Raw genomic sequence first — 138,034 nt, forward strand, 5'->3', positions numbered from 1 at the left:
AAATCGTAAATATTTATTTAGTTCTCTTTATTTACCCCTTAATATATTGTCATAAATGCTATTTTTTTACTACTGTCTTCTTTGGTCAAATTATGTGATGCAACCTGGCAACCACCCCCACCATAATGCATCAGCATCATACATTAATAAACATATTTTTGTTACTGGAAAATATCCTTGGTTTTGCAAAGTCTACTTACATTCTATTTTTAAGATTTTTCTCTCAGCAGGAAAGCTGATAGTGGCAGATACCAGCAACCCAATAGTCAGCAGAAAACAGGATGTCTCTATAACTTCAAAGCTATTAACAAATCTTCACATTCAGCAGCTTTAAGACAACAGAGTGGTCACATTACTTCTGTTGGTCACATTACTGAATCGTCCATGAGGCCTGGAATCTATATTTGAGCGTGTTGCACAGATTTGTTTTTGCCTGGGTACAGTAAAGGTCTTCTAGGAATGGAGGAGGCTAATTATCTTTAGCTGAGTATAAAAGTATTATTGTGCTGTTAACATGACTGATGATGCTTGAACAATGTCAGTCAACCTGTTTGTGCATGTGTGCATGTGCGTGTGTGTGCGTGCATGGATTAGGTTTATATTACATTGTGGGGACCAAATGTCCCCCACAATGTGATAAAAACCTGTTATTTTGACATTTTTGGGATCATTTTTCATGCCCTCCAAAGATCTGTGAATGCAATCAAAAAAGTAAAAATGCCAAAAGTTTCGTATTTTGTTTGGTTAAGGTTAGGGCTGGATCGGGATTAAGGCCGTCATATTGTGATTAGATTTTTCCAAAAAGAAATTAATGGATAGTCCCCACAAAGATATAATTACAAACCTGTGTATGTGTAGTACAATTTCTTACTCCAATTTTTAACCCACTAATGAGTTTGCCAAACTGTATTATCTTAGATACTTAGTCCGGGTATGTTATCTGAATTGCAACATACTTTGAGAATTTGACACAGCCCAAAAAAAGCTCTGCTGAATTATCCAGAATAGCTTACACAGTCTGAGGGCTTGCGGCAAATGGCAGGGAACGCCCTGGACGGGATTCCAGTCTGAATTTATCAATGACTAAGATAAATCACCTTATTTGCTTTTTGTTCAGCACTTTCAGATCAACCCCTGTTGTTTAAAAAGTGCTTTATAAATAAATTTGATTTGATTTGATCTAGTCATTTCCAAATAGCCTATCTTCATTATCATTATCGTTAGTCCACCAGATGTTGCTGTTGATGCAAGCTGAAGAAACCTAACCTAATTTTGTTTTGTTTACATTTCAACTGTTAGAAAAGATATAACACCATGGCTAGGTATTCCACAGCTGAAGCTCTTTGACACATTCTGCAAGAGGATACAGTCGGAATGTGCATTATATGACCAGTCCCCTCTGCTGCCCCCCCCCCCCCCCCCACTGCCGCAACCCCTTTAACTGCACTATCTCACTGCGTAAGCTGTGCAAGCATCATTCAGTTAACTAATAAATGTATCTTAACTTTAGTTAATTGAATTTGAGCTTGGTACCATTGAATTATATATGCCAATGGATAGGGGTGCAACTTGAACCCCAAGGACCTGGAACGTAACTTTCTGACAAGGACCCATTGAGGGATAAGCTGTGTCATACATTATGTGTAAATCAATAATTAAGAAGACTTTTGTTTTAAAGTTGTAAGATTGTTTTAGTCCTTAGTACTTAATATTTATAACTCCTTAAACCAACAGAATGATCTGATTAGATTATATGAATTTTATCGAGGAACATTTATGCAATGATTACCATTTTTTTCGAAGAATCTAATTTGGTTTTGCAGGTAGTTCAGCTTTGTCGATTACTATTAAATCAAATTAAATTTCAATTTAATTAAATTGGATGAACTTAAATTAAAGCGACTAAACAGCCGGCATTCAGGTATTTCTATGTTGATATTAATACTTAAACAACCCCCCCGACAATGATCACAAGGTAAAGATGAATAAACAATACCGTTTACACAGTTACATTACGCAGTCTTACATAGAAGTTCGTAAAAAAACGCGTCAGAAGGAGGAGGTCGGACACTCTTCGCAGCTGCACACTTCCGGTCTTTTAGGTAAATTTGCCTTCCGATAGTGAGTTAATGTTCAAGTCGTTTCTCTTTTCATGAAAACAGGATTTCATTTGTGTAAGCAGACTACCTTATACATTTGTAAAAAAAAATCTACATGGAGTTTATTTTGTGGATTTAGCGGATGTGGATTAATTGCGATATATTAAGCTTCTTTTTAAGAAAATAGCATAAACTCGCGAATGCTCTAACAAATTTGATCGTATGAAAGTAGTTCACTCTCCTTTTGACTGAAATGACAGTCACCTAGGTGACATTACTATGGTGGATTGTGAATAATTGTAAACTGTATAGGCTGATTCAGTCTATTTGAACATCTGACTTTGCTGCATACCGAAAGGTTATAACAAGCGCGCACAACTTTCACTTAAAGAATCGCAGAATGGCAGTCCCGACCTCTCCGCACAATCGCCGACGGCCCGAGGACGAAGACGATCCAGTGGACCGTATGGTTGATCGGACGGGCTGTGGCGAACACCACTACGCCGTGCAAGACTGCATGGCGAAGCACCAGGACTGGCGGGAGTGCCAGCCGCAAGTTCTCAGCTTCAAGGAGTGTATGGCGGCGTACCAGAAGGCAAGGAAGGAGCAGCTACTGAGGAAAAGACTAACAGAAACATCATAGCGACGAGGCCTGGAAAAAAGAAAATCATAAAACCCCAGTACACTCTGCAAGAGGACTTTTCATCTTTTGATTCATGCAATATTGTAAATTTGAATGTATCCCCCTCAAACTTTTTTGTCACTGAGGGTCTATTATCCCCAGCTTTTAGGAATACAATGTGGGGATGAAGCTACTGATATATTTAAACTAATGACCCAAACAGTGTATAATATTTAATTTATTGCCCATGATTGTTACTTATTATTTTTGTAATAAATGTTAGGCAATACAACAGCATAATTGAATGCTTTTTAAGAGCGATGCATGATTGGGTTTTGTTTAATAACATTTAATGTAGTCAACTAGAATATAAGAATGAGATGGGCTGTTGCCATAGCAACAAGTATGCTAATGATGTGGGATGTCAGAGGTTATGCATCACTGCACCACCTCTTACACCGCGTGCTACGTTTTCATGTGGTACATTATGCATTTGCTAGAGGATTGGGATTGTGCCCAAAGCAGCAATTCTTATCTGGTTTAGCCTCAGGCTCTACATTATTCATCATTCATTTAGTTACAACCCTGAGTTTTTTGTTTGTCTATTTATTTCACCAAAACTAATGAGGAGGGGGGGGGGGGTGTGCTGGCAGTAATACAAAAAGATAATTTCCAGGACAACGTGCATCCTTCGTGACCACAAAACGTCGGACAAAAAAATATATCTTTTTTTTTTTAATCCATGACCCAATGACAATTGGTTCGTGACCCACTTTTGGGTCAGGACTCACAGACCTAAAGTACTGCCATTTAATGTCCTGTAGGGGTTATGTTGTTTATCATTAGCTATATGTTGATCATAAAGTGGATTACTTATAGTCACTTACTAAGTTTAATATTTTGAGGTGACGCGATACAGTTCTGGTCAGAAGTTTACATACACTCATCCAAGGCATGAATGTCGTATTAATTTTGGGCTTTTAATGATTTATTTGAACCGTTCCAAGGTGGAATGATTAAACAACATACAACTTCAATATTGTACATACAGGCTCAAATATATATATATATATATATATAAATATATATATATATATATATATACACATACACACCCCCTCTAATATTTGGTTAAATGTCTCTTAGCAAGTTGCACCTTGACCAGATGCTTTTTGTAGCCATCAACAAGCTTCTTGCATAATTCTGGGTGAATATTTAATCACTCTTCTTGGCAGAATTTGTAGGTTTAATTTAAATTGCCTGGCTTCCTGGCTCCTGACTTTTAAGCATAGTACACAAATGTTAAATAGGGTTGAGGTGGGGGCTTTGGGAGGCCATTCCAGAAGCTTAATGTTAGCCTACTTTATCCATTCCAAAAACAGTTTTGATGTGTGTTTGGGATCACTGTCCTGTTTCCAAGTTTCAGCCATCTAGCTGTTGACTTGATGTGAAATTTGAAGAATTTGGAGGTACGTTAATGTTGTTTGTACCTTGGGGTACAATGTACCTCGATATTTGGCCTGTTGGTGACACTACAGACACGGATGGATTGACCCCAAATCTGACACTTGGATACTTTCAGCTGCCCTCTATCAACATGCCAAATCTAATCAAAATCATGTGCTGACATAGACTTCCATGGCAGAAAGTATGACAGTGAAAAATTTGAACAATTAAAATAGGTGCCTTGCATATTAGGTGCTTGGTCCCTAAATATATTTGGTTAAGACATTGAATTATATCTAAATAGTTTAACTCAACTGATAATTGGGATGTGATTAAATAAAACAGGTATATTGCTATTAATTCAAGACGCATTCAGTTTGAGCAGGTGACATTGCTTCATTAAATTTATAGATGTGCATGTGTTATTGATTGATTGATTGATTGACATTTTACCAAAGGAAGTCTACCCTCGTGCTGGAAAATATCACTTTTACTTAGGCGAAGCACATACACAGAAGTAGTAACATCACGGCCAGGCATGGGTGCAAGTAGACCAGGATGCATATGCAGAGCCCAAGGGGGGTTTATTGATGACAGACAAGGCACATTCATCCAGCTGAGGGAAGAGAGACCTTCAACACCCATAACCACACAAAACACACAACAAATGCTCAACCTACCAGGTCTGACCTAAGACCTTACATACAAAGGGTAAGACACAGGTGCAACACCTGTGGACATTCAGGGTGGGATAACCGGCAATCACAAGACACACTAAGGTAAGATTACCAGGTGAGCCTGGTAGAAGTATAGAAGCGCATGACATCACATGTTTATCATTTAGATAACACTGGGTGTTACATGTAAAATTTTAAAAAATGATTTAAATCAAATCAGTGGAAGTAAAATTTCAGATATACCCCTTATTTCTGAGTGTAATTCCTTCTTGGAAATAGGCTGGTAAGGCAGGAGATAAAATTATATAGACCCCCGGTTACGAACCAGATCTGATTCTTAAGTCTGTTTTTAAGTTTAATTTGTAGGCGACAGGTACATACGGTTGCACACACACATACATATGTTTCTATGTAAAATCATTCTATGCATTTAAAACACATGCATTATGAAACACATCCAAATACATCCGAATATTACTATTATTATTATACAGTAATAATAAAAGTACATACTGTACTGTTCTGTACCTCGAGTCGACGAAACGCTTAAGATTAACTTGATCGAATTTTTTATATAATAGGCATCATGGCAGTTCGTTCATAACTACGAGTTGTATGTAATTTTGATGTTCTTAGCCTGGGGACTGCTTGTACCATTAGTTTCAATTGTGAAAAATTAAGCACTGTTGAGATGAGATCTCGCGAAAGATAATCTGTGAGGAAAAACTAAGGTGGGGAGACGGCATGTCAGGTGCCACTAGCGAGGGTTTAAAATTTCCCACCCTCGGTTCTTGTTACTAGTAAGTGTGAAAAATCACCCTCACATTAGCTCGTAACTCGATAAACTTTATTAAATTACTTCCCTCGTATACGCGACAATGCCTGAGTCAATGATTTGAGGGACAGGCCTACCTGTATTGCAAAGGAAAACAACATCTTACTTTATATAATATAAAAAGCCATATATGAGAAATAACAAAGCAATTTCACGTGCAAAGTATACAGTATAGTGTTGTTTGTTTAGAAATTGGTAATAAATAGATTTTTTCTGAAACTGTTCAGGCTAACAGACTGTTATGGTTTGAGGTTAGGAGTTACCACGTATTATTCGCGAATTTTCACATTCGCGGGGATCTTGGGCTCCTACCCCTTGCGAATGTAAAGAGGTTACTGTATGTTCCTCGTGTACGCCAAAACTCGAGGTATACCTGTATTGCAAAGCAAAATAACATCTTGCTTTATTCATAAGGTAATTACAGAGAAAAATTAAAAGAAAATTTGCCGCAGAAATTTAGTGAAGCAACTGACGTCATGCAGTTTGATTAAAGTGGACCTCTTTTAACAGATATACTAAACATCTGTAGGCTATAGTTTACCGATGTTGTCATAACCTGCTGATTAATATCTTTCCTAATTTTATCAATTTCCTAGATACTAAATTAGTGATGGTTAGGTGAGCAATTATTTATTTACAAGTTAAGTATTGGTGATAGATTTATCTCTGTTGTTATATATTAATCGCAAATATTGGAGATATGATTTTTTTGAAAATTCGAGATCATAGATGAGGATGTACAAAATTACTATTTTGGTTTTATCACATGCTTTCGTAGAAGCCTCTTAATTTGCTCCATCACCTCCTCTGTCTTCAGCGAGTAAATGATAGGGTTCAGGAGGGCAGGTAAGACCATTGACAGTGATGTGTTAAGAATTCGGGTGTTAACTTCAATTGTGATGTTAATCCATGCAATGGTGTAAATCACCAGGATGGGCATGAAAAACATTGCTACCAGAATCAGGTGTGCGGTGCAGGTTCTCACTGCCTTCCATCGCCCTTCGGCAGAATTGATTCGGGAGATGGCGATGACAATGCACACATACGAGGCTAAGATGAATGCCAGGGGCACAAAAATGGTAATTACCATGACAAGTGTAGCAACCTTCCAGTTCACAGTGTTGTCACTGCAGGCCATTTTAAACACTGGGCCATGATCGCAAAAGTAGCTTACCACAACGGGAATTGGCTTACAGAAGTACAGGCGAGTGATCAGAGCTACCATTGTAGCCAGAATAGTAAAGGCCAGGACCCAGCAGAAAGCGATGATGCCCACCATTCGGGTGCTGGTGATGATGGTGCTGCTCCGCAGGGGAAAACAGATGGAGACCAGCCTCTCAAAAGCCAGGATAACCAAAGAATATGATTCTATGGTGTAGAAGTAGTGGATGAAGAACATCTGGGTCAAGCACAGGTTGTACGGCACAAACTGTGAGTTGAAGAGGAACTGATCGATGCATTTTGGCACAAGGGCAGTACTGTGACTCACATCAACGACGGATAGGCTGAACACGACCATGTACTTTGGCGTGTGAAGAGCCTCAGAATGCCATATCACCATCATCAGGAAAAAGTTCCCTAGAAGCGTTCCGAAGTAAAGGATACCCAAGAACATGAAATAATAGTTAGTGTCCTTCAGGCCCTGAAAGCCCATAATGAAAAACCCAAATGGCTGGTAAACTGTTGTGTTCCCCTCCATGGATTTTAGTTGGTTAGAACCTTCTGGATTTTCTTACTTAAAATGCTCCTGATTTATTTGGTTACGTAAGCAGCTGGAAAGAATAACAGAGACGCTTGGTAAATGTTTTATCAGAAATATCTTTTTCCTGTCCTGGCACCCATCTCTGTAATAAGACAGGGATGCAGTGGCACATAAATGGTCCTTGGTTGTAGAGGGAATGATAACATTTCATTCTGGGTCTTTATATACATCTGCTGGTTAAGATAAATAAAACATGTACTTTCTCTGTAATGCAAGAGTGCCCCCTTGTGGATGCTGTGAAGGATCAGCGTTCCCTTGACAATTTTTGCAATGACAGCAGTTACAAAAAAAACAGAAAGTATATTGCATCATTTTTTACTTTGAATGTATTAGTGGAATGTGACCAGTAGATGGCACTAAGCCCAGAAAAGGATGATAATGGAGGTTTACTGCTATGTTTTTTATCCATTTTCCCAGAGATTCACAAGTCATTGCTTACATTGACTCGTTCCAAAAATATGTCTTAGCGAGTTGGGTCACATACGGACTCAGTGAGTTTCGGTTCTCAACACTAACATATAATGAGGAAGCCTGACTTTAGGTCACTGGTGGTCTCATCTCAAAATATAAAAAAATACTGATTAAGTTTTGGAAATTGGCTCTTCACATGTGCTTTAAAAAGCCATTTACAGTGTTAGGCACATACATGCCACTAATATGCCAAAGAATGTGCTTAAGACTACAATTTAAAAACAAGCATAAATATTAAATAAATGTTTTTCTCCCAAAGGACACTTTAATTCTGCAGTAAGTAATGCCAGTGAAGTCTTCAAGCAAAGTAAGGTACATAAATCTGAGGAGCAGAATTATGTGCACTAATCATGCTTAAACATAATCAAATCAATAATGTTTTTTTAATTAGCATTAAATGAGGTTAAGACACATGGGCACAAGTTTTGTATTTATATTGATGTTAATTTCAAGATAAAATACTTTATTGATCCCAAGTGGAAATTTTTCTTTTGTATATAACAGTAAGGTTTATAACATGCACAAGTACAAAAACACAGTGCAACAACAGAGAGGAATATAAGCGCACACACACATTCACATTCAGGCATGCATGTAAAAAGCATGCGGCCCCTTGTTTCTCAATGCGGAGATTGGCAAGATTATGAAACACTGTGTCTGTTTGTCAAAACAAAGTGCTCCCCCTGGAATCTTCCTTCACTTACCTGCTAATGAGGTTTTCTTTAGATCGCTCTTAATGGGAGCCTGGGCAGGGGGGGGTTTGTTGGGGAGGTTGATGGACTGACAGGTGAAGAAGTGAGGTGTACAGTTTGATGCAGAATACAGGACAGAAAAGAAAGATGTTTATGATTATGAGCAAAAGATACAGATAAAGAGACAGTTTATGATCCAAAGTTTTCAACATTATACTTTCCTTGTATTTCCCTATCTGGGTCTGGCTGCAGAACACTGGGCGTCTCCACTAGGAGGACCTCTACTGTGAGACAAGAAATCAACACCTGGCCCAGACATGGAATTACAGCAAACTACCCTGTTCAGGGCCTATGGCAGGTAGCATAGGGTACAGGGCAGGAGTACATGCTTGATGGGATGCCTGTCAATCACAGGACACAGACACCCACAAATTCATACACTATGGGCACAGAGATGCCGAATAGCCTTTAGACTCCAGAAGAAAGCAGAGGGCCCAGTGGCAATACAGGTGACACAGAGAGAACATACAAACTCTGTATTCACACGGAACAGAGGCGGGATTCACACCTGCATTGTGTTACAGCTTCTGATCTTCGGCATCTACTCACAAACAAAAAAGCTTCCACTTATCACTTTTGCCCAGTGGGATTAAACAGGGGGAGTTATGTCAGGAAACAAGAACTACAGAGGTTCTGATGCAAGTAATATTCTGTAAATTAATAAAAAACCTTCAGCAAATCAAGGTTCTAGTCAAAGGTGGGTTTCGTGTTGAGTACCTCTAGGGCAGGTAAGAGTTTAGGCAAAAACCAACCTGTTTAACAGTGAAAGATAAATTATGGACTTGGATGTACATAATAGGCAGCCAGCAAGTATTTGTCAGGAAATGCTTTATATGCTAATGCAGGATTTCATGAAACAAACCGGATGCAGGCCAAAGGCATTGATGACATGAACGAGGCCCAAAAAGAGACAGTTGTTCTCTGTACTTTAAGCAGGAACAGAGACGTGTCTGTGCAAAAACTCTTTAGTGATATTACAGGGTCAGCTTCCTTTCCCCACCGCAGCAGAGAGCAGCCATGCAGGGACTTAGCTTCAGGTTACGCTGTAGGAGGCTGAGCAGAGCTCTTCCACTCTTAAGTGTGTCCAAGAGTATTTAACAGGCCCTGAAGGTTAGTGCCACTGACCTAAATGCTTTGTGACATCAATGAATCAGCCATTGGCTTCGAGCTATGGGAGCCGAAAAGGAGTGCAGGTGTTGCATCACCTCGAGTGCCTTGGCGGTGGGTCACCAGCGAATGGGTGACGATTGTTTTCTCCAGCTCAGTTACACAAATCTGGGGCTGATTATCATGGTGATGGGGAAAGACCCTACAAAACAGGACGCAAGCAGTGTTCATTTTGCTGATGAAAAGTATCATAATTTTTTTTTGCCATGATATATAATTTAAAGATATTAGATTAATGAAAACGAGATGTTATATTGAATTTAATTTAATTTATGATCGCAAAACTATTATATAATGTTTGTATACCTTTGTCAACTAATAAAAATTTGATGAAAATTACAGAAAAAGACAAATTTGAAACTGATCCAGTCATAAGTTGTATCTTTAGTTGGTCTTGATTGTAGTTCCTGATGACTGGATATTGTTGATCTAGCCAGCTTTAAGCTTATAATCCATAGTTCTGTCTCTGTATACTGGCTAAGGGTTGCACAGCTTCAGATTTTTTAAAGTCAACAGTTATGTTCTGAAAATTGAGTTAATCATGCAAAATCTCTTCCAATATACAAATTCCTCCCTCCTGTGCAATGTTGACCTGCTGTTTGGTCGATGAGGCAATCATGATGTGCCGTATTGGTTGGGTGCACTTTTGCATCATTAAATAAACTCCAGTTAATGCAGAATGCAGAGTCCTAACAAGGACTAGGAAACCTGGGCATGTCAGTCCTGTACTGACCTCACTCCACTGGCTTCCAGTTAGTTCCAGTACTGCTTACCTATAATGCACTGGATGGTCTTGGACCAGAGTATATTAGCAATTTACTGGTTCCATGTAACCCCCCCTTTGCTCTCTAGGGGAGGACTACCTGGTGGTGTCTGGGGTGGAACGATCGTAATTTGGTTGCAGAACATTCTGTTACAGACTCCAATGTTATGGAATAGTCTACCAGCAAACATCTGAGATTCAGACTCACTCCAGAGTTATTTAAGTCAAGGCTAAAATCTCTCTTGTTTAGTCTAGCATATGGCGACAAAGCTGATAGCTAGATCCAACTCCCAGCCAGGGTTATAGTGTGCGGTGCAGAATTGGTTGGGGAACAGTGTCATTGATTTTGGATGAACTGGGTGTTGAGTGCTGTCACTCTGGCGTCACATGTCTCATGCGCTGTTTCGCTGCTGGAGCACAGGGATTCCTCATGCCTGTGTTTCCTCACACCTCTCCCGCCTAGTTAAGTGATATGTCAGGAAATAATACAACCGGTTAAAACACTGAATCATACCTAAATGGTGTAACAAATAAAAATAAAAAATGAAAACTGCTATTTTAAATGAAGACACATTCAGTTTGACCAGGTGACATTTCCGTTTATTGAATTTACAGATCTGTGTTTTTTTTTTTTTTGTCATTTTACCAAAGAAAATCCAACCTCGTCTTGGAAAATATCACTTAGTAATGTTACTTATGCAAAGCACATACACAACTGTCTCATGGCAGCCAAGCACATCTACAGGGAAACCAGGATGCATATGCTGAGTCCAGGATCCCACAACCACACACAACAAATGCTCAACCTACAGCTCAGGCTTAAGACCTTACATACAAAGGGTAAGACACAGGTGCAAGACATGTGGGCATTCAGGGTGGGATAACCGGCAATCACAAGACACACTAAGACAACAGATAAGCTTGACAGAAGTATACAAATGCATGACATTACATGTTTATCATTTAAATAACACTGGCTGTTACATGTAAAATCAAAAGAGAGATTGATGGAAATAAAATCACTGGAAGGAAAATTCAGATATAGCTCCTATTTACAGGTGTAATGCCTTCTTGGGAATGGGCTGGTAAGGCAGGAGACAGAGTTACAGACTGGTTACAAATCAGATCTAAGTCGAATTTGTAGGAAATTTGGAACAGGCATATGGAGTTCCTATTTTATTTAGTTAAATGTTTGTCTCAATATATAGTATATACTTTACCTTTCTACCGTTCTATTCAAGGTCATATTTGAGGATGTACTAAAAGTACTGTTTTGGTCTTATCACATGCTTTCGTAGAAGCTTCTTAATTTGCTCCATCACCTCCTCTGTCTTCAGCGAGTAAATGATAGGGTTCAGGAGGGCAGGTAAGACCAGTGACAGTGATGTGTTAAGAATTCGGGTGTTAACGTCAACTGTGATGTTAATCCATGCAATGGTGTAAATCACCAGGATGGGCATGAAAAACATTGCTACCAGAATCAGGTGTGCGGTGCAGGTTCTCACTGCCTTCCATCGCCCTTCGGCAGAATTGATTCGGGAGATGGCGATGACAATGCACACATACGAGGCTAAGATGAATGCCAGAGGCAAAAAAATGACAACAATCAGTGATAGACTAGTTATCCTCCAGTTCACAGTGTTGTCACTACAGGCCATTTTAAACACTGGACCATGATCGCAAAAGTAGCTTACCACGACGGGAATTGGCTTACAGAAGTACAGGCGAGTGATCAGAGCTACCATTGTAGCCAGAAGAGTAAAGGCCAGGACCCAGCAGAAAGCGATGATGCCCACCATTCGGGTGTTGGTGATGATGGTGCTGCTCCGCAGGGGAAAACAGATGGAGACCAGCCTCTCAAAAGCCAGGATAACCAAAGAATACGATTCTATGGTGTGGAAGGAGTGGATGAAGAACATCTGGGTCAAGCACAGGTTGTACGGCACAAACTGTGAGTTGAAGAGGAACTGATCGATGCATTTTGGCACAAGGGCAGTACTGTGGCTCACATCTATGACAGACAAGCTGAACACGACCATGTACTTTGGCGTGTGAAGAGCCTCAGACTGCCATATCACCATCATCAGGAAAAAGTTCCCTAGAAGTGTTCCGATGTAAAGGATAACCAAGAACATGAAATAATAGTTAGTGTCCTTCAGGCTCTGAAAGCCCATAATGAAAAACCCAAATGGCTGGTAAAATGTTGTGTTCCCCTCCATGGATTTTAGTTGGTTAGAACCTTCTGGATTTTCTTCCTTAAAATGCTCCTGATTTATTTGGTTAAGTAAGCAGCTGGAAAGAATAACAGAGACGCTTGGTAAATGATTTATCAGAAATATCTTTTTCCTGTCCTGGCACCCATCTCTGTAATAAGACAGGGATGCAGTGGCACAGAAATGCTGGTCCTTGGTTGTAGAGGGAATGATAACATTTCATTCTGGGTCTTTATATACATCTGCTGGTTAAGATAAATAAAACATGTACTTTCTCTGTAATGCAAGAGTGCCCCCTTGTGGATGCTGTGAAGGATCAGCGTTCCCTTGACAATTTTTGCATTGACAGCAGTTACAAAAAAAACAGAAAGTATATTGCATCATTTTTTACTTTGAATGTATTAGTGGAATATGACCAGTAGATGGCACTAAGCCCAGAAAAGGATGATAATGGAGGTTTACTGCTATGTTTTTTATCCATTTTCCCAGAGATTCACAAGTCATTGCTTACATTGACTCGTTCCAAAAATATGTCTTAGCGAGTTGGGTCACATACGGACTCAGTGAGTTTCGGTTCTCAACACTAACATATAATGAGGAAGCCTGACTTTAGGTTTCCTGATATGACTGGTGGTCTCATCTCAAAAAATGACAAAATACTGATTAAGTTTTGGAAATTGGCTCTTCACATGTGCTTTAAAAAGCCATTTACAGTGTTAGGCACGCACATGCCACTAATATGCCAAAGAATGTGCTTAAGACTACAATTTAAAAACAAGCATAAATATTAAATAAATGTTTTTCTCCCAAAGGACACTTTAATTCTGCAGTAAGTAATGCCAGTGAAGTCTTCAAGCAATGTAAGGTACATAAGTCTGAGGAGCAGAATTATGTGCACTAATCATGCTTAAACATAATCAAATCAATAATGTTTTTTTAATTAGCATTAAATGAGGTTAAGACACATGGGCACAAGTTTTGTATTTATAATGATGTTAATTTCAAGATAAAATACTTTATTGATCCCAAGTGGAAATTTTTCTTTTGCATATAACAGTAAGGTTTATAACATGCACAAGTACAAAAACACAGTGCAACAACAGAGAGGAATATAAGCGCACACACACATTCACACTCAGGCATGCATGTAAACAACACGCGGCCCCTTGTTTCTCAATGCGGAGATTGGCAAGATTATGAAACACTGTGTCTGTTTGTCAAAACAAAGTGCTCCCCCCGGGATCTTCCTTCACTTACCTGCTAATGAGGTTTTCTTTAGATCGCTCTTAATGGGAGCCTGGGTGGTGGGGGGGGGGGGGGGGGGGTTGATGGACTGACAGGTGAAGAAGTGAGGTGTACAGTTTGATGCAGAATACAGGACAGAAAAGAAAGATGTTTATGATTATGAGCGAAAGATACAGATAAAGAGACAGTTTATGATCCAAAGTTTTCAACATTATACTTTCCTTGTATTTCCCTATCTGGGTCTGGCTGCAGAACACTGGGCGTCTCCACTAGGAGGACCTCTACTGTGAGACAGGAAATCCACACCTGGCCCAGACATGGTATTACAGCAAACTACCCTGTTCAGGGCCTATGGCAGGTAGCATAGGGTACAGGGCAGGAGTACATGCTTGATGGGATGCCTGTCAATCACAGGACACAGACACCCACAAATTCATACACTATGGGCATAGAGATGCCGAATAGCCTTTAGACTCCAGAAGAAAGCAGAGGGCCCAGTGGCAATACAGGTGACACAGAGAGAACATACAAACTCTGTATTCACACGGAACAGAGGCGGGATTCACACCTGCATTGTGTTGCAGCTTCTGATCTTCGGCATCTACTCACAAACAAAAAAGCTTCCACTTATCACTTTTGCCCAGTGGGATAAAACAGGGAGAGTTATGTCAGGAAACAAGAACTACAGAGGTTCTGATGCAAGTAATATTTTGTAAATTAATAAAAAACCTTCAGCAAATCAAGGTTCTAGTCAAAGGTGGGGTTCGTGTTGAGTACCTCTAGGGCAGGTAAGGGTTTAGGCAAAAACCAACCTGTTTAACAGTGAATGATAAATTATGGACTTGGATGTAATAGGCAACCAGCAAGTATTTGTCAGGAAATGCTTTATATGCTAATGCAGGATTTCATGAAACAAACCGGATGCAGCCCATAGGCATTGATGACATGAACGAGGCCCAAAAAGAGACAGACAGTTTTTCTCTGTACTTTAAGCAGGAACAGAGACGTGTCTGTGCAAAAACTCTTTGGTGATATTACAGGGTCAGCTTCCTTTCCCCACCGCAGCAGAGAGCAGCCATGCAGGGACTTAGCTTCAGGTTACGCTGTAGGAGGCTGAGCAGAGCTCTTCCACTCTTAAGTGTGTCCAAGAGCATTAAACAGGCCCTGAAGGTTAGTGCCACTTACCTAAATGCTTTGCGACATCAATGAATCAGCCATTGGCTTCGAGCTATGGGAGCCGAAAAGGAGTGCAGGTGTTACATCACCTCGAGTGCCTTGGCGGTGGGTCACCAGTGAATGGGTGATGATTGTTTTCTCCAGCTCAGGTGCACAAATCTTTAATTGAGCTGATAATGATGTGCTGTTGGCTTTGGTTGGGTTTTGTTTAGCATATTTCTATATATAATAAGGTAGAGAATTAGAATGAGATTGGCTGTTTCCATAGCAATGACTATAATGATGCGTGAGTTCATATATCACTGCACCAAGTCTTACAATATGTGCTGCATTTTTTGTGGCAGATTGCACATCTGTTACAGCATTGAGACCTACATCTAAAGTATTGCCATTTAATGTCCTTTAAGGAGTTTCACTGTAATATCATGAAGGCAGGAGATCCAGAGTCCAGACAAACTGCTGTGGGGCTGATTATCATGGTGATGGGAAGAGGTCCTACAAAACAGGACGCAAGCAGTGTTCATTTTGCTGATGAAAAGAATGATGAATTTTTTTGCTAACAAAGATATTAAATGAATGAAAAATAGATGATAAAATTTTATTTATAATGGCAAAAACTATTATAAAATGTACTTATAATTTTGTCAACTAATAAAAATGAGATGAAAATTACAGAAAAAGACAAAATTGAAACTGATCCAGTCATAAGTTGTATCTTTAGTTGGTCTTGATTGTAGTTCCTGATGCCTGGATATTGTTGATCTAGCCAGCTTTAGGCTTATAATCCATAGTTCTGTCTCTGTATACTTGCTAAGGGTTGCACAGCTTCAGATTTTTTAAAGTCAACAGTCATGTTCCGAAAGTTGAGTCAATCATGCAAAATCTCTTCCAATATACAAATTCCTCCCTCCTGTGCAGTGTTGACCTGGTGTTTGTTCGATGAGGCAATCATGATGTGCCGTATTGGTTGGGTGCTTAAATTAACTCCAGTTAATGCAGAATGCAGAGTCCTAAAAAGGACTAGGAAACCAGGGCATGTCAGTCCTGTACTGGCCTCACTCCTCTGGCTTCCAGTTAGTTCCAGTACTGCTTACCTATAATGCACTGGATGGTCTTGGACCAGAGTATATTAGCAATTTACTGGTTCCATATAACCCCCCCTTTGCTCTCTAGGGGAGGACTACCTGGTGGTGTCTGGGGTGGAACGATCGTAATTTGGTTGCAGAACATTCTGTTACAGACTCCAATGTTATGGAATGGTCTACCAGCAAACATCTGAGATTCAGACTCACTCCAGAGTTATTTAAGTCAAGGCTAAAATCTCTCTTGTTTAGTCTAGCATATGGCGACAAAGCTGATAGCTAAATTCAACTCCCAGCCAGGGTTATAGTGTGCTGTGCAGAATTGGTTGGGGAACAGTGTCATTGATTTTGGATGAACTGGGTGTTGAGTGCTGTCACTCTGGCGTCACATGTCTCATGCGCTGTTTCGCTGCTGAAGCACAGGGATTCCTCATGCCTGTGTTTCCTCACACCTCTCTCGCCTAGTTAAGTGATACGTCAGGAAATAATACAACCGGTTAAAACACTGAATCATACCTAAATGGTGTAACAGATAAAAAAAAAAAATGAAACTGCTATATTAATTGAAGACACATTCAGTTTGACCAGGTGACATTTCCGTTTATTGAATTCACAAAATCTGTTTTTTTTTTTTTGTCATTTTACCAAAGAAAATCCAACCTCGTCTTGGAAAATATCACTTAGTAATGTTACTTATGCAAAGCACATACACAACTGTCTCATGGCAGCCAGGAACATCTACAGGGAAACCAGGATGCATATGCTGAGTCCAGGATCCCACAACCACACACAACAAATGCTCAACCTACAGCTCAGGCTTAAGACCTTACATACAAAGGGTAAGACACAGGTGCAAGACATGTGGGCATTCAGGGTGGGATAACCGGCAATCACAAGACACATTAAGACAACAGGTAAGCTTGACAGAAGTATACAAATGCATGACATTACATGTTTATCATTTAAAAAACACTGGCTGTTACATGTAAAATCAAAAGAGAAATTGATGGAAATAATATCACTGGAAAGAAAATTCAGATATAGCTCCTATTTACAGGTGTAATGCCTTCTTGGGAATGGGCTGGTAAGGCAGGAGACGGAGTTACAGACTGGTTACAAATCAGATCTAAGTCGAATTTGTAGGAAATTCGGAACAGGCATATGGAGTTCCTATTTTATTTAGTTAAATGTTTGTCTCAATATATAGTATATACTTTACCTTTCTACCGTTCTATTCGAGGTCATAATTGAGGATGTACTAAAAGTACTGTTTTGGTCTTATCACATGCTTTCGTAGAAGCCTCTTAATTTGCTCCATCACCTCCTCTGTCTTCAGTGAGTAAATGATAGGGTTCAGGAGGGCAGGTAAGACCATTGACAGTGATGTGTTAAGAATTCGGGTGTTAACTTCAATTGTGATGTTAATCCATGCAATGGTGTAAATCACCAGGATGGGCATGAAAAACATTGCTACCAGAATCAGGTGTGCGGTGCAGGTTCTCACTGCCTTCCATCGCCCTTCGGCAGAATTGATTCGGGAGATGGCGATGACAATGCACATATACGAGGCTAAGATGAATGCCAGGGGCACAAAAATGACAACAATCAGGGACAGACTAGTAATCCTCCAGTTCACAGTGTTGTCACTGCAGGCCATTTTAAACACTGGACCATGATCGCAAAAGTAGCTTACCACGACGGGAATTGGCTTACAGAAGTACAGGCGAGTGATCAGAGCTACCATTGTAGCCAGAAGACTAAAGGCGAGGACCCAGCAGAAAGCGATGATGCCCACCATTCGGGTGTTGGTGATGATGGTGCTGCTCCGCAGGGGAAAACAGATGGAGACCAGCCTCTCAAAAGCCAGGATAACCAAAGAATACGATTCTATGGTGTAGAAGGAGTGGATGAAGAACATCTGGGTCAAGCACAGGTTGTACGGCACAAACTGTGAGTTGAAGAGGAACTGATCGATGCATTTTGGCACAAGGGCAGTACTGTGGCTCACATCTATGACAGACAAGCTGAACACGACCATGTACTTTGGCGTGTGAAGAGCCTCAGACTGCCATATCACCATCATCAGGAAAAAGTTCCCTAGAAGCGTTCCGAAGTAAAGGATACCCAACAACATGAAATAATAGTTAGTGTCCTTCAGGCCCTGAAAGCCCATAATGAAAAACCCAAATGGCTGGTAAATTGTCGTGTTCTCCTCCATGGATTTTAGTTCATTAGAACTTTCTGGATTTTCTTCCTTAAAATGCTCCTGATTTATTTGGTTAAGCAAGCAGCTGGAAAGAATAACAGAGACGCTTGGTAAATGTTTTATCAGAAATATCTTTTTCCTGTCCTGGCACCCATCTCTGTAATAAGACAGGGATGCAGTGGCACAGAAATGCTGGTCCTTGGTTGTAGAGGGAATGATAACATTTCATTCTGGGTCTTTATATACATCTGCTGGTTAAGATAAATAAAACATATACTTTCTCTGTAATGCATGAGTGCCCCCTTGTGGATGCTGTGAGGGATCAGCGTTCCCTTGACAATTTTTGCAATGACAGCAGTTACAAAAAAAACCAGAAAGTATATTGCATCATTTTTTACTTTGAATTTATTAGTGGAATGTGACCAGTTGGTGGCACTAAGCCCAGAAAAGGGTGATAATGGAGGTTTACTGCTATGTTTTTTATCCATTTTCCCAGAGATTCACAAGTCATTGCTTACATTGACTCTTTCCAAAAATATGTCTTAGCGAGTTAGTTGGGTCACATAAGGACTCAGTGAGTTTCGGTTCTCAACACTAACATATAATGAGGAAGCCTGACTTTAGGTCACTGGTGGTCTCATCTCAAAATATAAAAAAATACTGAGTAAGTTTTGGAAATTGGCTCTTCACATGTGCTTTAAAAAGCCATTTACAGTGTTAGGCACATACATGCCACTAATATACCAAAGAATGTGCTTAAGACTACACTTTAAAAACAAGCATAAATATTAAATAAATGTTTTTCTCCCAAAGGACACTTTAATTCTGCAGTAAGTAATGCCAGTGAAGTCTTCAAGCAATGTAAGGTACATAAGTCTGAGGAGCAGAATTATGTGCACTAATCATGCTTAAACATAATCAAATCAATAATGTTTTTTTAATTAGCATTTAATGAGGTTAAGACATATGGGCACAAGTTTTGTATTTATATTGATGTTAATTTCAAGATAAAATACTTTATTGATCCCAAGTGGAAATTTTTCTTTTGTATATAACAGTAAGGTTTATAACATGCACAAGTACAAAAACACAGTGCAACAACAGAGAGGAATATAAGCGCACACACACATTCACACTCAGGCATGCATGTAAACAGCACGCGGCCCCTTGTTTCTCAATGCGGAGATTGGCAAGACTATGAAACACTGTGTCCGTTTGTCAAAACAAAGTGCTCCCCCCGGGATCTTCCTTCACTTACCTGCTAATGAGGTTTTCTTTAGATCGCTCTTAATGGGAGCCTGGGCGGGGGGGTTGGGGGGGTGGATGGACTGACAGGTGAAGAAGTGAGGTGTACAGTTTGATGCAGAATACAGGACAGAAAAGAAAGATGTTTATGATTTTGAGCAAAAGATACAGATAAAGAGACAGTTTATGATCCAAAGTTTTCAACATTATACTTTCCTTGTATTTCCCTATCTGGGTCTGGCTGCAGAACACTGGGCGTTTCCACTAGGAGGACCTCTACTGTGAGACAGGAAATCCACACCTGGCCCAGACATGGCATTACAGCAAACTACCCTGTTCAGGGCCTATGGCAGGTAGCATAGGGTACAGGGCAGGAGTACATGCTTGATGGGATGCCTGTCAATCACAGGACACAGACACCCACAAATTCATACACTATGGGCATAGAGATGCCGAATAGCCTTTAGACTCCAGAAGAAAGCAGAGGGCCCAGTGGCAATACAGGTGACACAGAGAGAACATACAAACTCTGTATTCACACGGAACAGAGGCGGATATTCACACCTGCATTGTGTTACAGCTTCTGATCTTCGGCATCTACTCGCAAACAAAAAAGCTTCCACTTATCACTTTTGCCCAGTGGGATTAAACAGGGGGAGTTATGTCAGGAAACAAGAACTACAGAGGTTCTGATGCAAGTAATATTTTGTAAATTAATAAAAAACCTTCAGCAAATCAAGGTTCTAGTCAAAGGTGGGGTTCGTGTTGAGTACCTCTAGGGCAGGTAAGAGTTTATGCAAAAACCAACCTGTTTAACAGTGAAAGATATATTATGGACTTGGATGTACTGTAATAGGCAGCCAGCAAGTATTTGTCAGGAAATGCTTTATATGCTAATGCAGGATTTCATGAAACAAACCGGATGCAGGCCAAAGGCATTGATGACATGAACGAGGCCCAAAAAGAGACAGTTGTTCTCTGTACTTTAAGCAGGAACAGAGACGTGTCTGTGCAAAAACTCTTTGGTGATATTACAGGGTCAGCTTCCTTTCCCCACCGCAGCAGAGAGCAGCCATGCAGGGACTTAGCTTCAGGTTACGCTGTAGGAGGCTGAGCAGAGCTCTTCCACTCTTAAGTGTGTCCAAGAGCATTAAACAGGCCCTGAAGGTTAGTGCCACTGACCTAAATGCTTTGTGACATCAATGAATCAGCCATTGGCTTCGAGCTATGGGAGCCGAAAAGGAGTGCAGGTGTTACATCACCTCGAGTGCCTTGGCGGTGGGTCACCAGTGAATGGGTGATGATTGTTTTCTCCAGCTCAGGTGCACAAATCTTTAATTGAGCTGATAGTGATGTGCTGTTGGCTTTGATTGGGTTTTGTTTAACATATTTCTATATATAATGAGGTAGAGAATTAGAATGAGATGGGCTGTTTCCATAGCAATGACTATAATGATGCGTGATGTCAAAGTTCATATATCACTGCACAAAGTCTTACACTATGTGCTGCATTTTTTGTGGCAGATTGCACATCTGTTACAGTATTGGGACCTACATCTAAAGTATTGCCATTTAATGTTCTTTAAGGAGTTTTACTGTAATATCATGAAGGCAGGAGATCCAGAGTCCAGGGGTGGTCACAGAGGAAATCATCAATGAGAGTGGGATTCAAGATGTGCCAAGCCAGCACCCAACAACACCTCTCTGGATCAGGCCCCTCCTAGTTTATCAAAAACTGGAGCCCCTGTCTACCAGCCTAGGGGGTGGGGGGGGGGCTGCACCAGAGAGCAGAAGCGGCAATTGGATGCGCAAGTTTGGGTGAACATACCACAGGACTTACTGGCAACTTCAGACAAACTGCTGTGGGCTGATTATCATGGTGATGGGGAAACACTACAAAAGAGGACGCAAGCAGTGTTCATCTTGCTGATGAAAATTATGATGAATTTTTTTTTGCTAACAAAGATATTAATTGAATGAAACGAGATGATAAAATGTAATTTATAATGGCAAAAACTATTATAAAATGTACTCACACTTTCGTCAACTAATAAAAATGCGATTAGAATTACAGAAAAAGACAAATTTGACACTGATCCAGTCATAAGTTGCATCTTTAGTTGGTCTTGATTGTAGTTCCTGATGATTGGATATTGTTGATTTAGCCAGATTTAGGCTTATAATTCATAGTTCTGTCTCTGTATACTGGCTAGGGGTTGCACAGCTTCAGACTTTTTGAAGTCAACCGTTGTGTTCTGAAAGTTGAGTCAATCACTGATGACATCATCAATAAAACCAAAGTTGAAGGGGATGCCTTGCAAAAAACGACTATCCGTATTTGCAAAACTTATTACATATGCCGAGAACAGGGAGCTCATACACATATCTTTTGGTGAGGAATAAAACAAGTACAATATTAACAACAGGTTGGCACAATTCAGAAACAACAATTTATTTGGCAATAACACTTGTATGCTACAACTTCCATTTAGAATCAGAATCAGAATCAGCTTTATTCGCCAAGTGTGCTGGGGCACGCAAGGAATTTGGTTCCGGCTGCTAGAGACTCCCTAGTACACAGACAATAAATGACATTGTACAAACAATAAATTACACTATACAAGACATAAAATTTGAAATATATATACATGGGTAACCCAAGGTACAAAGTATAAGGTGCGAGGTTTAGTGCAAACAGAGTTTAAGGGGGGAAGATTGAGAGAAGGCAGGTGACACAGCTTCGCTGTTTATGAGGATGATGGCCTGAGGGAAGATGCTGCTCCTGTGTCTTGTGGATTTTGTGTACAGAGTTCTGTAGTACCTGGGGAGGAGCTGGAAAAGATTGTGTCCAGGGTGTGACGGATCTGCAATGATTTTCTCTGCCCGTTTCCTAGTTTTTGAGTAGTACAAGTCCTGGACGGAGGGCAGGGGGGCACCGATGATTAAGTTCGAAGGTAGGAGGATTTAAATATCAATAAAGGCCTAACACCTGACGGAAAACAAGATTCAACCTGTAAGCCTGTTCTTCCCACCAAATTTGAGGAACCTAGTTCCTGGCCATCTCCACCAGTGACTTTTGCAACCCCTGAACACTAGCACTAACTGATAATTAATATTTTCATCATCAGTGTGAGATGAACATGCGCAATAAACATATTGCGAAAGACTGCCTAAATCACGATGAATAAGAAAAAATATTTTATTTACACACACCATGCAATCGCACTCAACATGCGAACATTTAGCCATTTAGCATGGCTTGTCATGCAAAATGTCTTCCAATATACAAATTCCTCCCTCCTGTGCAATGTTGACCAGCTGTTTGGTCGATGAGGCAATCATTATGTGCCGTATTGGTTGGGTGCACTTCTGCATCGTTAAATAAACTCGAATTAATGCAGAATGCAGAGTCCTAACGAGGACTAGGAAACCTGGGCATTTCAGTTCTGTACTGGCCTCACTCCACTGGCTTCCAGTTAGTTCCAGTACTGCTTGCCTATAATGCACTGGATGGTCTTGGACCAGAGTATATTAGCAATTTACTGGTTCCATGTAACCCCCCCCTTTGCTCTCTAGGGGAGGACTACCTGGTGGTGTCTGGGGTGGAACGATCGTAATTTGGTTGCAGGACATTCTGTTACAGACTCCAATGTTATGGAATGGTCTACCAGCAAACATCTGAGATTCAGACTCACTCCAGAGTTATTTAAGTCAAGGCTAAAATCTCTCTTGTTTAGTCTAGCATATGGCGACAAAGCTGATAGCTAGATCCAACTCCCAGCCAGGGTTATAGTGTGCTGTGCAGAATTGGTTGGGGAACAGTGTCATTGATTTTGGATGAACTGGGTGTTGAGTGCTGTCACTCTGGCGTCACATGTCTCATGCGCTGTTTCGCTGCTGGAGCACAGGGATTCCTCATGCCTGTGTTTCCTCACACCTCTCCCGCCTAGTTAAGTGATACGTCAGGAAATAATACAACCGGTTAAAACACTGAATCATACCTAAATGGTGTAACAGATAAAAATAAAAAATGTAAACTGCTATATTAATTGAAGACACATTCAGTTTGACCAGGTGACATTTCCGTTTATTGAATTTACAGATCTGCGTTTTTTTTTGTTTTTGTCATTTTACCTAAGAAAATCCAACCTCGTCTTGGAAAATATCACTTAGTAATGTTACTTATGCAAAGCACATACACAACTGTCTCATGGCAGCCAGGCACATCTACAGGGAAACCAGGATGCATATGCTGAGTCCAGGATCCCACAACCACACACAACAAATGCTCAACCTACAGCTCAGGCTTAAGACCTTACATACAAAGGGTAAGACACAGGTGCAAGACATGTGGACATTCAGGGTGGGATAACCGGCAATCACAAGACACACTAAGACAACAGGTAAGCTTGACAGAAGTATACAAATGCATGACATTACATGTTTATCATTTAAATAACACTGGCTGTTACATGTAAAATCAAAAGAGAAATTGATGGAAATAAAATCACTGGAAGGAAAATTCAGATATAGCTCCTATTTACAGGTGTAATGCCTTCTTGGGAATGGGCTGGTAAGGCAGGAGACGGAGTTACAGACTGGTTACAAATCAGATCTAAGTCGAATTTGTAGGAAATTCGGAACAGGCATATGGAGTTCCTATTTTATTTAGTTAAATGTTTGTCTCAATATATAGTATATACTTTACCTTTCTACCGTTCTATTCGAGGTCATAATTGAGGATGTACTAAAAGTACTGTTTTGGTCTTATCACATGCTTTCGTAGAAACTTCTTAATTTGCTCCATCACCTCCTCTGTCTTCAGCGAGTAAATGATAGGGTTCAGGAGGGCAGGTAAGACCATTGACAGTGATGTGTTAAGAATTCGGGTGTTAACTTCAACTGTGATGTTAATCCATGCAATGGTGTAAATCACCAGGATTGGCATGAAAAATATTGCTACCAGAATCAGGTGTGCGGTGCAGGTTCTCACTGCCTTCCATCGCCCTTCGGCAGAATTGATTCGGGAGATGGCGATGACAATGCACACATACGAGGATAGGATGAATGCCAGGGGCACAAAAATGACAACAATCAGGGACAGACTAGTAATCCTCCAGTTCACAGTGTTGTCACTGCAGGCCATTTTAAACACTGGACCATGATCGCAAAAGTAGCTTACCACGACGGGAATTGGCTTACAGAAGTACAGGCGAGTGATCAGAGCTACCATTGTAGCCAGAAGAGTAAAGGCCAGGACCCAGCAGAAAGCGATGATGCCCACCATTCGGGTGTTGGTGATGATGGTGCTGCTCCGCAGGGGAAAACAGATGGAGACCAGCCTCTCAAAAGCCAGGATAACCAAAGAATACGATTCTATGGCGTAGAAGGAGTGGACGAAGAACATCTGGGTCAAGCACAGGTTGTACGGCACAAACTGTGAGTTGAAGAGGAACTGATCGATGCATTTTGGCACAAGGGCAGTACTGTGGCTCACATCTATGACGGATAGGCTGAACACGACCATGTACTTTGGCGTGTGAAGAGCCTCAGACTGCCATATCACCATCATCAGGAAAAAGTTCCCTAGAAGCGTTCCGATGTAAAGGATACCCAAGAACATGAAATAATAGTTAGTGTCCTTCAGGCCCTGAAAGCCCATAATGAAAAACCCAAATGGCTGGTAAATCGTCGTGTTCTCCTCCATGGATTTTAGTTCATTAGAACTTTCTGGATTTTCTTCCTTAAAATGCTCCTGATTTATTTGGTTAAGCAAGTAGCTGGAAAGAATAACAGAGACGCTTGGTAAATGATTTATCAGAAATATCTTTTTCCTGTCCTGGCACCCATCTCTGTAATAAGACAGGGATGCAGTGGCACAGAAATGCTGGTCCTTGGTTGTAGAGAAAACGATAACATTTCATTCTGGGTCTTTATATACATCTGCTGGTTAAGATAAATAAAACATGTACTTTCTCTGTAATGCATGAGTGCCCCCTTGTGGATGCTGTGAGGGATCAGCGTTCCCTTGACAATTTTTGCAATGACAGCAGTTACAAAAAAAAAACAGAAAGTATATTGCATCATTTTTTACTTTGAATTTATTAGTGTAATGTGACCAGTTGGTGGCACTAAGCCCAGAAAAGGGTGATAATGGAGGTTTACTGCTATGTTTTTTATCCATTTTCCCAGAGATTCACAAGTCATTGCTTACATTGACTCGTTCCAAAAATATGTCTTAGCGAGTTAGTTGGGTCACATAAGGACTCAGTGAGTTTCGGTTCTCAACACTAACATATAATGAGGAAGCCTGACTTTAGGTCACTGGTGGTCTCATCTCAAAAAATGACAAAAAACTTAAGTTTTGGAAATTGGCTCTTCACATGTGCTTTAAAAAGCCATTTACAGTGTTAGGCACGTACATGCCACTAATATACCGAAGAATGTGCTTAAGACTACACTTTAAAAACAAGCATAAATATTAAATAAATGTTTTTCTCCCAAAGGACACTTTAATTCTGCAGTAAGTAATGCCAGTGAAGTCTTCAAGCAATGTAAGGTACATAAGTCTGAGGAGCAGAATTATGTGCACTAATCATGCTTAAACATAATCAAATCAATAATGTTTTTTTAATTTGCATTTAATGAGGTTAAGACATATGGGCACAAGTTTTGTATTTATATTGATGTTAATTTCAAGATAAAATACTTTATTGATCCCAAGTGGAAATTTTTCTTTTGTATATAACAGTAAGGTTTATAACATGCACAAGTACAAAAACACAGTGCAACAACAGAGAGGAATATAAGCGCACACACACATTCACACTCAGGCATGCATGTAAACAGCACGTGGCCCCTTGTTTCTCAATGCGGAGATTGGCAAGACTATGAAACACTGTGTCTGTTTGTCAAAACAAAGTGCTCCCCCCGGGATCTTCCTTCACTTACCTGCTAATGAGGTTTTCTTTAGATCGCTCTTAATGGGAGCCTGGGTGGGGGGGGGGGGGGGGGTGCGGGGGATGGACTGCCAGGTGAAGAAGTGAGGTGTACAGTTTGATGCAGAATACAGGACAGAAAAGAAAGATGTTTATGATTATGAGCAAAAGATACAGATAAAGAGACAGATGGTTTTTCTCTGTACTTTAAGCAGGAACAGAGACGTGTCTGTGCAAAAACTCTTTGGTGATGTTACAGGGTCAGCTTCCTTTCCCCACCGCAGCAGAGAGCAGCCATGCAGGGACTTAGCTTCAGGTTACGCTGTAGGAGGCTGAGCAGAGCTCTTCCACTCTTAAGTGTGTCCAAGAGCATTAAACAGGCCCTGAAGGTTAGTGCCACTGACCTAAATGCTTTGTGACATCAATGAATCAGCCATTGGCTTCGAGCTATGGGAGCCGAAAAGGAGTGCAGCTGTTACATCACCTCGAGTGCCTTGGCGGTGGGTCACCAGCGAATGGGTGATGATTGTTTTCTCCAGCTCAGTTACACAAATCTGGGGCTGATTATCATGGTGATGGGGAAAGACCCTACAAAACAGGACGCAAGCAGTGTTCATTTTGCTGATGAAAAGTATCATAATTTTTTTTTGCCATGATAAATAAATTAAAGATATTAGATTAATGAAAACGAGATGTTATATTGAATTTAATTTAATTTGTAATCGCAAAACTATTATATAATGTATGTATACCTTTGTCAACTAATAAAAATTAGATGAAAATTACAGAAAAAGACAAATTTGAAACTGATCCAGTCATAAGTTGTATCTTTAGTTGGTCTTGATTGTAGTTCCTGATGACTGGATATTGTTGATCTAGCCAGCTTTAAGCTTATAATCCATAGTTCTGTCTCTGTATACTGGCTAAGGGTTGCACAGCTTCAGATTTTGTAAAGTCAACAGTTATGTTCTGAAAATTGAGTCAATCATGCAAAATCTCTTCCAATATACAAATTCCTCCCTCCTGTGCAGTGTTGACCTGCTGTTTGGTCGATGAGGCAATCATGATGTGCCGTATTGGTTGGGTGCACTTCTGCATCATTAAATAAACTCCAGTTAATGCAGAATGCAGAGTCCTAACAAGGACTAGGAAACCTGGGCATGTCAGTCCTGTACTGACCTCACTCCACTGGCTTCCAGTTAGTTCCAGTACTGCTTGCCTATAATGCACTGGATGGTCTTGGACCAGAGTATATTAGCAATTTACTGGTTCCATGTAACCCCCCCTTTGCTCTCTAGGGGAGGACTACCTGGTGGTGTCTGGGGTGGAACGATCGTAATTTGGTTGCAGGACATTCTGTTACAGACTCCAATGTTATGGAATAGTCTACCAGCAAACATCTGAGATTCAGACTCACTCCAGAGTTATTTAAGTCAAGGCTAAAATCTCTCTTGTTTAGTCTAGCATATGGTGACAAAGCTGATAGCTAGATCCAACTCCCAGCCAGGGTTATAGTGTGCGGTGCAGAATTGGTTGGGGAACAGTGTCATTGATTTTGGATGAACTGGGTGTTGAGTGCTGTCACTCTGGCGTCACATGTCTCATGCGCTGTTTCGCTGCTGGAGCACAGGGATTCCTCATGCCTGTGTTTCCTCACACCTCTCGCCTAGTTAAGTGATACGTCAGGAAATAATACAACCGGTTAAAACACTGAATCATACCTAAATGGTGTAACAGATAAAAATAAAAAATGAAAACTGCTATTTTAATTGAAGACACATTCAGTTTGACCAGGTGACATTTCCGTTTATTGAATTTACAGATCTGCGTTTTTTTTTTTTTTGTCATTTTACCTAAGAAAATCCAACCTCGTCTTGGAAAATATCACTTAGTAATGTTACTTATGCAAAGCACATACACAACTGTCTCATGGCAGCCAGGCACATCTACAGGGAAACCAGGATGCAAATGCTGAGTCCAGGATCCCACAACCACACACAACAAATGCTCTACCTACAGCTCAGGCTTAAGACCTTACATACAAAGGGTAAGACACAGGTGCAAGACATGTGGGCATTCAGGGTGGGATAACCGGCAATCACAAGACACATTAAGACAACAGGTAAGCTTGACAGAAGTATACAAATGCATGACATTACATGTTTATCATTTAAATAACACTGGCTGTTACATGTAAAATCAAAAGAGAAATTGATGGAAATAATATCACTGGAAAGAAAATTCAGATATAGCTCCTATTTACAGGTGTAATGCCTTCTTGGGAATGGGCTGGTAAGGCAGGAGACGGAGTTACAGACTGGTTACAAATCAGATCTAAGTCGAATTTGTAGGAAATTCGGAACAGGCATATGGAGTTCCTATTTTATTTAGTTAAATGTTTGTCTCAATATATAGTATATACTTTACCTTTCTATGCATATAAAACACGTAAGAAGCACTTGCAAACATATCTAAAAATAATAATACAGTACATAACAGTAACAGGCCCAACAACAATACAGCAATAATAGAAGTAAATATAGCCACAGGTGGTGATTGTTAGAGTAAAACCACTTGGACTCTGGAGCCTGAATAGATGCTTTAGTCAGATTGAGGATCAAATGTTCCATTAGAATGTTTGTAAATGAATGTGTATTAAACATCGGTGATATATTTATCTCTCCATGTTTTGGTCTTATTTATTTTCGTGTATATTGGACATGTAATTTCATTCAAAATTCCATATCATAACTGAGGATGTACTAAAATTACTATTTTAATTTTATCACATGCTTTCGTAGAAGCTTCTTAATTTGCTCCATCACCTCCTCTGTCTTCAGCGAGTAAATGATAGGGTTCAGGAGGGCAGGTAAGACCATTGACAGTGATGTGTTAAGAATTCGGGTGTTAACTTCAATTGTGACGTTAATCCATGCAATGGTGTAAATCACCAGGATGGGCATGAAAAACATTGCTACCAGAATCAGGTGTGCGGTGCAGGTTCTCACTGCCTTCCATCGCCCTTCGGCAGAATTGATTCGGGAGATGGCGATGACAATGCACACATACGAGGATAGGATGAATGCCAGGGGCACAAAAATGGCAGTGACCATGAAGACAGTAGTAACCTTCCAGTTCACAGTGTTGTCAGTACAGGCCATTTTAAACACTGGACCATGATCGCAAAAGTAGCTTACCACGATGGGAATTGGCTTACAGAAGTACAGGCGAGTGATCAGAGCTACCATTGTAGCCAGAAGAGTAAAGGCCAGGACCCAGCAGAAAGCGATGATGCCCACCATTCGGGTGTTGGTGATGATGGTGCTGCTCCGCAGGGGAAAACAGATGGAGACCAGCCTCTCAAAAGCTAGGATAACCAAAGAATACGATTCTATGGTGTAGAAGGAGTGGATGAAGAACATCTGGGTCAAGCACAGGTTGTACGGCACAAACTGTGAGTTGAAGAGGAACTGATCGATGCATTTTGGCACAAGGGCAGTACTGTGGCTCACATCTATGACAGACAAGCTGAACACGACCATGTACTTTGGCGTGTGAAGAGCCTCAGACTGCCATATCACCATCATCAGGAAAAAGTTCCCTAGAAGAGTTCCGATGTAAAGGATACCCAAGAACATGAAATAATAGTTAGTGTCCTTCAGGCCCTGAAAGCCCATAATGAAAAACCCAAATGGCTGGTAAACTGTTGTGTTCCCCTCCATGGATTTTAGTTGGTTAGAACCTTCTGGATTTTCTTCCTTAAAATGCTCTTGATTTATTTGGTTAAGCAAGCAGCTGAAAAGAATAACAGAGACGCTTGGTAAATGTTTTTCAGAAATAGCATTTTGCAATCCTGGCACCCATCTCTGTAATAAGACAGGGATGCAGTGGCACAGAAATGCTGGTCCTTGGTTCTAGTAGGAACAATTACATTTCAGCTCAGACCTTTATATGCATCTAGAAATTCAAAATAAAGAGAACTTATAGTGATGCATGAGTGCCCCCTTGTGGATGCTGTGAGGGATCAGGGTTCCCTTGACAATCATTTTTGCACTGACAGCAGTCACACAACAAAACACACAGTTTAAAAGTATATTGCATCATTTTTTACTTTGAGTGTCATTCCTGCGTCAGTGTAATGTGACCAGTAGGTGGCACTAAGGCCAGAGAGGTGATGGTAATGGACGTTTACTGCTATGTTTTTTTTTTTACCATTTTCCCATATAGACTATTCATCATAAATCAATGCATGTAATAGAAAATAGTTAAATGGTTAAATAACAATATAAAATAAAGAAGAATTTCATTTGTTCTCCAAAAAGTGACAGATCTTGTTGGATGGCTAGTAAATTGACCATTGGTCCCCAAACACCTCAGCCAATCTATGAATTTGTTACATTTCTCCACCAGCTCAATTACTTCATGAGGACTTTGAGTTTTGGTTCCCGATACTGTAACACGATGAGGACGTCTGACTTGTCTTAGCGAGTTAGATGGGTCACATAAGGACTGAGAGACTTCTCAACACTAACATATAATGAGGAAGCCTTACTTTAGGTCATTATTGATCTCATCTCAAAAATGAAAAAAAATGGACTGGGTGAGTTTTGGAAATTTGCTCTTCATATGTGCTTTAAAACGTCATTAAATTTCATAGGCACATACGTACCACTCTTATGTGAAAGAATGTGTGTAAGACTTTAAAAAAAAAGCAAGAATATTAAATAAATGTTTTTCTCCCAAAGGACTCTTTAATTAATTAATTTAAGTAATGCCACTGGAGTCTGCACTAATCATGCTTAAGCATAATGAAATGTTGAATTTCTTTTAACATTAAATGGAGTTAAAACTAAACATGGCCACAAGTTTTGTATTTTTATGGACAATGTGAATTTCCTTCCTTCCATCCATCCATCCATCCATCCATTTTTTGAAACTGCTTATCCTGCTTAGGGTGGCGGAGAGTCTGGAGCCAATTCCGGAGTCTACAAGCGCAAGGCAGGGAACAACCCAGGATGGGGCGCCAACCCCTCACAGGGCACACTCACAGCTACAGGCACAAGGCAGGGAAGAACCCAGGATGGGGCGCCAACCCCTCACAGAGCACACTCACAGCTACAGGCACAAGGCAGGGAAGAACCCAGGATGGGGCGCCAACCCCTCACAGAGCACACTCACAGCTACAGGCACAAGGCAGGGAAGAACCCAGGATGGGGCGCCAACCCCTCACAGAGCACACTCACAGCTACAGGCACAAGGCAGGGAAGAACCCAGGATGGGGCGCCAACCCCTCACAGAGCACACTCACAGCTACAGGCACAAGGCAGGGAACAACCCAGGATGGGGCGCCAACCCCTCAAAGGGCACACTCACAGCTACAGGCACAAGGCAGGGAAGAACCCAGGATGGGGCGCCAACCCCTCACAGAGCACACTCACAGCTACAGGCACAAGGCAGGGAAGAACCCAGGATGGGGCGCCAACCCCTCACAGAGCACACTCACAGCTACAGGCACAAGGCAGGGAACAACCCAGGATGGGGCGCCAACCCCTCACAGAGCACACTCACAGCTACAGGCACAAGGCAGGGAACAACCCAGGATGGGGCGCCAACCCCTCACAGAGCACACTCACAGCTACAGGCACAAGGCAGGGAACAACCCAGGATGGGGCGCCAACCCCTCACAGAGCACACTCACAGCTACAGGCACAAGGCAGGGAACAACCCAGGATGGGGCGCCAACCCCTCACAGAGCACACTCACAGCTATAGGCACAAGGCAGGGAACAACCCAGGATGGGGTGCCAACCCCTCACAGAGCACACTCACAGCTACAGGCACAAGGCAGGGAACAACCCAGGATGGGGCGCCAACCCCTCACAGGGCACACTCACAGCTACAGGCACAAGGCAGGGAACAGCCCAGGATGGGGTGCCAACCCCTCACAGGGCACACTCACAGCTACAGGCACAAGGCAGGGAACAACCCAGGATGGGGTGCCAACCCCTCACAGAGCACACTCACAGCTACAGGCACAAGGCAGGGAACAACCCAGGATGGGGTGCCAACCCCTCACAGAGCACACTCACAGCTACAGGCACAAGGCAGGGAAGAACCCAGGATGGGGCGCCAACCCCTCACAGAGCACACTCACTGCTACAGGCACAAGGCAGTGAACAGCCCAGGATGGGGTGCCAACCCCTCACAGAGCACACTCACAGCTACAGGCACAAGGCAGGGAACAGCCCAGGATGGGGCGCCAACCCCTCACAGGGCACACTCACAGCTACAGGCACAAGGCAGGGAACAGCCCAGGATGGGGCGCCAACCCCTCACAGGGCACACTCACAGCTACAGGCACAAGGCAGGGAACAGCCCGGGATGGGGTGCCAACCCCTCACAGGGCACACTCACAGCTACAGGCACAAGGCAGGGAACAACCCGGGATGGGGTGCCAACCCCTCACAGAGCACACTCACAGCTACAGGCACAAGGCAGTGAACAGCCCAGGATGGGGTGCCAACCCCTCACAGAGCACACTCACTGCTACAGGCACAAGGCAGTGAACAGCCCAGGATGGGGTGCCAACCCCTCCCAGGGCACACTCACAGCTATAGGCACAAGGCAGGGAACAACCCAGGATGGGGTGCCAACCCCTCACAGGGCACACTCACAGCTACAGGCACAAGGCAGGGAACAACCCGGGATGGGGCGCCAACCCCTCACAGAATGTAAATTTCAAAACAGGAAAATATTTTATTAATCCCAGGTGGAAATTATTTTGCATATAACAGTAAGGTTTATAACATGCACAAGTACAAAAACACAGTGCAACAACAGAGAGGAATATAAGCGCACACACACATTCACACTCAAGCACGCATGTAAACAGCACGCGGCCCCTTGTTTCTCAATGCGGAGATTGGCAAGACTATGAAACACTGTGTCTGTTTGTCAAAACAAAGTGCTCCCCCTGGGATCTTCCTTCACTGACCTACTAATGAGGTTTTCTTTAGATCGTTCTTAATGGGAGCCTGGGGGGGGGGGGGGGGGCGCGGGACGGTGGACTGCCAGTGGAAGAACACAGTGTTGCTGCAGAACACAGGACAAGAAAGAAAGGAGTTGGAGTCTGATTTTGATTATAACCAAGGGTCACAGCCTGTTTTAAGTTTAACATTTCACAATCCTAAGTTGTACAACTTCACAATACAAAAGAGGTGTATGTGCCCCCTGCTCTTACAGATATAATCCAGCCTTCACAGGTTAGGGATTTAACTACTTATCTGCAGATACAGGGCTAACAGTCATTAGGATATAAATCTATGTACAATATACATAATCTGGTACCTTAAAGAAATGTTTTTCAGTCATGTTTAAGAAGCCAATAAACTGATGTGCCATTTAATAGCTGTAAGTTAACATAGCAAGTGATTTTTAGAGACCCCTAGAAGTAAATAAATAATCAATTTCAAAGTTTAAGTTTTTATTGTCACATTTTCTGAGGAACACAGTGACATTTTTGTGGGACCAGAGGTCATTTTGGGGTGGCACATGAATCTAAATATGAATATAAGGCATCTTGAAAATAAGGGAACATTTAAGGTACTTAGATGCTATAACTCTACATTGTTTATAATTCAGGCAATGGTGCATTATCAAATATTATACATTTGATATATCAAGTTCTTGCAGTTAAGGTTACACAGTGTGCAAGATTCCCAAACGTCTACATTAGTCCTGTTCTGAGAGCACATGTTTAGCTAAGCAATACTATGAGCTCATTCTTTATCAATATATCATCAGGGACACAGAGATACAGTTTCGTTATAAAAGGAGTTTTTTTAAATCAAAGTCTGATATAACCACAAAAAAGGAAATACGATTCAATGCAATGTACAAACGTAGGTGGGCCTAGAGAGACCCCACTGGGCTTTAAACTGCCCCAACGGGTTTTAAACTGGTCACAGGTCCTTATGCATGACACTGCCTGTGGTTCGTTTAGATCACTCTTTTAATGGGAGCCTGGGGGGGGGGGGGGGTGACTGACAGCAGAACTGAGCTGCACAGTGTTGCTGCAGAACACAGGACAGGAGAGAAAGATTTTAGGGTCAGATTTTGCAGTTTAACTGTCAAAGAGACACTTTATGATCCAAAGTTTTCAACTGGTCATATGTACTTACTGTATGTACAATTACAATGCAGTGCGTTTTCAGAAAATTATTAAATTATGCAGCTCAGGATGCTGAACTCTTCAATGCAATATTTTTGCTGCTTTTATATAGGTAGGCTTACAGGGATCCCACTGGGGTTTAAACTGGTCACTAGTCCTTATGCATGACGCTGGCTGTGGTGTCATAGTTCAGAGGAAGAGTCAGACCCACAGAAAATGACCCACATTGTCAGGCGCTGGATGTGATATGGCAGAGGAGGGGGGACAGCATGCAGGTGACAAACCTTAACGGGGCCACACCTGTGACCGCCTTGATGGGTTGTGATCCCCCACCTCTAGACCAGGGGCCGCCCATCTAAGCAGCCCAGCTATAAAAGCCGCCTCTCCGGCTCCAGTTGCCATATGCAGGACATCAGAAGCAAAGTCCTAAAGTAAGTAGCAGCCTCAATATGAAAAATGTATTTTTCATTTCCTGTTTCAGGTAACTTTGCATGTACCCATTTCTGCCATTGATAATACACTAAAATACACCAGTACTAGTTTATCCTCCATGATCAGTTTTATCATTTTAAAAGGATGTTGAACACCACAGCTCAGCGCGTGACAGAGTTTACGTTAACAGGCTCGGACGACCAGCCCAACCAGCAGTTGCTGGGAACTCTGATCCTCATTACTTATCTCGTCATAATGATCAGCAACAGCACCAACATATGTGTGGTGGCATCAGACAGGCGCCTGTTCACGCCAATGTACATATTCATCTGCAACCTGGCCGCGGTGGACATCACTTTCACCACCAGCACTGGAACCACATTGATCGGGCTGCTGCTTTTGGGCATCCGGAACATCTCGTACTACGAGTGCATCTCACGCATGTTCATCTACCACCTGGGTGACATCTGCATATGTCTGAACCTCACCTTGATGGCGGTGGATCGCGTGGTGGCCATCAGCAACCCCCTGCGCTACCACAGCATCCTCACCAATGGGCGAACCCTTGCTTTGATTGCTCTCACCTGGCTGCTCGCGATTGTGATCATGGGCCTGTTAGTGGGGATTGTTGACAGCCTCCCTTACTGCCAGCCCCTGCTCAGGTACAGCTTCTGCAACTACGCAACGTTGGTCCGGGCGGCCTGTGTTGATCCAGAACCCTACTTCATCTACACCACAGTCCTGTCCACCTGGATGATCGGCGTGCACCTGCCTCTAATCCTGGCCACGTACATGAAGATCATCTACACCGTGCTCAGGCTGTCAAAGAACGAGAGCCGCAAGCAAATGATCAACACGTGCGTCAGCCACGTCATCGTGGTCACCTGCTACTTCTTGCCCAAGTTTATCGTCATCTTGCTGACAAGGATGGGTGTCACGCTGAGCCTGACAGAGCGTAACGCTCTGCTCGTAGTCTCCACGCTGCTCCCGTCCTTCATGAATCCCACTGTCTACTGCCTCAGGACAAAAGAAATAAGGACCCGACTGATTAAAATACTGTCAAGAAGCCGTGTGAATGCAATAAAATGAAGTGTCATTCACATATTCTCCGTGGTCTGGAGGTTGGGTTAAAATGAAGCCCCATATTCAGACTTTGATTACTGCAGTAGAAAAGCATGTTGTTTGAACAACACTGTTTATTAGGTTTAGAACATAAGAACATAAGAAATTTACAAACGAGAGGAGGCCATTCGGCGCGTCAAGCTCGTTTGCGGAGAACTTAACTAATAGCTCAGAGTTGTTAAAATCTTATCTAGCTCTGATTTAAAGGAACCCATGGTTTTAGCTTCCACTACACTAGCAGGAAGACTATTCCATACTCTAACTACACGCTGTGTAAAGAAGTGCTTTCTCAAATTTGTTTTAAAATGTTCTCCCGCTAATTTCCACTTATGGCCACGAGTTCTAGTATTTAGACTAATATTGAAATAGTCATTTGGCTGAACAGCATCCAGACCCGTTAGAATCTTATAGACCTGAATCATATCCCTCCTTAGTCTCCTTTGCTCAAGGCTAAACAGATTCAGTTCCGCTAACCTCTCCTCATAAGACATTCCTCTAAGACCAGGAATCATTCTCGTAGCTCTTCGTTGCACCTTTTCTAAGGCAGCAATGTCCTTCTTGAGGTATGGTGACCAAACCTGCACACAGTATTCTAGGTGGGGTCTTACCAAGGAATTATATAAGTGTAACATCACCTCCCTTGACTTAAACTCCACACACCTAGAGATATAACCCAACATTCTGTTCACCTTTTTTATTGCTTCCCCACACTGGCGAGAGTGGGACATGGAAGCATCAACATACATACCGAGATCTTTCTCGTAATCAGCTACCTTTAGTTCAGTGGAACCCATAAAATATCTGTACTTTATATTTCTGCTCCCTGCATGGATTACCTTACATTTATCTGTGTTAAATTTCATCTGCCAAGTATCAGCCCAGTCGCAAATTAAATCCAGATCCCGTTGAAGCCTCTCTGCTGCTAGATTAGTATCTGCTACACCGCCCACCTTGGTGTCGTCTGCAAATTTAACCAGTTTACTGTATGTATTTGTGTCAATATCATTAATGTAAATTAGGAACAATAGTGGTCCTAAAATTGAACCCTGCGGTACCCCACTATGAACGGAGGCCCACTGTGACATTGTGCCTCTAATAACTACTCGCTGCTTCCTGTCAGTTAGCCAGTTTTTGATCCAAGCTGCCACAGTTCCTAAAATCCCTGCAGCTTTAAGCTTTAGCAAGAGTCGTTTGTGGGGGACAACATCAAAGGCCTTCTGGAAATCTAAGTAAATCACATCATAGGCCTTTTTGTGATCAATTTCACTTGTAGCTTCCTCAAAGAACTCAAGTAGATTCGTTAAGCAGGATCTACCTCTCCTAAATCCATGTTGGCTATCCTTTATAATGTTATTTGCATCTAGGTAATCTACCATTTTCACTTGAATTATAGCTTCCATTATTTTTCCAGTAATGCTAGTTAAACTGATTGGCCTATAGTTTGCTGGATTACTTCTATCCCCTTTTTTGAATATGGGTGTTATATTTAGTCTTGATGAGTGAGATAAAAGCACAAGGGGCCAATGCAGACTCACATTTAACAAACTGTTGTTTTGCCAAAGAGCAAAGCAGTTTTTAAAAATTGCCTGTAAAATATCTACCTATCCATCTGTTTTCTATACCCACTTGTCCTATGCCGGATCCTGGCCGTCTGGAGCCTATCCCAGATGCTACAGCACAAGGCAGGGAGTAACCCAACCCACTGCAGGACACTGTAATATATTGTGAAATTAAATATAAACTTGAAAAACAAGAACACTGTATAAAACTGTACATAACTACTTTGTTTTTATATGATCATTTTGTTTTTCATTATTTGCACTGCAAGCATTTATAACATGTGCCTGTATGCAATTAATAAAATATTCTGAGCACAAAGAAAATGAGAAAAAGTCAAGTAAGCTATAAGACAGCCACTGGTGGACGTATTAAACAAAAACCCTCATCCAGTGCTGGTTTCAGTTTCCCTGCTGTTACAAACCATCCACAATAAGTGACACTGTTCCATGCAGCGTTGTAACATACATAGACTGGACTGCTTATATATTATATTTACATCTTACATTTTAGTAATATATTGTTACGTTTCATTTCTTCCATTGACATTGTTACACTTGTTTTTATTAATATACTGTCACATACTGGCACAACCTCCTACATTTTGCACCTGTAAATATCAGAACTGTGTAGTGGCCGGCACTGCACTGTCTTCGTTTGTGCCACTGTCTTATCTTATTGCACTATCCTGAATGTTTGCACACACGTGTACTTTACATCACTTTGTGTAGTTTTGTAGACCTGTGTTGTTTTATGTGGCACCAGGGTCCTAGAGGATTGTTGCTTCATTTCACTGTATACTGTACCAAGTGTACATGGTTGCAATGACAATAAAAAGCCACTTGACATGACTTGACTTGGACTCAAACAGTTAGGGCAATATCTCTAGCAGCCTGGGTGCAATGGTCCAGTTCAATGTGCTTTGAATTCATGTTTTGTCCAGTCATACTGCAAGAAAAAAAATCCCCATGGGATTAATAAAATATGACTTACTTTAAAATCAGTTTTATTAAAGTTTTTGAACAATATATGGTACAAAAAATCTGAGGAGCAGAATTATGTGTGCTAACCATGCATAAAAATAACCAAATTTGCTTCATTATTATTAATGAGGTTACGACTACACATGGGGACAAGTGTTGTATTTATATAGATATCTTGGAATCCAAGATATGAAAATACTATCTTTATCCCAGGTGGGAATTATTTTCAATGTGGGGATTGCCAAGACTATGAAACACTGCGCCTGCTTATCAAAACAAAGTGCTCCCCCAGAACATTCCTTAACTGAGCTGCTAGTGAGGCTTTGTTTAGATCACTCTTAATGGGAGCCTGGGGGGGGGGGGTGACTGACAGCAGAACTGAGCTGCACAGTGTTGCTGCAGAACACAGGACAGAAGAGAAAGATTTTAGGGTCAGATTTTGATGACTAAGGGTCTGCAGTTTAACTGTGAAAGAGACACTTTATGATCCAAAGTTTTCAACTGGTCATATGTACTTATTGTATGTGTCCCCTGCTCTTGCACATATAAACCAGCCTTCACAGGTCAGAGACTTCACTACATAGCTGCAGATACAGGGGTTACAGTCATTGGGATATAAATCTATGTGCAATATACATAATCTAGCACCTTAAAGAAATGTTTTTCAGTCAAGCTTAACAAGCCAATAAACTGGTAAGGTGTGTAAATAAATGTGGCAGCATGCAGGTGACAAACCTTAATGGGGCCACACCTGTGACCGCCTTGATGGGTTGTGATTCCCCACCTCTCCACCAGGGGCCGCCCATCTAAGCAGCCCTGTTATAAAAGCCGCCTCTCCGGCTCCAGTTGCCATATGCAGGACATCAGAAGCAAAGTCCTAAAGTAAGTAGCAGCCTCAATATGAAAAATGTATTTTTCATTTCCTGTTTCAGGTGACTTTGCATATACCAATTTCTGCCATTGATAATACACTAAAATACACCAATACTAGTTTATCCTGCATGATCTCTTTTATAGTTTTAAAAGGATGGTGAACACCACAGCTCAGCGCGTGACAGAGTTTACGTTAACAGGCTTGGACCTCCTGCCCAACCAGCGCTTGCTGGGAACTCTGATCCTCATTACTTATCTCTTCATACTGCTTGGCAGCAGTGCCAACATATGTGTGGTGGCATCAGACAGGCGCCTGTTCACGCCAATGTACATATTCATCTGCAACCTGGCCGCGGTGGACATCACTTTCACCACCAGCGCTGGAACCACATTGATCGGGCTGCTGCTTTTGGGCATCCGGAACATCTCGTACCACGAGTGCATCTCACGCATGTTCATCTACCACCTGGGTGACATCTGCCTATGTCTGAACCTCACCTTGATGGCGGTGGATCGTGTGGTGGCCATCAGCAACCCCCTGCGCTACCACAGCATCCTCACCAATGGGCGAACCCTTGCTTTGATTGCTCTCACCTGGCTGCTCGCGATTGTGATCATGGGCCTGTTAGTGGGGATTGTTGACAGCCTCCCTTACTGCCAGCCTCTGCTCAGGTACAGCTTCTGCTCCTACGCCACACTGGTCCGGGCGGCCTGTGTTGATCCAGAACCCTACTTCATCTACACCACAGTCCTGTCCACCTGGATGATCGCCGTGCACCTGCCTCTAATCCTGGCCACGTACATGAAGATCATCTACACCGTGCTCAGGCTGTCAAAGAACGAGAGCCGCAAGCAAATGATCAACACGTGCGTCAGCCACGTCATCGTGGTCACCTGCTACTTCTTGCCCAAGTTTATCGTCATCTTGCTGACAAGGATGGGTGTCACGCTGAGCCTGACAGAGCGTAACGCTCTGCTCGTAGTCTCCACGCTGCTCCCGTCCTTCATGAATCCCACTGTCTACTGCCTCAGGACAAAAGAAATAAGGACCCGACTGATTAAAATACTGTCAAGAAGCCGTGTGAATGCAATAAAATGAAGTGTCATTCACATATTCTCCGTGGTCTGGAGGTTGGGTTAAAATGAAGCCCCATATTCAGACTTTGATTACTGCAGTAGAAAAGCATGTTGTTTGAACAACACTGTTTATTAGGTTTAGAACATAAGAACATAAGAAATTTACAAACGAGAGGAGGCCATTCGGCGCGTCAAGCTCGTTTGCGGAGAACTTAACTAATAGCTCAGAGTTGTTAAAATCTTATCTAGCTCTGATTTAAAGGAACCCATGGTTTTAGCTTCCACTACACTAGCAGGAAGACTATTCCATACTCTAACTACTGTACACGCTGTGTAAAGAAGTGCTTCCTCAAATTTGTTTTAAAATGTTCTCCCGCTAATTTCCACTTATGGCCACGAGTTCTAGTATTTAGACTAATATTGAAATAGTCATTTGGCTGAACAGCATCCAGACCCGTTAGAATCTTATAGACCTGAATCATATCCCCCCTTAGTCTCCTTTGCTCAAGGCTAAACAGATTCAGTTCTGCTAACCTCTCCTCATAAGACATTCCTCTAAGACCAGGAATCATTCTCGTAGCTCTTCGTTGCACCTTTTCTAAGGCAGCAATGTCCTTCTTGAGGTATGGTGACCAAACCTGCACACAGTATTCTAGGTGGGGTCTTACCAAGGAATTATATAAGTGTAACATCACCTCCCTTGACTTAAACTCCACACACCTAGAGATATAACCCAACATTCTGTTCACCTTTTTTATTGCTTCCCCACACTGGCGAGAGTGGGACATGGAAGCATCAACATACATACCAAGATCTTTCTCGTAATCAGCTACCTTTATTTCAGTGGAACCCATAAAATATCTGTACTTTATATTTCTGCTCCCTGCATGGATTACCTTACATTTATCTGTGTTAAATTTCATCTGCCAAGTATCAGCCCATTCGCTAATTAAATCCAGATCCCGTTGAAGCCTCTCTGCTGCTAGATTAGTATCTGCTACACCGCCCACCTTGGTGTCGTCTGCAAATTTAACCAGTTTACTGTATGTATTTGTGTCAATATCATTAATGTAAATTAGGAACAATAGTGGTCCTAAAATTGAACCCTGCGGTACCCCACTATGAACGGAGGCCCACTGTGACATTGTGCCTCTAATAACTACTCGCTGCTTCCTGTCAGTTAGCCAGTTTTTGATCCAAGCTGCCACAGTTCCTAAAATCCCGGCAGCTTTAAGCTTTAGCAAGAGCCGTTTGTGGGGGACAACATCAAAGGCCTTCTGGAAATCTAAGTAAATCACATCATAGGCCTTTTTGTGATCAATTTCACTTGTAGCTTCCTCAAAGAACTCAAGTAGATTCGTTAAGCAGGATCTACCTCTCCTAAATCCATGTTGGCTATCCTTTATAATGTTATTTGCGTCTAGGTAATCTACCATTTTCACTTGAATTATAGCTTCCATTATTTTTCCAGTAATGCTAGTTAAACTGATTGGCCTATAGTTTGCTGGATTACTTCTATCCCCTTTTTTGAATATGGGTGTTATATTTAGTCTTGATGAGTGAGATAAAAGCACAAGGGGCCAATGCAGACTCACATTTAACAAACTGTTGTTTTGCCAAAGAGCAAAGCAGTTTTTAAAAACTGCCTGTAAAATATCTACCCATCCATCTGTTTTCTATACCCACTTGTCCTATGCCGGATCCTGGCCGTCTGGAGCCTATCCCAGATGCTACAGCACAAGGCAGGGAGTAACCCAACCCACTGCAGGACACTGTAATATATTGTGAAATTAAATATAAACTTGAAAAACAAGAACACTGTATAAAACTGTACATAACTACTTTGTTTTTATATGATCATTTTGTTTTTCATTATTTGCACTGCAAGCATTTATAACATGTGCCTGTATGCAATTAATAAAATATTCTGAGCACAAAGAAAATGAGAAAAAGTCAAGTAAGCTATAAGACAGCCACTGGTGGACGTATTAAACAAAAACCCTCTTCCAGTGCTGGTTTCAGTTTCCCTGCTGTTACAAACCATCCACAATAAGTGACACTGTTCCATGCAGCGTTGTAACATACATAGACTGGACTGCTTATATATTATATTTACATCTTACATTTTAGTAATATATTGTTACGTTTCATTTCTTCCATTGACATTGTTACACTTGTTTTTATTAATATACTGTCACATACTGGCACAACCTCCTACATTTTGCACCTGTAAATATCAGAACTGTGTAGTGGCCGGCACTGCACTGTCTTCGTTTGTGCCACTGTCTTATCTTATTGCACTATCCTGAATGTTTGCACACACGTGTACTTTACATCACTTTGTGTAGTTTTGTAGACCTGTGTTGTTTTATGTGGCACCAGGGTCCTAGAGGATTGTTGCTTCATTTCACTGTATACTGTACCAAGTGTACATGGTTGCAATGACAATAAAAAGCCACTTGACATGACTTGACTTGGACTCAAACAGTTAGGGCAATATCTCTAGCAGCCTGGGTGCAATGGTCCAGTTCAATGTGCTTTGAATTCATGTTTTGTCCAGTCATACTGCAAGAAAAAAAATCCCCATGGGATTAATAAAATATGACTTACTTTAAAATCAGTTTTATTAAAGTTTTTGAACAATATATGGTACAAAAAATCTGAGGAGCAGAATTATGTGTGCTAACCATGCATAAAAATAACCAAATTTGCTTCATTATTATTAATGAGGTTACGACTACACATGGGGACAAGTGTTGTATTTATATAGATATCTTGGATTCCAAGATATGAAAATACTATCTTTATCCCAGGTGGGAATTCTTTTCAATGTGGGGATTGCCAAGACTATGAAACACTGCGCCTGCTTGTCAAAACAAAGTGCCCCCCCAGAACCTTCCTTAACTGAGCTGCTAATGAGGCTTTGTTTAGATCACTCTTAATGGGAGCCTGGGGGTGACTGACAGCAGAACTAAGCTGCACAGTGTTGCTGCAGAACACAGGACAGGAGAGAAAGATTTTAGGGTCAGATTTTGATGACCAAGGGTCTGCAGTTTAACTGTGAAAGAGACACTTTATGATCCAAAGTTTTCAACTGGTCATATGTACTTATTGTATGTGTCCCCTGCTCTTGCACATATAAACCAGCCTTCACAGGTCAGAGACTTCACTACATAGCTGCAAATACAGGGGTTACAGTCATTGGGATATAAATCTATGTTGAATATACATAATCTAGCACCTTAAAGAAATGTTTTTCAGTCAAGCTTAAGAAGCCAATAAACTGGTAAGGTGTGTAAATAAATGTGGCAGCATGCAGGTGACAAACCTTAACGGGGCCACACCTGTGACCGCCTTGATGGGTTGTGATTCCCCACCTCTCCACCAGGGGCCGCCCATCTAAGCAGCCCTGTTATAAAAGCCGCCTCTCCGGCTCCAGTTGCCATATGCAGGACATCAGAAGCAAAGTCCTAAAGTAAGTAGCAGCCTCAATATGAAAAATGTATTTTTCATTTCCTGTTTCAGGTGACTTTGCATATACCAATTTCTGCCATTGATAATACACTAAAATACACCAATACTAGTTTATCCTGCATGATCTCTTTTATAGTTTTAAAAGGATGGTGAACACCACAGCTCAGCGCGTGACAGAGTTTACGTTAACAGGCTTGGACCTCCTGCCCAACCAGCGCTTGCTGGGAACTCTGATCCTCATTACTTATCTCTTCATACTGCTTGGCAGCAGTGCCAACATATGTGTGGTGGCATCAGACAGGCGCCTGTTCACGCCAATGTACATATTCATCTGCAACCTGGCCGCGGTGGACATCACTTTCACCACCAGCGCTGGAACCACATTGATCGGGCTGCTGCTTTTGGGCATCCGGAACATCTCGTACCACGAGTGCATCTCACGCATGTTCATCTACCACCTGGGTGACATCTGCCTATGTCTGAACCTCACCTTGATGGCGGTGGATCGCGTGGTGGCCATCAGCAACCCCCTGCGCTACCACAGCATCCTCACCAATGGGCGAACCCTTGCTTTGATTGCTCTCACCTGGCTGCTCGCGATTGTGATCATGGGCCTGTTAGTGGGGATTGTTGACAGCCTCCCTTACTGCCAGCCTCTGCTCAGGTACAGCTTCTGCTCCTACGCCACACTGGTCCGGGCGGCCTGTGTTGATCCAGAACCCTACTTCCTCTACACCACAGTCCTGTCCACCTGGCTGATTGCCGTGCAATTGCCTCTAATCTTGGCTACATATGTAAAGATCATCTACACCGTGCTCAGGCTGTCGAACAACGAGAGCCGCAAGCAAATGATCAACACGTGCGTCAGCCACGTCATCGTGGTCACCTGCTACTTCCTGCCCAAGTTTATCGTCATCTTGCTGACAAGGATGGGTGTCACGCTGAACCTGACAGAGCGTAACGCTCTGCTCATAGTCTCCACGCTGCTCCCGTCCTTCATGAATCCCACTGTCTATTGCTTCAAAACAAAAGAAATAAGGAGCCGACTGATTAAAGTACTGAGAAGAAGCCACATCAAAGCCATAAAGTGAAGTCAAATTCACACATTCTTGGGTGCAAATACATCTTAAAATTTTGGCTGACTTATTTCCTGTTTACAATAATTAACAAATACATTTTAAATACATTTAGGCACTATTTTGCCTGCCTTTGTGTTGGCCAAGTCTCTGACTGAGTGGCTAGTCTATCTCTGGCCCCCTATTGATCCCTGGATGACCTGTATAGTTATATTCAATTACTTCATGGGTAAAACCATGAAATCCATCTTTTAAAAAAAATTCAGCTGGTTTATTTTCCTGTTTACAGATATATTGCAAACTGTGAATAGTTGCCATTTTTCCAACCTCGGGGTAGGCCATGCCCCTGATTTAATGGTCAGTCTAACTCTGGTCCCTCACTGATCACTGGACTGACCTGCATAATTAAATCCACTAACTTCATGGGTAAAGCAAAGCACAATAATAAAATTAAACACCAGTTTAAAATTAAAGGCAATGCATTTGATTTTGACCACTGCAATAGAAAAGCATGTTGTTCGAAAAATACTTTTTATCAGGTTTAGTCTTGATGAGTAAGAGGATACTACTTGAAGAAAAAGGCTCATATATTTATAAAGAATTCGAAGGGGCTGATGCAGACTCACATCTACCAAACTCTAATTGCCATTAGAGTTGGTCACCTGCCATGAGATCCTAACACTAAGAAAATGGACTGATTGTATTTACATCTTACATGTTAGTAATATATTGATACTTTTCATTTCTTCCATTGTAATGTTTACACTTGTTTTTATTAATATACTGTCACATACTGGCACAACCTCCTACATTTTGCACCTGTAAATATCAGACCTGTGCAGTGGCCAGCACTGCACTGTTTTCGTTGGTGCCACTGTCATTGCAATGTTGGCACACACATGCACCCCCTGGGATTAATAAAATAAACCAGTTTCCGCCTTCTCAATCTGCATTCTCTACATCATAAAGCCAAGGTCAAAGGTGATTTTACCTGGGGTGTAGGGGTGCAATTGCACCCCCTACTGGTCAAATGAATATGCCATTTGAACATATTACGTTCAATAAAATAATACCGCAAAGTTAAATTTGAAAAAGAGGCTTGTGTTAGTCATATCAATGTGTAAATGTATTTACTATTATTTTTTAAATTTAGCATTTATCTGGACGAATGGCAGGTTGGGCTCTCTCACCTCGCACCCCCTGGGAGAAAAGCCTAGAGTCTCCTGTGGTTTACACTGTGGCAGCAATAAACAGCATCCATCTATCTTCCAACTGCATATCCTGTTCAGGGCCTATCCCAGGTAGCACAGGGTACAGGGCAGGATTACACGCTTGATGGGATGCCTGTCCATCACAGGACACAGACACCCACACATTCATATGCTGCAGGCACAGAAATGCCAAACAGCCTTTAGATTCCAGAAGAAAACAGTCCAGTGGAAATATCGGTGATATGGAGAGACTATACAAATTCTGTATTTACACGGGAATGAGGCGGGATCAAAACCTGATTCGAGTGGTTCTTGTTGTGTGTGTGCAGATGGAGCAGGCTGTGACAAAAGCTTGGATGTTCCAGAGTATGAAAGGCCACCAGAAAAGTTATTCCAGTCAGGAAGCAAAGCAAAGTCAGGAACAAAGAGCGTGTGGGGGGCAACCCTCTGTGTGACAAAACACTGCACGGCTTTGGCCGCCTCAATTCCGCAAGAAACTGCCCCAACGAGACAACGGGCAGGCAGGACGTTACCAGGACGTACCTCACCTTCCCATACTCAAACTGTTAAGAGAGCGTACCCAGCTTATGGTTCTTGGTGCCAGGTCTGACATTGAGCTGAGAGTTAAAGCACATAAAAACCAGGTACCACTTAGCCGGTGCCCTCCAACGGGAGTCTCTGCTCCTACGCTTTTGCACATTAACATTTACTGACAATACACTCAGTAGTCTTTGCTATCAAATAAATTTGCAGGAAAAAGGCATGGAGAGTAATGTACCATTGTGTGGACATCATTGTGATAATACAGCCCCCTAACCCAGTCTCAGAGGCATCGACCTTCACGATCTCGAAGGATCTGGTGTCTGCAGGATGGGGGCTAACATGAAGCGACGCCTTGACAGAGAAGGCTGCTTGGACTGCCTCCATCCACTGAAAAGTAATCTTTGGAGAGGTGAGAGCAGTGAGTGATGCGGCGATGGTAACATACCCACGAATGAACGGCCGGTCCAGGAAGCACTGAGGGCAGTGAGTGATTTCTCCAACCTTGTCTGGGTCCATCTGAATTGAGTCCTGAGACAATACACACCCCAAAAATGAGACTGAATGCTCATGGAACTCGCATTTCTCCACTGAGGGATTTCCCTAGTTAATCTGTAGTTATTTAATTATGTTCATTTAGTTCATTAATTTATAGCTTTCATATTTCTTATTTTTATATTTCTTTCTGTCCTTGCTACTCGCTCATCATGTTCTTTGCCTCTCATACAACTTACTCTCACCAAGGCCGTCTGACCCCCCAGCTCCAGGAGTCTGTATGAAGACCATAGATAAAGGGGCTGCTTCCCTCAGGGGGGGCAGAGACAGACACAGACAGACACTGAACCGGCCGTGTCAAACATCTTTCTGTAACATCTTCATTCTGTCTTAATAAACTGCTTAAGCTTAAGGAACCTGCCTCATCATTCAACTAAAAGAATCTGAGGTTTCATTGAAGAAATCTATCACCACCTTGACAAACAATTTATTGAAAAGCAGGCATTGTAAGACCTTCCAGACATGTTGTGCATAATCCTGCTCATCATGAGAAAATCAGGATGTTGTTAAGGTACATAAAGACAAACTTATTTTTCATGTCCTACAGGAAAACATTTATTATAACCTGAAAAGCAGCTGGCACAATCCGAAGGGTATAGCCAGATATTCATAATGACCTGTAGATGTGCTGAAGATGGTCCATTCATTACCTTTCCGTATTCTAATAAGGTGGTAGGTGTTATGGAGGTACATTTTAGTACAAATGGTGGCCCCCTGGAACAGATCAAAGGCTGAGGCTAACAGAAGTAGGGGGTAACAATTCAGACTAACTGCAACCTTGTTTAAATCCCTGTAGTCAACACAGGGCTGGAGGAAACTGTCATTCTCCCCCACAAAAAAATATCCTGCTCAAGCTGGAGAGGATGAGGGGAAGTGATACCAGCTCCAGATGCCTCCCCAATGAAGTCTTCCATAGCCTCCCTCTCAGGTGCGGCCAGAGAATACAGGTGCCCCCTTGGCGGACAAGTTAATACAAATGATTTTGTCTGATATAGTTATGCTATATGTTTCATCCTCACGCTCTGCATGCTCAGCGAACTGGCTTCAGTAATTCAAGATAAGGGGTGTGCTCTTAATTCATCTTATCTGTTTCATCTGTATCATGACAGAAATGCATTAATTACCAAAAGGCGCCATTACGAACAGTGATTGCAAAACCCAAAAATATTGCAATGCCGTTTTTTTTTCAGTATTGTTCAGCCTTAAATAGATTTTTGTTCACCTGACGTTATTTAGGACATGGTGAAAGCTGTAGAGGGCATAGGTCAGACTCCAGATTCAAAGAGAACGAAACGTGATTTGAACTGATGAGTAAGACTGACAGGAGGGGGGGGGGTTGCCAATATTGGGAGGGATGTATCCCCCTGTCCCCCGTTTGCAAAGGCCCTACCGAGGAGCAAGTCAATGCCACAATCATATGGTCTGTGCAGAGGAAGCTTGTGACTTACTGAAAACCTGCCTCAGGTTCAGGTACTCAGGAGTTAAGGCTGACAGGTTGGAGTACTCCTCTTCATTGATGGGGCCCCTCTGGGGACAGAGCAGTGTGGAGGCACTAAGTGAGACAAAAGGGATAGTTGCCCTCTTCCAGTCAATGTGCGGGTTATGCTTATGATTAAATGAAGGGATGTCAGCTCTGGAACAGCTGTGAGATACCAACGTTTTTGCAAAGCTTGATCTACAGAATGCTTTTAACCTGATCCGGATTAGAAAGGGCAATGAATGGAAGACTTCTTTCATTACCACTGCTGGTCAATATGAATATCTTGTAAAGCCGTAAGACCTACCCAATAGTCTGTCAATCTTACAGTCATTTATGAATGAGGTCCTAGCAAGAATGATTAATCAGTATAGTCTACATCAGTGACATCCTTATAAATTCCTCCTCTCTAGAACAACACTTTAAATATCCAGCAGGTGTTCCAGTGGCTTTGTGATCACCATCTGTACATGAAGGAAGAAACGTGTGAATTCCACAAGAATTCTCTCAAGTTCCTGGGTTTCCTGACTAATCCTGGAATAGTTGCCATGGAAGAGGAGAAGGTCCCCAGCCAAAAACAGTAAAGGAGTTGCAGTGTTTTCTAGGGATTGTTATTTTTTGCCACAAGGCAATTTGGGGTTTTAGTTCTGTGGTCACCCCCTGATCTTCCTGCTGCGTAGGAAGAAGACTGTAGTGCAATGGAATCCCGGGGCATCATTTGATAAGCTTCAGAATTTATTCTGCTCATTCCCTCTACTACAACAGCCTGATCTGGAGTTCCCCATTGAGGTCGACATATCGGAGGATGGGGTAGGAACCGTACTCTCAAGCAGTCTCAAGCAACATGGCAGAAGAGCTACACTGACCACTGATGTCACCCCACTCCTTCTTATCGACCTGGTCAGCATGTGTGGCTGTCAGTGTGGCATCAGAAGTTGTCAACCTGTTGTTCACTGGCTCCCCAGTACAAAGGGCGTTTCATACATTCCGCTGAGCGGGCCTGGAGTTCGACCATCTGCAATTGCCCAGTGTGTACCGTACCGTATTTCCTCTACTTTCCATGTGTCATTGGTGAAACCTGTCCGTTACAGTTCTGCCCATCCTCCTTCCGGCGCTGCCATTTCACCTCTGCCGATTTTGTAGGAAGAAGAGCGGGTTTATGCAATATGGGCCCTCCTTGACTCCAGGAACCATCTAGGTCAGTTGCAGTATCTCTTAGACTGCTAGGGCTATGACCCTGAAGTACAATCCTGGATACCTGCTGGAGATGTCCTCGATCCAGACCTTACTGCTTCGTTTCACTGAGTACTCCTCAAAGCCTGCCCCTCGGCACCGGGCTTGGCCCCGGTACCCTGGTCAGGAAGTGACCATCGGGTGGGGGGGCGGGGGTTCTGTCACGCCCCACAGGGCAGAGAGCACCAATTAGTCATCACACCTGACTCAGGCCTGAAAAACCCCGCTCAACTTCATACTCAGTGCAAAGTCTTGTTGCCATTCCAATGAAGCATACTGAGCATTCTACTCTATTATTCGCTGATTTTCACATTCACGGGGATATTCTGCCCCTAACCCTCACGGATGTGAAAGGGTTACTGTATTTCCCTCATATACACCAAAAATCCTACGTCAATGACTCGAAGGATACCTTTATTACAAAGGAAAAAAAGTCTACCTATATTGTCATAGGCCAAGGCTCAGCAGTAAGTGATGATGCCCACCATTCGAGTATAGGTGGTGATGGGACAGCCTGCACATCTCGAATTGATGAGTCCTGGCCAGCCAGCACCATGTCTGCAGTTCACAGTGGTTCCCTCCTCGGACCGCTAACAGTGGGCTAACCGTGAGTACCGCATACGTCTGACCATTTCAGTGCAGCTTTGACACAGTCATCTGACCATAAGGATTCGGCCCTTATCAAAGTCACTCAAGGCTTTAATCCTGCCCATTTCTATGGCATTCAAGAAGTAGACTACTACTGTAGTACATAATATTACCTTATAGCCTAATATATTACCTTATATCCTAATATACCTCCCTCTGCAACTGGCTGCTAGACTTCCTGAGTCAAAGGTCACAAGCAGTACGTGTCGGCAACAACACCTCGAGCAGCATCACTCTGAGCACGGGGGTCCCACAAGGCTGTGTGCTCAGTCCTCTGCTCTTCACCCTGCTGACACACGACTGCACACCAACCTACAGCTCCAATCATCTTGTGAAATTTGCGGACGACACAACTCTGGTGGGGCTCATCACCAAGGGCGATGAGACTCACTACAGGAAGAAGGTTGACCTTCTGACCACGTGGTGCAAGAACAACAACCTCCTGCTGAATGTCAGCAAGACCAAGGAGATTGTTGACAACTTCCAGAGAAACCACACCCAACACCCGCCACAGACCATCGATGGTGCTGCGGTGGAGAGAGTGAGCAGCACCAAATTCCTGGGGGTGCACATCAGTGAAGACCTCTCCTGGACCACCAACACTGCAACACTGGCAAAGAAAGCCCAGCAGCGCCTCTACTTCCTGCGCAAACTCAAGCAGGCAAGAGCTCCACCACCCATCATGACCATCTTCTACAGAGGAACCATTGAAAGCATCCTTTCCAGCTGCATCTCTGTGTGGGGTGAGAACTGCACTGAAAAGCAGGAAAGCCCTACAGCGCATTGTGAGCACAGCTGAGAGGATCATTGGTGCACCACTTCCCTCCCTGAAAGATATATACACCACCCGCCTCACCCGCAAAGCCATCACAATTGTGAGCAATGCAAGCCACCCCACACACAATCTGTTCAGCCTCCTGCCCTCTGGAAGGAGGTATAGGAGCATCCGCTCCCGCACTACCAGACTCAGCAACAGCGTCATCCACCAGGCTGTGAGACTACTAAACTCTCCCCCCCCCCCCCCCACACTCAGCACCAGCCAACAGAGCCACCAGACTGGCAAGTGACTAAGAATCTGCTCCCCCCCCCCTCCCAAAAGAAAACACCCTGGACTCTGACCCACAGAAATGACTACCTCTGCACTATGCAAATTGCACAAACCTATTACTATTATTATTATTACTATTACAGCTGCTATTAGTCATTATTATTATTGAATGTCTCAGCACAGAAATACTTTTATAATACTGGAAACACTTTACTATTGCATGCACTCATATCTCTATTTTAGTACCAAAGTATATGCCTTAAGCTACCTGCACTTTATATACTGTTACTCAGTAGTTAGGATGTGTTTTTGTCGTGCCTTTGCACTTTACTGTTTGTCCTGTCCGGTCATGTCTTGTCGTGTCTTGTCTGCGCATGGGACAGTGAGAAACATAATTTAGATTCCTTTGTATGTCTAATACATGCGAAGAAATTTACAATAAAGCTGACTTTGACTTTGATATCCCAGACATTGACATACGCTGTTTTTAACATGATAGTCAATGTCATTTATGTCGTGTGTGGATGGTTGTAATTAGGGATGGGCTGATCCACATTTTTTCATTTCTGATCCGATTCCAATACGCAACTGCTGATACTGATACAGATTCCGATACAAGAACTCTTTTTACTTTAATATTTTAATAAAATAAATATGTATATAATACATAAATATTTAGACTTTCTATATTATTAATATTTTCAAATTAGTAAATACAAATGAAAAAACGTATGCCGAAAAATCTTTAATTAGGCTACTAGAAACATACAAAACGTAGGCCTACTATTCTATGTCATCTCGTTTTAAGCGTGTTTAAGGCATTTGCAGTTCAATTTGAATATCTTTCGAGACACTATACATGCAAGTGGCAAATGCTTGAAATACACCACAATTTTCTCCCACTGGCAACACTGTCACTTACACTTTGTTGCGATCGCTGCCCCTCGTGTTTCACAAGCTGTAGGGAGTGCGCAAAACAGCCCAAGCTAGCAAACTAGCAAAATCATCCATTGCTTTTTTCACATTACTCAAGTTTTCTAGCACAATTGTGTGCACTTGGTTTAGTGCCAATTTCCACTAAAAGCTACTCAAAAAGCTCTCAAAACTTTGTCTTTACAAAGACTGCAAATCACTGTGATTCTAGTTGTTGTTTTTTCAAGTGCAAAATCGTATACCTCCAGATCATCATCCTCTTATCTGATGTTTTTATGTTCCTCCTACTGCGAAGGGCATGCACATGACGTCACAGCAGGCAGAAGTCACTGCGCTCGCACCCACTGAGTGGCAGCATTAGAGTTCAGTTTGAATGGTACAAAAAATATGCATCTAAAATGGGAAAGAGCTATTGTGCGATTGATTGAACAAACATACAAGAAATAGGACTCATCTTTTTACTGACTGTCAAAAACTAAATAAGTATCGGAGGCGAATGAAACACATATGGCCAATACCTGATCCATCTAATAGTATGGTTTGGTGCCAATACCGATTCAAATATCGGATCGGTGCACCTCTAGTCATGATATGGCTGATCTGTGTGAGGAAGCCTCATTTTAGGTCATGGGTGGTCTCATCTCAAAAACAATACAAAATGGACTGAGTGAGTTTTGGAATTTTTCTTTTCATATGTGCTTGCATGGTAAAATAATGCATTGTATTCTGCCATCTTTTAAGGAATGTGCATAAGACAACCATTTAAATCCAACAAAGAGTAATAAAGAAATTATTCTGCAGTTAAATAAATGCCAGCAAAGGCTTTGAATAGTATATGGACTAAGGAGCAGAATTATGTGTGCTAATCATGCATACACATAACCCAATTTGCTTAATTATTATTAATGAGGTTATGACTGCACATGGGGACAAGTGTTGTATTTATATGGACAATGTGGATTCCAAGATATGAAAATACTATCATTATCCCAGGTGGGAATTCTTTTCAATGTGGGGATTGCCAAGACTATGAAACACTGTGCCTGCTTGTCAAAACAAAGTGCTCCCCTAGAACCTTCCTTAACTGAGCTGCTAATGAGGCTTTGTTTAGATCACTCTTAACGGGGCCACACCTGTGACCGCCTTGATGGGTTGTGATTCCCCACCTCTCCACCAGGGGCCGCCCATCTAAGCAGCCCTGTTATAAAAGCCGCCTCTCTGGCTCCAGATGCCATACGCAGCCTTTTTTAAAGGCTCATAGGACATCAGAAGCAAAGTCCTAAAGTAAGTAGCAGCCTCAATATGAAAAATGCATTTTTAATTTCCTGTTTCAGGTGACTTTGTATGTACCCATTTCTGCCATTGATAATACACCAGTACTAGTTTATCCTCCATAATCAGTTTTATCATTTTAAAAGGATGGTGAACACCACAGCTCAGCACGTGACAGAGTTTACGTTAACAGGCTCGGACCACCTGTCCAACCAGCAGTTGCTGGGAACTCTGATCCTCGTTACTTATCTCGTCATAATGATCAGCAACAGCACCAACATATGTGTGGTGGCATCAGACAGGCGCCTGTTCACGCCAATGTACATATTCATCTGCAACCTGGCAGCGGTGGACATCACTTTCACCACCAGCGCCAGCACAACGATGATCGGGCTGCTGCTTTTGGGCATCCGGAACATCTCGTACCACGAGTGCATCTCACGCATGTTCATCTACCACCTGGGTGACATCTGCCTATGTCTGAACCTCACCTTGATGGCGGTGGATCGCGTGGTGGCCATCAGCAACCCCCTGCGCTACCACAGCATCCTCACCAATGGGCGAACCCTTGCTTTGATTGCTCTCACCTGGCTGCTCGCGATTGTGATCATGGGCCTGTTAGTGGGGATTGTTGACAGCCTCCCTTACTGCCAGCCTCTGCTCAGGTACAGCTTCTGCGACTACGCAACGTTGGTCCGGGCGGCCTGTGTTGATCCAGAACCCTACTTCATCTACACCACAGTCCTGTCCACCTGGATGATCGGCGTGCACCTGCCTCTAATCCTGGCCACGTACATGAAGATCATCTACACCGTGCTCAGGCTGTCAAAGAACGAGAGCCGCAAGCAAATGATCAACACGTGCGTCAGCCACGTCATAGTGGTCACCTGCTACTTCCTGCCCAAGTTTATCGTCATCTTGCTGACAAGGATGGGTGTCACGCTGAACCTGACTGAGCGTAACGCTCTGCTCATAGTCTCCACGCTGCTCCCGTCCTTCATGAATCCCACTGTCTATTGCCTCAGGACAAAAGAAATAAGGACCCGACTGATTAAAATACTGTCAAGAAGCCGTGTGAATGCAATAAAATGAAGTGTCATTCACATATTCTCCGTGGTCTGGAGGTTGGGTTAAAATGAAGCCCCATATTCAGACTTTGATTACTGCAGTAGAAAAGCATGTTGTTTGAACAACACTGTTTATCAGGTTTAGTCTTGATGAGTGAGATAAAAGCACAAGGGGCAAATGCAGACTCACATTTAACAAACTGTTGTTTTGCCAAAGAGCAAAGTAGTTTTAAAAAATTGCCTGTAAAATATCTACCCATCCATCTGTTTTCTATACCCACTTGTCCTATGCCGGATCCTGGCCATCTGGAGCCTATCCCAGATGCTACAGCACAAGGCAGGGAGTAACCCAACCCACTGCAGGACACTGTAATATATTGTGAAATTAAATATAAACTTGAAAAACAATAACACTGTATAAAACTGTACATAACTACTTTGTTTTTATATGATCATTTTGTTTTCCATTATTTGCACTGCAAGCATTTATAACATGTGCCTGTATGCAATTAATAAAATATTCTGAGCACAAAGAAAATGAGAAAAAGTCAAGTAAGCTATAAGACAGCCACTGGTGGACGTATTAAACAAAAACCCTCTTCCAGTGCTGGTTTCAGTTTCCCTGCTGTTACAAACCATCCACAATAAGTGACACTGTTCCATGCAGCGTTGTAACATACATAGACTGGACTGCTTATATATTATATTTACATCTTACATTTTAGTAATATATTGTTACGTTTCATTTCTTCCATTGACATTGTTACACTTGTTTTTATTAATATACTGTCACATACTGGCACAACCTCCTACATTTTGCACCTGTAAATATCAGAACTGTGTAGTGTCCGGCACTGCACTGTCTTCGTTTGTGCCACTGTCTTATCTTATTGCACTATCCTGAATGTTTGCACACACGTGTACTTTACATCACTTTGTGTAGTTTTGTAGACCTGTGTTGTTTTATGTGGCACCAGGGTCCTAGAGGATTGTTGCTTCATTTCACTGTATACTGTACCAAGTGTACATGGTTGCAATGACAATAAAAAGCCACTTGACATTACTTGACTTGGACTCAAACAGTTAGGGCAATATCTCTAGCAGCCTGGGTGCAATGGTCCAGTTCAATGTGCTTTGAATTCATGTCTTGTCCAGTCATACTGCAAGAAAAAAAATCCCTGTGGGATTAATAAAATATGACTTACTTGAAAACCAGTTTTGTTAAAGTTTTTGAACAATATATGGTACCAAAAATCTGAGGAGCAGAATTATGTGTGCTAATCATGCATAAAAATAACCAAATTTGCTTAATTATTATTAATGAGGTTACGACTGCACATGGGGACAAGTGTTGTATTTATATGGACAATGTGGATTCCAAGATATGAAAATAATATCTTTATCCCAGGTTGGGAATTCTTTTCAATGTGGGGATTGCCAAGACTATGAAACACTGTGCCTGCTTGTCAAAACAAAGTGCTCCCCCAGAACCTTCCTTAACTGAGCTGCTAATGAGGCTTTGTTTAGATCACTCTTAATGGGAGCCTGGGGGAGGGGGGTGACTGACAGCAGAACTGAGCTGCACAGTGTTGCTGCAGAACACAGGACAGGAGAGAAAGACTTTAGGGTCAGATTTTGATGACCAAGGGTCTGCAGTTTAACTGTCAAAGAGATACTTTATGATCCACAGTTTTCAACTGGTCATATGTACTTACTGTATGTGCAATTGCAATGTAGTGCGTTTTCAGAAAATTATTAAATTATGTAACTCAGGATGCTGAAGTCTTCAATGAAATATTTTTGTTACTTTTATATAGGTAGGCTTACAGGGATCCCACTGGGGTTTAAACTGGTCACTATTCCTTATGCATGACACTGTCAGGTGCTGGATGTGATATGGCAGAGGAGGGGGGACAGCATGCAGGTGACAAACCTTAACGGGGCCACACCTGTGACCGCCTTGATGGGTTGTGATTCCCTACCTCTCCACCAGGGGCCGCCCATCTAAGCAGCCCTGTTATAAAAGCCGCCTCTCTGGCTCCAGATGCCATATGCAGCCTTTTTTAAAGGCTCATAGGACATCAGAAGCAAAGTCCTAAAGTAAGTAGCAGCCTCAATATGAAAAATGTATTTTTCATTTCCTGTTTCAGGTGACTTTGCATGTACCCATTTCTGCCATTGATAATACATTAAAAAATACACCAGTACTAGTTTATCCTCCATGATCTCTTTTATAATTCTAAAAGGATGGTGAACACCACAGCTCAGCGCGTGACAGAGTTTACGTTAACAGGCTCGGACCACCTGCCCAACCAGCAGTTGCTGGGAACTCTGATCCTCATTACTTATCTCGTCATAATGCTCTGCAACAGCACCAACATATGTGTGGTGGCATCAGACAGGCGCCTGTTCACGCCAATGTACATATTCATCTGCAACCTGGCAGCGGTGGACATCACTTTCACCACCAGCGCTGGAACCACATTGATCGGGCTGCTGCTTTTGGGCATCCGGAACATCTCGTACCACGAGTGCATCTCACGCATGTTCATCTACCACCTGGGTGACATCTGCCTATGTCTGAACCTCACCTTGATGGCGGTGGATCGTGTGGTGGCCATCAGCAACCCCCTGCGCTACCACAGCATCCTCACCAATGAGCGAACCCTTGCTTTGATTGCTCTCACCTGGCTGCTCGCGATTGTGATCATGGGCCTGTTAGTGGGGATTGTTGACAGCCTCCCTTACTGCCAGCCCCTGCTCAGGTACAGCTTCTGCGACTACCCCACGTTGGTCCGGGCGGCCTGTGTTGATCCAGAACCCTATTTCCTCTACACCACCATCCTGGTCACCTGGCTGATTGGCGTGCACCTGCCTCTAATCCTGGCCACGTACATGAAGATCATCTACACCGTGCTCAGGCTGTCGAACAATGAGAGCCGCAAGCAAATGATCAACACGTGCGTCAGCCACGTCATCGTGGTCACCTGCTACTTCCTGCCCAAGTTTATCGTCGTCTTGCTGACAAGGATGGGTGTCACGCTGAACCTGACTGAGCGTAACGCTCTGCTCATAGTCTCCACGCTGCTCCCGTCCTTCATGAATCCCACTGTCTACTGCCTCAGGACAAAAGAAATAAGGACCCGACTGATTAAAATACTGTCAAGAAGCCGTGTGAATCCAATAAAATGAAGTGTCATTCACATATTCTTTGTGGTTTGGAGTTTTGTGTGTTTAGGAGTAAATCCATATTTAAAAAAGTTCAGCTGGTTCATTTTCCTGTTTACAGATAAATTGCCATTTTTCCAACCTCGGGGTAGGCCATGCCCCTGATTTAATGGTCAGTCTAACTCTGGTCCCTCACTGATCACTGGACTGACCTGCATAATTAAATCCACTAACTTCATGGGTAAAGTAAAGCACAATAATAAAATTAAATACCAGTTTAAAATTAAACACAATGCATTTGTGTCAATCCTCTGCATATAAGAAACATAATAATGCAGAGACTGAACTTAGGCCAATGACGGGTGTTTGCGCATTAATTCATCTTCAAGATTCCTCACTACAGCCTTCCTGGGATTGCAGTCGGGGTTGAAATGAAGCCCCATATTCAGACTTTCATCACTGCAGTAGAAAAGCATGTTGTTTGAATAACACCATTTATCAGGTTTTGTCTTGATGAGTAAGAGGATATTATTTAAGGATAAAGGCTAGTTTTAAAATTAAACATAAACTTGAAAAATATTAACACTATATAATATAGCCTGTAACTATTTAGGTATTTTATAAGATCATTTTGTGTTACATTATTTGCACTGTTAAAATTTCAATCATATGCCTGTACTCAATTAATAAAATGTTTTTATAACAAATAAAATATCACGTAAGAAAGCTGGTGGACATACAAAACAAAAACCTCACCCTGTCCTGGTTTCAGTTTCCCTGTTGCTACCAACCAACCACAATTCAGTTCTTCTCCACCATACCTCCTACCGGAACCCGCTTTCCAGTCAGTGACATTGTGTCATGCAGTGTCCTATTGGGCTCAGGGACCGTTAGGCAGAATCCCTAGCAGTGTGGGTGCCAGTCCAGTTTGGAGGGGCTTTGCATTCATGTCTTGTCTAGGTATGCTGCAAAAAATCCCCCTGGAATAAATAAAACTTATCTTACCTTAAAATTAATTTGCACATTTTCGATCTGCATGGTCTAATTCATAAGGCCTGTGACATAGGTGATTTTATTGGGGTGCACCCCGTACTGGTCAGATGAAAATGCTATCAGAACAAATGAAGTTAAATAAAATTTTACTATATTGCTGTCTTTGAAAACGTGGCTTGTGTTCCTCATATCAATGTATAATAATAATTTATTGGTAAATAAATAATAAAACAGCATGTAACTAGAGGTGGTATTTTTTTTTTTACAAATGTATTTATCTGGACGAATGGCAGGTTGGGCTCTCTCACCTCGCACCCCCTGGGAGAAAAGCCTAGAGTCTCCTGTGGTTTACACTGTGGCAGCAATAAACAGCATCCATCTATCTTCCAACTGCGTATCCTGTTCAGGGCCTATCCCAGGTAGCACAGGGTACAGGGCAGGATTACACGCTTGATGGGATGCCTGTCCATCACAGGACCAGGGTATACACAGAAATCCTGAAGTTACATTTAATACCTTTATAAATAGTTTTTCAGTATTTTTGAAAACCAACACAATATTGAGTTGCAACTGTTTTAATCTGCAGCCACTCTACTACACACTCTTGGCCAATACAACAGCATTTAAATAGGGAACATGGGTAAACAGAATAGATTTATTTAACTTCTTGAATAAAAAATAAGAGATATATAAAATGTTCATTAAAAGGATAAAAGTTCTAACAAACTGGCATTCACTGCGTGAACTGTTGATGCTGTTTCAATCAGTGAATAGATTTGAACCTCTGATAGCAATGCAATATCATAGCAAGTAGCTTAACCTAATGATGTACCCGGTTTGGTCTTTACCACATGTGAATGACTTAGCGATGCCATAATTGGGAAATATTGCTTTAATCCCTTCGTTAGAGTTCAACAAGTGGTGTTTAACAGCAGTGTCTAGACATCACAGAACCTCGGCTCACAGTGCTGGTGTGGCGCCCATAGTCACTCGGTGATCTGCCATCGATGTAGCCGTAACGTTGGTTTGGACAGTGGGTTTGCGGTGATGTAACGGAGGCAGCATAACAAAAAGTAGAGGTTGATAACTGCTCTCCGCGTCCGCGGATTCCAGATTTATGGCTAGTGCATTGTGTATGTGACCAGAGAAGTTTAACCCCAATCCAGGTGATATATGTTTTTTTCCAAACCGAACAGTAAGCTTGCCGGTTATTCCCCACTACAGGCCTGAGTCAGTGTTTAAACCACTAGTCCTAGCCAGGTGTCTGGGATTTTGCATTTACCCATGCTGACGATATGTTTGGTGGTCCGAGTGTTTGAGGAGTTTCACAAGCCAGCCAGTATCCAGATCAGCGCACAAAATGGTTGAGATGTCGAATGACCATTGAATATGATGTCAGCATCATAGATATCGACTAACTAGAATGAATGAGCCCCATCCCATATTTAAATAAACTTACGTGAACTTCAGCAGATAAACCTTTAAACACAAATGGACAACTCATAGTTTGAAAAAAAAATCTAAATTTTAATACCTCATAAATTGCAGTATTATTGCGTTTAATGCGTAACTTAATTTCTGCTAATTTGATTTACTACCTTTATAAGAAAAAACCTGCGGACACATAGCCTTTCGACTCTGGAAGAAAGCAGAGGGCCCAGTTGCAATACAGGTGACACAGGAGAACATACAAATTCTGTATTCACATGGAACAGAGGCGGGACTCAAACCCTCACCCCTGCAATCCATCAGGTCACCCTTGCATTTCCTAACACTGACCTGCAAAAAATAAGGTTTGTTTTACAGCTGGGGTGTCAAACTCCAGTCCTGGGGGACTGGAGCTCTGCACTTGACCACATTTTTGGGTTTCCCCTCGTTTAACACACCTGATTCAACTCCTTGTGCTAATTATCATGTCGCTCTTGAGCTGAATCATTTGTGGTGGAACTGGGGAAGAACTAAGCTACACAGGGTTCCGGCCCCCCAGGACTGGAGTTTGACACCCCTGTTTTACAGCTTCTGATCTTCGGCATCTACTCACAAACAAAAAAGCTTCCATCTTTACATTAACGGCTAAAATCCCAATGGTCAGGATTAATTAGACTCACTGATACTGACTGAAATGAGAATATTCCCAAAATGTTATTAGATGATTAATTATATCACTTTTGCCCAGTGGGATAAAACAGGGGGAGTTATGTCAGGAAACAAGAACTACAGAGGTTCTGACGCAAGTAATATTTTGTAAATTAATAAAGAACCTTCAGCAAATCAAGGTTCTAGTCAAAGGAGGGGTTCGTGTTGAGTACCTCTAGGGCAGGTAAGGGTTTAGGCAAATACCAACCTGTTTAACAGTGAAAGATAAATTATGGACTTGGATGTACATAATAGGCAGCCAGCAAGTATTTGTCAGGAAATGCTTTAGACGCTAATGTAGGATTTCATGAAACAAACCGGATGCAGGCCAAAGGCATTGATGACATGAACGAGGCCCAAAAAGAGACACAGTTGTTCTCTGTACTTTAAGCAGGAACAGAGACGTGTCTGTGCAAAAACTCTTTGGTGATATTACAGGGTCAGCTTCCTTTCCCCACCGCAGCAGAGAGCAGCCATGCAGGGACTTAGCTTCAGGTTACGCTGTAGGAGGCTGAGCAGAGCTCTTCCACTCTTAAGTGTGTCCAAGAGCATTTAACAGGCCCTGAAGGTTAGTGCCACTGACCTAAATGCTTTGCGACATCAATGAATCAGCCATTGGCATCGAGCTATGGGAGCCGAAAAGGAGTGCAGGTGTTGCATCACCTCAAGTGCCTTGGCGGTGGGTCACTAGTGAATGGGTGATGATTGTTTTTTCCAGCTCAGGTGCATAAATCCTTAATTGAGCTGATAATGATGTGCTGTTGGCTTTGCTTATTGGCCTCTGGAGAGACACTAGAGTGTTTATGGGAGACAGGCACCTTGGGAGAATGATGGTGGATGGGGAGGGCAGGGGGCATGAACAGAGCAACGCGGCCACTAACAATGCAGTCATATCATGAGGTTGTTAGTCTAACTCTAATCTATGACTGGATTTTCTTACAAACTGTTCTTATTGGGATGCCAATTGCAGCTTTAAAGTCCTTGTGTAACTCACCTTAGATCAGCTCTTATACACTGTATGGACAAAAGTATTGGGACACACCTCTCAATCACTGAATTCAGGTGTTTCATTCAGACCAATTGCCACAGGTGAATAAAATTAAGCAGCTAGTCATGCAGTCAGGTTTACACACATTTGTGAAAGAATGGGCCGTTCTGAGGAGCTCAGCGAACTCAAGCATGACACTGTCACAGGATGCCACCTTTGCAATAGGTCAGTTCATGAAATGTCTTCCCTGCTAGATATTCCATAGTGAACTGTAAGTGGTATTATTGCAAAGTGGAAGCGTTTAGGAACAACAGAAACTCAGCCATGAAGTAGCAGACCACATAAGGCAGCACAAAAGGTGCAAGTCGAGGGCTTCATGGAATGGGCTTCCATGGCTGAGCAGCTGCATGCAAGCCTCACATCACCAAATGCAATGCCAGGTGTCAGATGGAGTTGTGTAAAGCACTCTGCCACTGGAGCCTTGAGCATTGGGAACGTGATGACTTACGCTTCTCTGTCAGGCAGTCTGATGGACGAATCTCGGTTAGGCTGATGCCTGGATAATGTTACCTGCCTGAGTGCATTGTAACAACTGTAAAGTTTGGTGTAAGAGGGATAATGGTATGTTGTTGTTTTTCAGGGGTAGGGTTAGGCCCCTTAGTTCCAGTGAAGGTAACTCTTGATGCTTCAGCATACCAAGATATTTTGGACAATTCTATTTTTCCTACTTTATGGGAACAGTTTGGGGAAGGCCCTTTTCCAGCACGACTGTGCCCCAGTGCACAAAGCAAGGTCCATAAAGACATGTGAGTTTGGTGTGGAAGAACTTGACTGGCGTGCATAGAGCCTTGACCTCAACTCCATTGAACACCATTGACATGAACTAGAACAGAGATTACAAGCCAGGCCTTCATGTCCAACATCAGGTCCTGACCTCACAATTGCTGTTAGATGAATGGAAAGCCTTCCCAGAAAAGTGGCAGCTGTCACAGCTGCAAAAGCCGGGGCCACTCCATGGATTTAGAAGCAGATTTCAAAAAAGTTCTTGGGGGTTTAATGGCCTGGTGTCCAGATACTTTATCCATATAGCATAAGTCACAGTAAGCCAGTAATATGACTTAAAAACACCCAACATGATACATGGATTATGTCACTGGCATATAATATTAGGGACATCTCAGCCCAACCAAAACACTTTCCAGTATTTGAAATATTTTCACTTTCACATTTTAGTGCTGGTATGTGATTCTAAATCTGCATGGAAAGAAGACATTCTGTTTAATGTGCCTCACTGGCTCATTAATGGCCGCCAGCCCATTCCCTGAACGGTGCTGGAAACTGACTCCCGAGTGCAAGGCCACATTAGTGGGTCTTTATTAAATTAATGATCTGTGGCTGTGCTGATCCCACCACCCCCCTACCCCCACCACCACAGATCTTTCTCACACATTCCTGACATTTACAATTTATGCTAATGTATGGGGAATATGACACGTTAGAGATGTTTGTATAAAAAAGCAAAAATCTCTAGAAGACCCACAATTAAAACAACGTAGAAACCACCCATTTAATCACCAGCATAAGTGCTTTAATATTAATTATGGCCTATATTTAGCTTACATAACACCTATTTCTACTGAGCTACAGCCAGAAGCCAGGGAATCATGTGCCTGAATTCACTATTAGCCACAAGCTGTTACACACACAGATTTTATCATATAGCTTCTGCTAAAAGCTAATAAATAACAAACAAGAAACATAAGATCTTCGGGGAAATGTGACTTAGTCTGTAAACAGTTTGTAACCGATTCCAAATAAAGATAAAGCTCTTGCTATTTATAGATCCAAAAATCCATTCTTAGTCAAATATCGATTAAAATACCCTGATTTTCTGTGCATCGAAAAATATTTTAGATGTGTCTTGATATTTTGCTATATCTGGATAGACATGCTAATCACTATACTACATTTGTGGCTATTTGCACATCTTTTCCCTCTGTACCACCTATTTATTGAATATATACGTGCACTTCTTATGTGCTGGCTTCTGCCTTGTCTTGTTTCTTATTGCACTGCTGTTTGTCCTATTGTCCTCCCATGCACTTGATCCCTACCCTGCAACTATGGCATAAGAATTTCAAAGTAAACTTGTAACTGGTGTGTAGCATTTAGCGTGAGACCTGTAAAGAATGTCTGAATAAGGGAGCTTTTCATGTAAACAAAGAGATACGAACAACACAAAAACATTGACCTCATTTGATCCAAGTACAGTAACACTTGTGGTGTTCTGGGAGGGGACATACGGATTCCGGTGATGCGGAGCATGGTCCCCCCGTACACATTAATGAGGCAAGTGTTGTGAGGATTCTCCGGGGCTCAGATGAGTCACATGTTGTTTATGGAGCTAGTGCCAATTACCAGGGTCAATTAGCAGTGCGACACCTGAGCTCAGGTGGCTATGTGGGGTCTAGGAGCGTGTCAGAGGTGTGAGTGACAGTTCGGTGGAGGGGGAGGGGGTGGGTGTCAAGGAAGGCTGCAATGCAAAGCTCTTAGGGAGGGGTGACGCCATCTCAGTTTTCCAATGCAGACAGTATAATGAACAAAGCATTGTGGCTAATGCTACTGACTTCTCTGTACCATCACACCTTCTAATCTTTAATGCAACAACATGTCAAACAATCAGTTCATTTATTTGCATGTTATTTACTGAGCAGCTACTTCTATACAAAGCAACATACAATTGAGAAAGCAGGGTTGTACATTCCCAGGGGCAGCTGGGGCTTAAGGGCCTTGTTTAAAGGCCCAACTGGGAAACCACTCTGTCAGCCCTGAGATTTGAACAGGTGACCTAATAATCATGGGCACAGTGTCAAACCTGCTGAGTCACACTCCACCCCCCTTCTTTGTTTTTTTAACTGGCTTTATCTTAACATTAAATTGCAGCACTGGCCCTGATGATGCTGGACTCACCATTTACCCATATAGACACAGTTGTTTGACTATATTAATGAAGCTCATTCAGGTAAATTATAAGTTGCTATTATTTATCTTGTTAATGCATGAACATATGGAAAGACAACAAATAAATCTATAAGGATTTACTTGAGGATGTTTTTGGATTGCAGGAGGAAATCTGACTGAACATGCAAACTCTACACCACCCGTACAACCCACAGCCATTGAAGCTGTAGCTCGAGGTCAGCTTAATGTAGCTTGAGGTCGGTCATCCTGTCATACCATTTAACATTACGATTTTCTCGTCATCTTCAGTTCCTGCTCCGGTAGACGTGGACTGATATACACTAAAAAGGTCAAAACTAACATCAAACAGCTGGGAACAATCAGGGTAGAACACGTGGGTAATGAGGGGGCGTGGCACACACGAGGATCGGACGAGCCGGGTGTGACATATACACATACACACACCCGCGTTCCCACTCGTGAAAACAAATTAGTCGTAAGCAGATGTGTCTTCTAAAACTGTCGCGACTTTATATAGCAAGGGGACGCAGAAAATGTGACTGTGTTGCCAGGAAGCCAAGACTTCCACTCTGACAATTTTTCATGATGTGCGTTCTGGGAGTTGGTCCAGAATAATGTCCAAAAACTTTCTCATCATTTACCTGACAGCAGTGGCAGGAAGCTGCCTCCTTATGGTGTTCATGGAAGCCCATGTACATCGGCACATTGAGCCTCGCCCTCTCCGACATTGGCTTCTGAACCGTGAGATGGCCAAAGAGCATAGCCAAGTACTGGTTTGACGATGGAGCCACCTGGGTACACATCTACCTGTAACGAAGGAGATTGTCCATTATGTTGGAACCCATACAGCTCTCATCTTGCTGATGGTAGCTCTAGGATTCCACACCACTTGGGTTCCTCAACAGGTTTTCCTGGGAGATAGCCAGGTTTGCCCAAGGTGCCACCACTATCCAGACCTCCCGTTTATACTTCTTTGCATCCAGTTGGATCATCCACTCCTCATCTCGCATCCAGTTAGACCATCCACTCACACCATCTCACTTTTGGAAACATCACTAAGCGTGTAGGATCAGCCAAATACACCATATGGTGTCACTGGTACTATTCGCCCTCATCACGTTGACCACATCAACATCACCGTTCTTGGCCATCCGTTCAAAATTACTGAGGCTATATTTATTCAAAATATTTCTTTGAAATGCCTATATTTTAGAAATTTCTTAAATTGGTTTCTCTGCTTTGTACAGAAATAGCATACCGTGCATTGAAATATTATTAAAAACCACAAGCTTATAAATGCAGTATTTCAAGTCAGACTAAAATGAACAAGTACAACTGAGGTGTTCTTCACTGGCAAGGCCATCTCCTGAGGTGCAGAAGCCCAACAGCATATCACACAGGGATGGTTTAACATGGTCAGAACCACTGACAGAAGTAGTTACTTTGGAAGCCTTTTCTCTTTTCTACTTGGAAGTTTTTTTTAGTCCAATAACTAATGTGTGCAGGTGCAAGATTTGTATTTTGTCGAAATATAAAGAACTTAGTCTGCAACAAAGGGGATTAAACACTAACCCACTGATGTGTGAATAGCACCAATGAAAAACAGGAAAGATACACATGGATCTAGGTACCTTCAAGAACAACTGTTGGCTGATTGCCTAAAACTGGGATGTGAAAACTGATTTAGCTAAAAAACTTGGGAATACATGTCACTTAGCAAATGCTCCCCCCACCGCCCAAGGTGACATTTTTGAGAGAAGGCAGGACCAGACAATCCTTGGAGCAACTGGAAGCTAAGGGCCTTGCTCAGGGACCCAACACTGCAATCACTCTGTCAAGTTTGTGATTTGAACCAACAACATTCAGATCACTGCTATGGCATCCTAACCCACTGAGCCACGCACTGCCCCCAACAGAACAAACTCATAGCTTCCCTGACTGCCGCCTCTCCTGACTGTCTCCTTCTGGGTCACCCGAGGTCACAAAAACAGTATTAAAAAATGACTGCCTGTCACCTGAGGTGGGGGCATGGCTTTCACACTCCCAGGACCCATCACACAGGTGAATATAAGGTTGCACTGCAGACAGCAGCAAACGTCCATGAGTCCTGCACCATCGGTGAGGTAAGGCCATGTGACAGCTGCACTTTGAATCCACCATAACTGCATAGATGTATGTCTACTGCTTAAGCTGTACACATTTTTTCATACAAATAGTTGCTTTTTTACTCATTAAGAATTTCTTTTAGTCACTTTCCTGGCATATGGAGGATGGGTTGGTTACCTTAACCCCATAATGGAGTGACTGTTGTACTTTGACCAGAAGAACAATGGTCATACCAAGGTCTTCAGATTTTGTTAATTGAGAAGTAGTATATGTGATGCCCGGCAATAATAATTTGCCAAGTGGGGGGGAGGGGGGGGTTCCCAACAATAACATTTGTAATTCATGTATTAAAAATACATTTAAAACATATTGGTTTGGTACTAGACACTAGTGTTAATTTTGTTAATGAAAATTGTTCGTCATTGTTATCGTCAATGACCTTTATTTTCATACTTAAACGAGACGATAACTAAATGAAAATGATTTCGCGACACCTAAGACTATGACGAAGTGTAATGACACTTTCATCAACGAATAAAAACGAGACGAAAACGTTTGCCAGAGACGTGATACAATCAGAACTAATGTAGTTCACGTAAGGCAGGGGTATTCAACTAAAATTTAAAGAGGTCCAGAAAATTTCTTGAAGCAAAGGTCCAGAAGATCATAATGTCTAACTATTTAGTGTGATATATATTTAAGTAGTCTATTAGTTGTATCAACATTGCATGTAATCAATACCTGACTGTCAAATCAAATTAATTCAGTACAATTCAAAAACTTTATTGTCATGTGACATAGAGCTGAACATACAGTATATGTATGACTGCCAATATGTATAATGTTTTCTCATTTACTAGTTTTAAAAGGACATTTTAAAAGTAGGGCTGCATTTCAAAATAAGAGAAAATAAATAAAATGTGACAATGTTTAAAGTGCTTAACTTAAGCCGTAAAACCCTAATACAGTCGTGTTTACAATATATCATATATTTTAGTTTTTGTGGATGTAAGTAGGCCTATTGGTTTCGATAATCCCATATTGGTAATAAAATTAAAGTCTCATTTTAATATAAATACATAAAAACGTATCACTTCAATCCTATTAGAGTAGGATATGGGCGGTCATATTATTTAGAAAAGATATAAAACATAACATGTTATGTTTTTTTCATATTAGCTTTATATTTGTCGGAGTAACAAAGCAAACGGAATGACAAGCCATTTCGGGTGAAAACAGTGCATTTTACTTTTCATTTCAAATAAAATGCAGGGTTGCCAACTTAGGCCAGCTGGCTGGAGTGAGATTTTCAGTTCGAGATGTCTGCACACAAATGTAACAGTTACCTTGTAAATAGTCTGCTTTTGTATTTAACCATGTAAATACACGTTTGACGTAGCTAATTTTAGGTTTATAATGGAATAATATAGGTTTGCTGTATGATTTCCTGCATGAGTTTGAAAGCATGAGTGTCATGCCAGATGCTTGAGATTTGGCAACTGTAATCTTGTGATATTTAGTCAACTAAAACTAGACTAAAACTAAAATGATTGAGATGACTAAATTATGACTGAAACTAAATTACATTTTAGTCAAGAGACTATGACTAAAACTACATAAAAATTTGCTTTCAAAATGAACACTGCTGGACACAGCATTTTATTTTTCAAAATATTATTTTTAAATCCTGTTAAATACAGGATGGATGGCAACTCATCCATCCGTCATCCACCGCTTATCTGGGTCCAGGTCATGGGGGCAGCAGTCAGAGCAGACATGTCCAGACCTCCCTCTCCTTAGCCACCTCCTCCAGCCCCGGGGAGATACCCAAGAGTTCCCAGGCGAACAAAAGATATTGTCTCACCAGCCTGTCCTGGCTCTGCCACGGGGCCTCCTCCTGGTTGAACACCCTAGACAGATGCCCAAACGACCTCAGCTGGCTCCTTTCAATGCAGAGGAGCAGCAGATCTACTTTGAGCCCTTCCCTGATGTACAAGGCCCTCACACTATCTCTAAGGCTGACCCTAGAGACCCAGTGAAGGAAGCTCATTTCTGCCACTTGTATCCACAATCTCATTCTTTTGGTCACTACTAGGTGGCAAGTGTAAGATTAAAAATTTATTTACAAGGTTGGATGGGGCCCCCTTTTAGCAGAGGCCCCTGGGATTCAGCCCAGGTAAGCCTGTGCACGGAAGTGTCCCTGGCCTTAGGTCAGTCTGTACAGAATATTCATGTCTCGTCTCCCATAACCCACTTTAAGCATCTGACTATGAAAATGTGTGAGTGTGGGTGACTTAGGGCCCTGCAATGAACTTGCATCCAAATCCAGGTGTGTCCAGCCTTTTGCCCAGCACCTCCCAACAGAGACCCAGAATTACTCTGAAGACACTGAAATTTTCATCCAACTAAGCAGCAAACTGAATTAGCTAATTGACTTAGAATTTATATTGTTAAAGTTCTCCAGTAAGATAATATTTTAACTTGGAAAAATTGTGTTTCATGTCTTTCGTTTTTTTCAGCATGGCACAGAGAAACTTGACCTCCGTTGTAACAGAGTTTGTCATCATTGGATTTCCTGGGCTGGATTCAAAATATTACAGTTTAATGGCCACTGGATTTTTCATCATCTATGTAACGGCAGTAGCAGAAAATTGCTTCCTTGTGGTGCTCTTTGTGCTACAGCCCAGCCTCCAGAAGCCCATGTACATCATCATGGTGAGCCTCGCCCTCTCCGACATTGGCTTCTGCACCGTGGCACTGCCAAAGGTCATAGCCAGGTACTGGTTTGACGATGGAACCATCTCGTTTCACGTCTGCCTGTTTCAGAGGCAGATGCTACATTACTTTGGAACCCTCACCTCTCTCATCATGCTGATCATGGCACTAGACCGCTACGTGGCTATCTGCTTCCCACTCAGGTACCCTGCACTAATGACAAAAAGAGCGATGGGCTTCCTCAACGGGTTTGCCTGGGTGATGGCCTTGATCTGCCCAGGTATCACCACCATCCAGTCCTCCCAGATGTACTTCTGTGGATCGAACCAGATCCTACACTGCTTCTGTGACACTGTAACAATAAATAGGCTCGCTTGTGGCGACATCAGCATGCAATCCACAGTCGCATTAGCCCTGGCATCATTTGTGTTAATGGTGCCCTTCTCTCTCATCATGTTGTCCTACGCCCACATCATCATTGCCGTCCTCCGCATCGCCAGCATGCAGGGTCGGCTGAAGGCCATTTCCACCTGTTCCACCCAGTTCTGCGTCATCGGTACATATTACATTCCTCGCTTATTTGTCTACATGTCAACAATAAACACAGACGCTCGTATAGGGCTGGTACTAATTTACAGCCTTCTGCCCCCCTTGGGTAACCCCCTAATTTACTGCTTCAGGACAACAGAGATTAAAAATATTTTGCTAAAACTCTTTTGTCGAAGGCACACAGTCAGTCAGGAGGCTAAAGTTTCAGCTGTTTCCAGTTGAGATGAGGCAGAAAGGTGATCAGCATTTTCTGAATTATAAAACCATGAAAAGTAGTGCATTTGTTTCTGAATACAATTACATAAATATGCTAATATAATTGTTTTGTGAATTTCTGAATTTTAACATTTTGAATTTGATAGATCAGGGGAAATTAATCTCTCTCTGACCTTTACCCTATGTAACAGCTGATATAGTTGTCTATTACTTTTGCTGACAGTTTAAATATGTCTGTCTTTTGTCTTTGTCCTCTTTGGAAGCATCCATTACACTTCCAAATACACTGTGGCTAAATCTGTAAAAAAAAACTGTTATACTTACAATAACTGGTCTCTGTAGTGCAGAGGTATAATCTATATTACAGGCTGAAAACGATGCATCTGCTCATTTGGTTTTCACCTTGCGTGTGAAGTGTGCATTTCATGGAAACTTGTTTCATTCAGTAATTGAACAATAAACGATTAATTATTTCACAAACACGTAAATAGTACAAGCTCATAACTTCCCTGACCACCACCTCCCCCCCCCCTGTCTCCTTCTGGGTCACCCGAGGTCACAAAAACAGTATTTAAAAAAATTACTGCCTGTCACGTGAGGTGGGGGCATGGCTTTCACACTCCCAGGACTCATCACACAGGTGAATATAAGGTTGCACTGCAGACGGCAGCAAACGTCCATGAGTCCTGCACCATCGGTGAGGTAAGGCCATGTGACAGCTGCACATTGAGACAGAGCTTTGAATTTACTGCATAGTTATGTTTCTGCATGCTGTAAACATTTTTTTTTCAAACAAGTAGTTGCTTTTTTTTTTTAGTCATTTAGAATTTCTTTTAGTTGCCTTCACTTTGTGGAGGGAGAGAGAAGGTAAATTGTCTTCTGACACACCCTGGTGCAACAGATTAGGGATTTTATTTCCTGGCGTAAGTGGACTTGATGTTGGCTTGTTTTTGCATTCAGGTGATATTCAGATATCAATAATGGATAATAGTGGGGAACAGTCAACAAAGAAACTCCTCCAATAGCAAACTGGTGTAACAATGGATATGCACACGGGCAAAATAGACTAATCTATTTGTTACTAGCATATTTATTGATGTCCAAAAGATATCAGGTAAGGATGAGAACTTTAACTAAGATTTGGTTTAACTAAAAGAAATAGCATTATTTTTGGAAAAGGTATGTGCTTTTTTGTAATGATTTCAACCTACTGAGTTTATATAAATCTAATTTGTCATATAATAACATTAAAGTGGACAGCACACTGGTTAGCATAGTTCTCACACCTCTGGAGACCAGTGTTCAGGTTTCTTCCCCAGCTCTGTCTGTGCAGAGTTTGCATGTTTTCCCTGTCTCATCATGGGGCTTCCACCAGGCTCTCCAGATTCCACCCCCAGTCCAAAAACATGGTAAAGTGAAATAGAATTGCCAAATTATCTGCATGTGGATACCCTGTTTGGACAGGCTCTATAACCCAAGACAAGTGGGAATGGAAAATGAATGAATGACATTAACAGGGCAGGGGAGAACAGGGTGGCTCAGTTGTGCAGTGGCTAGCACTGTTGCCTTAGTCCTCTAGGACCTGGGTTCAAGTTTCTACCATGGTTCCATGTTTGTGGAATTTGCATGTTCTCCCCATGTTGTCGTGAGGCTTCCTCCAGATACTGTGCTTTTTCCCCCCAGCCCAAAAACATGATGAGGTTAACTGAAGTTCCTAAATTGTCCATAGGTGTATGTGTGCGTGTGTCCTTTGATGGGTTGGAGCCCCATCCTGGGTTGATCCCTGCCTTGTGCCGATAGGCTCTGGAACACTACTCGCCCCCCCCCCCACAACCCTGACCAGGATAAGTGGTAACAGAAAAAGGATGGGTGAGGATGGACTAGCATCTTGCCTAGAGTACACCCCAGCCTTGTAATCTGTTCTGTCTGGGGTATATGACCCATGCAGATGGAGGATGGATAACTTTAACCCCATAATGACTGACAAATTTTGCACTGAAGAACAATCGTCATACCAGGGTCTTCAGATTTTGTTCACTGAGCAATGGAATACCTTCAATACTTTAAAAAGGACAGGCATTTTCACATAACTTTAGAAATATGAGTTTATACTCAGCTCTAGGTCTGTCTATGCAGAACATTCATGACCTGTCTCCCGTAACCCACCTTAAGCATCTGACTGTGACAGCATGTGAGTGTGGGTGGCTTAGGGCCCAGCGATGAACTCGCATTCCAGTCCAGGTGTGTCCTGCCTTTTGCCCAGCATCTCCCAGCATAAACCCAGAATTACTCTGAAAACTTTTCATCTGAATAAGCGGCAAACTGAATTAGCTAAGTGACTTAGAATTCAGATTGTTAAAGTTCTCCAGTAAGATAATATTTTAACTTGAAAAAATTCTGTGTTCCATGTCTTTCCTTTTTTTCAGCATGGCACAGAGAAACCTGACCTCCGTTGTAACAGAGTTTTTCATCATTGGTTTTCCTGGGCTGGATTCAAAATATTACAGTTTAATGGCCACTGGATTTTTCATCATCTATGTAACGGCAGTAGCAGAAAATTGCCTCCTTGTGGTGCTCTTTGTGCTACAGCCCAGCCTCCAGAAGCCCATGTACATCATCATGGTGAGCCTCGCCCTCTCCGACATTGGCTTCTGCACCGTGGCACTGCCAAAGGTCATAGCCAGGTACTGGTTTGACGATGGAACCATCTCGTTCCACGTCTGCCTGTTTCAGAGGCAGATGGTACATTACTTTGGGGCCCTCACCTCTCTCATCATGCTGATCATGGCACTGGACCGCTACGTGGCTATCTGCTTCCCACTCAGGTACCCTACATTAATGACAAAAAGGATGGTGGGCTTCCTCAATGGCTTTGCCTGGGTGATGGCCTTGATCTGCCCAGGTGTCACCACCATCCAGTCCTCCCAGATGTACTTCTGTGGATCGAACCAGATCCTACACTGCTTCTGCGACATGGTGACACTAAACAGTCTTGCATGTGGCGACATCAGCATGCAATCCACAGTCGCATTAGCCCTGTCATCATTTGTGTTAATGGTGCCCTTCTCTCTCATCATGTTGTCCTACGCCCATATCATCATCGCCATCCTCCGCATCGCCAGCATGCAGGGTCGGCTGAAGGCCATTTCCATCTGTATCACCCAGTTCTGCATTATCAGCATATATTACATTCCTCGCTTATTCGTCTACATGTCAACAATAAACACAGACGCTCGTATAGGGCTGGTACTAATTTACAGCCTTCTGCCCCCCTTGGTTAACCCCCTAATTTACTGCTTCAGAACAACAGAGATTAAACATATTTTGTTAAGATTGTTTCGACGAGGGCACCCAGTCAGTCAGGAGACTAAAGTTTCAGCTGTTTCCAGGTGAGACAAGTTAGAAAAGTGATCTGCATTTACTGAATTATAAAATCATGAAAAGTAGTGCATAAGTTTCTGAACGCAATTATATAAATGTTCTAATATTTTGTGAATTGTATAGCCATGTTTTTCGAATTTAAATATTGTGAATTTTTTAGGTCATGGGGAAAAAAATCTTTTTATGTCCTGTACCTATGTGACAATGACACAGATATAGTTGTCTGTTAATTTTGCTGACAGTTTAAATGTGTGTTTGTTTCCCCTGGAGCCACCCATTAAACTTCCAAACATAGTGTAGCTAAAAATAAAATCTGTTGTACTGACAATACTGTGACCTGAGGTGTAATCTACATTACAGGCTGAAAATGACTCTTACCTGCTTATTTGGTGTCACCTTGATACAGCTTTGAGAGCCCTGGTCTTGCCTCAGCCCTGTTCTAATGCCTTGCAGGACCCGTGAATAAGGAAACAGGACTGGCTGCTTGCTAAAGGGCTAAACAGAGAAAAATTATTCATCCTGTGCACAAAGTGTTCTGAATGCTAACCGGCCACATCCTCCTAAAATTTCATCTTTTTGTTGCGTTTGGGTCCTGCTGTCTCAGGCAAATCTTTCTTTGGGAGGGTCCTAACTTAACCAAAAAAGTTTTTTATGTCCTCCCCATATGATACAATTTCTTTTTGTGTTCTTATTCTTTGACACTTTGTAAGTAATGTATTTTGTTTGTTTATGAGCATTTTACATAACAAAATATTTTCTGTGCAGAAGCAGTTTTGCTTTTAAATAAACCAGGTCACAAAAGTAGAAACACAAAGCAGGACATGACTGCAGGTGACGTTATGGTCTCTGATGAGGTCTTCTGCACACTGCCCTGCAAGTAACTTTGGGACTCAGAGGGAAAAAAAACCACAGCATCAGTGAGACAAAAGCAGGCGACATCCACATAACAGCATCTGACCTGCATCTGCGCAAAAAAAAATGGGAAACCATGCTTTGAAAAATAAAATTTAAAACAAGATCAAATTTAACACTACAATAATACCAGTTACAATTTTGACATATGTATCTATTGGAACATTTTTTTCCTCAATGAAACAAGTTTTTGTTCCATAATTTAGGTCATTTGTAACCAAGGGCATAACTTTAGTTTGAGCATCAGGGAAGCTGAGGTCTCCCCCATTCAAGGGTGTCCAGAAGGTTGTATTGGCTGGTTTTGATTATGGGGGGGGGGTGTAATTCAACCCCCCCCCATAATTCATAATCGACACCCATGTCTGTAACTGTCACTGCATGGAAAAATTGCTAAATCAGACCTTTTCAAATCAGAGATCTGCAGTCAGACAGAGGGTTTATATTTTTTTAAGCTTCTGAATTTATTAGGGGAAAAAAACAGGAAAATTGCACAACACAGGAAACCATACAAAATCCACAGACACATGGAGGAGTAGTGGTATTCAAATCCCCAAAACGTGGCTGCGTGAGGTAGCAGTGCCACCCACTGAGACAAGCACTAAAAATAATGGCCCTTCACGCTCGTTTAAACGTATTACAAATTGCATTACCTTGATATGACCGGAAGATGGCGCCAAAGGAACGTTTTGTCTCTTTCACCACAATGATGATACAGCATCGCGGTATTTAGTAGTAGATAAACTGTATGCAGTTAACAGTATATTTCATTATCACATTTCTCACGCATAACTTTTTACTATATTTTTATAACGAAGATTATTTCCCCATTCCGAATTTGTATTTATATGGAAATAAATTACACTTTCAGCCTAACCACATAACAGTTTTCGGCGCACAAGAAAATATACAAATTTAAATTACAATTGTTGCCCGAAACTTTGTATTTGAATTTATATTAATAAACTGTACAATCGAACTGTGAGCATAAAATGCAACGAAAAGCGTACTAAATCAATACTGAGCACTGCATGATTGCAGATCCAACTAGCCTTTGGTCCATGGTACAACCCGTTCCGCGCTCAGCTGGCGTTCAGAGGACATGAATAACAAGTTGGCAGAGCTCCCCCTTGGTTTCAGTTCAGCTCCAGTTCAAATATGAATAAACACGCTGAGCAGCAATCTGACATATTTGCTTGGCTGACCGGTGTGCAAGGGGTATAAAGGACATTCGTCATAGAATAAACGCGGGAAGACGTTTTGAGCTCAGGGTGCTAAAAGTCGGAATGACCAATGAACTTAAGTTCTTTTGTATTACGGGTAGATGTCAACAGCTAACAAGGATAGTATTTTCGGAGAAATACTCATACATTCGCCGCTGAGCCATTACGAAATACTTAACATAACTGTGGCTGCCACCTTATAATGTGGGATCGACCCGTATTCGAACACAAAGTGCTGCGTCAGTTACTGAAACGACAAGAGACGCGATTTGTCCGTATTTTCGTACACGTCGTTTCATATTGACACTAGCTCTTCGAATGCCAGAGAATGACCTAAGAAAAAGTAAAATCGAACCAGCTATACAAGCGGAGAGAATAAGTTTGCGGTGAGCTACCGTTACAAACCGACAAATTCCGCGCGCTCTGTCAGATATGACGTCACGTCTGCGTCATCATTGCCGTTAGCCCTGAACCGGTGGTTGGCTCGCACAGCTGAAGGTTAAACCCAAGTCGCTGTTTTCCAGGTTACTGATGTCTGCTAGTGACTTGAAATAACACGTTGCAGGTGCTACCCAGATCCGAGCAGCTAAAGAGCAGATGACAGAACGGAATTGCTCGATTGCTAATACCTTAGACTTCCCCCGAGGCAGACATGGCATATTGTTGTTTGTTTAATTCATTTTACATTGCCTACACAACCATATATTATAGTGCAACCAACAAAACTAGGCAATAATCAGTGACTGAATGGTTGCTGCAGAAACAAGGAGACTTTTTTCTATAGGATGTATTTTTTAGGGAATGTTTGCTGTCACTGATTGTTTCCATGTGTTTGGGATGGACACGAGGTTATGCTTATGTTTTTTAATATCTAATTGTTTGTGTGATTTTTAGTGATTTTGTTATTTAGTCTTGCAATAAAGCATTTCAGAGTGTACTTACTAGTTTTCCCAAAAATTATAGCATCCCCCCTGGGGAAAGGACCGGACCATCCCTTATTTCTTCACATTGAACGTGGCAGCCCTAAGTAAAACAGGCAAGTGGGGGTATTGAAGCAAAATGAGCACTGCAAATTCAACCATTACTGCATCATAGACAACATGTTTCAGCACGATGTTGGATGGGACCTATAAACCACAGAGGTAAGGGCAACTCATGGCTAGGTGTCACACACCCCCCGGATCTGACCTGGCGTGTGGAAGGTGACACATGCTCACAGAGGATTACCACACGGTTGTCCTGTAAAGTGGGAACTGGGGTAAATCCAGGCTGATTTACTTTGCCAGTTTTAAATGGCTTGGGTACGCACGGGACAAAAAAAAGCACTCTGTGTAGCCAGACAAAGTCAATGGCACTAGGCTTGCCAGCACCAGGTTCCAGCTGGTACCCAGACATGGCAGGTTATGAAACGAGGGGCCACCCACTGAAGGCCAGGACCCTGCCTGTGAAGTGGAGACAGCATGTCTGGTAGCATGCTTCCAGGCTAGCGGGGCTGCCTGGCCAGTGCCATTGGACAGACTCACCCCTGTAGCTCTGTTCAATCTCATTCCCTGGAAGATGTGGTCTGTGTCCTCAACAAAAGCCAAAAATAAAAACACCGACCCCACCCCCCAATATGAAATTACTGCAACAGCCTATGCATGTAATTTACTTGGGGTTGGATAACACAGGGTTTTATCTGCCTTTAAGTGTGTGGGAAGGCGTGTGTTTATGGACAAGTCAAACCTGCACTGACAGGTGTCAGACTGAATTCAAACCTGGATCTGCCACAACTGCCTGGTAGAGCTTGCATCTGCCTGATGGCAAGGCTATTAAACCACCTTCAGTTATGACCAAAGAAGCAGCCCCTTTTTCTGGAAACCACCTGGGGCCAGAAGTCATTTAAGGACAGAAGGAACATTCATCAGCTAGAAGATACATAATTAAGAACTCCATTGTAGTCAAACTAGGTCAAAAATGGGTCCTTTTTCCTTTACACAAAGTTTTTGATCTTCAGCAGATACAGGAGGGGTCAGGAAGGTTGTGGGTTCCAGTCCCATAAAGCAGCTAAGCACTTAAGCCAAAATCTACATAACTGGAAATGAGTTATGGTCTACTAAGCAAATAAATATTAATTTTTAGCTTCAGGAGACAGAAAGGTACACAACCATTCATATTTTCCAGCATAGTGCAAACGACAAACATGTTTAACTTGTGTTTAATGCTCCTAAGACACCTTGTTTTGCAAGAGGGGGGAGGGTTAATAACCCCAACCTCCCCCCCACCCAAGTAAAATTAAAGATCCTACTGCAGGACCTAAAGGAGAGTCCCCTCCCTCTCTCCAAAATTAGCAATTCAAACATTTATTTTCACGATCACAAAGGACAAAAGGAGGAAGTAGTAACAGTTTAAAAAGAAACACCCATAATGCAATTCAATATTTTATTTAGTTTTAAGAATTATTCCATTTGTAGTTCTCAAAGAAAAAAAGAAGCATTAGTGCTATTTACAAATCAATTTGAAAACTCTGTCCTATACAGATATGAAATCTTACAATATGAACAATACTTTTTTTTATGATCTAGTACTGTGTTAAAGAATTTTCCTTAAAGCAATAACCACAAAAAAAAATATGAACAGTTGGGGGCAGGAGAAAGAAAAGAACACACGTTACAATAATCAAAGTTTATGATTAAGGTTTGTTTGCTTAAAAAGTACAAGACATCCTGTCAGCAAGACTGTTTCAACTGCTAGCAAGCTATTCATATAGACCATCTTACACTAAAACACCAATATATATCAATAATATCTATAGTCATGTACTATATAAGATTCATATTAAATATATTCTACACATATGTAACTTTAGTTTGGAATATAATTCCCATTGAAAAAAATATTTTTTAAAAAAATGTACAGGTGTAGATGAAATAGCACATGCTTTGTGGTGTGCAAACAGATTTTCATACGCAAAGAAAAAGATGATTTCTGGGCAATAAAAACCTCATTCCAAATTTACCTTCTGCTTGAACCACAAACACCGAAAACCGTTCACTGATGCATTGCATTTTAAAAAGGTGCCGACAATATACCTGGCCCCTCAATGCCCCCTCCCTTCCACAAGGGGGAGTCATTTAATACAGCGAAACACTATGCTAGACAATAAAATTCTCTGAGACTGTCAAAACACAGCCGTGGATGCAAAGAAAATGGTTGCATGATTTGTTATGGTAAATCCTTCTCATGTAAGGTAGCTGAGTAGGTGCAGCCATTTTCCCCAAACCAAGGGGGGGGGGGGAGCTTTTGTTAAGATTTTAGTTCACAACTTGCATGTCAGAGTAAGCACACAATCTCTTTAGAAAACACAAAAAAAAAAAAACATTCCTTAGTTTCCCGTCGTCTGCAGATCAAGATTACAGGCACGTCAAATGTTAAGTCTGCCATCACGCTAGTAACATTTTTGAACAAAACTACAAGTTTGATTAATTTAGTGGTTACCCTGAAGGTTTTTTTGGGTTCGAATCATGAAAGCCTCGCAACTGAAAATGTTTACCTCAGCCACATCGCTGCGATGACTGATCAATGATCTGTTAAAATGATCCAATCAAATCACAACATCCCTACTGTGATCCAATCAAATCACGACACCCCCAGACCTCTTTACTGAGCTCCTCCTTCAGTCATCTTCTCAAACAACCCCCTTTGGGTGCAAATAAATTTCCCCCGGTAAGGAAAAAAAAAAATGTAAAAATTTACAGGAACACCCATAAGGGAGAGAAGCTCAGAGTCCTCCACAGAACAGACATGGTGCAGAAGCAGGAGGCAGAAGAGGAAGTATGGTCGACAAAGAGGAGCTCCGCCATGTCACCTTCTCCCCAACACCATTTGTTCTTACATTTTACCCACATTGTTCAACTGGTTTTGATTATCATCATTTTTGTATCAAGAGCCTACTGGTCCTCCAAGCCACGGCGTGCACCTGTGTGTGTGTTCCTTGACTGTATGGTTACATGTGAGTGTGTGTGTTTATTTGTCTGGGTGTGTGTGTGTGTGTGCGCGCGTGTGTGTGTATCTATGTATGTATTTCAGCAGCATGAAAGACGAAAGACCACAGCGCACAGCAGTCGGTGGGACCCAGTTGGCGGTGTTTACAGGATGACACAGCAGTTGCTCTCCCCGGTCTTCTCACGGTTCCGCTGACCTGTGGGGAAGGAGAAGACTCAGGTCAGAGGTCACGTGACTGCTGGGCACTCCGACGTTCACACGCCACCCTCACGCCAAACACGCCGCACGAACACAGAACATGAAACTGAACTAAACTAGGGAAAAAAAAAAAAAAAACCCTTCTGTAGACAAGACATAGTAGAGGTAGAAAAGAACATACACACAGCAGAGATTTGTGGGTACTACATCCATTCACTTTTCGCATAATTTCTGCTTTATCCACATTTTAAAACGCAACCGGGGAAAACTTCCACATTCCCAGTTACCTTGGGAATTGGGCTCTGGCAACGTCTCCCTGGCAACCAAATGCATCACTGTCGTCTTGCCGTGGGGAAGTTTCAGGGCTGAGAGAATGAAAGTTAGCATTATAAACCAATTAAATAATAAAAGAAAAATATATTCAGAGACATGCACGAACCGCACACACATGAAAGAGCCCTCCTTACAGTTTAACAACCTAAACTTGTGAACCCAACTTGTGAAAACTTGTTCAATCCAGGTTGGCTCCGTGCTTTCCATAGTCCGCACCCAACTCCCCCCACCACCGTGTCCAAACAACAGGAAATTAAGGAGCACCTCCCAGCAACAGCTGAGTTTGTGCTCTTATTATGGTTATTTTTGCCTTGCACACACTGCGGTTAACAGCAGACTGCTAACCTAATGGCTGCCGCTGCTTCCTCCATGAGCTCTATTTGCGCATGTTTATACACACCAACGGGGCTCTGCATTTTATTGGCAGACGACCTCTTTTTCATGTAGACTTTTATTATGAATGCCTCTTTGACTGGGACCCCGACTCCCCCCCCCCCTCCTCTCCAATATCATTCGTCATTTAACTGCATGGCATTAATGTTCTTTCCGCTGTGGGCTCATTAGAGTCGCAGCAAAGAAAATAAAAGTGCCCCCTGGCGGTGGGGCCCAACCCACTGAAGTGGCACAGTCAAAGGGCGGCGAGTCTCTGTGATTGGTGGCCCAGTGGCTGGAGGGGGGGGGGGGGTGTGATCATGTGACCAAACTCATCTGGGTCAAGGCCAGATCAAATAGGTAGACATGAGCTAAGTACCAAATCATAAAAAAAAATAACCATTCAGTAAAATTAATAAATTCCACTGATAGTTTAGCCTCTCGCATGCCTCTGATGTCATGTGACTCTCCCCTTCCCTGCTTTATCCTCCACTGTGTGAACTTTGCCCACTGCTGGCAAAGTCCTCCGCAAAGACAGCGTCGCCTCCGGATCAGGTATGCGGGGCGGAGCTTAATGAAAACTAATACCCTTGCTCATGCTATACATGTAACTCCCGTAACAGCTAGTATTACTGTTTACTATGAATCACAACCCTGGCGGGGGTAGTAGCAGTGAAAGTGCAGATGAACGCTCAGTATGAATTGTAACAGCGTCAGCTATAGTAAATAATCACAGCCATGACAGAAGTGGTCGTTACATTTTCACTAGTACAAGCAAAGCTAATAGAATTAACGCTAATAGTAGTACATTTCATATTTTGCCATTATTACACGAGACCACATTATAATATAGTATATCGACATACATATTCTATTTAATCTGTACAATTAGCATTAGTTTGAGTTCCCCGGATGTGCTCATGGTTATTTTGCCGAGTACCTCTTCCCCCAGACACTCCGCCACGTGCTACCCTCCCTCGCCAGGTTGGCACCGAGACGACGGTAGAGAGAACAAAAACAGGACCCTTAACCGGGCCAGGGGGCTCCTCCCTAGTGCTGTGAACGGCCAGTTTGTCCAGCCAGACTGAGGCTTGACTGTGTTCTTTTCTCCCAAGTCTTGGTCTGCTGTCTGGGGTTTGGGATGGGGGGGGGGAGGTGGGTGTCACGCCGCTTATTTTGACTTTGGGTGGAGAACATGGGGGGTGGGGGTCCACGCTCACCCTTAGAGGACCCATCCCTCTCAGTACATAATGTAGTGAGTATTCCCTTTCATTCAGCAGAGTTACACAAACATCACCCACCACACAGAGATTCCACGGCTACCCTGGGACTGCACCTTCAAAAGAGCTTTTCCAGGAATGGGAACGTTACTGGCATTTGAGTTTCCACACCCTCCCGCCCCCCAACTCATGGTTTAATGTCCAGTTGAGCAGGTCCTTCCATCACACGTACACACGGCACCTACTTGCAAGACTGAATACATCAAACTGACAGTACTTGGTCTGTGCTTGACGCTATCCTCGGGGGGGGGGGGGGGGGGCTGTACCTACCTCCTAGTGTCACGTTGCCGTGCAGGAACCTGCCCTGGTAGATGAGTCTTAGGATGGTAGGGCTGCTCACCTGCTCCTCCTCCCAATCTGCAAGTCACAGAGGGAGACATAACAATTAAGAGACTATTAAAGATCTGAGGTCACATGACCCTGGTTGGGCAACTGCCGTCCAGGTCACACCTGTGGCAGTGCATGGCTCCTTTCTTACAGATTAGCCAAGCTGGTCATGTCTCACTTGATGAACCGTCGATGAATTCTCACCCACCCCCGAAGCGACCCATCTCTCTGGGTAAGATTCCTGGCGTTAGTAGGGGTGAAGGGGGCCAGCATACTGTTAAAGAAAAATAATACGCTCTCCAACCACACCCACTGCGTATACCAGACAACGACTTGGTCAAAAATGCCTGACACACCCAAACGCACACGCAGGTCCAGCCGCGGGGCAGCTTAAAGGCACTCATCCTGCGTGTTAAACATCCTACTGAATAATTCTGGCGCTCAAGGTGGGTGGGGGGGGCTGCATCTGGACGCCATCTGTCAGTCTCCAACAGGAGTCTCCCCCTGATAGAGCCCCTCAGGGTCGGGGCAGGGTGGGGAGGAGCAATCAAGCATAAATAGCAATAAGAGAGTGGTAAAGAAGTAAATAAATAAAATAATACTTAGCTACGCAACTGTTGTCATAGCAAGCTAAAGATGTTATTAGGACAAAGTTCCTGAACATAGCAGTTCTTTTATCTTTGAAAAGAAAACTTGGAAAAAGTCCCCATTACAACGAGAAAATGCTGGGTCAAAACAAAACCAGAACAGATAGGGCCCCCTTCCTGATTCGGTCAATGCCGGGCCGGATCAGACGAGATTACGAAGGCCCACATTCCCCACTCAATCCTGAGCAGATAATGTGTTGGCCGTCAGTTACACCTAAACTAAATATATAGTATAAAGGTTAACTTTTACAGCTGAAAGTGGAACATACAGAAACTAGAACAAAATAATTATATCCACCTCATAACAAGGACTGGTACAGAGGTCGCGAGAGCATTTATTTAAAAAGGAGACAAAACTATATCTGCTTATTTTTTAACCATCGACATCATACCCCCTACTACTAAAACAGTAATAACGGAAATCCCCAAATTGTTTTCATAAAGGCGCAGAGTGCCAACTCACCCATTGGCCAGTTGTCGTACACATGTTTGGCGATGTCTGTGGCTGAGTCATTGGGTGAGAAGAGGAACTCTTTCGTTTTACCGCTCACCAGGATGAGCTTCAGGTTGATCTGCAATGGACCACAGAATGAGGACGTCATGTGGGGGGGGGGGGGGGTTTGTGCTGGTGTAGGGGCTGAGGTGACCTTTTACAGCTTCTTCACAGCCAGGAGATTGCTGTTAGGCCGCTCAGCCATGTACATAAACTTCAGTGCCTGCAGACCTGTTCACAAGCTCATATGGGAAAAAAAAACAGCTAACAGGAGTGGCAGGTGTCTGAAAAACATCTTAAAACAAATATTTGTTTAACAGGTAGGTAAATGAGTCATTGTCCTTTCAGCTCCTACCTGCTTGTATGTTCTGAATGGCAACACGTGTATTTAAACATCTCCCTCATCCTACCTGACATTCTGAGACATGCTGGGAACACAGCAAGTAATACAGCAAGACCTCAGAACCAAGTTGACTTCAGCAGAGTGCACTACACTAACCAACCCAACAGTGCTTATACTAGGTTGGGGCAGAATTAAATTTTCAAACCGCCATACTGTCCAGACATTATAATGCAGTATATAATATATTCACTGCACTTTTATAAGCAAAACTATTCTGGTCTTTGCGGCTAAAATTTGCTGGGTGGGGGTTGGGGGATCCCCACAATAAATTCTGCCGAACAGAAATACTGCGATATACTCGAAACATCGCGGTATTTTATGGTGCCATTGTAGTATCACCTAAACCTAGCATATATACCACCCCTCCGCCAAGCCACCTTGAGAGATTTGGAGAACTTCACCTCCCCCAACAGACTCTCTATTTTCCCTTCTACTTGGGTCACCCAGTGCATGCTGGGTAGAGGAACTTCAGAAACACGTATGAAATGACAAAGCCTTGATGCATGTGGCACATGAGTATATGGGGAAGAGAGCGTGACAGGTGGAGGAAGAGGTGCAGTTCTTTTGTTTATCTCAGTGTCAGATACATTCTTTAACACGTTCACGTGCGTCAACATCTTCATGTTCTGGAGAGTGATCTAAAAATTTTACGCGTGCCCGTGCGCACGTTCTTTCCTAGGTATTCTTGTGCCTGCACGTGTGGAGAACGCATAATCGCTCTGGTCAGGGTTATGCAATAAGCGGTGACCTCAGAGCCCCTCCCGCAAAAGCGATTTATCAAACGAGATTACGGCAGCAAGCAGATTCAAACACATCGCAGTGCCAGGAAAGAGTGAGAGGAGGAAAGAGAAAGAATGACCTTGTGAGAGTGCTCACACTGCTAGGGTAACAGCGCTCATATAAAAATCAACCCTCCTCCCATTATTTAAGCAGCGGTCCAGCTCTGGAGGACGTCTTCAGAAACTTAATATGCCAAACTATGCTCGCCCTGACTGTCCCGTCGCGGTACAGATAAATGTGACGGGGTTAGGGGCTCCTGCTGGAACTTCCCATTTCCTGTGCCCTCAGACAGGAAAAGAGGGCTACTATGGTGGAAAGATTGATGCCGGGACCCAGCACCAAAGCCCACGTCCTTCCAGACTTCTCAAAACAGCTTCTTTCCAGCAGCAATCAGGCTGGGCGCTAAAGACATTCAACATAGGGGAGACACCCCCACTCCCAATCCACGTCATACCCAAACTGCACTCAAACTCTTAAATCACCCCCCACTATCCATGACACTCAAAGTACCTTATTCACAATCACTCAAGCACCTTGTATAACTTTTTACCTATTATTGAATCTTAAATGCAGCTTTCTATGTCATAGTTTTGTTTATTGATTTTTAAACCTTGACCTAGAGAACCGGGTAAGAATTCCAATGTACTTTAGTGCCCGAGCAAATGGCAAGTCAATACAACTCAACTGTCAACCAGCGTGAGACGCTGATCATATGCTGCGATGCACGCTACCCATCGTGGATTCACCATGTATCAACGTTGTTCTTACTCCAACGTTCTCCTTTACGAGAGTGATGAGAACGCGTCAGCCCGCTGCTTGCATCCTCCGAAGTTCGCAAGCTGCTCCTTTCAAAAACCTGCACCCCCCCCCCCCCTCCCGGCAGACTGAAGCCTACCTCCTCACTGCTACGTCATGAGTCAGAACACAAAGTTACGGAGAAGCATGAAACCGCAAGGATAATGCAATTTCTGTTCCTTTCTTGGGGAAAGGTGGCTGAACCGCCCTCCCTTCCTCACAGCGCCTCCTCCAGCAACAGCTCCATGGAGGGAGGGTAGTAAATTCAACAACCAACCCTCATCAAAAACAAAGCAGGGGCCAAGGTTACGTCAGTACCAAGTAATAAAGCACGATTACGCTGAGGGTTAACGTGCAGGGAGATTTAACGCAGAGCACTAACATGTGTTGGGGGGCCTGGGGATTTAACATGGAGCGATTGCCTGTGTCCAAAAACACAGAGACCATGATCACAGGCCTGGAACAGGACCCTGAACACGCTGCCTCCAACAAAAGCACCAACAATAAGCAAAAGAACCCACTGTTCATAGAACCTGAACCGTGAAGCCGTCTCACCACCAACAATGATACTAATGATTCACATGACGACTCAACACATCCGTATTGAAGAACTGTATCAAAGCAACTTCTAGGAACAGCAGGAAAAGCCGGTTTGGGAGGTCCCCCCCCCCCCCCCCCCGCAGGTAGATGAGGTGGCGGGCTGTTTGAGAGAGTGAGCGGCACGTACGCGGGAGTGGGGGAGTGAGATCTGCTCTCGCCAGCGGCTCCGAGGATGGGGCGGAGACTAAGGCTGTCTGCCGACCCGCCCTGCTTCCCCGTCGGCGAAGGCGCTGAACAGAAGCAAAGATGCCAAACCAGCCCTACACCAAACACCGTGATCCGTCACTTAAAATTTAGAAAACAAAATAGCTGACCTCCGCCCCCCTTTCTTCCTTAGCAAAGGCAGAAATTAAACCGCAGCCCATTTAGTCCAGCTGTTCATCGTCACACACAGAGAGTCATTTTTACTTCATGTAAACGTAACCGAACTGGAATTTGCCAGTCAAGTCTTGAACTGAAGCCTTTTAACGCCAATGTGCATTAACTGCAACGCTGGCTTACAGGCAGCCTATATTCCTGTGTTTACTTGCAAAGAGTTATGTTTTATGCTGCACGTTTCCTTATATTGTTAGGGTACTGCGTGCGTGTGAGATGTTCTTACTGCTCTTTCTTAATGCTGACACAAAGGTTCAATCCACATGTACAGTTGCTTACTCCATGTAAAAAGTAGAAATTATATTCTATTTCATACATACATTGTAAACGTATGCACATGTATACACGACATAATTGATACATAGAAAGGAATTGAGATATATAATCTATACCATTGTTTCCTAACCCAGTCCTCGGGGACACCTGGACAGTCCACATTTCTGGTCCCTCCCAGCTACCAGCCAATCAAGAACACTGAATACCTGCTACAGGTGTTGTGCGATCCGGAAGACAGTAAAAATGTGGACAGTCTGCGGGTCCTGGACGTCTGGGTTGGGAAACATTGGTCTATACAGGTATTAAACATATGAGGAAGCATTGGTAAGTAATAACAAAACACTCCCTTGTCCAGCTTGCTCCATTACACATCCTGTTTTTCACTGCGTTTCCTCTATGGGGGTCAGACAAGCCTTCCTGAAAATGTACCTCGTGTTCTCTTGAGCCACAGCTACCAAATTTTGAAACCTTGGCAAGTCTGGGGGACCTCGGGGGTCCGGGAAACAGCCGCCGCACAGACAGGCCAAATCAGCGTTCCTAAGCGGCTGCATCCGGTTCCTCACCACCTTGACACTGACTCCGAGTGGCAACGCTAATTACGGGATGCAATTAACACCACTGGTTCTTTGAAGACTGAGGGAGACGGTTCAAGCAGGGACGGGGCGGGGGTGTTACACAGCTAATTACAGGGTCGCCCCCGATGCACATCCAGCCTCCCCAGCTGCACGCAAACGGCAACCTCTTACAATCTGCCTGGCGATTTCACGCGACTTTACGTAGACAGCCCTCAGCTTCATATTGCTATAGGATTCTCTTTCTGTACTTTGTTGTCCTCTGATGATTCGGGGGGGAATAAATCACCCCAAGACAAGAAAAGAAAAGAAAAAAAAAAACAGGAAAGAGAATAACAAGCACTTATCCGTACATATATGACAACACAGGAACAGCACGTGAACAAAACAGGAGGCACCACCCCTGGGTGAGGTTCTCCTAAAACCAGCCATGTCTCTCTCTCTCTCTCTCTCTCTCTCCCCCTCGTCTCCTCTTTCTGCTGTTATTAATTTTTTTGGAGGGGGGATTAAGAGAGCCCCAGGCTATAACGCACATCTGTGCAGGGCTTAGACATAGACAGCACAGATGGACACCACCCCTCGGATCCCGTCCTTCATATGGCAAACGATGTCCTGCGACCCAAAAGCTGAGGTTATGCATTATGTCTGAAGGATTCTGTCGCAGAACTCATCATTACAAATTGGCTCAGTCTCCGCCGCCAACGAAGCTACGGACATGAAGGATGGCGGAATGGAAAAGGAGGAAACCATTAATATCGCTGCGGACATCACGTTAGCCCAGTTTCAGTTAGCTTTCACCTTCATCTCAGCCGCTCTGTTGGGGCGGGGGAGTAAAATTCAAGAATGGAAGGCTTCGGAATGTTCCTTCAGCCCCTGTGGAGTTCCAAACGGCTGGTGGGGGTCGGTCTGGGAATTGGGCTGACAGACGCACCAAAGGAACAGGCATACGCGTCAGAGGAAGGCGCGAAGAGGAGAACGCGACAATGAGCGGCACGCACCTCTGGGATGGCCCGCTGGGGCCCAACTGGGGCTCGTCGCCTGTCAAGGGGTGGGGGGGGTAACACGCCGTGGGGAAATTGGATTTTTAGAAGATGTAACACCCCATTGTGTGAAATAATAAAATGTTTTAGAGCCTGTCAAGAAGGGCAATTTTCCAGTGTCAAACTGTAAGAGATCCATCTATCCGACAAAATAACTACAGAGCCATTTCTTTTTGCCTGTCGAGATGACATCACACACTGGGGAAGATTTCAAAATCTTGTCTGAAGTTTACATGGGGGGGAAGGGGGGGGTGTGAAAGGATGTGGGGCATGTAGTGTGCGAGTAATTCAGAACAATGTCAGGGGATTCACAGAAGTTCTCTCATCTTGATTTCCTGAAAAGAAATAAAGGCAAAATAAATCAACACTCCCCCCTCCTTATATTTTGGGGGTGCTGCACCTAAACAATATGACGTCTGTCAAAATTTCTAAAGTAGAAACAGGCAAGGCAGAAAGGGTGACAGGGTGTTGTTGACGACAGTGATGTTGACGAGAGGCGATCCAGTTTGCAGTTTTGAAAACCTGCACACGTTACATAGCGAGGTCCAGCGTGAAAGAAGTGGTTCAGTTTGGGGGCAGGGGGTGGGGGCAGAACCACTTGTGAAGTCACTGGGGAGCAGGCAGCTGAGACCAAAGGCCCTCTGGGCAAAAAGAGTAAATGAACGCACAATTGACGCGAGTCAAAGACGGCGCTGACCTTTTGTACCACGTAAGGCTGCCTTCTGCAACTCCGCCTTTACATCGACTGGAATGCAGAGGTAGATGCCGCCACAGACACACAGTATCTGAAGATCCAAAGGGCCTGGATTGTTGATTTTTTTTTTTCCATCCTAATTATACTAGTGACCCTTTGAGCTCTGTTCCCCCTTGGGGTTAGTCAACCATAGTGGCAGCCTGTGTTCTGCCATAACAAAACAGAGCAGGTTGGCGGGGCAGTACCCTGAAGACCCACTGGGACCAAAGGCAGCACGCTGTGCCCTCTCGACTTCACAGGAACCATGACTCTGGGTTCAAAGTCCAACTTTGAACCTGCGTTGTGCGTAAGGGTGGGCTTCACCCGTGAGAGGTCCGTGTCTGTCTCTCTCTCTCTCTCTCTCTCTCTCACTCACACACTCACACACACACGCTAAACCATGCAATTCCCTCCCCTACCTGGCCAGTCAGACAGCGAGTGTTCCCTCACGCCCATGCTCTCAAGCAGACACCCACACGCACAAAAACACTGCAATTACAGAAGTGCACAGGCAGCATGGCAAAGGGACAGGTGATAGGGCCATAATTTTGCACGACGGCTCGTCTGGTGAGAGGCTCACGTCGCCCTGCCACCAAGTGGGGGCCTCATCATCCCCATGGAAACAAGGCGGGGAGTGGGCCGTCCAAAATAGATGTTCTTACACGCATGTTCAGAGACACTGTTTAAAAAGCTCACAGTTCCTCACCGAGCAACTCAGAACATTACCATCTGCCCAAAGAACTTGCTCCTCATTGGCCAGAACCAAGTAAGACCAACCAATAGGAACATTCAATCTTTACTGACATTACAAACATTATAAAACAAGCAGCAGCTTAGCAACCGTAAACCAAAGGGGGTAGGGGGGGAATCAACTTAAGTGACAGAAATCAGACCCCCCCTCCCCACTGGTTTATAAATGGCAGACAACGCCCAAAGCTCCCCAGTGGTTTGCAGGGTGGTGTAATCCATCTTCGTGTGACTCCACCTAAGCAACTGGGATGGACCGATGACATATGTTCTCCTCTGAGACATCAGTCACAGGGACAAACAACAAATGCGCTCTATTTTATTTTTGTTGCAAAACAATTCAGGAAAGACTCCCATGCCCAAGTGAATGTGTTTCTGCTTAGCAAAATCAGCGCAAGCCAAATCCCTGACTGAAAAACATGACGTCAGAGGTCATACGAGGAAAATGAACGGCCCACGGAAGGTTCAGGGTTGTGAGCAAACCTCACCTCGCCTTCTGGGAAGCTCATCTCATCGAAGAGCTCCGTGACTAGTTTCAGTAAACCTAACCACTCGAATTGACCCAAAGTTGGAATTCCCATCTAAACCATTACTGAAGAAACACAAGTTGCTGTCTTTATGGACATCTGATCAATAAGTCCCCCTACGGGTAACCCAATATCTCAAAAGGGGCTTGCAGTAGCTTGCCTTTATGTATTATTAACGCAAATAGTTATCAATGCGTGATTGTCAATGGATAACCCAAAGCTTAACAGTCACTATCTCATACAGTCTTTAATGTTCGCTAAGGTGCGCTCCAAGCCTAGTCCATCAAGGAAAATTCCTCACTGATGTGCTATTAAATACAAGCAGACGATAGGGTGCCATGAGAGCTCATCAGATCGCAAAAGTCCAGAAAAATCCATAGTTGCATTAATGAGTCATGCGTGGCTAAATTTAAACGCAGAAAGTTAAAATTAATGCATCATTAAATTCTGTTCCATGCAGACCAATGCGACAGCCTTTGAAGTAGCCTACAGGTGCAGATACACAATACAGAAAAGCTGAGATCATACGTGGCTCAAACACTACAGTGGACAGACGTTTCGAATTAATGAAAAACATAGCATTGCCATGTTCCAGTGTCAGATTGCGGTTTGCGCTCCCAGCTCTGGAGAAAACACCTCCACTTATCAATACATTACAGCCACCTCAGAGTGCTGCAGAACGTATCTGTTCACCTGAGGCCAGAGTTACGGAGCTCTGTCTAACGAAACACTCTCCCAGCTGCCTGGGAGGCACCACTGTGCTACTTAAAGACGTGGGTGCCATGAAAATCACTCAGCATTGAACACTTTTTCATTTGGGGGGGCAGCATTTCAGACTACAAATCCCTCACTCAGTACGCTCACACGCACAGTAAGAAAATCAAATTATTGAGTTAGTCTGACTAAAACCAAACTAAGTACATGTAAATATGTTAGCATACGATCAATCGGACGTATACTAAAGAAGTCGGTATACAGAAGAAGCACGGAGCACAGCAGAAAACGTACAGCACTTAGGAAATGTACAGCACTCTAAAGCTGTCCAATTCACTGCTCAACTAAAGGACGTTTATCCACTGCGCCAGGTACCATACTTTTGGTACTTCAAGAATGTACCAAAAGTATGGTAGTTCAAGGCGTTGGTTTTCCAATGGCATAAAAACTGGTACCGGCGCCAAATGACATCAACGCGAGGTGGGGTATTTGTACTTAATTTTGAAAATGGCAGTAGTAGGACCAGACAATGTATGATATTAATACTACCATTACATGTTTTGCACATCCAATTCTTACATCGCTAGTCAGCTAGATTACGATCAGGCTTTTTCTTACCTTCAATTTGGTATGGATATTATAGCACAGGAAGTTTGTCTCGCTAAAACATTTTTACTTTGTCATAGGGAAAAAACCTAGCAAGCTTTGCAATTTTAATGATTATTCATTTTCAAGATTATCTAGTATGTTTAAAAATTTGTTTAAAGTTTTAAATCCGCTGCTCTTGCATAAGCGCTGCACGCGTTCTCCGAGACAATCATAATCAATTTCATCCTTGCCGCCCATCACTCTTAGATGGGTTTGTGAGAAATTTATGTTGAACCTCTTTTTGTTTCATAAATACCACAATATTTATTACAACAAAATCACATTGCAATATTTGAAATTTTTCCAATACCATGCTGTCACAGTATATTATACAAAATACTTTATTTCGTTATGCTATCCTGATCTTCTCGTATCTGTTCTTCTGACCAGATTACAATTAAAGCTTGTGTCACTTCATTTGCACCCATTTTTAATTAGATTGTTTTTTTGTTTTTTTTTACGTGTGTGACATAATAGGTCAACCGGAAAAAGCCCAATACTAACAAGCTGAGCGGAGCCATATCGCCACCTATCATAGCGGAGTCAGACATACTTCAGTCAATAAATCAATTCCCCTCCCACGCATGTATACTGGGACAAGAGCAGCAGTCCAATTAAGTGGCAGAGTCAAGCTATAACCATAGTTCGGCTTAGCTGTGCATATAAATGTACTGACTGTGCAAGTAAATCATTGCGACAGTGTATTAGGCAAAGCAGACAAACGACGACGATGTGGATTCCACGTAAACTGCAGCACTCCACACAGACTTAAAGGGGGAGGAGCTAACGACCACCTTGACTACCATGGGCTGTATCTGCCGATATATCACTCTTCATGCACTAGGGACATAAAGGATTCACACGGAGCAGATGCACCCTACAGTTATTCACAAGAGGAAGCTTCTTACACAATGGAGTTTCCAGATAAAAGCTGAAGAGGGGGAGGGGATGGGGTTAAGTACAAGGAAATGATACAGTTCCATCCTCCGTGCCCCCCTTTAGGGATCTGTCCCCCCCACCAAATCCAAACCATCTTCCCGGGGCACTTCGCAATATGAGGTCTGGGGGTGTTCTGTAGCTGCCAGAATTGCTTTTGCATGTCCACTGGAATTGCTTGGATTCCTGCCAGCCTATGAACGCTGACCCCCCCTCGTGGTGACTGAAGGTGGAGCCAGGCACATAGAGAAACATGTCAGAGTTTGAGAGTGACTCATGTCCTGGTTATGCCTGGTGCCAGCTTCTGGGAAACCTGGCCCGGAGACTAGACGCGATGACTTTCGGTGTACGGATCTGGGACTCCTCCCCCCCAGTATCGAAGCTGAGGGAGAGGAAGAAGTCTTTAATGGTTTTAAAATAAAAAGTCCTATCTGTAGAAAGGAGGGCTGCTGCGGCCTCGAGCCATCACTCATAACAGAGGTCACACGCTAGCGGGACATACGTTTTCCGACTAGCACAGTAAAAGGACTATGGGTGGGGGGATCTCGTGGTCGGCGACTATGACGACGGGAGATGTGACAAAATGCTACAGGAGGATCAGCTCAGCCAACAACCTCACAAACAAGGCAGGGATGGCAGGAAGGGATAGAAGGCTGGGGTCATGACCTGACCCCATCCTGCCATGATAGGCCAAAGGATTAGCCTGGGATTAACTCACGCAGCCATGCTAAGCAGACTAGCCCACTAGCGCGCGCGCACACACACACACACACACACACACACACACACACACACACACACACACACACACACACACACACACAATTAAAGTGAAGTCGTGAAGCCAGGATGTGGTCAGGCTGATGCAAATGGCTCCAGCAGGGTAGTAAATCTACCATTTGGCTACTTAGAGTGTGTTGGGGGGGGGGGGGGGGGGTCATTTGCACAACGTGTGGTCCGTTACACAAACTCCTTCAGGTGAGAACAGAGAATGCCCGCACATACATATGCCTGAGACTGGTCCCTACAGGACGCTGATGTGCGTTTGCATGCAAGGGCAACAAAAACACAAAAGGGCTCTCACGCCACGAAATTCTTTGCCTTCTTACTTTTCAAAACGAATCCTTTCGTGACAGAGGTTCCATCTGGACTGAGGAAGAGAAGACCTGGATGGAGAAGGCGCTTGGTGTGGTTTCATTCCAGCTAGTAAAATTCAGCTCTGCAGCCATGACCTTACAGCTAACATTTGAAAGGCATGCGTGAGGTTTCACTGAAGCCATGATCTACGAGGGAATGGCTCGAACGGCGAGATGCAGAACGTTGCTGATATGAGCCCCAAAATAGTGACGTCATCCTCGTTGCTGATCCCCAGGGCTGTTCCATTCAAAGTAAAAGAAAAAAAGCGCCTTAAAACGACCTTGGGGAATAGTGAGGGGCCTTCAGGAGCTCAAAGCCAAAAAACAAATATGGCACAGCAGCAGCAGAGGATCTGAGAAGGCGGTTCCTCCTTGCGGAGTCCCTTTCCAATAAGACACAACTCCACAGAGGAACCTGGCAGTCGTTAAAGATCCAGGCCTTGCCAAAAACGCTGCCCCTGCTTCCGCCACATTCGAACACACAAATTTACACTGAATTGACAATATCTGTAATTAAATTTCTCTCTGGGCTTCTCACAGGGCTACCAACATTCCTTCATAAGAATGACGGCAGCTTCACTATACCAATCAAAAAGTCAAAAGGTGGTGGCCCCAACCACACCAAATTAAAAAGCACAAAGGCTTCATTTTGGCTCATTAGCTGCGGGACGGCGCGGCCACAGACGCACGGATAATTCTGGGAAGCCACATGGGCAGTGCCTTCCGGATCAGCAACATAAACACCCAAAGTTCCATAGCCCACTCAGTTATTGCCCATTTATCCCGTCAGTCACATAATTTCAGAACGTCAGGAGGCAGGTTCCGAGGCATGATTTCCGCCTCCCGGGCACTGATGACAGGCCTGGTCCGGTCCAGCCCACTCAGTGTGTTAGCAGGAGGGGGGGGAGGGGGGGACCAATCAGGAGCGAGCTTCCAAGTTGTGGCCAGCAAGGAGGCACACTAGGATCTACAGCGCTCACAGCTCTCCACTGTGTGAAGACAAAGGGCCTATTTTCATCCAAGCACTATAATTAAAAAGAATGACCCACTACTGAAATTCAGCCCCTCCATTTTCTAAATGTCTATGAACTTTGACCAGCCTTTACAGATCTACACCATAATGTGTTAAAAAAAAAAAAAAAACACATCTCACACACTGCCTCAGCACTTTAATTTTCAAAAAGCAGCCCTACCTAGAACTGAAAAGCAACAATATCACATGCAGCTCCCATGTGCTGGACTGCAAACCTGGAACACACGGGTTGAAAAGGCCTCTCAGCTATGAAACTACACCAGCTTTGGGACAAATCACAAAACGTCCTATTGAATGTACTACCCCACCATTTTCATTACCACGTTAAGCTGGGGAAGAGGGATTCATATTTATTTCCTATAAGAAATTTCACAAATGGTTAGTGAAAGGAAGTCCCTTTTCATTTTTTGTTTAACCACCCCCCCCCCCCAACACTTACAAACACGTCCATATCCACTAAGTAAGGATGTCCACTTTGTCAATGCCTTCTTTATCGACGCTCCCAAAGCACCACGGCATATATTACGATCCCACCGCATACAGCTCAAGGAGGACTGGAGAACGGAAGCATGTGGTGCCCCACGGCGTGATTAACGGGCACCGAGCTGAATTAACGATAATTACAAAGGTCTTTTAAACGAAGGAGAGGAATCAGATGCGGCCAGCCTAGGGACAGGGATATATGAGAGGGTCAGGAGGGTCCCCAAACAAAGGACTATCAGTCCCATCATGGGTGTTGACATGATTACGCCTCCCATGAGTCAATGGGACAAGTCTCAATGGGAGCCTGGACCCAGATGACATGTAATGCACCGCGGAGGGCATGACATCAAGGGGAGGCGGGTGTCCCCAGGCGGCATGGCAATTCGAGACGGAATTTCCCTTGGGGAGGGATGAGGCTACAAAAAAATAAATAAATAAATTGATTTAATCAGTTTGTCAATAAATTGCCAGATCTAAACAGCAGTATCCTTCTGTACTTTACCTTTGCTATTATGCCATTAATTACCAATTTCCTTGAAAGCATTATTTTTTAGTACATATTTATTTCCAACATGGGGGCCAAACATGGGGATGCGGAGTATCTCGAGGTCTACAGAAACCCCCTTCCTTCCCCAGTCTGCTCTCTCCTTCCTCACTCTGACCCTCTCTCTGTCAAACCAGCAGGACCGGAACCTCGCAACTCTCCAACAGACAACGCAACAGACATCTGCATGGCTGGAGGGAGGGGGGGGGGGGTTAGGGGGGGCCACCCCGCACCCCACCCCCAAGCAAAAAGGGATTCTCTGTCCTTGGAAACACCGGAAGCCACTGCCAACCTACAACTGACCGCTCTCCTGCCCCCTGGCCGCCGCAGGGTCTGCCTGGCACGTGCAGATTTACGAATCGCACAGGAAGCCATCCATACTTACGACATTAAGAGCTTGCTCTCCCCACGGCCACATTAAACTGCCTCGGTCCTGCGACACCAGACATTGTATCAATGCCACCTGTGTCACATTCTCAGCTTCTGTTATTCCATTATCCTCCCACCCCACCCCCCCCCACATCCTATTAGGGGTGTCATTAAACACTTTGAAACAGGAGGGCATTAGGGGACCAGTCAATTAAACATGATCATCTATAACCACCACCCAACACCCCCCAAGCCAGCATGCTCAGAGTTTACAAAAAAAAAAAGTCGTAAGTGAATCAAAAGATCACAGAAACACATGACAGAGGCTTTGATTAAATACTCCTGCCTCAAGGAGGTGGGGTGTTCAGGAGAAAAAAAAAAAATTGGAAGCGCATCTGTCCCAAAAACGCGCAACAGACAACGGGGTGGCACATGCCACCCACAGCAGCTGGTTCTCCAGTCGACTGGATGCCTGCGCCGCAGCCGTGTAATTGCATCCCATAAATCAGTACATCTTACAAACCCATATCCGTAAAAAAGGTGAGACCACACAGAAAGCATCCTGCATGGGGGGGGGGGGAAGAGAGAGAGAGAGAGACAAACTCCATCCCATAATTCAGCTCATAGAGAGGAGCCCAGGACAATCTATCGAGTATCTTCAAAACGGCCATTGTGTGGAGAAACACAGACAAGGGACAGAATAGTCGGCGGACAATAGCTGCTGCCCACGGCGACAGAGGCGCGATGGAGAGTCGGCACCTATTAACCCGTTACAACAAAGGAGCCCTCTGTGCAGAAAATGCAATGTTCTCTATCTCATGCCAGAGGGTGACGTCACTGTCACGAGAAGGCGGGGGGAGGGGGGGTTAAGATGTCAATAGAAGTGTTAAAACGATGGCGATGTCACTGCCATGGCTGAAGAACCAGGGTGGACCACAGACGGAACACGCTTAACAAAGGCTGCTAAGAAACCGAACATTACGTCACTTAGACACTTTCCGAGGCATGTTTTCTTTTCTCTCTCTTTTTTTTTTTTTTTAAACAATAACTTCAGATGAGAATACAGAAACCAAAACAACCACACTTTTCATTTTGATATGGTCACCCGTGTTTCCAGTTTTAAAAAGAGCCCAAAACCAAACCGATTATAGAACTGGCCTTTGCTGAATTACAGCTGGGTCCCACTACCGGCAAGAGAAGGTCTAGGAGGAATAAAAGGAAAAAAAACAGCAGCATACTAACCAGCAGGTTTTCTGGGACACAAACCCAGAGGTTAAGGTCTGAAGCAAAAGTGCCGTCGCACTTGGTTACCTAACAAGCGACACACAGGCCCAAAGCAGAGACCCACACCCCCCTAACACCGCCCCAGTCCGGCAAAGTCATCCTCTTTACAGGAGTATCAAAACACCTGACAAGAATCCTTAAAGAGCGCAGTCAGCCCCTCGCTCAAGAAACAGCAGCAGCCGCTTCGCTAACAAAGTAAAAGATCTACCTGCCAAAGACACAGGGCTTAGATCTTCCGTCATCAGTACTGGCGCAATCCTGGCGTGATAATTATGGACGGTGGATTCACAGCAGCTTAAAATAAAAGCGAACTGCACGTGTGTGTGTGTATGTGTCTGATGTATAAGTCGTCTCCTGTTTCACATGAGAAAGGACCGAGCAGGCAGTGTGTGCATGGCTAGCAGAGAGCAGTCACTGAAGATACTGTTGTAAATTGTTCCCAACTCAGCATGAAAGGCTCCTTTATTGAATGAGTCGGCTCTGTCCCCCCACCCCAACCCAAAGCCCGGCCTCAGCCCTTTAACCCCCCCCCCACACACACACTCTTCCTTCAGTAACAGACCACCACTCACATAGGTACTGTCCAAAAATTGGGACCCCCGTTTTGTGTGACCAAGTAGCCCAAGTAGAACCAGCAGATGAACAGAGAGGCACACTGAAGGCACACTGCTGTGGCGGACTGAGATAGGGCTTCTGGGAAGGTTTTTGTAAAGTGACAAGAGGAAGCGCACAGTCAATATTTCAGCGAATGTTCTGCAAAAAGTGTGCCAGAGTCAAGTAAGAGAGTGTATTCACAGGCAGTTTTGCCAAGCAGTCAGACTGCAAGCCTTGTGGTTAGTGCCTCATAATATCCCACACATCATCATTTCTCTACCCCGAGGTGGCAGAGTCCCAAACTCGTACCTCAGCAGCTCGCAGCTGATCACAGCATACCAGCAACATTGCTGATAAGGGCCTGAATGAACAGACGACACAGCTTTAAAAAAAAAAATGGGTTGGGTCTCTGTGTCTCCAAGTCTAGTGGCATCATTAATGAGCAGGTCACCCCACGGAGATGCAATCACTGCAATTCAGCCGCCTAACACACACACACACACACACACACACACACACACATACACACACACATACACACTATGGGGACTCTCCATTCATTTCTATGGCCATAACCCTAATGCCAACTATGACAACCCTAACCCCCATCCAGCCCTAATCTTAACCATAAGTAACCAAACAAAATACAAGACTTCTGACATTTTTAGTCATTTTTTTCAGTAAAAAAACTGAGGTTATCTTTGTGAGGACTGAAAAAATGTCCCTATAAGGTAAAAACATACAGGGTAATCTGGTCCCTATAATGTAATAATCTCTCACACACACACACACACCTTGAATAACTTGAAAAGCAGTGACAAGAGAATGCCGGTAAAGCAGATTACCTGTCATTATCAACACAAAGACTGCCAATTCACTAACTCCCATTTTTAAAGCAACATACGGGCTTCTTTACGATTTACCACCATCCTGAGTATGCATAATATCGATCTCCCCCCTCCAAACAAGTGCAAATACAAGAACTCATACACGATGTCTACTCGAAGGCTTTATGGAAACAAATGTCATGAAGTTTTATTCTATATATCATATAAATTACAAGGGGGGGTGGGGGGGTCACTCTCAGTGACATCCCCCAAGTCATGTCCTTTTTACATCCCCCCCCCACATACAACCACAGGGGTCAGCTGCATGCCTGGTTATGTCACTATGTCACTCCAAACTAACTCCATGAATAATCAAATATGCGCAAGTCGCTGCAGAAACATATTCTGATTGGTCGAAGTGGCACCGCGTGGGCAACAGTGCACCAATGACGATTCCCTAAGTCAAACCTGTGTGGGTCGGACTGGGACGGTGGGAATGAATCTTTCATACCCACAAACCAACATTCCTCACCTATCGGAGACCCACTACGTGACCCCACCCCCGCCCCGAGCGCCACCCAATCGTCCCACTCCGAGTGAGGGGCTGCTTACAAAAGGTTATACAGCTTAGCAGACATATGCAACACTGAAGCTGACATGTCCAGCCAGTGAGCAAGGGGGCAGGCAGATGGACAGATAGATGTACTGTTATTCTTTTTTTTTTCCCTCCCAGGGCAGTTGATGATTACTGACCTCTATCGCACAGGCCCAAGGGGACAGAGTCCACATATACCTTATTGATCCCCCCCCCCCCCCCCCCGTGGTCATCCACCAGGAGGTTGAAAAGAACCAGACAAGAAAAATAAATAAATAGATAAATAAACACTGAGAGGAGTGGGCTAAGAAAGAAGGATAAATACCACTGACCTCAGCACAAAATCTCATATGTGACTTGCCCTTGTACATTGTATAAGGATTAATGGGGGAGATTCATGTAAGTAGGTCACCGTAAAAATATTAAAAAGAAAAAAACTCACGCCTGTGCATGATGCTTTTTTGTAAGTGAACTTGCTTTAAAAGGCAAAATTATTACTATGATTGTTATGAGACATTTCAAGCTTAAATTTTAAAAAAAAAAATAGACCTACCCACTCCCCCCTCCACCAAGTTTCCTCTATGTCAGCAGTTTCAGGAATCTCCAAAGACCCTCTACCCTAGGTGTGAATTAGTTTTTTTTCCATAGGAAAATTACTATTGGTTGTCAAAGGGCCCATTTCACACTGGGCAGTAGCCACGGGACAGAAAATCTGCTCAATAAAGTCCTAGTGACTAAAAATGCATTACTCTGCATTATGAAATCCAGCCACGGATTGACTAGACTCACACAAAGCAGCTTAAGCGCCATACAGTGGGATGCAAACACAAATCCTAATGGCGGAGTGGCCTGCCTCAGTAAATACTACATTACGTAACTGAGAGAAGCGTTAATGAGGCCTTCTTAAAGGTACAGACAACTAAAGGTCACCTTTTCATCATAGGTGAAGCTATTTAACCTCTTCAATCCTGCTGAAGGACGCCCTGCACCCCAACACTACTACCCCTCCCATCCCCAATGGTGCCTTCGGACAGTGCTGCTAACTGAAAGTCACAAAACGTACCAACAAAAACGTTTTAGAAACCTCCTCTGGTGCATCATCATGGCTGATGTTCAGCAATTCCATTACGCCCCTATTTGCTTTTAGCAAACCACTGTTATTTTCCTCACAGAGAAACACCAAAGAAGCAGGGAGGTTCCCAGACTGTGTGGTAGTTACAGGGCTCTTTGTTCCCCTGAAACCAGTGTCGTTTTCACGGGTTCTCCCAGGGATAACAAACAGATAAACCATATGAGCCTTGGTCCCTGGTGAACAGTTAACACCCCCCCCCCAACCAACCACCACCACCAAACTCCTACCCCCAGCACCAGAATGCCCACACTACTGCATAGCTACACCTCATGTAAATACCACCACCGCATTTTGGCCTCAGTTTGTCACCAAGAGTGTGGAGTCCTGAGTTAGTCACTGACTGACTTCACCATTCGTCCAAGTCTAAAACAAGCCTATGGCCACTATAACACACAAACAAGTCTTTTCAGTTAAGATGGTAAACCTGTAGGCAGGGCTGGTCGATCCTATAGGCGACTTAAGCAGCCGCCTAGGGCGAAAAGCTTCCGAGGCAGCGCCAACTTGCCAATCAATTTCACTATTCTTGGGACTAGGGGCGCCGACACCACATCGGCTACGATCAGCGCTGCTTCTAGGGCAGGGGTGTCAAACTGCAGTCCTGGGGGGCCGGAGCCATGTGTAGCTTAGTTCTTTCCCTGTTCCACCACAAATGATTTAGCTTAAGAGCTGTGTGGTAATTAGCACAAGGAGTTGAATCAGGTGTGTTAAATGAAGGTAAACCAAAAACTGTGCAAGGCTCTGGCCCTCCAGGACTGGAGTTTGACACCCCTGTTCTAGGGCCTTGTGTTCAGGATGCTTTTCAAAGTAATCATGGATCCTCATAACCGCTTATAAACATTTTTAAAACCACTTGGTACGTTGAATCCTGCAGTTCCGACCCACAAAACGCTGCCGCACGCATAGCGGGGTCGAAATGTCCATTTTAGTGTTGAGTCTGTACTCCAAACCACAGACACTCAACTTCTACAACCATGGCAATTCTACGATCTGACCACCCTACAGCTCAACCACAAAAACCTACCAACCTAAGCAAAAGATCGTCGCAGTCTCAAAAACATCCGTGCTGCGACGTATTACATTTCAGAATTAAACGTATACACCAAAAATAAGGACTTTCTTTTCTCCCCCTGCCTACCACTGTAGGGCGAACAGTTCCTTCCAATCAGCGGACCTACTGTGGGATAATTATCCATGATTAAATGGGAAATGTCATGTCGCGGGTGTTCTCTAAAACCTCCAGAAGTGTTTTACTGCACGCACGCAGTGGAAATTGCATTTGCTATATTGGGTTAAACACCCGCACAAAGCAACAGCGCTAAAGCGTATGTCAAGCACTTCATATATCGTCCCTTTCACACTCGATCCGATAGCGACTTTTACTCGCCTGCCCGAGTTGGCAGCCTAAAATTGCTTAATGTCTGTTCCCTAATTTCATAACGCCGTCCTATTGCGGCGCAGTGCCACAGGCTCCGCAGATACACGGCAGATCGCCCCCCACTCCCCTCGAACACTTTTCAAACGCACAAACTGGTGGTCTAAAAGCCCGAAGGAAACAACACGGAAACACTACAAGAGTGATCCGATTAATTTTACAGAAAACACGGGGGGGGGGGCTCACCATATCCGCTGGAATACTGTTTGTCATCTCTGAATGGTTTCCTTTTAAAGCGCTCCTAGGTATAAAAACGAGATCTCCTCTTCTTCTTCTTTAACAAAAAAAAATCCTCCGCCAGCTATTTGAGAAGCACCAGTTTAGTTAAGCGCAAAAATTAAAATGACAATAATAACAGTAAGTTGCTGGTAAATATACTCCTCCACTCAAGGGCTGAGACGCGCAGTCAGCCAGTTATACGTACGCCAGCGATGTGTCCTAGCGTTACAGATTGAGTCGTTTTTATTAAGCCAGTTGTAGTAAAAAATGTACAAAAGTATCCTTTATATTGCCGCAAGGTCTGACTTCTGTCCCGAAAAAGCAAAATACTGTTTTTTTAAAAGAAGGTGCCTACGCCATAGGAAAACGTAATACCGCATATCCAGGAAATTCAACTTGCTTTTAAATCCTTTCAGTTGACTTTTGGGGGGCAAAGCAAATCAAACGCGCCTCGTTCGACCGTCTTGTCTATTCCCACGACCATCTCCCGGAAAAAATTTAAAGATTATTCGCGATCGACTGAGAAATTAGGTGCGCGTCCCCCCTATTCCGCCCCGACTTGCTGTCATTCTGCTTCAACAAAACATGGCGGCAGCTCCAATGGAAAAAAAAATCCACCGTGGTGACTTCGCACAGCAGCCCGACGGTGCTCGGTAAGCAAATGCGGAGGATCCCGGTGCGGTCGGCGAGCTTAAGGAAGGGGCGGAGAGCATGCGAATCAGTGCGAGTCTAAACCTGCGCCCCTTCACACTGCTGCATTTTGGATTCGGATCCGGAAATGTTACGGGAGGTTGCGTGGGCGATTGCTGAGAAATTGCACAAAAATGTATTTTTGTGATTAGTGATTTTGTAATATTCTATAACAATATAATATGCTGTCAAAGTTTAACATGTACAGGTATTAAAATTATGTGAAACTAAAATGCTCTGTGGTTACAGATTGCAACGATACTAAATATTGGATTATCCGTTATTCAGTTTTATATATATTTTTATTTTTATAGTTTTTTTGCGTGAAGAAATGTTTTGCTTGTTTGTCTTAAATGTATAGGCTACCCATGTAAGCTGTACCGAAATGTAAATTAGGATATGTTCACAGGAAATGTGGTTTAACCTTTGTATTGAGAAGCAAATGTAGAAGTGAAACGCTAGCCTTCTGTTGATGTTGTTGTTTTAAAACTAACTCAGCAGTCATCGCCAAAGTGTGTGTGTGTGAAAGTAATTTTGTTTTTGGTGGGGGGTATTACAGCAGATGAGCTTGGTCGAAGACAACTGACCCTATGGGGCAATAGAGCTCAAACTATATATACACAGAGGCAAGTATATATTTTCCACACCTGATATTAAAATTCAACCGTATATCTAAGTAACAGCATGAAACGGAAAGCTTTTTAGCATGGTACATGTCCTAAGATGTGACAGAAATCAGATGAGGGAAGTCTGAGTGGTTCAGGGCACCCAAAAAGCCATATGGACCACCATCCCCATAGGAAGGTATGTCAAGCCTCTTTCATCATGATATTTAGGGAACCGTCACGAATCACTGGTAACTTCAAGCACTCCTTGTCCTGGTGGGTGTCTACAGTGCGGAGAGAGTACCAGTCTGGGGCCTCGACTGGGATTCTTAATCTCATCCTGATCGATTCTTCTCTTTGGCAAAAAAAAGGTGATTTGAACTCTTCTGATCAAATACAGGTCTCTTACCTCCATAATGGTCCAGCGGTCTTGATGCAGGGACTTTCCTGAGCTACCAGGTAAATCTACAGATACTCTCACAGCACCTTTGCGCTGTTAACAGTGTGTCTCACAGACTGTGCTTCGTCTTTCCATATCAATTATGCAAGGGCAGAAGATTAAAACTGTTTAGCCGATCTGTGTTTAATCTCAAGGCCAAAATCTAAACAAAATCCCCCTTCCTGTTTTTTTTTAATTGTTTGCCTAAATCAGCATGATGGGATTCGGTCCAAGCTAAGCCATTGTTATACGGACTCTTCTGTCACCAGGGTTTCCAGACACTCTAGGAATCTTAATGCGAGGAAGCGCGATAGCTGTTTATAGTCTGTATTAGACACGTTCTGGGGGAAATTGCTTACTGGACACACAATTACACAGTGGCAGCATAAGTGAAAGACTTGGAGTTGAATTCTCTCACTGTGCCAGTTCTGCAGATCAGCCAATGTGTTGTGATAAGAGATTACGTTAAATGTTTTCGGAGTATTTTTTTAATTTCCCAAATCACTTGCTACCGTGCAAGTTTTTAGAGTTACCTTTTCACTGAAGAAATTAAGGTTATGTTCAGTATTTGGCTGGCCAGTCAGCTGCTTGCTCACGCTCTGTTTCACCATGGGCCCACATCTCGTTGTGTCCATTCCCGAAATCACAGAGGATGCTTTGTTTGTTTGTTTACAATTGCTGAATTAGCTCCTTGGCACCTTCGCTCAGCTGCACGAATCCGGTGCTCCATCTGGCTTCCGAATCGCCACATTGGCAGCATTGATCATGGTTACCATGGAAATACTGTCATGTGACCTGCTCCGACACATATGGTAATGAATGAAACACATTAATCAAGATTTGACTGAACTTGTAAAGTAAACGGTTGGAGCAGCAAAGGAAATAGTTGTCCCCCCCCTCTGCCCCCCAGCTACATATGTGCCTAAATTTATTCTGGACACCCAGTAGCATCCAAAGGAATAGTACAGGAGGAACTAGAGGAGCAACTAATCTCATCACGCAGCCTATTTTCAGCCTAAATGTCTTTCACCAAATATATTACAGTGTGTCACGAGAAACATTCCAGAATGGTTGAGTGTTTTATTGCAGTTGGAATCCACCGACCTGCACTAAAAACAGGCTCTTAAATGCTGATAATTTCTCTGACCTCTGAGTTGGTGGTTTATTGGTTTTCTGGGAGCAGATAGAATAATGTGGGTCTAACAAATATGCCCTTAAGAAAGTTCAGGCCCAGATTTGCTCCTCTGAATCAGGTCCCACAGGACAGTGGCCCAGGAAACCAGTGTCATGGAAAATAGCTGTTAAAAATGCAGTCATACGAAAGGCAAAGCTAAGGTGAGCTGTTTTGTGGGCGACTTTAATCACCCCTCAGAAATTATACAGACTGCTGTATCAAGCTAATGTTTAACACATGTCAATGTTAGTCATTTCATTGTATATCATTAAATGAACCTTGATCTTGTTTTTGAGGGCAAAGCGGAAGAAGTTTTTTTTTTTTGGTCACGGCGCATGTCAGCTGATGTGTGACTGATTTCTCTGGAAGCACCTCACCCGTCCCCAGCATACAGGCTGTGCTTACGGCTCTCGATATGTGGACCACGTCTGGATCCACAAACAGGAATTTATTACCATTGGCTTTTAATGGCGCTCAGAAATGTTTTGCGGGAAACAAACATACAAAGTGGCAAAGGCGGAGTTTGAATCGTGTCTCAGGCGTTTCCTGGTTGTTTCCCAGGTAACTCCACTAAATAAAAACAGCCTTCTTTCTTAAAATCTCGCCTGGTGATTTAAGGTAGTCTGCAAGAATATCCTCCCTGAGCCTATCCTATTTAAGAGAGATTTTACTTCTCATCCGATGATGTGCAAGGTTTCATCAGATAACTATGTCAGCGCTGGCCCAAGAATGTTCATTTGGGTGTTTTTTAAACCTTTTTTTAAAATATGTGTCAGGAAAGCCACACACCTTGAATGGACAGATCCAGGTCCCGTCTGTTAAGGTCCTGTAACGTTGCGTCAATGTTGTGGAAGCATCAGCACTGTGAGACGGGCTCCGGTCTCGGCATGTTTTCACCCAGCACCGTAGCACACATTTCTATTTTGATCCTGTTTTTTCTGGAGTTGAGGGCAGAATATTACGATGGCACAGTAAGACATGACACCTGCGCTGAGCTTCTGGCTGCCGGTAAACATCATGCAGATCATCTCTAAAGCCATTTGTAGGTCTTCCCCTAAGCCAGGTGGTATTTTCCTAATATACCTCCGAAGCACCCAGAGTCTGTAGTGAGCCATTACATAATCACGTCATTATCTTTGAAACATTTTCGCTGATGTTGGGGGCCTGTGTGTGGGTTGTGTTTGTGTGCGGCCGTGTAGCATTACAGGGTTAGACAGAATGGGAAGGTCTCCCTTTAGGTAAAACTTCTCTGTAGCTGCTTTTGCTGTTGGGCCATAAATATGCCTATGATGAGGACAATAATAAAGTCTTTCCCCAGACCATGCAGTCAAGATTTCTTGTTCACTCCAATTATGCCACATCATTTGGGGTATATAAGGAAGGTCCCCTCCCCCCCAACACTGAAACATGTTCATCCTGCTTCATGTTGCCAGATAAACACCTCCACACCTAAGCATTCTTTGTCTGTGCATGTGATTTTTCCATTGTTCTTGAACAGGACACAAGGGTATTCCTGTCGCCATTCTAGGTTCAAAGTTCCGGGGTTAAAGAGTCTCAATTTCCAGGTTCCGTGTTCTGAGCTTCTAGATTCTGTTGGCATGAGAAGTGTTTTTTTTTTTGTGTGTGTGTGTTTTTTTTGCATGTGGCGCCACAGTGGCTCTGATTGGCATTCTTTTCACGCACGTTTGGCACATTAAACTGTACTACAGAATCTCCAGGAGATGAACCTATAATAAGACTGAATTCTAGCCATGCCCTTTGTTTGACTTTTGGAATGCCAATGGCCCAGCTGTTGAAATGATCGGCCCCGTATGATTTCTCCATCATGTTCTGTGTCCTGCAATCATGCATTTCGCTGCTAAGCGCGGTGATGCCAACTGGGATTGTTATGATCAAAGGCCACCATCGCCGGACCGTGTGTCTGGGACGTGACGCAAATCTGTTTCCGTCTGTGCTTGTGACATAATCCGTGGCCTGATTTGTCCCGCTCATGTTCCAGTCAGCTGCCACCTTCCCTCCACCCCCTTACTCCCAGCCCCCACTTGCCCTTTCCCCCTGCCATTTTGGGCATCAGCCTGCTAAGGGCAGAGAAACAGGGATGATGATCTTCGTCTCTCGCTGTCTAGACCCAGGGGCCAAAAAAAGCCGCAGTGTGGCCTTGGGTGGCACAAGAATCCGACTGCCTGAATCTCCGGCCGAGTTGGGATCTCCTTGCTGAACTGGATGTGTTCCCTTCACAGCTGTCTGACAGGTGGACCCGGTTCCTTTGTCGAGGATGTGCTATGAAGTCAAAACCATCCATCACAGCCACAGGGGACAATGACTTTTTAACACATCAAAGGCTCTCGGTCCCTTTTCCTCCTATTTATTCCCTTTGTGTGTTTCCAAACAACCAACTTGATTTTAAGCAATGGCAGGATATGGACCAAAACAATAACAAGAGGAAGGGCAGTAGATCCCCCCCATTCACTTGGTTTGGCCAGTTTCATCACCTTAGTTTTCTCAACAGATGGTTTGATCCAAAGAGATTGGCATACCTGGAACATTTACGTAATGTCTAATCCACTCACGCGGCTTGACATTTGATGCGAGATTTAACTTGGGTGATCTACTCTGCTGGCCAATCAGCAGAGGCCTGCCCAAGACTAAGCCAATGACTGCTTCTGTCCACAGCCACCCTTATCCTTAACCTGTGGCAGCAGGAAGTCACCATGCTGTCCGGGAACGGATGTGCAAGCTGACAAGGGACAGCGGAGTGGGATTTCTTTCCCAGCGGATGTCACACAGTAAATTAGGCATCATGTGCAATTTTCTTCATTATGTGTGGAGATCAACCATGGAGTCATAGTCACAGTCATTTTAAGTGCTTTTCACAGAATTGTTTAATCACTTACCTCTCTCTTTGGAGCACTGCGCATATCCTGCAGGCAAGCAGTGATTTTCATAATTTGCCTCTTTGTTTGGGTACCGGAATGACAGATGATAATCATTCTACAGCATGATGCCAGCCTGTTAGGATCGAAGTTGAAATCGCGGTCCAGGCAGTGAGGCTGCATGTGTGCATCACCTGTCGCCATGGCGCTGAAGTGCCAGGTCAACACAGCCAGCTGACTGGAAGTGAGCTCTGTTGGTTCTGCCTTTAGGGGTGTTCCTGCTAGCCATAACGTCTATTAAGCCCGTGGTTTTATTCGGTGTGTGGGGCTGGGGGGCCAGGTGCCTTTTCCCTCAACTAAACTATTCACTCTCTCCATTCTTTGTCACAAACCCTGATTTTGATGGAGGTAATAGTTCAGCCTTAGAAAAGAAGAAAAGACAGGCCTTCTCTAATCCATGTGGATTTTTATTCTCCGGCATAAATTCCTTCGAACTGTAATGCAGTTGTAACAGCGACACCTGCTGGGCCAGAAGATGACTGCATTTCCTCCATGAACCTTATCAGGTACACAAACCCTCATATCCACCTACAATTCCATGCCATTTTGCTTAGGCTTTCAGAGGACTAGGGCAGTGGGGGCTAGTTAGGCCACTCTGCCGTCCCTCACCCCCTGAAATCCTGGTGTCCTGCTTTAAGACATATGGATCAGGTCAAGCGGTCAGACCACCCGGGCAGTGAGAGAAACTTGACCCGCAGAGGAGCCTCCATCTGGACGAGAAGGAGGAATCTATTGGTAGCGAATGCTGTGTGCATTACAGCACACAGCTGCATGACCTAACACAGCCACTTCATCTACTAGCACTTCCTCTAAGTCATACTAGCACTTCCTCTAAGCCATAAATGTACATCAATGGTGTAGATGCTGTATATTGACACATGTTCGTCATAAATATCACTTATGTAGCAAATGCTGTTGCATTGAATGACAATTTCAGTTGAACTGTAAAATATGCTTCCGCAATACACCACATCCATCTTGCACCACTGGGTCACTATGGGCCTGGGATGGTTTTGTGATATATATATAGGTGATCTGTACTCAGGATGCATGGATGGATTTATTGTATACGTCTTTGATGTTTGTTTGATGTTTCCATCTACATTCGCATATACGTATCCCAGGGTTTCCCCTTTAGGTCAGAAGACGGTGGTTCTTCAGTAGAACATTATGTGCGGTTCCAGAATCCCATGCCGTGCCCGCGAGTGCTGCCCAGATGGCCGGTCCCCGCCGTCCTGGGCCACTTCCCTTGGCGGCGTCCTGCGAGAACGTCGGGACGAGAACTGGAAAGACTGGAGGGACGGGCATGGCGGGCGCTGGTTTTTCTTGGCAGTAGGCGGAGGGTTTCCGGAGGACGTGGCTTCTGTCCGCGTGCCTCTAGGTGGGGGAGAGAGATCGACATCGTTCGTTGGCCGCAGGATCTGGCCATTTGCTTTGGCTGCCCAGTCCCTGCGTGTTTCTGGAGTCATTCACTAACTACCGCCGTGCCACCCCCGCTCAGGCTTTGGGGCCAGGCCTGCTTACCTAAGAGAGCCAATTAAATGTGTTGGGTGGATGGGTTTACCTTGCACACCATGATGGCGCTCAGGGATTTCTCTGAAGCTCCTCTCTGACTAGACATTCCAGCATGAATCTTTCTCCTGCGGTCTCCAGTCCGCCAGTTCCTGTCCCTGTTCTTGCTTGCCCACAGGCCACCCTTGATGATATAATCAAAGGCAGCCTGTCCATTTAGTGGACTGGAGACTGCTGATCAATTAGTGGGGTGTCGATATCAGACCAAACATGCTGTGTATGGTATGTGTGGCTGTGTGTGTGAATGTCCCTGGATATTTAAAAAACGGGCATTAAACTGGTCACCTGTGACAGGTCCTGATAGATGTACCACATTACATTGCAATGCAGACAGATAGCCAATAAGTGATGGTCAATAATATATTTTATATACGTATAATCACAGCACTGATGGCTAGGGAGAGGCGTCCAGCTACATAAACTGAAGGGTGCAGCTTACAATCCCTGTTGTCTGACTTTTTAGAAAGATTCTCCCCGATATCTTGCAGTTAAGCTTTAAATGGGTACCAGTAAAACTACAGACTGTGCTTCTGCTGCAGCAGATGAAAGGCTTCTGCAGGGAGACACAATGAAATGTCGGCACAGAGAGGTGACCGGTTTGACAGATCCAGGTCAATGCAGGTCTCTGCTGGGGGCTGAAGTTGGCACCTTAGGCTCCCTGGATTTAGGATGATTGGAGTAGGCAGTGTAGTGAGGGAGTGGATAGGGTGGTTGGGGAGGTGGGGGCATTGTCCAAAGAACATGCGGAGGAACGATGGCCCCCAGGTGTGGGCGTCCGGCCTTGACGCGCGTGGGAACACGAGTAGGACAGTGTCCGTGACTCACTCGCTGCTGTACACGTCATGGTGTAGGCGGCCATCTGCTGCCCTTCTCTCTGGTCTGGCTCCGCTAGGGCTGAATCCGCTCTCACTCACCGGCCGCGCTCCTCCCACAGTGAGGCCCAGGTCCCGAGGGACCAGGTGGCGGAGGGGAGTGACGGAACAGACCGAGGAGAACTCTCACATGGGGAAGAGTGGAGCGAGGGTGAATCGGAAAACTGCTCCACGCCACGAACTCCTCAGTGCTCTGTTGCTTAGAACCATTTCCCCCATTTTTAGAACTTCCTCTTATCCACTCTTTGAAAGATTAGTGACATGTTGACATTGCACTGTCACGTTGCACCGTTTCTATGTATTTATTGTTATAATTGTAATTCTATTTATTGTATCTTAATTTGTTCTTGTAATCTGCATTTTGTGTTTAATTTGTGTCTATTGGAAGCACATAGGGGTGGTGCAGTGGTAGCACTGTTGCCTCACACATCGGGGACCAGAGTTCAAGTCTCTGCCAGGGTTCCGTCTGTGTGGCGTTTGCATATTCTCCATCCAGATGGACGGACGGAAGGACATGCAAAGTAAGATTTTCATTGCATAGTGCAAATAAACACTTGAACGTGGACGTCTCCAAACTGGTTGATCGCAATCCAGCTTCCAATTTATCAACGGGGACAGTCCACCCCGAACTCCATAAAAAGGGTTGGAGACCATTGCTCTACATTTACTGGAATTAACTATTCACCAGAGCTTAAGTATGAAGCTGAACCTGGGACCGTCAAAGCCACCTGTGACCGGCCAGGTGGGCGAGGTCAGCGGGGAGATGACCTTCGCTCCTGACATCAGCATCAGTGTCAGTATTAGTAACTTCACTTATTTTTCATGCTGTCAATCACAGGCTTTAAATGAACAGGCCTGATGGGACTGTCATATCTGGAAATGTGTTCTGATGCCACCACGAGTGAGAAAATGAGTCGTAGTGAAGGGACTTTTTATCATTTTTTTATAACTAATGTAAAATAAGTCTTTTAAAGCACACATGCTGTAAAACGCTATTGGGTTTTTTTTGTATTATCTACAAGGTGGTATTGTCGAAGATTGTCAGAGATCATTTGATAAGGGTTCCATTGTCACAGTGACTTCTTATCCAATAACTGTGATGTGCCATACCTTCCACAATGGATGATCTGGGTTCTCCTTGAGAACGTGGGAGGGGTTCATTTTGGCAACTCTCCACACCTGGTCTAGGCCGTAAGCATTTTCAGTGTTTCTAATCAGGAGCTTTTGATATCATCTTGAAAATGGCCTCATATTTGCACTTAAATCAAACTTCCCTTAGCTACTGGAGCTGCGGCACTCACACTGCGTGCAGGATGGTAATGCCGTTCCGCACACCCAAGGCCGATTTATACCAGCGGCACGTCTGTGCTCTTTACCAGCTTGTTAAAGGGGCCACGTTCGAACCCCCTGTCATCCTTGTTCAAACACAGCACACGAAACCCCAAGTCTGCTCCGCTAATCTCCTTAGCGTGCATTTTAACCCGTTTCTGTTCCATCTCAAACTGTGCACTCATAGGCAGTGATCAGATGTGCATACATGAACTGTGCATTTTAACCCGTTTCTGTTCCATCTCAAACTGTGCGCTCATAGGCAGTGAGCAGATGTGCATACATGAACTGTGCATTTTAACCCGTTTCTGTTCCATCTCAAACTGTGCGCTCATAGGCAGTGATCAGATGTGCATACATGAACTGTGCATTTTAACCCGTTTCTGTTCCATCTCAAACTGTGCGCTCATAGGCAGTGAGCAGATGTGCATACATGAACTGTGCATTTTAACCCGTTTCTGTTCCATCTCAAACTGTGCACTCATAGGCAGTGAGCAGATGTGCATACATGAACTGTGCACAGGCAAACAAAATAAGAGGAGGATGGGACCTCTAGGCACAAAAGCTACTGTGGTTTTTGAAACGCTCATCTAATCTTGACGACCGCCAGCGCTACATCTCACACATGCTGTGAAAATGGCACTTTGTGTTTATTTTTTCTTTCCTTGTATGCCTTGTAGACAGGGTCAGTTGTTGAGAGGAAAGGAAAGTAGTTACTTATGATCTAGTCCCCCATTTAGACCTTTACAGGGAAAAAAAACATTAATAACTGTAAATTAGCTGACGCACTGCTGGCCTAAGAATTTACCAGCTCAGCCATGCTCTCTGCTCATGCTAACAGAGACACGGTTTCACTTCTGCTAGACTGACATCAAAAAAGGAAACTAAAACCCAAGACTCAGCCACAATATACGGATTTTATTTCAACAGGGTCCGAGGAAAAAAGAAGATCAATACTGGCTTCATTAAACCACTGCTAAGTCTAAGGGTGCAACTGAGTATGAATACATTTTAAAAGGCATTTTTAATAGCATGACTTTTACAAACAAAACTACAGACAGACGGCCAGGCAGTCAAACACACACACACACACACACACACACACACACACACACACACACACACACAGGTTTGTAATTATATCTTTGTGGGGACTCTCCATTCATTTTTACAGAGAAAACTCTAATCCCAACATGACAAACTTAACCCCTACCCAGCCCTAACCTTAACCATAAATAACCAAACAAAATACATGGCTTTTGCCACTTTGTGGGGACCTAAAAGTAGTCCGCACAACATCAAAATAACAGGTTATTACATTGTAAGGAACATTATAAACATAATCCACACACACACACACACACACACATTGGAGGAAACTTACTTCTTGGTTCTACAAACTTATAAGGGAAGTAGAACAAAAAGTAATACTACCAGAGTCAGAAACTAGACAAAACTGTATGCGGTTTTGAGTGAGACATTGAAGCAGATTCTGTGTAATGAGTGTTTTATAGAGATGGTGTTCAGGTCCATTATCGGTTCAGGGTAAATGACAATTTGAAAGTGGCGGGGAAAAATCAGATAAAAGATAATAAATCAATGAAAATTAAACCATTCATGCAGTTTTTTGTGTGCCACTCTCCTTCCCGTGTGTATCTGTGTGTGTGTGTGTCATTGGTTTATGGGTATTTTATTTACACAAAAATGTTCTGAGGGAAAAATAAAAAATGATTGGTTCAGAGAGATAACCAATCAGATTGTAGAGGAGGTGGGATCAAGACATTTGATTTGTTGGTCCCACCACTTCTACAATCTGATTGGTTATCTCTCTGAACCAATAATTTTCAGGTGTTGAGTAACAAGCAAAGTTATTTGGGGAGAAAGTTAACATTGTCTGGCTTGGGCATGTGTGGAAGACGGCCCAGTCAGCAAATCATGAGAACCGACATCCAAGCGGTTGACAAAGTAGTTGAGCAGCCACCTGGCAGGCTGGGAGGGGGGATTGCTTTACCCAGTCAGGCCTCCCTCCAGAAGCACCCGTGAACTGGCACACATGAGGAGGACAACTTTTGTGCCAGTCCATGCACATACAGCAGGGTGGTGATTAAGTACACAGGCCTTCAAATCCTAGACGGGCCCTGCTATTGAACAGTGAATTGCCTAAAAATATAAAGGTAAAACTTAAATATGCATCAGGCAGGGACCAAAACAGTAATAGTCATAATAATGTAAACAACAGAGGACAAGTAAGCTCAAGCATACAGATACATAACAAGATGCCTGATTTTCTCTGAGTTTATATAATTCACATAAACAAATACAGTGGTGTGATAAACAAAAACAGGAAACAAATACAGTAAATAAATTGACAAAATCATTTTGGTAACACTTAAGGCCATGTTTTAGTAATATATAAACACATTCATAATGCATTATAATGCATTCATAAAGCAAAATAAACATGACTACAAATAATTGTCAAAAGGCATAACAAATCACAGCCATGATTATGTGTTATGACTGCCTTATGAAGCTCTCATCTATAATGCACAATAGATTCTTTTATAATGCAAAGCATCCTTAATGCTAATATCCACTATTATAATGCATTATGAAGGTATCTATAGTACATTATAGATGGGAGCTTCATAAGGCAGTCATAATACATAATAAACATGGCTGTAATGTGTTATGCCTTTTGACAATTATTTATAGCCATGCTTATAATGCTTGACGAATCCATGGAGGGTGGCAGCTGCAGGTCAGAGCCGTTGTTTACCGTCCCGTTGGGGGCAGTTAATCCTTCCCATGAACACAGACACCCATTTTATGATGGCATAAAAATAAACACATTATATGTCTTGTGATATGCCCCCCTCCAGCTGAGCTTCAGCCCTGAGGGCAGTGGGCTTACTTGAACAGCGGTAAGTGTGTGTAGATTTGTAAGCAGTCCTGTGTGTCACATGCACATCCAACACCTTCTATGGACAGCTGCGACTGCCTGTAGTTCATCTTAGTACACTTACTGATCTCCTCTCGCGAGCTCTTAAAAAAAACACAAAAAAACAGTGATATTCTACTTACTCCTGTACCTCAGAGTAGAGCGTTGTGTTAATGCAAAAGTTGTGGGGTCAAATCCCAAGGATCATATGTAACTGTCATCTTTCCCTCTATCGAAAGTCACTTTGGATGCAAGTGCCAGATAAATGAGTAAAAAAGTAAATATCTGCTACAAACTGGCTTCGTCATCACTGTGACCCTATTTACACCAAACAGTAATAGTATATTGCTAGTGCTGCCCGCTGATTCTCGGGGTGTTGCTGTTGTACCTCTGATCCATATGTATAAAAAGCACAGATGCAACCCCTGTGGATGAATCTGACAGCTAAGTGACGACGTGTTACTAACCTCATGCGGTATCTTATCTTCCACCGCGTTCCGCAGCCCTCCGGCAGCTTGCAGACAATAACCCCCCCCCCGCCCCCCAACTTCGATTCAGTTCTGCATTGATGCTTTCCCGACTCACTGTACTTCTGCTTGTCATGCCATCTGCCCCCCCCCCTGCTCCCTCCCCCACCCATAAAGCCACCAGAGAACGTTCTGCTTTAACTGAGTCACGAGAGAAAGAAAGGAAGGCAGACGGGGGGGGGGACGGACGGTCGGTAACATGTCGGCTCTGCATCGTTCCTCTGTTGCCATGGCTTCGGAATGAGTCGCATCCCATTTGTATTCATCATTTTCTTCCTCTCTTGGAACTGCGTGGTTAACCTTGGTCATGCTGTGCAACCATAAGAATGGGAGGGGGCAAAAACTTTCCCTGTCAACCTCTTTAGCGATCACACACACACACTGGCACGCACACACAATCCCTCAGAGCTGGCACGCTGCAGGTAGGCGTTGCCACGGTGACCCCCCCAATCCCACACACTCTCTTAACATCAGTACCTAATCCACGCTGGCACCTCGCTACAGAAAGCCATTTCAGGGACCTCACACATTTACACATTAAGCCAAGCCAGGCAGTTGCTCAAAATCACAGATTTCCTTTCAATTTCTGTCCGGCGACGGCCTCCCCTCTCAGCAGTGGGGTGTCGCTTGTGGCCCCCCCCTGCTGGTCCAAAGCAGACAGAGAAAAAGGAGTGTCGGTACAGGAGCCGAATCTAGCATTTGCACTCTCTGGGTCTAATAACTCCTGCCTTTACGTGGGAGATCAGCAAGCCGGCAGCCAGCGCTGTTCTCTAATTGGTGGGTCCTTCCTAACAAACACAGACAGTGGATTTGATTGGTCAGCCCTGTATTGTCAAACAACAAGGCTTTGTCTTGCAAACAGGCCTGTGGGAGATGCCAAGTCCGACAGAGGAAAGAACAGTGAAAATGGTAAAATGTTTCTTCTGTTATTTTATTATTTTACAAACCATGTCTCTTACGGTCCATAACATTTAAAACTAAAGACAAAAATACAGTGTATTCAGGCACCCAGATAAACTCGGGCAGAAACAGCTCCAGAGACAAGTCAATGTTTCCTAGACATTCAACAAATACACGGCTGCTACTCTCAGTCGCCACATTCTGATCCATTCAAGCACTCGTCAGAATGGATGAAAACATAAGTTAAATTAAAAATGAATGAAGCCAAATGGGTCGGGACGTCCTACCCTGCAGGAATCCCACCCACGGGGGCTTGACGGATGCATCACAAAAGGCCTAGGCCGCAACGTCGGCCGCAAGTCTCCACCCGAGAGGCCTCTGGGCAAACGACGATTTCCGGAAGGTTAATAGTGTTAGAACTTGACGACGACATCCTCTCCAATCCACGGTTCAGCCATCGCAGGTAGCAGGTGTGGTATTCCCTACACCGACCCAAACTCAGCCATCCAGGACTCGTACTTCTCCAGGTCAGCAGCAGAGACAGACTTTGAGATCTTCCTGAGGGTGAGCTCAAAGTCCTCCATGGTGACTGGCATCTGCAGCTCGTCCTTGGACAGGGCTCGGATCTCTTCAGGCGTCAGGCCTTGGATGCGTCGCCGCATGGCCATCATAGAAGCATCCCTGGGCATGCAGTGGGTGGGGATAAATAATTTTGGTTACCAGTATAATGATCGGCACATCAATCACAAATGAAAAAAAATAAATACACTGGCGCTGCCCACCTGTCAATGGGTTTGCTCCAGATTAGTCCTGCCAGCTTCTCTGGCACGACGTGCAGCCTGCACTGCCAAAGCGCTTAAATGCTCAAACTCAGCTTTACTGGCAGAACAACCTGTTAGCCTAGCTGACGCAGATTGATATCAATAGCAAATATAAATACACACAGCGCATAAAATGAATTAAGATGATCATTAACGACATTAAGCACAAAGGGAGTGTGTCACAGCAGTTGGCAGTACTGACATGACACTTGGCGTACCCATGGGAATTGTGGGTACTCCGCCTTCAGCCTGTGACACACTCCCACTGTGACCTCCCGTGACCTCCTTCCACGTCCTCCTCTACCAGCTGTTTGTAGACTACATAAGAGAATGGAGCTGGGGGGCACGTGGAGGGAGGGGTTTGCAGGGTACAGACTGGCACCCATATTTCTGAAAATAGCCGCATCACGGCCAACAGGAACTGACCTAATATGCCGCATTAATATTTAAATCTTGGTAACTACAGAACGGGGATTAAAAAATGTCAGTGAATGCTAACTGCAGGGGGAAATCGCTTTACTGCTAACTAATCTCGCTTCAGAGGATCTAAAAATCAGTCACGTCACATGAGTCAATGCATAAACACAAATTAGATACGTGCCCAGTGAAAAATCACTGCATTTTAAATAACTCTGCATATACACCAATATTATTATCATTTGACTAATGGAGCAGGAGGCCGATGATCTTCAATGGATTGACTTTGCCCCCCGTCCCTCTCTTAGTTTGTTCCCTGTCCAGTGAACATGAAGTGCCCTTAATTCATTTTCTGAATGGTCATTGAGGAAGACTTTCCTTTGCAGGCATTTTAAGAGTCACGTCACGCACACACATCCTCTCACGGGATTCTCGCGCGCTGCGTGATTCTCACATGAAAATGACAATAAAGTAGAAGTAACACAACCAAAACACACAGGATTTTAAATGAATTAACTGTATACATGTGTAATAACCAAGGCGTACATAAAAATAAAACACTTTTTCTACCAACTGACAGCTCTAGGTCTCCCATATACCGAAAGCAGAGAAAGGTCGTTTTCTGCTCGTCCATCTTCCATAACAGCTCATCTAGTGCATGACTGTGATGGACCACTGCCAAACACGCAATCATGTGTCACTGCAAAACTTTACGACCTTTGTATTTAAACCCAGGATACACATTTATATGAGACTTTGCGGCTACAAATTTGTATGGAACAAAAGTGTTAAGCCCATTTTAAAATGTGTCGTTTTAAACAATATTACTTGACATTCACATGTGAATAGTTGATTTGACTTATTTCACACTAATGATCCATCCAGCCATCCATTGTCCAACCCGCTCATCCTACCGGGTCACGGGGGGTCCGGAGCCTATCCCGGAAGCAACGGGCACAAGGCAGGGAACAACCCTGGACGGGGGGCCAGCCCATCGCAGTCACACTAATGATTTAGAGAAATAATCTATTTCCGTTACAGTAAAACAGCCAGCCCTTTCCCTCCCCCATGCCTAGTCATCTTTCAGTCGCGTTTCTTCTTGGCCTATTCAGGGATTCTCTTTCCACCTGCCACTGAGAGACGGCTGTGAATCGTGGCTAAATATTGTTTAAATATTACTAGAAATGTCAGAAGAGCTCACTCTGCTGCCAGCTCTGCTAACATTTAATGTCCTTAAATGCAGCAGGATATTATTATATGGACGGAATATAGACTGAACACTGTCAGAATAGACCGAACACACGTCGCAAAGCAGACTGATCTCAGACCTGCACACGCTGGTGATGTCTGCTCCGGAGTAGCCCTGGATATTCTCGGCAATGAGGGCCAGATTCACGTCAGGGGCCAGGTCCACCTCACGTAGGTTGATCTTCAGCAGTTCCGCCCGACCCTTGGCTGGAAGGAGAGCAGAAACCAAATTTACAACCTCTGCCATCTCCATCCTGATGATGACTTGTTGGCTGAATTCATGTAGGGTGGAGTCTTCAGAAGCTACAGACAATTCAGCCCAGTCCATCTGTGACTGCAATCAAAAACTACAAATATCAAAAGTCTAGTATTTTGTTTGGTTAATTATGGTTAAGGTTAGGGCTGGGAAGGTTAAGGTTGTAATAGCTGGGATTAGGGTTGTGCCCATAGACATGAATGGATGGTCCCCACAAAGGTATGAATACAAACGTGTGTGTGTGTGTGTGTGTGTGCAGGTCTCACCTGTGGGCAGAGGAATGTATATCCTCTTCTCCAGCCTGCGTCTCAGCGCCTCGTCGATGTCCCAGGGGAAGTTGGTGGCAGCCAGCACCATCACCATCTTGGAGGGGTCATCATTCTCCAGCGCTCCTCCGACGCCTGAGACAAGCAGAGACGCGCCCGAGTATCGACCAGTGCCCGTGCTGCCCCACTCAGCGCCGTAAGCAGGACCACTTTCTGTTGTTTGGTGTAAAGGTCCCCTTTATCACCCGAGGCGGACAGCAACTAGGTGACAGATCATCGGGAATGTGCTGCCAAAACAAACGCAGGAGCGATCCGGGGACGGCGGGCCAGAAGCCGAAGGTCGCTCGGAACGCGCCTCGTGGGTAAGATGGCGTACGTCGCTGCGGGATTGTTAGGACAGCGAGTGGGCGTGTGGGGGGGGGGGGGGTGTGGGCGTGTGAGGGGGGGGGTGTGTGGGCGGGTGTGCCATCAGCATGTGTGTGAGCAGATGGAGGTGACAGGGATCACATACAGACGTACTCAGCAAACAGTCACAGTTATACAGAAAGGCTGCAAGGGGACCTCTGCCTCAGGACCAACTGTTGTCATTTAACTTCAAGAAGTACTTCCCTCTCTCCCCATCCTTTTCTCCCTCTTATCCCTGCTTCCCTGCTCTCTGATCCCCCCATTTAGTCCTCTCATTATCTCTCCTGTACTCCAGCCCTCCCAGCTTATAAGGAAAATCCCTTCAGGATGGGGTCGTGACCCCATATACCACCAGCCTGGGATTGACCTCACCATCCATCTGTATGAGCAGCTCTGACTTCACACGCCTGCTGGCCTCGTGCTCATCAGACGTGCCCCTGCGGCTGCAGATAGAGTCGATCTCATCTATGAAGATGGTCGTCGGGGCATAGAACCTGGCCTGGAAAGAGTTTGGATTCAAAATGTAATTGAAAGCGGAATGAAAACAGACCAACAGGTAAACAAACAGTCAAATACCCATAGCTGCAGAGCGATCCATAAAGCAGGCTTTCTCAGTTAGCTGATTAATATAAACTAGAAGCTATAACTGTCCAATAGGAATTTTCTTTACCTAAACTCTTACTGGATGATCATGACTTCTAGCTTAAGTTAACCCAGCTAATTGAGAAATCGTGTTTCATGGAACATCCTCAGTTCTTTCGATACATGTGCAGATAACAAACAGTCAAGGAAAATGCCCTAATCTTATCTGGGTATTAAGTGTATATTTGCTCAGAAACAAAATTTAACATTAGAATACATGCAAATAAACAGTAATACAAAAAAATAAATATAATAACAAGAATTTCTTCTGTTCTCCAAAATGTCTCTGGATATCTGGTTGGATGGCTAGATGGACACCGCTTTGGTTCCCAAACCTCTCCTCAAGGGCACCTCAGCCATTCCACGTATTTATTTATTTTCACCACTAGCTCTATTAATTAATAAAGTTAGCTAAATAACTTGATGAGGTACTGATTGCCCAAATACGGTATGCTAGCAGCCAAGTCAACAAATACGTGGAGACACTGGACCAAAAAAATACTGGGGCGACTTTAGGGGAGATTTTGAAATAGCTAAGCTGACATACTCTGACATGCACAGTATCGAAGTTTGCATCAACATGAAGATTGTTTGATTATAATTTTCACTGACTACCTAAAGCTTTTGAACATTACTATAACTCTCCGATCCTTAGATAGTATATATTCTCCTACCTCCACCACTTAGGCCTTGTTATCCTTTATGCTGTTATCTGAACCATTTAAAGCCCTTGATTGTTTTATTCTGTCATCTTAACCTTTTTAAACCCCTGTGCTCGTGGGTCATTTACTTCTGTTAATTTGAACAACTGACCTGTGGTTTTCTTTCAGCCAGATGATGTAACATAATGGCCGCGTTCAGCAGAACATGCACTCTAGCACAGTGAACCACCACCCCCCTGTCTGCCCCCCCGGACCTCACCATTTCAAACAGCAAGCGCACCAGCTTCTCAGACTCCCCGCGGTATTTGGAGGTGAGCGTGGAGGATGAGACGTTGAAGAAGGTGGTCCCACACTCAGTGGCCACCGCCTTGGCCAGCATGGTCTTCCCCGTGCCCGGAGGGCCCACCATCAGCACCCCCTGACCGACGAACAGAAGGAGTGACACTGAGTCCAGGCACATTCTTGTTGAAATCGAGAATAGCCATTTGGTCACACTTCCAACTCCTTAACCACTGTCCTGTTACTGCATCCCCGCAGCCACATCCCCCTTCTATACTACGCAAGGTCGCATGCATGCAGAGCCTATTCCAGTGGCAGCGGGTAACCCCGGATGACCCCACCCCATCACAGAGAGCTTACAGCAGGGGTGGGCAATCTTATCCACAAAGGGCCCGTCTGTATGCAGGTTTTTGGGGTAAACTTTAGGTCAGCTGATTAAGCCCAGGTGTGAGGACTCTTCAGCCAATCAGTTGCAGCGAAAACCCGCACACACAGTGGCCCTTTCTGGATAAGACTGGCTTACACCATTCTGAACTGGCAATTTAGCATGTTGTTTGGAGAGCCTGAAGGACACCTCATGATGACACCGGGAGAACATGCAAATGGGGAGAACTGGGGCAGAGACTCGAACCACCACTGAGCCACCCCTGCTGCCACATCTGAAACCCCGAACGCTGAATCTGCAAAGTCACGTCACTCCAAACTCGAGCCAGGAGCCCAGGCTGTTTTGCTAGGGGGCTCTGGGAAGAGGAGCCCGGGAGATTTCTAGGCGCAAAGGCCACTGAAACGGCAATCAGAGCATGGCAGAGGATTCAAAGTATGTTTATTTATATCTGTAACAGACAAGATGGAGAGACTCTTCAGACTGAAATGTCCATGGGGAATTGTCAAAGCGAAGCACTGAAGCAAGTTAGTCATTTATTTATTAGCTTGCTTAACTAAATAAATAACTAACTAAATAAATAAATAGGCCAAACAACAGATCCTTCAGCTTCTTGGAGGATGATTTGCTTGTTTGCTGCACTGGCACCATCTACTGGCTTGTAATGGTACTGTAGCGTCAATATGTGTGATTTTTTTTTTTTTTGACGAGACGCTGTTTTGAACAGGCATGAGGCACGATTAGTTACTAACTATTAGCAGATCAGTAACTGTAGGTTTTGACATGGGAGGATTATCCCTGGCTTAACTGTGATATTTAAGGCTATAAATGACTACAAGAGCTCAGAGATGAATAAACAAGAATTCAATCCATGTTATGATTCATTCTTAAACACAAACAAACATTTGCCAAGATCCTTAGCAAGGCCACCGAATGCCAAAACAGAACACACAGATTCTGTGATACCTGTCAACTAACAGACACGCGTACATGTGCAGAATTTTTTGAAGTACATTCCAAGGGCACTGTACACCTACCTACACACACACAGGTTTGTAATTATATCTTTGTGAGGACTATATTCATATATATGAGGAAAACTTTAAACATGTTGACCTTAACCCCTACTCAGCCCTAACATTAACCATAAGTAACCAAACAAAATATGAGGCTTTTGATATTTTTAGTTATTTGACTGCATTCACAGATGTTTGTGGGAACCTGAAAAATGGTCCCCACAACGTCAAAATAACAGTTTTTAATACATTCTGGGGGACATTTGGTCCCCACAATGTATATAAACATAATACACACACACACAGCCTGTGGTACCTTCCAAGGTCGCCGGATGCCCTTGAAGAAGTCTGGCATCCACATGGGCAGCACCACCGCCTCCCTCAGCAGCTTCTTGGCATCTTCTAGATCAGCAATGTCATCCCTGCCCAATCCACACAGGCATGTCATTCATGCAGCAACTCAGCCTCCCCAGACGGCACCATCATCTTCATCACTGTCATCATCAAAGTGACCAGCCTCCATGTTCCCATTTCCACCTGACACCTTCCTAAAAGATTTTGTTTTCCAAAAAGAAAAAAAAAAAAACCAGGAGCTTACCTGTTCTAAGTTTGGCTCTTTACTATATTATAGCCCATGAATTCACACACTCTGTTCTGGGCGGTTGAAGTGTGTAGAGCTCATTACCAGACTCACTGAAGTAGGGGCAGTGGTGGCCTAATGGTTATGGAAGCACACTTGTAATTGAAAGATTGCTGGTTCGAATCCCTGACCAGCAAGATACCACCCCCAAGCACTACTCCCTGGGCCTGAATTAGCTACCCCCTGCTATGTCACATATGGGTTAAATGCAGAGGACACATTTTGTTATTGTGCTGTGGTGTGTCAACACTGATCACCAAATTCCAATGACACTGAATGAACCACTTTGGCTTTCATTTCATTAGTGAGGTTGGTTTAAGAAGCAGCTAAAAGCTACAGGACCGACGAGCACTATGCTTCGTGTTCACGCTTTCGTTGCAGTCATGGTTTCCTTGACATGACCTCATTGTGAATTCCAGCCTGTTCGGTCAGTAGTGGCCATAGAACAGGGTGGCACTACTGACCGACTCGCAGATTCCTGCTGCTCTCTGCAGAGGAAACGACCCACAGGTGAACCTAAAACACCCATATGTGCGCCACAGGTCTAAGCTCACCAGTGGATGTTGAGATTCCTGGACACAATGTCCCGCTCGAGGGCCTCCACCAGGTCACTATCGTAGCCCGTGCCATCAAACTTCTTCACCTCACCTTCCATGGCCCCCTCCTGGGAGTTCTTTTTACCCTAAACACCCCCCAGTGGCAGAGAGGCCGTGGCCAACACAAGGCAATTATGGTGAAATCAACCAGAAACAATTTTGTGTCCTTTTGAATATCAGCCTTTGCTGGGTGAAATAAACACACTAAATCCCAAAGTCTCCAACTATGAAACACCCTCGTGACACTTACTCATGTGAACCTGGCTGTAAAAATGGCTTCAAGATGGACTGACATCAGTCACTGACCTTGTCCTCTCTGGCTTTGGCCGCCTTGCCGTCCCTGGGCTTGTCGGGTTTCGGATTTGGCTGCGCCCGGCCCACGGCACCGCGGTGTTGAAGCCCAGGGGATTCCTTCCGCTGGGGCTTCACCGTGGTGTTGGGTCGTTTCACCTGGCCAGCAGCCCTGTAGGGGGCGTTACAGAAAGAATCATACCATCTTATTAACCACAGACGAGGATGGGTTGATGATAAAACAGTGTTTCCCAATCCAGTCCTTGGGGACTCACAGACAGTCCACATTTTTGCTCCCTCCCAGCTCCCTGCCAGACAGTTCCGGTAGGGAGCTGGGAGGGAGCAAAAACATGGACTGTCTGCAAGTCCCCGAGGACCGGATTGGGAAACACAGTCATAGAGGGTCAGGCTGATCATAGAACAGTGTTTCCCAAACCAGTCCTCGGGGACATGCAGACAGTCCACATTTTTGCTTGAAGCTGGGAGGGAGCAAAATTGTGGACTGTCTGAAAGATAGCTGGGAAGGAGCACAAACCTGGACTGTCTGTCAGCCCCCAAGGACCGGATTGACAAACACGGCCATAGAAGGTCAGGTGGATACTAGGTTACGATTTAATATTGAAAACCCAGTACTTAAGATGTCTAAACTTACATAAATAGGCACTATTCTCGTGTCATGTGCCATGGTATCTGTTTAACATATGGGTTACACTGCTGTTCATATCTTTTTAGTCTATTTTAATGTCATTAATTATAGATTATAGTCAGTAACTGTTGACATCTGCTTTTGTCATTGGCTGACCTGTGCTCAGCTGGGACTGGTGGAGGCCAGACTGCAGGATCCCGTGGAGTCTCCTCTGGCTGCGGCGTGGGGAAGTCAATAGGCTTGTCTACCTTGAAGCTTTCTAAGGTGTTCATGATGCTCTTCACCTGCTCATACTCTTCCAGCAGCTCCTGCCTCACCTGGTGTCATCACCAAGAAAGTACATTGAGTCCATGGCTTCAAAGTTGCTTCTTTTGTCCTTTTTGGCAAATATGTATTTTTTATGGTTGCTCAAACTCTGTAATATTTTATTTTATTTTATTTTTTATTAGGGCAATAATAATCTAGAAAGAGTAATGAACCATTAAACGGCCATGTAGAGCTTACTTATTCAGAATGAGCAAACAGACCTGTTGCCATTTCATCTTAAGTGCAGGGTCCCTGAGAGTGTGGCAGTGCTTGTAAATCTGCTGCATCACGCCCTGGTAGTACACCATAGAAGAGTCATAGTTTCCAAGTAGGGCATACTCCCGCCCCTTCTTGGCATTATCGCAGATCTCTGTTAAATTCATGATGTTGCGATGCTGACTCGGACTAGGGCTGAAGCGAGGAAAGAGGAAAATGATGTAAGAATGTAAGAATAAAGCTATAGGGTACAATAAAGCTCAGTTTATACACTAACAGTAAGAAGAGGATTCTCAAGGTATATCGTATATATCCTGCACATTATTTTCATAGTATAACGCTTACTCACAACGACTCTTAATCGTGTGTCCGCACAGTGAAAATAATTAAAATTTTCTATCCATAAATAATACCGTTCCTCCCTGGTCATCTATTGATCGATGAATATACACTGGGAGTTGTAGTTTAATACTCACATTTTCATGTTCCTTTCAATTAAAGGCTGAATATATAAAACTACACTACCCATCAACCCCTTCGCCGTTTACGCCCCAGATTTAGGCCATAGACGGCAAAAAGGGATTACTTAACAAAACAGTATAAGGCTCCGTTTCATGCAACTAAAAAGTATAGACAAATTTATGAGAGCATATTACGCGGCGTATCTATTCAGACAAAAAAGCATGCACATTTTGCGCTTCTACCTTAATCAAAAGCAGTTATTTCGTGTCGTCGGTGCAGTAGTCCGTTAACAGCAATGTTACCATGGCCGCAGAAAGACGCTGCGGTGTAGAATTACGACACGAAAGGGGCGGGGTGGAGATTTCCCCTTCGACTGGCGTTTGTCAAGATCACAGTACACTCTCTCCGAGATAAATAGTTAAATTGGAGTTATCCCAGTGCTAATTTTTCCCCACTGAGACGAGCGTGAAAACATTGTCTTCGGCATGGTAATTCATCCAAAAGTGCACATACATAGCGTCACTACTGATTATATTAATAATCGAATAATCTACCGAATAGTTTCAAGATTTATGAAGAAATAGTTTGTATATAATATAATATAATATAATATAATATAATATAATATAATATAATATAATATAATATAATATAATATAATATATAATTGGCGCTACGTACGAACCAACCCCGCAGGGTCACCATGATGTTGTAGGCCGTATAGTCATTCACTCACACTGGCTTCGTTCACATTTCAACTTGTGCTCTAGCGGCTCGGCCCACATAAAACAATATTGACTTCAACCTCTCCTTTGGCTTTATTTTCAAATGGCTCCCTTATTTATTTGGAAGTTCAGTAATAAATTGATTGAAAATGTAACACAGTAAAATGCACATCATTTATTTATGTGCCATTCAGTGGTAGAGCACGCACCAAAAGATCATCAACAGTTGCAAGATATTCAAGACTTGCTTTTGCAACCCAGTGATTGGTGTTCTGACTGAGGGAAACAAAATTTGACTCAAATTATTTTTTGGTTGCTCTTGATGACTGTATATCTAATCCATTCTTGATTTCCTGCTGTTTATTCTGGAAGCTTCGCTTCATTTTTGGTTGTACAGTGTAATTTTACATGAAATGTTCAAAGTCAGCAAGAGATTTTCCAAATGGCACCAAACTTTATAATCTCGTATAGATAGGGTTGCCAACTTTCTCAACCCCAAATGAGGGACACTTTCTTGCAGGTGCGCACGCAGAGCCTTCATGGCGAGTTAAATCATTCTCGCCACCATGACTAATAGATAGCTCTCGACGGCATGCTGAGCAGAACACTTTCCCTGTATCACTGGTGACTGTTTTGACCCATAACTTTTTGGTTTCCCACTCTTTTTTGTAGCTACACAGTCGTTTTTTCTTAGCTGGTTCACCGCTCATTTTGACCACAGCCTATCATTTTGTCACCTCTCACCACTAGTGGCCAGTACACACACGCACACCAACAACCGTGTCTCATAGCAACGTTTGCATGAGTTTTGCCATGCTTACAGTAGTCTATTATTGGCCGACGAGGCTGTGATTGGAATACGGGACTGGAGCTGCCCCTGAAGGGACAAATCAAAATCACCCATATTTCGGGATGTCCCGGACAATTCGGGACGGTTGGCAACCCTACGTATGAAATATCATACAATGACTGGACCAAGTTTACTTAAAATCCGATTATGTCCAGTATGATTTTTCACTAGCCACACTGTAATTTGGTGGTCTCTGCTTCCACCTAGTGGTTTAACATAGCATGCTCAAAAATTCAAAATTCTAAGTAAATAATATATTTTTAAAATGTTAAAGATGTAAACGATACAAAATAGTGAGTTGAAAAAGTGAACATATATTGAGATAGTAAAACATTCTAAGAAAAACATATAAATGGAGAAACTACGTAAAAATAATATAAAGTGCAGGGGTCACAGGATTCTGTCAAGATCAGACACATAAAATAGCTCTACACTTTTCAGCTTACCCCTAGAGAAAACTACATCTGTGCTCAGGGTGAGGGTAGAGGAGAAGTGGTTCTCTATCTGGACAGTAATAAGACATTTGGTTAGGAAGTCTATCATCCTAGGCCTAGGCCAAGGAGTTTGGGATGGTCAGCTTGTTTGGAATGATTGTATTGATCACAGAACTATAATCGAAGAATATGCAGCATTGGTTTCCCAGAAGGCAAACTGATCTTGATCCAAGGTGGAAGGAACAATGCTCTTGATGTGAGCCATAACCAGCCTCTATAGGAATGTTGTGTGAGTGTGCTGAAATAAAAAGTCTGGATTAAAAATCACAAAAGACCAAACAACATCTCACAAAATAAACGAAACATTTCACATACAATGCAGGTCATACAGCCAGGCCAGCTGGGTGACCTGCTCCAGACAGGTGTTTCAACTGCTTGAGGGGCTCCAGCTGGTGTGTCTTGGGGTCCCGACCCTGAAATATATTTTAGTGCTATGTCCACAAATGTATATTAGATGGACAAAAATATTGGGACACACCTCTTAATCATTGAATTCAGGACCCATTGGCACAGGTGTATAAAAACAGGTTTACAAACATTTGTGAAAGACTGGATTGGTCTGAAGAGCTCAGTGAATTCAAGCGTGGTGCTGTCATAGGATGACCTTTGCAATAAGTCAGTTTGTGATTTTTTTTTTCCTGCTAGTTTTCCGCGTTCACTGGCAACTATTATTATTGCAAAGTGGAAGCGTTTAGGAACAACAGAAATTCATCCACGAAGTGGCAGACCATGCAAGGTGACAGAGCATGTTTGCCGAGTGCTGAGATGCATAGTGTGTAAAAGTTGCCAACGCTCTGTTGACTCAATAACTGCAGAGTTTCAAACTCCCTCTGGCATTAACCGCAGCACAAAGACTGTGCGCTGGGAGCTTCATGGAATCGGCTTCCTTGGCTGAGCAGCTGCATGCACTAAGCACAAGGCCAAGCGTCGGATGGAGTGCTGTACTGCATGCAGCCACTGCACACTGGAGCAGTGGAAACATGTTCTGTGGAGTGACGAATCATGCTTCTCTGTCTGGCAGTCTGATGGATGGTGAGTGCATATTTTTATTTTGTATTTTCTGTAGTTTTGTGGTAATTCCGGAAATAAGACTTTCACTTGTTTTTGTTAAATTTTTGTTTTTTTTTCAGCTTTTTTTTAAGTGCCTTACTCCCAAAGTAATTAGCTTGCTTCCTCTTTTTGTCAATATACCTCATTTGTTATTATTGAAATCCACTGACTAATGTGGTATATGGGGCAATTGGGGACGGAATGACCCACGTTTTTGAATTCAATGCTTATGGTTCTACACTCAATAGACCAGGATTGTAAGAATTAGCTACAAGGGGTTAGATGATGAAACTGAAACCCTGGCTGATATAGTGTTTGAGGTTTCATGCCTATATATGTGCAGCCTGGTCGCCACTCCTCACTGATTGCACTTTCCATCGTAAGAGCAGAGTGTGAAGGTTGAATTAGCAGACCATTAGCACAGCTGTACATAAAATTTTGCAATCCACACAATAAATTGGGAGACATATAAGAGTTTAAAAGAGAACAAATTTTTAGTGTGCATCTCACTGGTGACCAGGACAGCAAGTCTTTGTGCTGTATTGAGAGCCGTGTTGCCCAGGGTAATGTCAGCGTACCACCAGGAAGGATAGACCACATCCAGGAGTAATTCTGGAGGTAAGAGGAAGCTGTCTGAGAGGCATATCCAGGCACAAACCCGGATTGTATCCAAAAAGCATAAAACCACAGCTGCCTAACTCTCTGCAGAATGCGCACCTCAACTCTCTTGTTTCCACCAAAACTGTTCGTCAGGAGATCCACAGGGTCGATATTCATGATCGGGCAGCTATAGCCAAATTTTAATTCACTCATGCCAATGCCAAACCTCGGTTTCAATGGTGCCAGCAGCACAAACATTACACTGTGGACAGTGTGAAACATGTTTTGTTCTCTGAGTCCACCTTCACTGTCTTTCCCATATCAGAGTTACATTGTGGAGAGGCCCAGACTGTTCTCATGCATACAGCATGGAGCTGGATCAGTGACGGTTTGGGCTGCAGTAAGATGTCATTCTCTAGGTCCACTACTTGCTCCCAATGGGCGCGTCACTGCCAAGGACTATGGAATCATTCTGGAGGATCATGTTCACCCAGTGGTTCAAACATTGTACCCTGAAGGTGGTGCTGTGTATCAGGATGACAATGCACCAATACACACAGCAAGACTGGTGAGAGAGTGGTTTGATGAACATGAAAGTGAAGTTGAACATCTCCCATGGCCTGCACAGATTCCAGATCTGAATATGATTGAGCCACTTTGTGGTGTTTTGGAGGAGGGAGTCAGGAAATGTTTTCCTCCACCAGCATTATTTAGAGACCTGGCCACTGTTCTATAAGAGGAATGGCTCTTAGAGTCCCTCTGGCCACTGTGCAGGTCTTTTATCTGTCATTCCCAAGATGAAGTGATGCTTTATTGGCTGCTAAAGGAGGCCCTGCACCATACTAATTAAAGTATTATGGTCTAAAGCAGGGGTGGGCAATCTTATCTGCAAAGGGCCGGTATGTGTGCGGGTTCTCGCTGCAACTCCCTAATTAGATTACTAATTAGAGGACTGATTGGCTGAAGAGTCCTCACATCTGGGTTTGAACAGCTGACCTACAGGTTATCCCAAAAATCTGCATACACACCGGCCCTTTGTGGATAAGATTGCCCACCCCTGGTCTAAAACCAGGTGTTTCAGTTTCATTGTCCAACCCCTGTATACATCATCAGAAAATAATCAGTGGGTTTGAGGGGTGGCATGACGGATCAGTGGGTAGCCATATGTTCTGGGGTCCCATGCCTTGTGCCTTAAGCTGTTGACAGCATCAATTGGTCACACCTTACTTCAGCAGTTATCTGGAAGGCCCACCAGCACTTCTGCTTCCTCTGACATCTGAGGAGAGTCGAAATAGCAGCAGTGCTAACCAATTTTTACAGATGACTGTAGATTCTATACCCACCAGTTGCTGAAAGCATGGCATGGCAGCTGCCTGGCACAGGAGCCCATAGCATGGTGAGACTGCTCATTACCAGCAGGCCCCTCACAGCTGCCCAAAATATACACATAAGGCACAGCCATACAAAGGCAGACCACCGCACAAGGGTCTCCAGACACCCGACACAGCCAGCGACTCCCACACTTCCCTTCTGGCAGATAGTTTTGGAATCTTCTGTTATTTGCTATTGATTGTCAGCTGCTGTTTTTGTATTTTATGTACACAAGACAATAAAAAATACTGTTCCTAGGCTAGGTCATGTTCCGAGCCCCCATGACCCTGTACTTGGTATGCTTCTGGAAAACTTCAGGTTTTTTATTCAAAATGTCATATTAAGACTTGCATTATGACTTGCGGTTAAAATGAAGAAACACAATACATGCAGGTTACTAATGTTCCATTTGTTTTAATAAATATTCATGTTACTGTAATTTCATTACAACTATAAATGTTATTGCCAGTCCATTCATGTTAGGTGGCTACAGATAATAGCTATAATGAACAATTTCACTGGCAGTGAAATAAAAGAATACATACTCACTGGCCACTTTATTAGGTACACCTGTTCAACTGCTTATTGAAGCAAATATCTAATCAGCCAATTAGACGTTGGCAGCACTATGCAAAACATCATGCAGATACAGCTCAGTTAATATTCACATCAAACACCAGAATGGGGAAGAAAGGCGGTTTAAATGACTTTGAAGGTGGCATGGTTGTTGGTGCCAGACGGACTGGCCTGAGTATTTCAGAAACTGCTGATATACTAAGATTTTCACACATGACCATCTCTAGGGTTCACAGAGAATAGGCTGAAATGAGAAGCGCTTCTCTGGGCAAAAATGCCTTGTTGTTGGCAGAAGTCAGAGAAGAATGGCCAGCCTGGTTCAAGCTGATATCAATAACCACTCATTACAACCAGGGTGTGCAGAAGAGCACCTCTTAAAGCGCAACACACCGAACCTCGAAGTAGATGAGCTGCAGCAGAGGAAAAACGCACCGGGTACGTGCCACTCCTGTCGGCTAAGAACTGGAAACTGAGGCTACAGTGGGCACAAGCTCACCGAAATTTGGCAATGGAAGACTGGAAAGATGTTGCCTGGTCTGATGAGTCTCAATTTCTGCTGTGACAATCAGATGGCAGGGTCGGAATTTGGCATAAACAACATGAAAGCATGGATCCATCCTGCCTTTTATCAGCAATTCAGGCTGCTGGTGGTTGTGTGGTGTGGGGGATATTTTCCTGGCACACTTTGGGCCCTTTAGTACCAATTTAGCATCATTTAAATGCCACTGCCTACCTGCATATTGTTGCTGACCATGTCCATCCCTTTATGACCACAGTGTACCGAGTTTCTATTGGCTACTTCCAGCAGGATAATGCGCCATGTCACAAAGCTCACATTGTCTCAGACTGGTTTCTTGAACATGACAATGAGTTTACTGAACTCAAATGACCTCCACAGTCACTAGATCTAAATCCAACAGAATACCTATGGAATATTGTGGAATTTGCATTATCAAGGTGCAGCCAACAAATCTGCAGCAACTGCATGATGCTGTCAACTCAACATGGATCAAAATCTCTGAGGAATGTTGAATTTTTGCCATGAAGAATTAATATAGTTCTTAAAGGAAAAATGGGGTCCAACCCAGTACTAGCAAGGTGTACCTAATAATGTGGCCAACAGATTCTCAGTTGAAGCCCATATCTTTTTATAATATATAATATTTTTGTCAACATTTAGAAATTCTTTTCATAGCAGCTTATATATATTTCATGATTATCTTTTTTCTTATTAATTTGATGGATGCTACCAGAGATTCCACATGCCAGGCTATCTATATGCTCTTGGCAAAGACCAAAAATTCTACTCTCATGTCACGTTAGACAAACAGGAGAGGGACACTATTTGTAAAATAAAACGTTAAATTTGATATTGCAGGCACACTGAAACATTACCTCTCAGAGCATTTTAATGCAGACGACTTAAGAACCTCTTTTCATTAGCACAGGAATTCTTCCCAGTGTCATCTATTGTTAATGATCTTTTTATAGTCAGGAGGGAAAACGTGTATTAATATATTCTGTAATGACTAATATACTCAGTGTTCCACTTGATACAAAATCCACCTTAATATCTGTGTGCAGTAAATAATACCTAAGGGAAATTAATACTTAAGAGTACTTAACTGGTTTGTTGAGTTTGGAAAGAGGCAATGATTGACTCTGGGAACCTGAAAACTTGTATATTGAGAGAAATTTGGATCTAAAGACATTTTCAAATGTCCAGTGACACCTGTAACTGGAAAATTTCACATTCAATTTAACTAGACCCAAATGAATTACAGATATGATCTTTATGATAGCAGAGCTGCCAGCTTTGATCAGCTGGCTGGAGTGAGATTTTCAATTTGTGACGAGTCTGCACACGCGTGCACACGCATTTACATGCATGTAACAGTTTCTTTACCTTGTAAATAGTCTGTATGTTAATACCAGTCTGTAGGCTTACAATGGAATAATATAGATTTGCTGTAAGATTATTTGCGTGAGATTTCCGCGAGTATGAGCGTCACGCTGTATTCTTGAGGGCTGACAACCTTATGATAGAATAGGCAGACCCTGATCAATAAATTACTTTGACTAAGTTGGCTATATCAAATGATACAAAATGCTGGTGCATATAATAGGTTTTATGTATTTTAATACCACAAGACTTAATGAATTGAAAGCCAAACCACTCTGTGATATCACAGAGCCTTCATACTGGAGTCACCGTGCAGATTCATGTATTCGGGCATTGCAACTCCACAAAAAGAGACAAAGCTTTCTTAGAAATGTTAGGCGAAAGTTCTACCGACTGAGCTCCTGGAAATAAGTTATTAAACTGATAGAATGAGTCTGGGGTGTTTCTAGCTATCGAAAAAAATCAGGGGCTAAGTCAAGTTTCCCCGGGGCTTGATTTCCTTTCTGATGGAAGATTGGTATCGGGTTAAAATACTCGGGGCTATAGTCCCGAGTGACCATGAGTCACTCTGCGTAGGGACACCGTAAAGTGGGGGAAAGTTAGGACGATTCCAAGGGGCCCTGAGAGACTGCAGCCCTAAAAAATTTGGAACATAATGTGACTGATCTGGGCTGGGGGCCCGATATAATATGCTGTCATGGGGCCCAACATCATTCTCTACAGCCCTGACCCTGCATACTAATTCTGAAATCTCTCAGTTTAAACTTAGTACATAAATGATTTCCATGGTCTTGGATGGACATGAAATAAAAAGTCAAAACCAGAAACAGAACTTAGCATTTAAAGGTTCACAGCTACTAAGCAGATACTTACAAGTCTCACCATTTAACACAGACACATGTCCTATCGAAGGAATCTTGGTTTAAAACACCACAGATCAAAAGACAATGATTAACAATGTCCCACATTTATTCACAAGAACATTATTGTCGGTTACCTAACTGAGCAAGCAGCCCATCAGACAAAAACATAAAATTAACATCAAATAACGTTTTGAGATTGTATTTTGTAAATGTATGACCTTGAGACAACATTTGTTTCACCTCACCGTTATGTTTAGTAGTTAATGTATCTGCCGCGGCGAAAATCTGCCCGTCTGTGTCCTTTCCTGAACCATTTAATGTTTCACCGCAAGCCGCCAGCTCCGCCTTCTGAATGCAGCGTGTAGGGTCCCCTGCCGGCTGTTCAGTCCCATGTCGCGGGGATGGGGGGACCAGCCGTCCGGCCCCGTTTACCTCGCAGCTGCTGCGTACCATCTGGATCTCCGCTCTGCAAACGTGATCTACGCAGCCCCGTCTCCCACGGTCCCATCTACAGCTCCGACTGCACTGAAATCTGTCGTTTTCATTTTCATGTTCTCAGGCCCATAAGAAGATAGGAATACATACAGGATAAATATATAACTTCTAAATGGGTTTTAAAATCCCATGTTGTCAAAGTCCAAGTAACAATGTCTGTATAACATTGCAAGCACACGTGGTTTTCATCAGGAGCGATACATCAACCCGCAGACAGGCAAGTGGAAGGATCGGGCCGTTTCACTTTGCTTCCTATATCACCTTTACATTTTATTCGTAGGGCTGACTTTATAGCATGTGCCTTTTAACACAGACACACAAAATACTATTGCTCTATATTTCCCACCGTATATTTTCAATTTGCAGCAAGCGTCGTGGATAGTAGGCTACATAGGCTACACTAAAAATGTCTTTTGAATCAAAAACACATTTTGGGAAACTAGGAACAGCAAAGAGTCTTAGCCTGCACTTTGTTAAAATAGCGAACTTTAGTGCCTGAAACGCCATTGTCATAACCGCAAGTGACAAAACTATCCTTCAGAATCTGATGTTGAACTGAACAGAGCTGCACAATGTTGTATCAAGTACCATTAATGTACCAAAATAGTGTGGAACTTTATATGAGTAACATTAGACATCATGGTAAAAGCAATAGGGCCTACATTCTATTTTTATTTGTACATTTATAATTAGAATACAAAAAAACTTTTAGGTTCGTAGAGAATAGCGTACACTTTATTTTTTTCCCTTCAATTTAATCCCAGATATGCAGTTTCACGCCAACAAATGTGGGAGGAATCACCACTAGGTGGCGTTTTGTGTGTCGATCATTGTGTAATTTGGTAAAATGAACAGCAGGTGGCTCCGATTAGGCACGATTCGAAGGTATGTAAGGACTCAGGGAGTTGGTGGTTCGGGGCCTTTTTTTCTACGAATTTCTTAATGCCCTTGCAGCTTGCGAGAACAAGAACTGACAGGGGAAAGTCGTGGACCCGGACCGCCACGTGTTGGTTTCCATGTTGTCTTAATACACCGGGTTTTAATTTGAAAATGATATTGTTTTTCACTTCATTAATTAGTAAATTTACGCTTGTGAACTGTACCATACTCGTTTATGTTGTGGGAATTTAAACAATTCTCGTGCTTATATTTCCCATATCTGTTACTCTTAGTCAGTAACTCATACATTCAGCCCATCTCAGCTGACTTTTAAGTAATTTGTAATCGCGGAACAAAAAACGAATTATGCTGTTATATAAACCATCCGTGAGGAGTAGGCTTCGTAAGAAAAAAATCACTCATTCACCTCCTTTAATCTGCAGCAGTACGTGTTAGATACTGTGTTATTGTATTTCAATGTGGCGTTCTAACTGTATTTAAAACCAGCACAACGTGTTCACCATATGACGCACGTGTCCGATACAGACACAAAGCAAAACCACTCTGACAGTTCAAACCCTTGTAATTCACCTGCAATATATATATATATATATATATATATATAACAAACATGTTTTCCCAGCCCCTGTGGCACATGTGGTGCTGTCAAGGTTCATCAGTGGACCAGTTATCCATCCATCTTCTAACTGATTATTCTGGACAGTGTTGTAGGGGGGTCTGAAGTCTATGCCAGGCAGTATAGGACAAAAAGCCTTGGTACCCCTTTGACAGGATCCCAGTCCATTTTGAGGTGGACACACACACACAGTACTACCCCCGGTGCTTCTTCCTGGATCTCTTAGGAAAGTTGCCATTTTCCCCCCAAGTAACTGTGGAATGTCTGATATCCAGTCGGCTGGTTGTTTGCAAAATTACACTCAGGACATAAGTGTAAGTAAATTACAATAGCATGTGTAATTTGGGGGGGGGGGGGTATTTCACACCGCTGTTTTATTGTAGAACACTTAAATTACAAACATGGGTCATCATTTTTGATGTGGCAATTGGCGCAGACAGAGGAGCCGCTGACTGACCCCAACTTGGCAGGGAACTTCATGCATGCAGGAGAGACCAAGCTTGCCTTGCATGTGCTCAAGACCCAAATGGGTTGGGGTTTACACTTCTGCACTGGCAGAGAAAAAGCCAACTAATAAGGTAACAAATGTGCCCATGACTCACAACCCTCTCTTACAGAGTGCTGCTTGTCCAGTCGACTGAAAGGCCTGGCTACAGTGGGAGAAGGGGGGGGTTAGTGGTGCTCACACTGCTGTGTATCTGCACATCCCTATTCATTTGCAGGCCAACACTAAATGCCAGCCCCGTGCAACCACCACTGACAGCTTAGCGTGATCTGAATTACAGCATCTGCAGTTCACAGACTCTGCAATCTTTTTT

General features: G+C 43.5%; 14 protein-coding genes and 1 pseudogene across 20 annotated transcripts; 8 read left to right on the forward strand and 7 right to left on the reverse strand.

Moving 5' to 3' along the window:
- Positions 1 to 1,988: 1,988 nt before the first annotated feature.
- On the forward strand, positions 1,989 to 3,013 carry coa4 (cytochrome c oxidase assembly factor 4 homolog). 2 transcript variants are annotated; one of them, XM_023827773.2, is made up of 2 exons: positions 1,989 to 2,102; positions 2,491 to 3,013. In XM_023827773.2, the coding sequence occupies exon 2, from the start codon at positions 2,500 to 2,502 to the stop codon at positions 2,740 to 2,742; it is 243 nt and encodes an 80-aa protein (XP_023683541.1). In that variant the 5' UTR covers positions 1,989 to 2,102; positions 2,491 to 2,499; the 3' UTR covers positions 2,743 to 3,013. The 2 variants fall into 2 exon arrangements, with proteins under 2 accessions (XP_023683541.1, XP_023683540.1); XM_023827772.2 differs by having other exon boundaries at positions 2,044 to 2,174.
- A 3,414-nt stretch (positions 3,014 to 6,427) lies between these two features.
- LOC111852189 (olfactory receptor 51F2-like) lies at positions 6,428 to 7,378 on the reverse strand. The gene has a single exon (XM_023827780.2). The coding sequence runs from the start codon at positions 7,376 to 7,378 to the stop codon at positions 6,428 to 6,430; it is 951 nt and encodes a 316-aa protein (XP_023683548.2).
- Positions 7,379 to 11,853: 4,475 nt separating this feature from the next.
- On the reverse strand, positions 11,854 to 12,813 carry LOC111852190 (olfactory receptor 6N1-like). Its single transcript, XM_072702392.1, has one exon. The coding sequence runs from the start codon at positions 12,811 to 12,813 to the stop codon at positions 11,854 to 11,856; it is 960 nt and encodes a 319-aa protein (XP_072558493.1).
- Positions 12,814 to 17,290: 4,477 nt separating this feature from the next.
- Positions 17,291 to 18,528, reverse strand: LOC140579759 (olfactory receptor 51F2-like). Its single transcript, XM_072702448.1, has one exon. The coding sequence runs from the start codon at positions 18,526 to 18,528 to the stop codon at positions 17,569 to 17,571; it is 960 nt and encodes a 319-aa protein (XP_072558549.1). The 3' UTR covers positions 17,291 to 17,568.
- Positions 18,529 to 23,826: 5,298 nt separating this feature from the next.
- Positions 23,827 to 25,489, reverse strand: LOC140579637 (olfactory receptor 51F2-like). Its single transcript, XM_072702310.1, has one exon. The coding sequence runs from the start codon at positions 25,466 to 25,468 to the stop codon at positions 24,509 to 24,511; it is 960 nt and encodes a 319-aa protein (XP_072558411.1). The 5' UTR covers positions 25,469 to 25,489; the 3' UTR covers positions 23,827 to 24,508.
- Positions 25,490 to 28,490: 3,001 nt separating this feature from the next.
- On the reverse strand, positions 28,491 to 77,235 carry LOC111852183 (olfactory receptor 51F2-like). Of its 3 annotated transcripts, XM_072702108.1 has the most exons (5): positions 76,243 to 77,235; positions 75,059 to 75,175; positions 74,065 to 74,129; positions 66,355 to 66,520; positions 28,491 to 30,494 (listed from the first exon to the last, which is right to left on the reverse strand). In XM_072702108.1, exons 4-5 carry the CDS (start codon positions 66,417 to 66,419, stop codon positions 29,471 to 29,473), a joined length of 1,089 nt encoding a protein of 362 aa, XP_072558209.1. In that variant the 5' UTR covers positions 66,420 to 66,520; positions 74,065 to 74,129; positions 75,059 to 75,175; positions 76,243 to 77,235; the 3' UTR covers positions 28,491 to 29,470. The 3 variants fall into 3 exon arrangements, with proteins under 3 accessions (XP_072558209.1, XP_072558210.1, XP_023683538.2); XM_072702109.1 differs by lacking the exons at positions 74,065 to 74,129; positions 75,059 to 75,175; positions 76,243 to 77,235 and adding an exon at positions 70,678 to 71,745; XM_023827770.2 differs by lacking the exons at positions 66,355 to 66,520; positions 74,065 to 74,129; positions 75,059 to 75,175; positions 76,243 to 77,235 and adding an exon at positions 33,693 to 33,733.
- LOC140579502 (olfactory receptor 11A1-like) lies at positions 35,445 to 36,389 on the forward strand. Its single transcript, XM_072702111.1, has one exon. It carries the CDS (start codon positions 35,445 to 35,447, stop codon positions 36,387 to 36,389), a length of 945 nt encoding a protein of 314 aa, XP_072558212.1.
- LOC140579691 (olfactory receptor 11A1-like) lies at positions 39,939 to 40,976 on the forward strand (annotated as a pseudogene).
- LOC140579692 (olfactory receptor 11A1-like) lies at positions 44,533 to 45,477 on the forward strand. Its single transcript, XM_072702372.1, has one exon. It carries the CDS (start codon positions 44,533 to 44,535, stop codon positions 45,475 to 45,477), a length of 945 nt encoding a protein of 314 aa, XP_072558473.1.
- On the forward strand, positions 54,373 to 55,471 carry LOC140579500 (olfactory receptor 10G4-like). The gene has a single exon (XM_072702110.1). The coding sequence runs from the start codon at positions 54,527 to 54,529 to the stop codon at positions 55,469 to 55,471; it is 945 nt and encodes a 314-aa protein (XP_072558211.1). The 5' UTR covers positions 54,373 to 54,526.
- Positions 57,694 to 58,638, forward strand: LOC140579503 (olfactory receptor 10G4-like). Its single transcript, XM_072702112.1, has one exon. It carries the CDS (start codon positions 57,694 to 57,696, stop codon positions 58,636 to 58,638), a length of 945 nt encoding a protein of 314 aa, XP_072558213.1.
- Positions 70,340 to 71,305, forward strand: LOC111852182 (olfactory receptor 2AT4-like). Its single transcript, XM_023827769.2, has one exon. The coding sequence runs from the start codon at positions 70,340 to 70,342 to the stop codon at positions 71,303 to 71,305; it is 966 nt and encodes a 321-aa protein (XP_023683537.2).
- Positions 73,727 to 74,692, forward strand: LOC111852191 (olfactory receptor 1E16-like). Its single transcript, XM_023827782.2, has one exon. The coding sequence runs from the start codon at positions 73,727 to 73,729 to the stop codon at positions 74,690 to 74,692; it is 966 nt and encodes a 321-aa protein (XP_023683550.2).
- A 1,984-nt stretch (positions 77,236 to 79,219) lies between the features above and the next one.
- On the reverse strand, positions 79,220 to 104,001 carry ubl3a (ubiquitin-like 3a). 2 transcript variants are annotated; one of them, XM_023827706.2, is made up of 5 exons: positions 103,208 to 104,001; positions 84,417 to 84,525; positions 83,250 to 83,336; positions 81,282 to 81,359; positions 79,220 to 80,992 (listed from the first exon to the last, which is right to left on the reverse strand). In XM_023827706.2, the coding sequence occupies exons 1-5, from the start codon at positions 103,232 to 103,234 to the stop codon at positions 80,940 to 80,942; spliced, it is 354 nt and encodes a 117-aa protein (XP_023683474.1). In that variant the 5' UTR covers positions 103,235 to 104,001; the 3' UTR covers positions 79,220 to 80,939. The 2 variants fall into 2 exon arrangements, with proteins under 2 accessions (XP_023683474.1, XP_023683473.1); XM_023827705.2 differs by lacking the exon at positions 103,208 to 104,001 and having other exon boundaries at positions 84,417 to 84,570.
- Positions 104,002 to 117,234: 13,233 nt separating this feature from the next.
- Positions 117,235 to 136,030, reverse strand: katnal1 (katanin p60 subunit A-like 1). Of its 3 annotated transcripts, none has more exons than XM_072702185.1 (11): positions 135,451 to 136,030; positions 126,317 to 126,506; positions 125,946 to 126,106; positions 125,159 to 125,315; positions 124,811 to 124,938; positions 123,933 to 124,038; positions 122,199 to 122,357; positions 121,008 to 121,134; positions 120,231 to 120,365; positions 119,789 to 119,915; positions 117,235 to 117,903 (listed from the first exon to the last, which is right to left on the reverse strand). In XM_072702185.1, the coding sequence occupies exons 2-11, from the start codon at positions 126,476 to 126,478 to the stop codon at positions 117,705 to 117,707; spliced, it is 1,461 nt and encodes a 486-aa protein (XP_072558286.1). In that variant the 5' UTR covers positions 126,479 to 126,506; positions 135,451 to 136,030; the 3' UTR covers positions 117,235 to 117,704. The 3 variants fall into 3 exon arrangements, with proteins under 3 accessions (XP_072558286.1, XP_023683475.2, XP_023683476.2); XM_023827707.2 differs by lacking the exon at positions 135,451 to 136,030 and adding an exon at positions 127,016 to 127,161; XM_023827708.2 differs by lacking the exon at positions 135,451 to 136,030 and adding an exon at positions 126,661 to 126,749.
- Positions 136,031 to 138,034: the final 2,004 nt, after the last annotated feature.

Source organism: Paramormyrops kingsleyae, chromosome 18 (assembly GCF_048594095.1).
Source record: "Paramormyrops kingsleyae isolate MSU_618 chromosome 18, PKINGS_0.4, whole genome shotgun sequence".
Taxonomy (NCBI): domain Eukaryota; kingdom Metazoa; phylum Chordata; class Actinopteri; order Osteoglossiformes; family Mormyridae; genus Paramormyrops; species Paramormyrops kingsleyae.

What these genes read in the sequence shown, in the direction of transcription:
- coa4 (XM_023827773.2), top strand. Translation starts at nt 2,500, where the DNA reads ATGGCAGTCCCGACCTCTCCGCACAATCGCCGACGGCCCGAGGACGAA.
- LOC111852189 (XM_023827780.2), bottom strand. Translation starts at nt 7,378, where the DNA reads ATGGAGGGGAACACAACAGTTTACCAGCCATTTGGGTTTTTCATTATG.
- LOC111852190 (XM_072702392.1), bottom strand. Translation starts at nt 12,813, where the DNA reads ATGGAGGGGAACACAACATTTTACCAGCCATTTGGGTTTTTCATTATG.
- LOC140579759 (XM_072702448.1), bottom strand. Translation starts at nt 18,528, where the DNA reads ATGGAGGAGAACACGACAATTTACCAGCCATTTGGGTTTTTCATTATG.
- LOC140579637 (XM_072702310.1), bottom strand. Translation starts at nt 25,468, where the DNA reads ATGGAGGAGAACACGACGATTTACCAGCCATTTGGGTTTTTCATTATG.
- LOC140579502 (XM_072702111.1), top strand. Translation starts at nt 35,445, where the DNA reads ATGTTGAACACCACAGCTCAGCGCGTGACAGAGTTTACGTTAACAGGC.
- LOC140579692 (XM_072702372.1), top strand. Translation starts at nt 44,533, where the DNA reads ATGGTGAACACCACAGCTCAGCGCGTGACAGAGTTTACGTTAACAGGC.
- LOC140579500 (XM_072702110.1), top strand. Translation starts at nt 54,527, where the DNA reads ATGGTGAACACCACAGCTCAGCACGTGACAGAGTTTACGTTAACAGGC.
- LOC140579503 (XM_072702112.1), top strand. Translation starts at nt 57,694, where the DNA reads ATGGTGAACACCACAGCTCAGCGCGTGACAGAGTTTACGTTAACAGGC.
- LOC111852183 (XM_072702108.1), bottom strand. Translation starts at nt 66,419, where the DNA reads ATGTGCCGATGTACATGGGCTTCCATGAACACCATAAGGAGGCAGCTT. An exon ending in CTTCCTGCCACTGCTGTCAG is followed by an intron (nt 30,495 to 66,354) that starts GTAAATGATGAG and finishes TATTCTTTTCAG; the next exon opens with CTGCTTGCTTAACCAAATAA.
- LOC111852182 (XM_023827769.2), top strand. Translation starts at nt 70,340, where the DNA reads ATGGCACAGAGAAACTTGACCTCCGTTGTAACAGAGTTTGTCATCATT.
- LOC111852191 (XM_023827782.2), top strand. Translation starts at nt 73,727, where the DNA reads ATGGCACAGAGAAACCTGACCTCCGTTGTAACAGAGTTTTTCATCATT.
- ubl3a (XM_023827705.2), bottom strand. Translation starts at nt 84,555, where the DNA reads ATGACGTCCTCATTCTGTGGTCCATTGCAGATCAACCTGAAGCTCATC. An exon ending in CGGCAACGTGACACTAGGAG is followed by an intron (nt 81,360 to 83,249) that starts GTAGGTACAGCC and finishes TCATTCTCTCAG; the next exon opens with CCCTGAAACTTCCCCACGGC. An exon ending in GCCAGAGCCCAATTCCCAAG is followed by an intron (nt 80,993 to 81,281) that starts GTAACTGGGAAT and finishes CCTTCCCCACAG; the next exon opens with GTCAGCGGAACCGTGAGAAG.
- katnal1 (XM_072702185.1), bottom strand. Translation starts at nt 126,478, where the DNA reads ATGAATTTAACAGAGATCTGCGATAATGCCAAGAAGGGGCGGGAGTAT. An exon ending in CCAGTCCCAGCTGAGCACAG is followed by an intron (nt 125,316 to 125,945) that starts GTCAGCCAATGA and finishes CGCCCCCTACAG; the next exon opens with GGCTGCTGGCCAGGTGAAAC. An exon ending in GACATCACCAGCGTGTGCAG is followed by an intron (nt 117,904 to 119,788) that starts GTCTGAGATCAG and finishes CTGCATGCCCAG; the next exon opens with GGATGCTTCTATGATGGCCA.